General features: G+C 37.4%; 1 protein-coding gene across 3 annotated transcripts; it reads right to left on the bottom strand.

Annotated features, from left to right (window-relative positions):
• Nucleotides 1-47,734: 47,734 nt before the first annotated feature.
• PCDH17 (protocadherin 17) lies at nucleotides 47,735-142,376 on the bottom strand. Of its 3 annotated transcripts, none has more exons than XM_061380054.1 (6): nucleotides 141,769-142,372; nucleotides 136,998-140,065; nucleotides 111,152-111,210; nucleotides 110,805-110,974; nucleotides 58,769-58,843; nucleotides 47,735-49,853 (listed from the first exon to the last, which is right to left on the bottom strand). In XM_061380054.1, the coding sequence occupies exons 2-6, from the start codon at nucleotides 139,620-139,622 to the stop codon at nucleotides 49,171-49,173; spliced, it is 3,612 nt and encodes a 1,203-aa protein (XP_061236038.1). In that variant the 5' UTR covers nucleotides 139,623-140,065; nucleotides 141,769-142,372; the 3' UTR covers nucleotides 47,735-49,170. The 3 variants fall into 3 exon arrangements, with proteins under 3 accessions (XP_061236038.1, XP_061236037.1, XP_061236039.1); XM_061380053.1 differs by having other exon boundaries at nucleotides 110,805-110,977; nucleotides 141,769-142,371; XM_061380055.1 differs by having other exon boundaries at nucleotides 49,537-49,853; nucleotides 58,769-58,860; nucleotides 110,805-110,977; nucleotides 141,769-142,376.
• Nucleotides 142,377-144,179: the final 1,803 nt, after the last annotated feature.

Below are 144,179 nucleotides of genomic sequence, written 5' to 3'. Positions count from 1 at the left end.
TCTCTTCACTGGTACCTAAGGGAGCCTTGTCAGATCAGCTGTTTAGACACCAGGTTCATGAAACTGGTTCTGCCCAAAGCATGGATTAGCTTATCAGGCCCTGGATCTGTAAATTGTGCATTGTATGAAAGCAGAAGTATGGAAACAGAGGGACACATGACATGTCCTTCCATCCTAAAGAAGGGTTATAATTTAAACTCATAGACTATTAAATGAGGTGAGCACAAAGCAGTACAGAGTTCTGTTTCAGGAAAATTCCTCAGTGATTTTGCCATGAATTTTTAAGAGGCTGATCATTGCAAAAGAATATTAAACTAAGCAGAAAAGATGTCATGCAAGCCCATTGCAAGAGATTACTAAGCAACAGACAGAGCACCGAAACAACTGCACTGATAGTGATGAAGAATTTCTTGATGCACCCTCAACCCAGCTGTGTAGTGCATCTAGAGCAGGTCTGCTGCATTTTCATCATTGCAACATCTTCAAGCTGGCTCTGCAAACTACTCTGCTCTCATGAGACCTCACTTGCAGCACTGTGTACAATTCTGGCATCCTCAACATAAGAAGGACAAGGAGCTGCTGAATCAAGTCCGGAGGAGGGCCACGAGGATTATCAGGGACTGGAGCACCTCCCATATGAAGACAGGCTGAGAAAGCTGAGTCTCCAGCTTGGAGAAGGCTTGAGTGAAGACCTGATAGCAGCCCTCCAATGTCTGAAGGCGGCCTACAAAGGTGCCAGAAAGGGACTTTTGATCAGGGACTGTAGAAGTAGGACAAGGGTGGTGAAGCACTGAAACAGGTCGCCCAAAGTGATAAGTGCTCCATCCCTGGCAGTGTTCAAGGCCAGGCTGGACAGAGCCTTGTGCACTATAGTCTAGTGTGTGAGGTATCCCTGCCCATGGCAGGGGGGTTGGAACTAGATGATCTTAAGGTGGTTTCCAACCCTAACCATTCTATGATTCTGTGATTCTAAATTCTACCTCTTGATTGCAATAGGTACTGTTATTTTAGTGAGATCACAAGGCCGGAGGAATAAGGATCATGACAGCTCCTCTGGACTTTGTAAGACAAGTTATATATTAATTATTTACAGTTGTATACATTTTACCTCTTTCATTATTAAGCTCCAGGCATTATAACTCTTCACAGAATCCCACAGAATCACAGAATCCCAAGGGTATGAAGAGACCTCAAAAGATCATCTAGTCCAACCCCCCTGCAAGAGCAGGGTAACCTAGAGTACATCACACAGGAACTTGTCCAGGTGGGCCTTGAATATCTCCAATGTAGGAGACTCCACAACCTCCCTGGGCAATCTGTTCCAGTGCTCTGTCACTCTCACAGTAAAGAAGTTTTTCGTGATGTTCACATGGAACCTCCTATGCTCCAGTTTACACCCATTGCCCCTTGTCCTATCACTGTGTATCACTGAAAAAAGCCTAGCTCCATCATCCTGACACTCACCCTTTACATATTTGTAAACATTGATGAGGTTACCCCTCAGTCTCCTCCAAGCTAAAGAGACCCAGCTCCTTCAGCCTCTTCTCTAAGGGAGGTGTTCCTCTCTTATCATCTTTGTGGCTCTGTGCTGACTTTTTCAAGCAGTTCCCTGTCTTTCTTGAACTGGGGGCCCAGAACTGGATGCAATATTCCAGATGTGGCCTAACCAAGGCAGAGTGGAGGGGGAGGAGAACCTCTCTTGACCTACTAACCACACCCTTTCTAATACACCCTAGGATGCCATTGGCCTTCTTGGCCACAAGGGCACATTGTTGGCTCATGGTCATCCTGTTATCCACCAGGACCCCCAGGTCCCTTTCCCCTTCACTGCTGTCTAGCAGGTCGTTCCCCAGCCTGTACTGGTGCTTGGGGCTGTTCTTCCCCAGATGCATGACTCTACACTTGCCCTTGTTGAATTTCATCAAATTTCTCTCTGCCCAACTCTCCAGCCTGTCCAGGTCTCTCTGAATGGCAGCACAGCCTTCTCGTGTGTCAGCCACTCCTCCCAGTTTAGTATCATCAGCAAACTTGCTGAAGGTACACTCAGTTCCTTCATCCAAGTCGCTGATGAAAATATTAAACAGGACTGGTCCCAGCACCGACCCCAAGGTACTCCACTAGTCACAGACCTCCAGCTAGATTCTGCCCCATTGACCACAACTCTCTGCCTTCTTCCTCTCAACCAGTTCTTGATCCACCTCACTACCTGATCGTCAAGCCCACACTTCCTTAGCTTATCTATGAGGATGCTGTGGGAGACAGTATCAAATGCCTTACTGAAATCAAGAAAAACCACATCTACCGCTCTACCATCATCCATGCACTTAGTTACTTCCACATAGAAGGCCATAAGGTTGGTCAAACATGACTTTCCCTTGGTAAAACCATGTTGGCTGCTCTTAATGACCCCCTCATCTTTCATATGTCTAGAGATGGTGTCAAGAATAAGGTGTTCCATCACCTTTCCAGGGTGTAATTTCCGGTCTGTAATTACCCGGGTCCTCCTTTTTGCCCTTCTTATAGACTGGCATGACATTTGCCATCCTCCAATCCTCAGGCACCTCTCTTGTTTCCCACGACTTACCAAAGATGATGGAGAGTGGCCTAGCAATGACCTCTGCCAGCTTCCTCAGCACCCATGGGTGTATTCCGTCCGGACCCATTGATTTATAGATGTCCAGATTGCTTAACTGATCCCTAACCCAATCCTCATCTACCAAAGCAAACTCCTTCTTTATCTTGACTTCTTCTGGGGCTACAGGAATCTTGGGCCTCCGGGGGGAGTCTGCAGGAGTAAAGACAGAGGCAAAGAAGGCATTCAGCACCTCTGCCTTCTTTATATCCTCTGTCTCCACGGCACCCACCTCGTTCAGCAGTGGGCCTATATTGCCTCTTGTGTTAGTTTTATCCACTGTGTATTTGAGAAAGCCCTTCCTATTGTCCTTAACCTGACTTGGAAGATTAAGTTCCAAGGAGACCTTAGCTGTCCTGATTGCCTCCCTACATCCTCTAACAACTGTCCTATATTCCTCCCAAGTGGCCAGCCCCTCTTTCCATAATCCATAGATTCTGTTTTTCCACATGAGTTTGCCCAGCAGTTCCTTGTTTAACCATGCTGGTCTCCTGGATCCCTTACTTGATTACCTACCCACTGGGACACTGATCCTGAGCTTGAAAGAAGTGGTCCTTAAATGCTGACCAACTAGCTTGAGCCCCTTTACCACCTAATACCCTTTCCCATGAAACTTCCCTTAGGAATTGATTGAAGAGGCCAAAGTTGGCCCTTCGGAAATCCAGAATTGTGGCCTTGCTAGGTATTCGATTCCTCCCACACAGGATCCTAAACTCCACCATCTCATGGTGACTGCAGCCAAGGATGCCATTGACCACCACCACTTCAACCAGACGCTCCTTGTTGGTGAGTACTAGATCCAGCCGCACTCCTCTCCTAGTTGGTTTGTCCACCATTTGCATTAAGAAGTTATCATCAATGCACTGGAGGAACCTCCTAGACTGTGAATGATTGGCTGTGTAAGTCTTCCAGCAAATATCGGGGTAGTTAAAATCCCCCATGAGGACCAAGGCATGTAGTCGTGAGGCTGCTTTCAGCTGCCTGTAGAAAGCTTCATCAACTCCTTCGTCCTGATCAGGAGGTCTATAATAGACCCCCACAACTGTATCACCTGTACCAGCCAGTCCCTTAATTCGTACCCACAGACTTTCCACTTGCTCCTCATCTGCCCCTGGACAGAACTCAATACATTCTAGTCGCTCTCTCACATAAGGAGCAACCCCACGACCTCGCTTTGCTGACCTATCTTTCCTAAAAAGGACACAGCCATCCATGACCACATTCCAGTCATGTGAGCTGTCCCACCATGTTTCTGTAATTGCCACCAGACCATAACCTTTAGACCGCACACAGACTTCTAACTCCTCCTGTTTATTCCCCATGCTGCGTGCACTGGTGTACAAGCATTTAAGGGAGCGAGCAGAGCATGCTAGTGGCACCCTTGGGAGGTGGGAGGCCTTCTGGTCTTCATTAATACTAGAACAATGCCTCACTAGTTCAAACCCAGCTACAATCCCCTCGCACTTTGAGTCTAACCTAAAGCTCTGTGAGTGAGCTCTGCTAACTCTCGCCCTGATACCCTTTTTCCCCTGCGGGACAGGGTCTGAACAACTATCCTTTCCCTCAAATGAAGCAATAGATCGAGAGTCCTCCCTAGTTCACTATCCTTCAAGCCCTAGCATGTTTCTCTTGGGCTTGTCCCCAGCAGGCCCAGTTATCTCCCCTTCCCCCTTCATATCTAGTTTAAAGCTCTGTCAATGAGCCCTCCTAACTCCTGCCCCAAAAACCTTTTCCCCCTCTGGGACAGACGTATCTCACCTGCCACCAGCAAACCAGGTGTCTGATATAGCATCCCATGATTGAAAAAGCCAAAACCCTGCTTTGGCACCAGTCAAGTAGCCATATATTAATCTGCAGACTCCTCCTATTTATCTCTTCACCCTTGCTTGTAACAGGTATGGAGGCAAACACCACTTACGCTTCAGACCCTCTAACTAGCCGTCCCAGGGCCTTGAAGTCTCTTCATTGCCCTTGCCCTCCTTGTAATAACTTCATCACTGCCAACCTGAAAAACCAGCAGTGGATAGTAGTCAGAGGGCTGCACCAGATCAGAGAGTTTCCTTTTAACATCTCTAATCTGAGCCCCAGGTAGGCAGCAGACTTCCCTGTGGGATGGATCTGGTCGACAAATGGGCCCTTCTGTTCCCCTCAGAAGGGAGTTACCCACCACGATTACTCTTATTTTCTTCTTGGTTGAAGAAGTTCTAAGGCATGAGGGTGGGTGGCAAGCCCTAGGTGACTCACTAGATAGATCTACCCCTCCATCTCCATTTACCTGACCCTGTAGTTCCAAGACCTCATATCTGTTATTCAAGGGCAACTGGGAGGGAGGAAGGGTCAAATCATCTGTGGCATGTTGAAGACTTACCTAAAGGACATCAGGAAAGTGGCTGCCACCTATTATTGTTATTTCCCAAATTTTATAGACTTTAAGTATCAGCCTTTGTATTGTAAAACCACATTCTTCTTTCTTCTTTTAATATGTTTTTCATTTCCAATTTCTTTTACCATAAAAATGTATTTTGCATTACACACCTTCCACCTTTATGGATCAATTAGGTTGTATCTCTTCTGTGTTCTCAAACAAGTGCCAGTGAAGTAATTTCCAGGAGAACACAGTAGTTAAGAGTGCTTGATGTTTTCCCTAAATGTAGCTAAGAAGATAAAGATGCAGAGGACTTTAACAGAGATGAAGCTGGTTTAAAACTGATCTGACTACAGTGAAGTATTTTGAAGATAATGAAGGGAGAAAACTGGTTTTAGAAATTATTGATTATCCCTGTGATGAATTAAGCAAATAGCATAAAAAAAATAAGAAGACTTCCTGTACTGCAAAATAAATCAAGTAATCGGGAAAATCCCATGGCTGAAATGAAGATGATAAATTATCAGAAAGTGATTTCAGTCTACTTCAATATCCATGTAGACCAGCAGAAAAGAGGCCCCACCTTGGCCCGTATTTGCACTTGAGCTGTAAGAGTTGGCCCATTTAATACAATGAGTTAGAGCTGGGTGGAATTTGTCAGTGAATTTTCAGAAAGCTCTGTATTGCCAAAATTGTAGTTCCATTCCAATGGTTATTTAATTATCCATACAAAAAAGGAACAAGCTAGTATAAATGAACAGAAGCTAGTGACCCCAAAATAGCTAAGAAAGATCTGGCTTTTTCACAAGGTTGTGGAAAAAAAACAGTTTTAACTTTGATTTCTCAAATTGTATAAAAGCCCAGATACTTTTTTTATTAGACATTTTATGACGAATCTTTATTTCACCCTAAAATCTAGCCTGCACTGCAAGAGTTTCATGGATTGACATTTCCTAATGAAAGCCTTTTTCCCTGTAAAACTCCTAGTATATTTTTCTCCAGAGCATTAAGCAAGAGCATGTGACTTGCAGCATCAAGGACTATTCATAAAGAATACATCAGTTGTTTGTGGAATATCTCAGCATTTACAGCACTGACTTGGGTGTCAGATTCCTACTCTATATATTATCAGCATTGAGTTTCTCAGAAAAGCTCTTAAGAAGTATTTATGTGCCTGACTCCTAAATCCAGCCTTTCTAGGTCCATTTACTTTACTGCTCAGAGCTTCTCAGGGCAACTTCAAGATCAAAATAGCCTCATGGTTTTACTGTCAGTGCCAGAATGCCCTGCGGGCTGGTTTGAGCTAATACCCTGTGCAAGGTCTCACTTTGCTGCTACCCCTGAGAGTATGTCCCCTGACACCAAATTCCTCTGTATTTAACAGTGATTGACAGTACTTCCCGGACCTTCAGAAATTATGTCATAATAAATGTTTTAAACTCATTCATTCCTTATTGGGTACTAATGGTCTATACCTCTCATACTCATCAGGTGGGTTTATCTCTAACATAGGAAAGAGAAGAACCAGTGTAAAGGGCTTGTTTAAGAGGAGCTTCAGAGGGTTGTGGTGGTAAACACAGCGTGAGAGCTTTCACAGGGAGGGCAGGTAATAAGGCTGGATTTGTCAGGAGCTGTAGCAGCTGTTGCAGCTCTGGGTCTTTGAAGGTTTGTGTCAGGTGGATTGTCCTCTATTTTGGGGGTATTGTAAGACTGCTCAGGGGAAAATGTAGCCTGGAATGATTATGCCTAATGCTAAGCCAGAAAAATCCTCTCTTCGTTCCACTGCACTGGAGTATCCTTAGGGGCTGCATTAAGAACTGACTGTGCCTGGGTAATTTATAGATGTAGTTTGGTGTGACCTTAATACCAACAGAGAACTAGAATATGCAATCTAATTTCATTTTGAATCTTGTACAGACTTCACTGTAGACAAAGAAGTGTATCATTTAGCTGGCAAATGAAGCCTAAACCTGTGGAAAATCAAGTCAGTGAATTTCTTAATGACATTTTCTGCTTCCCCAGTGACCTTTATGTGATGGTCTAAAAGCACTTTACAAAAACATACATTTGTTACAACCAAAACTATTTGGAAAATTATCTTATTTTGTTTCTTTCCCTGTGGAAACTGTTGTCTTCTCTCAGAAAAATTAAAAACTGAAAAAACTCCTGTCTGTAAACTTTTCACTTGAAGCAAAAACTCTGTTCAAACTCTGTAGATTTTGGTAAGACTAATATCTGTAACCCATCGTTCTCCAGTTCTTTTGTGTGAACTGTGCTTGGTGTTAAAACTGTATCTTCTGTTGTGCTCCAAGTTCCCCGCTTTCTCAGAATGCAGCCCAGGAGACTCTTGGGCATATCTGACTATGCTGCATAAGAACGGAAGTCATAAACCAGGTGTAGAGCCATTATTTCATACTCAGAACCGTTTTTCAATTTCTCATAACCACAACTTCCAGATAGTTATGTAAGTTATTAGAAAAATTCCTTGTAATTTTGTATTTGGAGACCAGTGGTGGTTGTCAAGAAGATTATAGTGACTCACCCTAAATACCTCCAGAGCACCTGTAAAACACCCTTCAGAAAAATAAGATAGTTTTATAAAATACACTATGTACGTTTCTCTGTTGAGGATTATAGAACCTCATCCTCTGGCTCTGTGAGAATGAGGTGCAATGACTGTCACAAGGTACCATTTCATGTGACCAAGGTCTGCCAGCCCGCTTTCTCACTTCTGCTTGTTGAAGTTGGAAGCTTGGAGCATTGACCACCTGTCTAGGTAACTTGTTCAAGTATTTCACAAACCTCTCAGTAAAGGATGTTTCCTAAAGTCCAATCTAAACTTCCTCTGGTGTAACTTTAAATCATTCTCTTCCACCCTATCACTGGATACCAGGGAGAAGAGATCAGCACTTCCCTCTCCACTTCTCCTTAGGAAACTGTAGAGAGCAATGAGGTCACCCCTCATTTTCTCCAAATTAGACAAGCTCAACGTTCTCAGCCACATCTTACAGGACAGTCCTTCCAGCCCTTTCACCAGCTCTGTTGCTCTTCTCTGGACACATTCAAGGACCTTTATAACCTTCCTAAATTGTGGACCCCAGAACTGCACAGAGTACTCAAATTGTGTGCCGTGTCATTGCTAGAATCATCCAACCCATAAACCAGCCTCTGAAAAGAAAACTTGAAGAAGTCAGCACAAAAGTTATTCAAAGACCACAAAAAGAGGCTGATACAACATATCAAAATAATGAGGATAACTGAAGAAATAACACAGTTGAAAACACAGCAATCTGCTAAGAACAGTAAAGATGAGAAATGAAGGAAAGATTGAAGAAGAGGTTGAGATAAATAACAAAGTTTTCTTTTTTTCAAGAACATATTGAGGAAGAGGTCATTGGAAGAGACAGTGGAAATTCTAAGAGCCAGCCTGGGTAATTTACTGACTACAGAGACAGACAACTAAAGCACAATCAAATGAATTCTTTGCCTCTGTGTTCACACAGAAGGTCTGGGGACAGATGTCAGAAACAGACATAAATTTCCCAGGAGAGCAAGAAAAAATATCGAAGGAGGTAAGATTCAGCCAGAACAGGTGATCAAGGAATTAGAACATCTGAAGCTTAACAGAACTCCAAGACCTGAAAGTATCCCCTTGAGGTTTCTAAAAAGAGTTGCAAACTGGGATGGGAGAAACACTTCCAGATGGAGCTGAAACCTTTATGAAAACAAGGACAACATGACTAGACTATATGAATAAATACAATTTGGACTAAATAAGGACAAAACCTGCTTCATTCTGCTCCAATGAGTGTGGAAACTGCAATCACAGCTGAGTCAGCATGGCAATCCCACAGCATCAGCTCTGTGAAACTACTATGGAGGGGAATTTACCTACTCAGTCTACAAAAATATCTTTTGGTGTAGGGGTTAGGATTTTCTGCTTCTTCTTTTTTTTTTTTTTTTTTTTTTAGGAAGAATCATACTTTCTCAGTCATTAAGTCTTACTGAGTGTAGGATTCATCTGACCAAGGGTAGATTTTTGTACCTGGGCAAGTTTCTTACTTCTCAGTGACCCTTCTGTTCAAACATGAAGGTAGAGAGAGTTAATCAGGTTGTGCTTTAGGTATATCTGTCTTTTCAATCAGTAAATTGCATCTTAGCTTACTGCTGTGTCTGACTGCACAGCACTTTCAGGGCTTGAGTCCAGTCAGCCTGAAGCAGACAGCTAAAATTGGCCAGTTAAAGCACACCCGAAGAGTGGGCCTATTTTCTCTGTCACTGACGAAATCTGCAGATAGTAGACCACATGTATATATTCACATTTAGGTATCTGAAAGTGGGTAAGCTGATTCCTACTGCAAATATTTCGAAGCTTAAAGTGCTTCAAGACCAAAAGTTAATTCAGGCAAAAGCTATTCCTTTATTCTTCAAGCTTGTTGGTAATGGTGCCTCAATCTATTCTATCTCAGCTGTGAAAATGGTCAGAGATTTCATACTTAGAATTAATGATAACATGTAAGAAAGAATTTTCCTTGGGAAGTAACTTCTTACCACAGATCAGAACTGTTAGAAGGGGAATCAGTGACTATGTCTATCCCAGCCATCTGGTGCTTGTCATTATTATCTGTGGTACTAACTTTTAGAACATTCTCTGCCATGAGTTTGGTTGTCTCAATCTAACACTTTTCCCAAACAACTCACAATTGATTTTCTTGCAATGTCTATGAATGCATCTGAACTCATTTTATGAGTACAGACAGCCAGAAGATCAAAGCTGAAACTACATTATGGAAAATCACACTTAAACAATGATAATACTATTTAACTTGCATGGAGGCATAAGTGAAGACTATGGTTGATTCTCACTTTATCTGAACCAGCAAGAGCAGTGCAACAATGAGAACATACTTTTCTATTATGCAACACAAGCTGGCATCAGCTGTGCTTGCAAACTCCAAGAGTCACTGTTATTGGGTCACTCCAAAGGGCATATTCAATAACAAGAATAAAAGCCAAATCCAGATTATAGAGGACAAAGTTGAGAGAGTGAAGACAGAGCAGTTGGAGTTGGCAGCCATTGTCTCTTCCCCGCCTCCCCCCTGCAGTTTTCTTTATTTTCTGTGCTATGTATTCACCCTGATGCCTCTTCATTGCAGCCACTCTATAAAGGCTCTCCATTGTCTATCTTCTGTATGGGAGTGGAAAAGGATTTCCACCCTCCATGCCTCACACTGCATCCCTTCTGTATGTGCCTTGAAGAAAGATCAGTGTACCAAAGAATCTGCATAACCATGTCCTCTTTCACAGTATGTTAGGGAGGTAAGGCAAATTTTCCATGTCTCAGAGGAGTAGCCCAGGTGCAGTGCATCACAAGTATGGAAACAACTACAGGTTGTGTATGTATTTTTTATGTACACACACAATAAATTATGCAAATTAAATTTTACCTGGTGGGCCATCAAAAGGAAGAGAAGAAACTTCAGAAACAAACCAACCCCTCCCAATCATACTTTTCATAAAATCAGATGCTCCTATTCTCTATTATTTCAAAATGTTAAGTGAGCAAAAGTGCAATTTTTAATTCTGTGGAAGTTGTTCCCTTTCTTTTCCATCTGTTAAACTTTTTCTCTGGTCAATACACAACTAGAAGAGAAAGTGAACAGCTATATAGAAAAAACTATTGTCCTTCCTCAGTACCATTTTTCAAAAATACAGATAAAGATTTCACTCCATGTTGTCACAAAAAATACTATAAAAATCTCAGAAGCAGGATATTTATATTGATAGGAAAAGTACTAGAGCCATGAAGTGCATCTCCATACAATCTTGAAAGCACCATTTCCCTGTGTTTGTTAGCATTTACCTACAAACAAAAAAAAAAGAGTTTTGCTGAACTGGCTTCAAATAGAAACTAAAAGGTAAATACTTATCCTAAGAATAGTCAGGTTTGTAAAGAAGTAAAATTATGCAATAAATGAGTGTTTAAAATACTCAGATTCCTTCATGATCATTGTTTAAGTGCTTGCAGTGTCAATTCATCCATCATGCCTCTCAAGTATAGCTGTTTCATGTAGCATGGGGCTACAGGACTATGACGTGAAATCCTAACAGCAATGCTTCTCTGTATGAACACTGGGGACACAAAGGGGTTTTTCATAAGTGGAAAACTTTCATTCAGCTAAAATTTGCCATCCTACCCATCTTCTCTTATAGACTGGATGTTACTTCCTGTTGAAATGTTGAAATAAATGTTTCCTGTTAGAAGCCAGCCTTCATTGTCTGCATATGTGGGCAAGTTTTATGGATTCTACAACTGCAGACAGTTTTAAAAAAATACAGTTGAAATCCTCTGCTCTCATTGTTTTCCCTCCATCTCTCCATATGAAGCAAAAGTAATTCAAGTGAAATCTCATCTTCACCAAAATCAATAACAAAAGTCCTTTTTGACATCATAGGGAGATGGTTTTGTCCTTTGACAATACAAAACTGCCTGAAAATCACTTGACATATCTACCATTCATCTCTCTTCTTTATATAACAATAGATACTAATAAACATATCTTAACATTGATTTAGAGAATGATTTCATGACAACTATTGCAAGCTTTATTTGGTAGCAGTAAAATGTTGATCTTTTTCCAACTGTTGTAGCAATTCAGTTTTTTGGGTACCGGACATCAAAGAGGAAATGTTTCTGGTAAATGTAATAAATAAAGGTAATGGCGCAGAGCTGTGAGAGGGTCCTAACATTAGTCTTGAAGAATGTACACCAGCAAAAAACACTTGAAAAAAAATAATCAATAAAAAGGTGTCGCATTTCTTCAGACATCTAAGTGAGCAATACTTTTGAGAGAAAGTACATAATTTGGAAAAGTTACTCACAGTCCTGCTTCTCTTTCAAGTGGGGGAATAAAATAATATACCTTGTTTTACAGCAGATTTTTCAGAATCCAAAGGCCTTTTCCTGTTTTCTGCTGCTTGCAGAGTAATTTTTAAGCACTTACAACAAATACTTGATGGATTTTGTAGGCAGAATCTGTCATCAGTTCATGTATATTTAGTAAAGTACATTGGTGATAGCAAAATCTGCATAAATTATTACAACTGAATTTGCTGCTCTCTGCTAGTCAATCTACTTTCTCTTGCTTCACAATATTAATTTGGGTTTTTTTTCTGGCTTTAATTGTTACAATAATGCGAGAAGTTTATACAGCAAGTTAGCCCAGCGTAATAACCAATTTTATTTGTTTCTTTTATCATTTTCATTGTAATCGATTTTTCTTTTTCTCCAAAAATTACACATATTTGTTAAAACATTAATTCTTATAATGATACTGGGACTGATGTTACACCACTGGGCGATCAGGTGAAGTGAGACAGCTCATGCTGAATATTGGCTTCAGTGGGAAAATACCATGTAAATAATTTTACAAAAGCAAGTTCAGAAACTCTCAATTTTAAATCTTTACCAAGTTCTGGAAAAAAAAAATAATTAAAAGGGATGTAGGCATCTGATTTCCTAAGACATCAGATGGAATGGAAAAATTATTAGTGCTGAACTACTTTAAGTCTTTCTGCAGCTTTTAAGAAAATCAGTGAACAAGTGGACCATAAAAAGCCAGAAATAAATAATTTCATGATCCTTTATCTCCCAGTTCATTTATTTTATTAGTTCAAACTTCTGATTTTCTTCCCTTTTCTTTCATAATTTATCTGAGAACCTTAAGACTATCTTACTTCAAACTTTAATTTATCAGAGATCCTACCAACTAGGTTCCTATAGGATATGAGAGTATACAATCCTTGCAGTATTTTTTTCTTCACAGCACTGTTATGGAAGATACACTTCACACATGAGTAACTAAAGCATTGAGAAACTAATGAATAGACCAAAATATAATTCAGGCATCTAACTTTGAATATACATGCAATTTAGAAATCAAAATCCCCAAATTGTTATCCTTAAGACTCCCATTCAGCATATCTTAGGAATTCCCAAATTTCAATGATCCTTTATTTTGTGACCTTAAAAAAAGTCTTCCTAGGTAACTGCAGGCTCCTAATCTCTTTGAGCAACACAGCAGCTAGCCATTAAATAAAGCTACTTAGAGACATATGCCATTCATTCCTTTGCTTAATTCCCAGGGAAATTTGTTCTTACAGACAAGACACACTGAGAGCATGCCAAATGTGCACATTAAAATTCTAGCACAGAGGACAGAACTTGAAACCAAGCATAGCTGAAAGACCAAAAGATTAATTTAAACATGGGGAATTTGTTTGCCTTAAATTTTTGATATCTAATTCCTGAAGAGGTATCCAAACCCTACCGGCTGTAGTCATGGAGCGTAATCTTTCTGGAATCTTGTTTGTCTAATATAGTTACACAGGAAAATAATAGATGAAGAAGATTTGTCATCCCTCTTGTTACAAAGACCTGATCAGTTACATGGTTCTGAGGAGATGTCTGTCTCTTTTGGGGATGCTCAGCCCAGGTTGCTCTTCTGCACGCAGATACTTACAACTTCCTTTCAGAAAGGGTTCTGAATCTTGAATCCCAGTGACACACCACACATCTCACAGATCAAAAGAGAGGTTCTTTAAGTGTCTCCCAGGGTGTACTTAATTCATCCTGCTCCATAGGAAGCTGGCTGTTATGTCTTTCATTGTTACAAACCTAAGCATTTAAACGTTACAGCACGTTTATGGGCGAAAATGAATTAATGCTATACTTAATGTTTGGAGCTCTGTAGGTGAGGAACACAGATATGGTTGGGCTTGAGGTAGGGTTTTTGGTTTGTGTTTTTTTCCCAGAGCTTGCTGTCAGGTCTTCTTTTCTGACTTCATTCGTTTGTCTAGTTAAGGATTAAATCAACAAAAATTATGAATTGTTCAGTTAGGCTTATGAATTTTAAAAACCGATATTTGCCAAGCCTTTTGTTAGTAAGATCAAGGTGAATCTCAGTATATTTCCAATTGAATTTTTAAACTGCAGCTTTAATTAGCTCACAATAATTTTTATTACTATGAAGGAATATGCCATAAGGTACAAATGAAGGGGTAGCTACTGGATAGTGTAAGATCAGAGATATAAATGGGATTTCAGAGGGCTTTTTATTCAGTGAGGTAACATCTATGTATTATTTTCTTTTTTTTTTTTCTTTTCTCTCTCTCTTACATGATCCTAAAACCTCACATACTACAATAATTCTCGCTTTGCAATTACCCTTTTAGAAGGTGAGCTTTCAGTGCTTGGAAAAGTTCATTTTTTTTTCTACTATTATTAATTTACAGTTACATAGGAAATAATAATGTTTCTTAGATTTTTTTTTTTTACATATTTTACACACTTCTACAGTCATTCTGGGTTCATAAGGATGCACACTTATACCTCATAAAACCTGAGTCAGTGTTAAAGTATGTGCCCACTTTTTCTTGGATGAATTTCGCAGTTTTGCTGCTGGCTTCCAAAAGAAAAGAGGTTGAGACCTAGCTGCAGATAAAAAAGATCATTCTTTAGCCAGTACATCTCAACCAGGCCATAATAACCTGTTGGGGTGGGAAAAGTAGAAGCCAAAAGCTGTTGATTTCCCTAGAGCCAATCAAAATGGTAAATGCAGTGGTGGAAGATCACAGCTGACTGGGTTTAGTCCTCTCATCACTAGCTGCAGATGGCATGTAATTTAGGGATGCCCATTTGGTAAAATTTACCAGTTTCTCTTGAGATCACACATATGGGTTTGCATTTAAAAAACAATTGTACCAGGAATAGCATTTTAAACAACAGATGTAAGTATTGACAGTGAAAGGATGCCCAAAAAGCAGAATATATCCACACCAGAGAATGGAAGGAACTTTTGCTATGCTTACAGCAATCCATGTGACATTTTAACTTCTAAAGAAGGGACAGGAAAACAAAACAAAACAAAACAAAACAAAACAAACCAGCCAAGCCATAAAACTCAATGAATACCACACTTGCCAAACTTCCTAAATTAGATATGAACTTCTGTCTTTACAGTTTATGGATTTCAAGCATTTAAAATCTTTTGGGGTGTTTTTTTCAACTTCATATTTCAAAGCAACAACCTCAGATCCCCACATAGCAAAGAACTGTCTTTAAAAGAATTATGAGTTGGGCTGATATCTTTGCTTGCTTTGAAATCTAGATTTAGCTAATGGGAAACACACAACCAGATCATTTGATTTAATCCATCCTTAATTCAGAGCAGATTATTATTTATTTTTGGTAATGTTTAGACTTTGACCAAATGACTGGCATAGATTTTTCAGCCAAATGCATTAATAAAATAAACAAATAATTACTTAATTCTGAAAAGTCGTCATATAAATAAAACAGCTGACAGGGTAAATCATAGTGCTGAACTAAGACAGTTAAAGGAACAGTTATGCTGACAGTAAAAATCCATGAAAAAGAAGCTCAATGTATATAACACAGCACCTAAATAACTTTCACAAATAATTTCCATTTTTCTGTTCAAGTGTAGTTATGGGCATTTCTTGAGAGGAAGCCATCTCTTCAACAATGTAGGCTGTTAAGTCTCTAAACTCTAACATTACGTATAGGAAGATAATGTAGCTAAGAGGCTGGATTTGAACCCTTACCTTTGTCCTGGATTTGGCTAGTATAGGGTTAATTTTCTTCCTAGTATTTGGTACAGTGCTGTGTTGTGGCTTTAGTCTGAGAAGAATGCTGATAACACACTTGTGTTCCAGTTGTTGCTAAGTAGCACTTACTCTGACCAAGGAGGACTTCTCAGTCTTTCATGCTCTGCCAGGGAGGAGGGGCACAAGAAGCCAGAAGGAAGCAAAGACAGGACACCTGACCCAAACTAGCTAAAAGTGTATTCCATACCACAGCACTTCATGCCCAGTTTATAAACTGGGGGCAGTCACCCAGAAGGGACTGATCAACTGCTCACTGCTAGAGTTGGGCTGGGTATCAGTCAGCAGGTGGTGAGCAAGCGTACTGTGCATCACTTGTGGTTTTCTCAATTTTTTTTTTGTTGTTCCCTGTTACTAATATTGTTATTGTTGGTATTTTTTCTATTATCATTATATTTTACTTAATTTCAATTATTAAACTGTTCTTGACATAATTTCAATTTTCCTTCCCATCCAACCCGGTTACATTTTACAGTAGCTAGTTTTTCAATGGACACAACTGTGTGTTACCTTTTCCTCAGTCTCCTGATTTAAACTTGTAACATCAGCTACAAGAAGACATCTAAATTATGACATTAGTAGGTAATATTCTGGGGTTTATGTTCAGAAGTTGTATAGCTTAAAAAAATAGGATTTGGTCTGCTTTTATTTGTGAGGAGGAAAGATGAGTGAGTGCTCTGCTACAGATTCAGTGAATGTGAAATTAGTTCTAAAAAAATAAGACAAACTGATCACAATGGCAAAATATTTAAATGCTATTTTGAAAAGAAGAACCAACAATAAGGAATTCAATATTATATAATATGGAGGCAAAATGGTGTCATCCACTTCTGATACATTCTTACATACATTTTTACATTAAGCTACTATATTAACAAACTGCTAACAACTTTTGAGTGTGATACAAGTTCAGAAGCAACATGTAAGTAATTGTCACAAGCCCAGGCAGAACAAGTGTCTCTTATGTGGTTAAAAAGAAGTGTATAGGAATCAAAGAACATCGAGAAACTTTTTTGTTGTTGTTGTTGTTGGAAAAGAGCAAAAAGAAGCATTAGCAGAGATTATGGCTCAGGTCTAGAAAAACATATGAGCATCTTAATTTCATACGAAACTGATTCTGGGGACCATTACAGATACTACTAATCTCTACAATCAAGGTAAAAAAGCAAATGTTCTGAGAAAACAATAAAATTAATTTATCCTTTGGTTGCAGTTAGCTTCTTAGCTTCTTCTGTTGACCTTAATTCTCTAAATACAATTATCTTACGTTGTTCTTTTTTTCTATTTTTTTTTCTTTTCTTTCCTAGACATAGTTAGCCAGATTGTCAGCTTGCAGGAGCTAGGGGAGACAACCCAACCAATCTTCAGAGTCTGAGGCTGGGTCTCTTAACATTAAGTGACTTTCAGACTGAAATAAAACTGTTTAAGTCTATTAATGTCAGGGATAAGAATATAGTAGTCACACACATAACAGTCAGTTTAAACTGCTCATAAATATAGAGTGCAGGTTTGAATTTTGACATTTAAGAAAATTTAACAAATTCTATAACTTTGTAATATAGGTACCTTCATAATAGTTTGCCTATACTATGAGAACTTTTAATAAGCTGCTTATGATCTTTTGGAAAATATATATAAAAAAAATTAAGTGCCAGTGAACTTTTGAACCTTTGTTAATGAAGAATGATACAATCAAAGAAAACAAATTTATGGTCTTGAAGGCACCAAGCAGTCTGTGACTCCCTCATAGGTCACATCAAAAAGGGCATACCACAGATAAGAAGGAAGGATTCCTAACCTTTAGAGTCTTGCCTAAAAATGACTTTGAAAACCTGTTAGAAATGTATTCAGTTATGTCTTCAAATACATAATTTCCATGTCAGAAAGGGTGATAGTTTGCAAAGTAATATTGTAGGGAGACCTTGCAGGATAACTGAAGAAGCTGAAGGAAAAGGAAACAGAAGAAAAATGAAAGCATCTGTAAACTTCCCTCACAGCATCAAGGTCAGCATGAAAACTAGAACTGCCTATGTATATTCAGGATGTTTTTCATGTACTGCTACTTGTGAAGGGAATAGATTGAGCTAGAAGAACTGGGATTATCTTCATTATCTGGTGCAGTTGCACCAGTCGATTTCATCTTAGTTTTTTTCCTACACTTTCAACTAGCCATATACAAAACAGAATCTAAGTGCCTAAAGGGGGATGTGGGTGAATGTTTAGATTTTAAAAATGCAATCATGGTTCAGCTTGAATCTGATTTCAGAAGCAGCCCAGCATCTGTAGATGTTCCACCATTAGATTATAAACTCTCCTCTTTATCTAGTGACAGGTTCATGCTACTTATTCGACACCAAAATTAGGTACCTACTCATCTTAGGTATCATATTTATAAACTGAAGGCATGTAGACAGACACGCACAGAAAATAAGTCAGGCTCCAAAGCTTTTGATTTGCTGTGTTAAAACAGACCAGTTCTAATGTGGCTGAAAAAAAATCATCATACCATAGAGCTGGGATTGAGATGCTAGCTGCCTTTCCTATTAATATGGTCCAAAAAAGGTTCAAATCAGAAGCTTTCTACAGAACGTATACAACACAACCTGTCAGGACAAGTTTCATCCCAAAAGGCAGTGCGAGAGTCCCAGTCCTAGTTTAAAATGTGCTAAATAGCAGAATAACTCCTTTCCCTAACAAGCAAGACATGTAGGTTCAAATTCTTTCAAGTCTGGTAGCTTCCTAACACAATTCTGTCATAATCCACCCCAAAGTCCTTAACTAATGGGATACAGTCTATCTGAGATATTGGTACAGACATTCTCACTGCTGCAATGGATGAAGAAGAAATTCAGGATTCATTGGCACAGACAGTATTTATTATATGTCACTTACACTTAAACCACCTCATTTCATACAATTTTCTTTAACAGGAGGCATCAGTAATATGAGACTGCTTAGCTCTTATCATTGATTAGATCAATATCAGCATCTAAACTACTGTAGCTGTCAAACCAGGTGAAAGATGTTTTAAAGAGAAAAAAAGAAAAACTTGGAAAATTATACATGATAGGTATAGCACAAATTATTTTTTTATATTAAAAAGGATAGACTAAGGGAGATAAAACTGGCAGAACTGGCTGAGAAACAGAGACCTAGAGGATCTTAAAAAATGCCAGCACATTAAACAGAGAGGTGCTGCAAGGTTTCATATTAAACCCCATGCTTTCTAATGCATTTTATTAATGATCTGGAAGAAAGGATTGTGCAGTCAGGTAGAAAGATGACACAAAGTTGTCAGTCAAGACCAAAAGGTACTATGAAAGACATTAACAAAGGAAAACTACCTTCTATCCAGTTTTGCGGGTTCTGAATTCACAGGTGATAGTTGCTTCAAAATTACTGAAACCAATTGTCAAGTTGTTTTGAAGCTGCTTACATTCCTAGAGGGCTCAGATAACATCATGGAAAGGGGTAGGAAAGTAGAGACTGTATTTGTCTCTGTCACTGTGCCTTGCTGTCCCTGATGGGATCCTGTGGGTGTATTCAGGACCTGATGGTCAACTTAGAATCATAGAATAGAATCATAGAATAGTTAGGATTGGAAAGGACCTTAAGATCATCAAGTTCTAACCCCCCCCTGCCATGGGCAGGGACACCTCACACTAAACCATGCCACCCAAAGCTTCGTCCAACCTGGCCTTGGACACTGCCAGGGATGGAGCTTTCACAACCTCCCTGGGCAACCTATTCCAATGCCTCATCACCCTAACAGGAAAGAATTTCTTCCTTATATCCAATCTAAACTTCCTCTGTTTAAGTTTTAACCTGTTACCCCTTGTCCTATCACTACAGTCCCTAATGAAGAGTCCATCGCCAGCATCCCTATAGGCCCCCTTCAGATACTGGAAGGCTGCTATGAGGTCTTCACACAGCCTTCTCTTCTGCAGGTTGAACAGCCCCAACTTTCTCAGCCTATCTGCATACGGACTTGCCATGCTGGAGGCTCTTGATGGACCTTGCTACCAGACTCCAGCTCTACTTGGTCCCTAGTCTTAGTCTCCCACCTTACTTAGTCCCTGCAGGACTGAAACACATCAGTGAGAGCACTACCCACTCTAGGTTAACCTCTGGCTCCATGGCATTTTACCCTCAAGGAACAGCCTGCTCCTGCAGTTTCTTGTTCAGTAGGAAAGGACATCTTTATATGTCTAACTTTAAAACAGCAAGAGTAGCCTGAGAGCCCTTGTTTCTTCAAAGAATACCCTATTCACCTTAATTCTGTTATGATAAAAATCTGGAACTCACTGGCTTGGCTCACCTGAGCATATAGGTAGTGCTCACCTGAACCCATTTGGGATGTATAAATGAAGTGTAAGTACGAATAGGTCTTTCACGTGTGTCTTGAGAATACCTAATATGCAAGCATAACAGTGATAGCTGTACAAAATACAGGCATTTTCATGTAAAAATTAACTCAAGATTACTGCCTTCTTAATTTGCTGTTATTTCTACAGGAAACAGATAGGTTTTGGTCCTGGTCTCAAGCTGGGGAGAAGACTTTGAACAACTTCTACACTTTAAGAAAGTTATTTTTGAACTTGTTTGGAAGATGGACTCTGTGGCACCCAGTGAATAGAAAGTAAAGATTGTAACAACTTCTTATGAAAGCAAAATTTTGAGTAAGAGATGTAGATAGTAACATGAGCTTACTTCTGCATTTTACGTTACAGTCACTGCACAAATCCTGAAATTATCCTGGGAAAACTCAGTCATCCTAAACTGTAGCATCTCTTGCCTCTCTTCTACATATCTAATTAAAGACCTGTGTGTCTGATTTCCAGACACACTGGAAGCTGTACTCTGAGCACTTAAAGCAGAAATATAGTCATAGAATCATAGACTCACAGAATCATTTGGGCTGGGATGGACCTTAAAGGTCCAACACACCTGCAATGAGCAGAGAGACCTTCCACTAGAACAGATTGCTCAAAGTCCCATCCAACCTGGCCTTGAACACTGCCAGGGATGGGACAACCACAACTTCCCTGAACTACCTGTTCCAGTGTCCTACCATGCTTGAAGTAAACAACTTCTTCCTAATACCTAATTTAAATTCATCCTCTTTCACTTTAAAGCAATTGCTCTTTGTTCTATTATTACATGCCCTTATAAAAAGTCCCTCTCAAGCTTTCTTGTAGGCCTCCCTTAGGTATTGGAAGACTTCTCTAAGGTCTCCCTGGAGCCTTCTCTTCCCCAGGCTAAACAGCCCCAGCTGTCTCAAATTGTGTTAATAGGGGAGGTGCTTGAGCCCTTGGATCACCTTTGTGACCTGCCTCTGCATTGTTTTAACAGGTCCATATGCTTCTTATGTTGGCAGTTCCAAAGCTGAACACAGTATTCCAGGTGGAGTCTCATGAGAGCGGAGTAAAGGGGAGAATCACCTCCCTTGACCTGCTGGTCATGTTTCTTTTGATGCAGTCAGGATACAGTTAGCTTTCTGGGCTGCAAAAACACATTGCCAGATCATGTTGAGCTTCTTGTCAATCAGCACCCCCAAATCCTTCTCATAGCTGCTTTCAATACATTCTCTGCTCAACCTGTGTTTGTGCTTGGGATTGCCCTGACTCAAGTGCAAGACATGCTGGTTGTTTAGTGTTTGAGACTCTTATTTAGAGTGTCTGAAAAAATAAATAACCCAATGTTCAGAGCACTAAAGAAGACTTTATATCACACATTTTGAATAATGAGAATAGTAAATGAGCATCCTCCTCAAGTAGGTATTGAGTAACACAGTTGACTATGTCAATGAAGATAGTGTCTCAGGATGAGTTTCAGTTGCTGTAAATAACAGATAATGCTTATGTCTTAGCTTGGGCTATTTAGTGATTCAGTTCTCCTGAAATGAGTGTTTTATAAATGGATAAATTGAGTGTCCTTGAGAACATCCAGGGAAAGATTCTTTTCATTTCTCTTTATACATCTAAATATAAAACTCAATTAAATCAATCCCATCACTAGTATTTTTTAACTTTGTATTGTTTGATTATTGCATCCTTAATGATTATCTTTCAGATACATTTTTTTTTCTTACAACATATTGTGTATGCAGATAAAACATTACCTGTTAACATCCTGCATTGTATTCTAAAGAGTGAAACAGTTTTACTGTTATTGCACAGTAAGGAAGAATCCCAGCCATTGTTAATATCCATCACATAATGCATTAGATTTTATTTTTTTCTTTTCTAACTTCATATGCTTATCGCTTGATGAAACATAACACTTCATGTAACTATGATCCTCCATGGTTGGTTTTTCTGAATTGCTTATATTTATAGCAAAATATTAAGGTCACGTGAAGAGTTACAGTGCAGAAAACAATTCATACCTTGTTTTCTCCTGGCTTTATCTTTTGCTTTCTGGCTAGTTTATGTGTCTGACACTTTACAACTTTTTTATTTTGCAACTCCATTACATATTTCACAGCTGTGACCTTGAAAATCGTGCTCTTAAGTGAAGATATTAAGGTTGGGTTGCTTCTGTTAAAAGCTACATCTTTGAGTGCTTATTACTGTGCAGGGTGGGAAATTAATCTCTTTGGGTATCACGCTAGTAATCACCAGACTGGCAGGATTCAACTAGTCACCTTGGTTTTGCTATGCTGGCTAAAGAACATTCACTTTTTGAATGAAATTAGTTGGGAGAAGCAACACCAAGACACTATAAGAGTTGAAGTTATATGAAAAAAGGATACCTCTTCCTTACAAAAAGTGATGTTCTAAGTTCATGTTATAATTTATAGAGAAAGTCCAAGTATTCTCTTTAATTCCTGCAAAAATCTCTCATTTATTTTCAACTTATTCTGAGTAAGTGAGTTAGTTTACCTTTGCCAAAAACTCAGATGTGGTTTTGGGCAAAGACCACTCTCAAAATGCAGTGTAGATGGTACTGAACCGGTCTGAGTTGCTGTCCCAGTCCTCTAAAATTACAACAATCCCAACACCCCAAAGTGAATCTTACCTACCAGAGGCATACTCTTAGATTCAGACTATGGGAACATCGGTCCTGTAGGTTGATATACAGCCTTCATATTATTTCAGATGCTTTGAACTGAAACAAAACAACCAACCAACAAAACCATATATATACAAAAGTGAACCAGTGTTTGTACCGTGACATGGAGCTTGGAGGAAACACTGAGTCAATTACTGTGTTATAACAATATGGCAAATCATGTGTAGAAGGGACTAGCTCTGAACAACTTGGAAGCAACTCACTGTGTTTGGCCCTTGAGACCAGGGATCACTCCCTTGCAGTGTGCAGCTACTTCTGGCTCTTAAAACCATCTATATTAGTCTAAGAGAAGTTACCCAGGTTCCATTTAGTGCATTATACTAACTTAAAAAAATAGACACATTCATTTTGTTTAACTTAGAACAGAACATGCTTGAGTTTTATATAGACAGATGCACGCATCATAAAAGTAGATTTATATATCTCTCTAAATAAGCCAGTATCTCACATAAATCAAGGTAGTTTTGATTCAAGCAATTTGCACAGTCACTGTGAGAATACATGGTTTGTTAGATTATATTTCTTTAAATATATTCACAGGTTCAAAAAATCTAGCTCAAGTGGGAAATGATTAAGTTCAGTACTGAATTCAGTCTGCAAGTTGGCATTTGTGAAAATTCTACAGGTCTCACAAGAACATTAGAGTGTTCATACCACAAAACAACAGAGGACTCATTTAGCCCAAAATCATGGAGGATTCAATGAATGTTTAGGAGAAGATGACAAATAGAACACGGATGAAGTGACAATTTATCTGGTCTTGCTTTCCTATTCCAGGCATCAACTGCCTGGACCTATCTGAGCTGGAGGTTTCATCCAAGCCACTGTCTTTACTAACTACAGAAAGACATTTGCTTTCTGGATAAGTTTTTTTTTTTTAATACTTTCTGAGATTTAGCAACTTACTATGAAAATAAAATTTCCTTTTTAATTACACACTGTATGAAAAAGGTACTTCTTTTTGATCACTATAAAGCTACTGCCTGTTCATCTTCTGAGGTGCTCTTTAGATCTTGAGTTGTGAAAAAAGTTCCCTAGTCATTTACTCTATTTTTGTTAACTATTATTATTCTAGCTTTTTTTTTTTTTTTTTTTTTTTTTTTGACAGCAGAGGGTAATGGTGGTTTTTGTTTGTTTTTTTTTTTGGGGGGGGTTTCTGGCTGTCTTAGCTTCTAAAATCAACTTTTTCTAGATACCCATCAATTTACAATTACTGTGGATGATATTTTTCCCGTATTCTTTTAGAGGGGCACGTATAAAACCTGACTTTCAAAATCTGAGTGAGATATCCTACAAGTATCTCCAGATGCTGAACTTTTTTCTGGTCTGAACTACCTCTCTCAACACAGCTGCTTGCTATGTTGAGACAACATAGCATAACAATACATAACTATCAGAGAAGCTCACAGGAACAGTTTAGCATCACTTTTCTGACTCTGAAGAGTTTGGCTCCTAAATCTCTTTCCCAATCCCCATACACACTTTCAGGGTTTCAGTTCTTTTGTTGAGATTTCCTTCTGAGACCTTCAGCTGTGCTGGGGCTTGCAGCTCCCACAGTTTTTGCAGTTTCAGAGTTCTTTCCAGAGTCTTGTGAGTATCCTGGAATATAGTTTACCTCTTTGAGCACTTTCAGCTGGTAAAGATAAAAGTTTCACAGAAATGAACTTTTTAAAACAAAAAATTGTCATCTCTACTTCCTACATCATCAAAGGAAAGCAACGATGGTCAGGTTTTATTCTGAACCCATGTCCATTACCACTAATGAGTACTTTTAGCAGACAGATCAAAGACTTCCATGAAATGGGGATGGAGAATGCATTCCTTTAAATCTTCAGAATAGCACAGCTTTGATAAGTTTTGTCATAGCTGGTCAAGGCAAGGAGAAACGCATGCTGTCAATCTTGCTTAAGAAGAGTAACCTGATGGACAGCATGACTACTGCAGGTGGCACTAGACAGAAGACTAATTATTCACAAGGTGAAATAGAGCATAGTAGCTTGAAAGAATATAATACAACTCTTTAACAAATATGCCTTTCAAATTCTAAAGCTGTTTGTTCTGCAAATTATGTGCCTTCTTGTTTCTGTGAAGCACCTTTTCTTCCCAATCCCTTTACTTCTTATCAGCCTGGATTCAAAAATATCTTCTTGAACTTCCACCATAGGGTATCCCCTAACATATTACTCTAATCATTTTTAATTAATACCCCCCTATGCATAGACACACACTAATTATTATGTTGCAGAAACCAAAAAGCATCACAGATTCTAGAGGAGACCCAGGACCAAGTGGTTTGTGTCATATGGGACAGGAGACAGGTAGGTCTGGAAACATGAGCCAATCTGAGCTTTAGATTGCAGGACTGGCTTAAACCTTAGTTTATTTAACAGTATAGACATAGTCGTCATGATCTGGCTTAGGGACATATGCAGAAGCACATTTAAAGAGGAACAATTTTTTATTCATCTTAGATGGCAATAGTCACAAGTAGCATACTTTAGCCATTGTATGATGCTATGCCTTACCACATCATGAGAGAATATTACATTTTGAGATGAATTTTTAAGGCATCAGAATAGCAAAAAAAACCCCAAAAAGCCAAAACCATCACCAACAACAAAACAACAGCAAAAAAAAGAAAACCACCAACAACAAACAACAAAACACCAAAAACCAAATACAAATGCTTAAACATTCTCTTCTAAATCTGTGTGTTTATATAGTCTTTATATAGCCTTAAACTTTTGGTGATAACAGATATTCAAAACCAACATTGTACAAAGAGCATGGTACTATAAACAGCATAGCAACTGCAAAAATGATCCTTGAGGCTTATTTAAAATAATGATGCATTTGTATTGCAAAAGCAGATACAGTTGTCAAATATTTATGAACAGATTAAACGATCCCATTCAGAATCTTTGTTAAAACAAAACAGCTTCAAGAAGCCTTCCATGTAGCACTCCGATTATAGGAATCTGTGAATTTGCTGAAATTTTGGATCAGAGCTGGAGTCTGTTCAACATGACATTCTGTTCTGACATGTCCAGTGTCAAATGTTTCATGGCACATAGTTGCGTTAGATCCTTAGAGTGAAAAGTAATGGAATAAGCTGCTCATTAAAGAGGTTTCCTCTTGACTGTCAGATTTTGGAAATTGTATTGTTCTGAGGTATGAAAATTTCATAGATTTACCAATGCTGAAGCTGGAAAACATTATTGCGAATCATCTAGTTTGACCTTCTGCATATTGCAGAGAATTTTTCTCTAGTTTCACTATCAAGTCAATAAATAACATAAACTAATTACTTGGGTTTTGTATTTTTGATCCTATTTATTAGCAAAGTAAAATTTCCTTTAGCTACATAAATGAGGTAAACAGATTTTTTTATTATTTTTAAAGAATAGTGATTGGCATGGTTGAATAATCCTGTCATCATTATTATTTTGAGTTATAATTTTAACACTGTCTGCTTAATGTTCACTGAATGCTTCCACTGGATAAACATTATGAGCACAAATTTTCAAAAGTGACTGATTATTTTGCAATCCTATAAATTATTTATTTAAGGAAATCTGTACCATTTAATTTTTTACACAAAAAGTTTTCAGAAACTAATCCATCTCCCCAGAATTATTTTTAAAATGACATATTCCTGCAGTCTGCAATACCATCTGTCAGAATTGAAGATATCTTCATGAAAGAAGGAGAAAACATTCCATATGGATCTAAGACTTAGGTCAGAAATCTGAAAGAAAGGACCAAAAGGCAGTCTGTGTCTGATAAAGCCTATGCTGAAAGGTTGTTCTTCATCTGCTGACAGGATATACTCTAGAAGTATTAGACAAAATGAAAAGGCACAATGAGTTTTTGGAAATAAAATTTATTTTGTTCATAGTCCATTTTTATCTGTAGTAAGGTGTTAAATGATTCAGTTCATTCACATTGCATATCAGGCCCTGTATAGTGTCATACAAAGGCAATAATATGTTCTTTTTCTGGATATTTGCATCAGGACCAAATATTACCCTGTAGGAACCTATAAAGTTTATAAATAGCTCCATTCTAGATCTAGTACTAGCCTGGAAGTGATTTAATACACAAGAGAGAGACTATAGAAAGGGAGAAACAAACACTGTATTTCACAGCAGTTGCTTCCCTTTATGGCCAAAGAGCAAAATACAGAAGGAGATGGAAGAAAAGGAGGGACAATATAGCTAAAAATTCTAAAAAGTTGATAAAAAGTTGCTGAAGGTTTTCTAGCTTTTACCCACAGGAGAAATTTGGTAACGCGTAAGCAGTTGGCGCATTTGTAAGCACTTGAACCCCTGAATGTAGTACAACTAAAGAGGACCTTCTACGTAATTAATACAAATAACACATTTTCAAAATATGACACTTTCTCCTAGTTGTTTCTTTTTTTTTTTTCTTTTTTTTTTTTTTAAAGAAATAACTTATTCCCTGGAAAAAAATAGTCCGTCAATCTGGAACATCTTTTTCACCATAATGTTAGCACATCTTTTTTGACAGTTTATTAAAATTTTGAGAAGCAGTCATGTAGATTAGCCTAAGTATCTTATTTTGACTTACCACCACATTTCTGTTGAAACAGAACAAATCATTACATTCATTCATCATCATTTGGTTGTGAGGTTCCAGGATGACGAAAATAGCAAACATTTGTGGAATCTATAATAATTGAGAGCAACAGAAAATTACATTTTAAGTGCTCATCAAGGTGAGAATGAGGCACTTCACGACTCTTTGCACATCCTTGTTAAGAATTTTGACAAACAAGAAGAATGCACAGGTTCATATAGAAGTTACCTTCTTATGTGTGTGTTTGTGCTATGCAAAACCAGATATTTTTTTTTAGAGATACCTAATCTAGTTTAAAAAAAAAAAAAAGATAAATTGCCTTGGATGGAGAACTGTGCTAAAACCTCTAATATATGCTGCTTTTGTACTACAGTTTGATAATTTAAAATGCAGTGTGGATACCTGCTTTGTTTCCTTTAGGGTTCAGCCCTGCTGAGATATTGCATTTAGCTGCAGTTTGCTACAAGTTCCTTCTGTAAGGCGCAGCATCAATGTCTTAACATTGAATATTGCCAGTACAGCAGCTGTTGCTTAGTTTGTCAACATATGCATATGCTACATAGCCAGTAGATACATCATGGAACAACTGTTTGCTTTAGAAGTTTCACTTTCTTCCCAGTTCTGCCCTTATGCAATGCAATTCAAGGAGCTGCAAAAGTTTGCCTTTGGCATTAACAAGATGCATTAACAAGACACATTATCAAGGTACAGTTTTGGGGTTTTCCTTTAACTGGAACACCATCCCTTGGTCTTGTAAAATTCAGTTATGATTCTAGCTGTAAAATCTACTTATCTCCCCTTCTCATAATGACCTGTGTGTTGCTCTTTTCATATCCACTGCAAGTTTTGCAAGCATGTCACTATTCCTGGAGCCAGATAATTTTGGCCAGTGAAGTCCCACAGGGTCAAAGGTGCATCTTCTCTGTCCGTTAGTACAGTAAACAAGATGGGAAGGGCTTGATCACTCATGCCTACTCTCCAGTTCCTTCTTTAGTGTTTTTGGAACATAAAGAATGAAAGGTAGAGACCTTGTTTCTAAAAACTCTTGTTCTTATCTCTTTAGGGTTTTTTGTCTCCTGATTGTTCATTGATGTATTCTGCTGTAGGTGGTTCCAAATCAGTAGGGCTGAGTGGGGCTAAGAAACAGATGGTAATAATTACAGAAAAACTTTATATAGGAGGTATCCAGAGAAAGCACATACATTAGAATGCAATGATTTGTACAAATGTGTATGGAACTCTGTTTCACACTGAATACAAATTGCATTTCTAAGTTGCACAGATCCTTGTTGAGTGTGGTCATATATTATCAGTGACTTAGATAATTCCTGGAAAAGCATAATAGACAGAGATCTACTTTGAGATACTCTGAGTGGAAATTGCTTCCCCCTTCATTCTCTCAGCAAAGGAGATAAACAGCTTTAGAAAAAAATTTGAAAGGTTTTATCCTGTATAGATAAAAATTCAAGGCCTCACACATATCCTGTTTCTTCTCTTTGCAGCTGGCATGGTTTGGTAAATTATTAAGTTGACCGAGTTCTGAAGCTATTGAAACTAGAATTATCAGGCAGAAATGTTACCACAACATATTCTGGGGAAAGAAAATTTGGTTTTGTGTTTCTCTGGAACCTCCAATCATTCTTATTATTGTCTTAAAAAACTGATGGACACTACACTGGGAGAAAAAAATCACAGGAAAAGGTAACCATGAGACAATGCTACAGGATAACTGAAGCAGTGCTGGATAGTCGTTCACATTTAATTAAATCCATAGGTTTCTAAAGATCAGATGCATTCACTGAGACCTATCAGTGTGAACCAGAGTGTATGCTCAAGAGTTCTGTCTTAGCAAAGGAAACATTTGTGTCCTGGAAAACACAGCTAAGCATCAAAAAATTAAATTCAAACATGTTAACCATCTAGCTGATATAATGAAAAAATTGTTGAGAAAGATGACAGTGTAAAACAGAAATAAGTGTGTTTAGTCATTTGAGATTTAGAATAAATCTTTATGTCTAATTTTTGTCTGAGTTTTGTTTTGGGGCACAATTGGAAAGATCAGGCATTTTCTGCTAGCAGCTATTCTCTCTTTATTGATAGTAAGACTCTAATACTGCTGTCCCCAGTTTACATGTATTGGCTTTTGAAAATTATATCTGTGACCAAGAAAAAAAGTTGTTATAAAAAGGTACAACAGCAGAAATAAACCCAGTAGCTGTTTATTTGTTATGATTGAGATAAATTGCTATGAATTTGTACAAACATTTCCCACAGAGACATAGGAGAGGGAAGACAGATCCAAAAACTGTCAACAGTCTTGTCAAACATAATGTTTCCAGACAGTGATTTTGGTTAGAATTAGGTAGGAAGTATATTACTCTTTTGACCTTTTTCATGTGTCTGAGATAGATCATAAGAGCACTGTGTCCCACTGAGGCATCAGGATGCCCAGCGGCTGGCAGGGCAGCCCATCACCAAACATCACACTATCCCCACCAGATGCAAAACTTAGGGTGATCCCCAGGCCAATACCTGCCCATATACATCTCGTCCCAGTTTTAGCTCAGACGTTTTTCTGGACTGACTTTAGCAAAACTCACATTTCAGCCAGCTCCTGTGTAATGTACAGGGAGCTTCACAGAAATGCAGAAATGTTGGTTGGAGAAGACCTCAGGTGGCCATGTATTTCAACCCATTCCTTGGTGCAGAACTATCACCAATATTGGGCCAATCAGCCTTCATACTTTCTAGGTAAGTCTTGAACACCTCTTTAAAAATCCAGATCAGCTAGCTATCACTGACTTCCTTCTCCTCCACTGGGGGCTTCCTAAAGTGTCCCAACACAACATCCTGAGTAAAATTAAATATTCAATTGTAAAATCCAGAATAAAAAATCTGCTGCTTACCTTTGCATTTCTCCTCTAAATCCTTAATTTAGTCATCTCAGATACACTGCAACCAAGTCACCTTCCAAGACAACCATGAGGTCTTCCTTATGTATGAATAGAACACTAACACTCATCATCCCCTCCAGCACTTGCATTAGGAGATTGTCACCAGAGTTCTTTTTTTTTAAATCAATGTTAGAAGCACAATTACACCATTATTGGAGAGCTTCAACTTTTCCCTGGGGATATGAAGTCTTTCCTTGGCAAACATAATAATTACATTGCACATAATAAGAATGCATGGTTAAGAGGAGACAAATTTTTACATGGTTATAAACTACTGTTATTCTCGATTACCACAGTTCCTAGGAGTACATTTCATGCCCAAATATAAGAAAAATTTTTGCCTACCAGTTACACCTGAGACATGCCAGTGTGTGCATCACAGCAATTTTAGAAAAATCTGTGCTTGCTTTGTAATATTCTCTAAATAACTTTTATTCATATAGTAACTGCACAAGTATTAGTTATAATGAAACGACCTGCATGGACAGAATCAGTATATCAGCTATTATCATGTTATTCTGCACTCAACTATTTTCCTTTTTTTTTTTTTTTTTTTTTTTAACAATGGTGAAAGTACAGTTCTATTCCTGGAGAGCTTCAGTTTTTCCCCAAGGATATGAAAACTTTCCTTGGTAAATATAATAACCCAAACTAAACTCTGGACCAAAAATCCCCACAAGTAAATGTAGTTTATCTGCAAAAAATGCTACTGATCCATTAATAATCAATGTCATGTTTTTCAATTCCCATTCAAAAAGAAGAAGCTCAAGGCAAGATAAGTTCTGCATTCTTCCCAAAATCAGGACGGCAGTAGAAATGCGGCTTCACACAACCCTCTTGGAGCACCAGTTTCAGCTTCTGCTACCTTTACCAGCCATGTAATAGATGTTCAGGGCCATAGAATACCACAGGTGACAGAACATTTGGAAATGGCTCATATAAACTTAGAGCAAAATTTTCAGTTTATCATAGGATAAGAAGGAGAAGAATGAGAGCAAAGCTCCTGACATAACCTCTAAAAGGTAGAAAATTTATGAAGCAAAATAATCTAGATAAGTACTAATTAATGTTGTCTTAGAAGGAAAAGACTATTTTACCTGGTGAACAGTCCACTTTATTTAGTAAATCCCACTAAGTTTTCTTTGGAAATGTCCCAAGTTTTGGCTAGGGTGATCTCCACTTAGCTGTTTGTATCTGGCAGAAATATAATTTGTAGTAAAACAGTTTTTGTGTGCACTGAATATTCAGGTTCTATCTAAACTGTGAAGCTCTTGTGGTCACATACAGTTTATGAATTTTCAGTCTATCGTCAAAGAAATTATAGCCCCTTAAAGAAAGTAATCTTGCATTTTATCTGTCTTGCAAATGTCAGGAAAGTTGTAAGAATGTAATGTGTAAGAATAATTTACAAATTAAATTGATTTAGTAACATGGAAAAAGTCACAAAGTTTTCTGTTATGCAGAAGTGCTGATTATAATCCAGTCCTTATATCTGGTTAAGAAAGGGGCATTCTAAATATTTGTCCAGATTTTCAAAGTAGTTCTTTACCAACCTGCACCACAAGAAGATTATCATCATCTCCACATTACCATTGGCGAGTCAGAGCTTAAGTCAGTTCAGCAGTTCAGCTATCTGGGAAGCGTTGTTTCCTCAGATGCCACAATCGACAGAGATAGACAACAGAATAGGAAAGGCATATAGAGCTTTTGGAAAACTCCATAAAAGAGTTTGGTGCAATAAACACCTGAAGAAAAATACAAAGATTAGTGTCTATAGAGCCTTTGTACTGTCTACTCTTTTATATGGGTCTGAATCATGGGTTATGTACTGCTACCACATGCTACTCCTTGAACACTTTCATCAGAGCTGCCTCTGTACAATTCCAAACATCGATTGGACTGACTATGTGTCAAATGTTACTGTCCTCGAACAGGCAGGGGTCACCAGCATCGAGGCCACATTGCTGATATCGCAGCTGCGCTGGGCAGGGCACGTCTCCAGGATGGAGGACCACCACCTCCCTTAGATTGTGTTCTACAGTGAACTCGTCACTGGTTGCCACAAGAGAAGTGCCCCAAAGAGGGCATATAAGGACTCCCTGAAACAATACCTCAGCCTTGGCCATATTGACCACCATCAGTGGCCCACCTTGGCCTCCAATCAGGAGACTAAGAGACACACCATACATAATGCTATTGTCTCTTTGAGAACACATGCAGAATTAGTCTCGAGGAGAAAAGACAATGTAGAAAGAATCGTGCTTTGTCCATACCACACAAGGAGACGTTTTGCTGTGCTGTTTGCAACCGAATTTACCTATCCCACATTGCCCTTTTTAGTCATCAGCAAGCTTCTAGTAAGCATGGGTAAAGCCCTTCCCAAATCTTCGTTCACAAAGTCAAGCCATCAATCAATCATTTATAATTTAATGTACTGTCCAAAATGAGATTACAGATTCACATAAGAATGGAAAACTTTTAATTAGATACCTGTGAAGTAAGATAGAATTACTCTTTTGTTTTAAATAAATACATCTAAGGAAAAGGTTTGGCTTTAAATGTATTTTAGCTGAATCTGTGTAGCTCAGTTTTAAATCTTTTACTTTCCTATGATTCTTATGCTTATGTGTGTGATTGCTAGACTCATTAAATTTTCATTTTTGCATTCCATTAAAAGTTAGGCACCTTTTTCATGATTCCAGTTTCCTTACTTGCTTAGAAACCCAGAAGGGAGAATATTCCCCATTATTATTTAAAACAACTTAAAAACCATGGTTCCTATAGGGACTTCACTGTCACACTCATTCATGTTCTACTGTGAGTGTCAGGTGCTAGTTTTGGTGTGCGGCATGAAATAAAAATCAAGCATAATCAAATGGCTTTTGTACAGCTTTTTTTTGTGCAACACAATTATAAATGATCTTGAACATTATACAGGGAAAGGCCAATTCATTATCCTAAATCAAGACTGATAGTTACAGTGATATACTACCTATTTATATCTAAAATTCTATTTAAAAAAAAATCTCTGCCAGAAAATTTAACTTTGAAAAATCCATAGTTTAGCAACTATCTGAATCACATAACAAGACTCAATTACACCAGGTGGCATTGACTGATATATTTGGTAATGTAATAAAGATGCCAACCTTGACAAAATTTGTTAGTTTGAAAATAGGGCAAAATGCCATTTTATTGCAAAGCTAATGAAAAATATTGCTTACACAATGATGAGACCCATCAAGCAGATTTATAGCATATGACATTTGTGAGATCTCAAATATTTCAAAAAAATTGGAAGGCATATTCAATGGGTGATTCAACTATGGTCTCTGCAGTATAATAGGCACAAGAAAAAGAAGAAGGGAGAGCACTGACATTCAGACTTGCACAGCAGAGGGCTAGAAGCTTTCTGCATTGTAAAACTACTCAAACAGAGCATGCTGCTTCTTCAGCTTATGCAGGCACTGTCATGGCTGGACTACCACCTGGATGTTTAGCTCCACAATTCAAAGAGATACTGCTTGGAAGAATTAAAAACTGTGAGTCAGATTCAGTGAATCCAAATCCCAGCAGAAGTTTGGCAGAGGACAGAGTCTGTTCCTGGAATGCCAGCATTAATGGCTGAGGGCCAGATACTAATCTCAGATGCATGGCACGTGTCGCCTCCTGTCTTGATTAAGCCACGTCTGTGGCTTGCACACACAACACATAGCAGATTTTCTAAGGCATATGCTGCTTCCAGTGCCATACATCTTAGTTTAAAATCTGGTCCATCAGCTATGACTATTCCTTTTCATCTTTTTTTTTTTTTTTAAGTTGTTTGATGAAGAAATAAAAACAAAGAAAAGGAAAATAAAAGTCTGTTAACAGCACTCACCCTGCTTTACTGCTCTGACTCCTTCTTCATCTCCTGTCCCCTCCTTCCAAAGGGTCCAATCTCTACCACACCAAAGATGCAAAGAAATTAAAGTATAATAATAGAAGCAGCACAGGAAGATTATTTGCCTTCATTCATTCTTCATTGTATGTGAAACATGACAGGATTCTATAAATTCACAAGTATTTACTCTTTAAGCTAATTCTGCAGTTGTAAAACAACATGCAAACTGCACGCTAGAGAGAAATAAGAGAGTCAGCATAGCAAAACTCAATTAGAAAGTTTGGTTTGATTATCTGTTCCTTATTTGCATCACACTGCTGTTTCACTCAGAACTACCTGACTGGAATATTTTCACTGCAATCTGAGCATGGAAACTGAAGCTATCGGCAGAATACCAGGATGCAGGAAGCACGTTTTATAATGGAACATTCCAGTACGTTAATTGCTGCTTTGAAAACCATACTCCAAACATTTTCTTGCTTCATTTCATCTCTTGGTTTTGATAGAAGATGTCCAGAAATGATGTGGTTGAGCTTGGAGATGAGAAATGAGAGATCAAGGGGCTGAAAGGTACCTTATGAGTGAATTAATACAGTGTCTTAAAACGCTGGCCTTGAACTAAATGAAGTTGATGGGGAATTCAACCAAACAAGGGAGAGTGAGAAACAATTTCTGATGGCTGTAAAAGTCACAGTAAAAAGGAAGACAGTTGTATATTTATTGTCTAAAAACTACACTGAAGACTCTCTTGCACAACAATAATTAAAAATGTTCAACTAGAGAAGTTAGCTTGAAAAACAAAGAACAAAACCATCTGACCCTTCCATTCTTAAAAGAAAGCCCATTAGCTGAATGATTGATCTTTTGATTAACTTTTTTATTTTATTCTTTTTTCCTTAGCATGTAATTTTCCTCTTGGTTTCATTCTCTACATGAAAAACCCCAAAGTATTTTTATCCTTTGGATATTTAACCCAAATTAGGGAGGGGTGAGTGGAAGGCTAATTAAAAAGTCCAATCAGAATGAATTTCACTTTCAGTAAGCTTTTAGTCTTTAACATTCTAGCAGGACAGTCACCAGAAAATAAACTGCTTTGACTATTTTTTTAATAAAAGAAATATCTGCATAGATTATGTATTAATTTCTAAACACATATCTGTATTTCACTGATTTATAACAACAAAAAAAGTCATTAAAAATTGCAAGAAAAATGGCACTCTTTGCTTCTGGAGTGTTGTAACAAAGAAATTTTTTACTGTCACTAGCCCTGGCTGTGCATAAGCCCTTTCTTGAACACTGGAGTTATATATAATGTAGATGAGATTTGTAGGGCTAGAAATTTTGGTTTCTTTATTGTACAAGTGTAATGCTAGCAACCTCCTGTTTTCATTACAGCAATCTAATGCCAGCCATTTCCTGTTTTCATTAGACCATTGTACTACTAGACTCCTACTGTTCTCATTAGTGCAGGACTGTGTAATGGGAACCACCTCATGTTTTCATTATAACAGAACTGTATGGTGCCAGCTGCCACTTATTTTACTTTACAAAATAGCATTTGAATGTCATCCATACTCTTTCCAAGAGAATATATACAGAGATATCAAGGATCTTTGAAGTCTAAGGCCCCTAAGAAGATATTGGGGAGCACCTTTCCTATTTTGTTGCTGGAAGAATGGTAGGGAAATTACACAGAATACACAGAGAAAAGGTTAAAGCCTGGGGTTAAACTGTTGTGGAACATAGTTAAATTCTAGCAACTGCTTTTTTGATCTATAAACCTACCTGGGCTTCCAGGAGAAGATTAAAAGGTAGTAGTATTTCGAGGTCTGGATTAGACTTGTAGGGAAATCCAAGTTAAATTCCTGACTCTGGCACATATTGCTTGTGCAGACTGTAACCTGTAAATTCTCAGTCTTATTACTGCGGCTGTGACTGGTCTGGAGTTAATAAGATTTTCTCTGTCCAAAGCACTGGATTATTGTGTTTCATTTTGCTTCTATAATACTTTTGCAATACAAAATATTTCACTACTTATAAATGCTGCTTAAAAGGAAGCTGTGACTCCTTCTCTAGGGTCTTCAAATTCTATTGTAATCATATTAAATGGTAATAAGAACTGTCTGATGACACAAAAATCTTCCATTAAGAGATCTTAAAAATGTAGCTTCTTTGAAAGCTGTAAGGGTTCTGTTGCTAAGATGCAGTTAAATTGTGGTTACAGTGCAAAGGGTTATGGCTGGTTTAGTTATTGTAGTAGATACTAGGAAAAAAACAAACAAAAAAGAAACAAAAAACTGACAACCCAAACAAACAAGCAAACAACAAAAAAAAAACCTTAAAAATCCCAAATATCTAATTCTAAAAGAAATAAAAGTGGAAGATGTGAAAATATTTTTAGTACAAAGTTTTCTAGTTTTTGTTAAAAAGTTTTCATCCACTTAGGTTTCTACTGATAATGAACTGATATAGATCTCAAAAAAACCCAACCAATGTCATTGCTTTGTAAAAAGCATGTAACCAGTATGTAGGTGTCCTGCAATATCATTGCAAAAAAAAATCCCTGTTTTGCGTAAAGGGACTGTATCTTCAATCTATAATGAATAAATGAGCTGTGGTTTTGTTTTTTTTTTTGTTTGTTTGTTTGTGTGTTTTAGAGCCACCACATCAACTGGCACACATACATCTGCTGTCTCTATTTGGAAGCCTTGGGAGCTTGAAATGCTCACTATCGTAACCAGAAGCACCACAGTGAAGGCCCTTATTCTCTACCTGACCAAAATTATCAGTTCTCCATAGTGACTTTGGTTTTAATTATTTGTGTGATTCCAGCTTGTCATGTTTTATGCATTGTATGTTTTAATGATTTGTAGCTTTACTGTAACTCAGGAAGAAAGGAAAGAAATTCTGTGGACAGAAACCATGAAAAACATTGCAGTTACTGGTCGTGGTGGGTTAACTATGACTGGACACCAGGCACCCATCAAGCTGTTTTACCACATCCCTCCTCAGCAGGACAAGAGGGGAGAAAATAAGACAGAATCACCTCCTTGCAGGTCAATATAAAGGCAGTTTAATAAAACAAAAACAAAGGCCACACATGGAAACAAAGGAAAACAAAAGATTTAGACCCTGCTTCCTATCAGCAAATGTTGTCCACCCATTTCCTGGGGAGAAAACCTTCAGTACACATAGAGGTTGCTCAGGAAGACAGAATAACAAATGACCCAACAATTATCCTTCTCCTTTCTCTTAACTTTTATTGCTGAGCAGATGTCATATGAACATTCCTTTGGTCAATTTGGGTCAGCTCTCCTGTTTATGTATCCTCCCAATATCTTGCTCAACCCCAGGGTACTGCTGATAGTGGGGGAATGCTGCAGGGACAGTGTTGATGCTGTGTGAGTGCTGCTCAGCATTAGCCAAAACACTGGTGTGCTATCAACACCTTCCTAGGTGCTAATACAAAGCACAGCACTATGAGGGCTACTATAGGGAAAATTAACTCCATCTTAGCGAGATCAAATATGCTGGTACTTGTATTCATTTCTTTGGAAGAAAATCGCTCTTCAGAAGTATTTTTATTCCATGTTTCCTGTCTTGATGGAAAAGTTGTGGTATCAAGAAAAAGAAAGTGTTCTTTGTCATTCTCAGATTGCTGTATTATTAACATCCCTGAATAGAGCAATTGGCAGATGTGTATAAGTTTTGTTAAAATGATTAAGAGCTCTTCAAATCATAACCTGTCAGTGTTCCCTGGGAAACAAAGACCTTTCCGTCTGTTGGGGGAATCTCTGAGTGTAATGTAATGTAATGTAATGTAATGAGTCACCTTTAAAATGACAGCTGTCACCAGTAGAATTTGAGCCTTGAAGAGAGTGCAAGAATATAATGAAATACATATAAGCCTCAATCAAAAATATCCTCAATTTGTTATTATTTTGATCACCTCACTGTAGGCAGGATGTATAATACTGTAATTTCTAATCTTGTAATCTGGATTAGGTTCAAATCAGTAGGAAGATAGTTATATTTTGTAACGTTAGAGTTTGATGAGGCACTATATCCCTGCATATACCCTTGTACATTCTCTGTCACAGTCTTCACAATGAATAAAATTTTACGAGTATAGTGGCATGTGATAGCCGCACATTTGAAAATTACTTCTCAGAGCCGTAGTAACCTGATAAAAAGGAAACTGTGGGGTGGATTGAGGGATGTGGGGGGATTGGTGCACTTTTGGTTCACCTGCAAAGATGGTACACCTGTACTCCCTTGCCCTTCAATATTTAAGTTTTTAGTAACGGTAAGTGATTTGTCACTCCTTTGTACCACTGTTCTGCCTTGCTGATGCATTATCTGAACTAAGGCAAGTGGAGTCATAACATTTTCTGTGAAATAAAATGCAAATTCTGCTATGCAAATGGACCATTAAGACCTGAATTAGATTAAGCAGTGGCAGTAAATCAGCAATTATGCTGCTTTTTTTACTGGTCTTTTTTTTTTTTTTCTCTTTAAATAACAAGATTCCAGCACAAATAGAATCCAACAAGTCTGCAACACATGTTGTATATAGTCATGCTATTCACCTCTAGAAGAGAAATCCTAAGGCTGCTGATGTGCTTTACTGAAACTAGTACACATTTTACCACTGCTCTGATGCAGTCTTTAAAGCTAAGGATGCTGAATAAAGTGCTTTGAGTCAGCTGGCAACGCAGTGTATTAATTACAGCTCATAATAACTTCCATTTTTATGTAATTGTTGCATAGTTGTGCACATTATGCCAGTTCCTCAGTCTGGACAGGTGATTGTGATTAATATTTATGCTGCTGATAAAAATGAGCATGCTTTTAGCTTCATTGATGTTCAAGATTTTCTGGTTATTTCAAAATGAAACAAAAATAATAAAGAAATACCCAAATTGCAAAACAGGTAGTTCTTCAAATACAGTTCTAACTGATTCTTCTCTTATTCCTAAAATGCATTCTTTGCTAACCAACACATACAGCGAACAAGGATTGGTCTTTCTACAAAACATTCTTCAAGGCTTGGAAATATGGAACAGCAAATGCTAGTATGCCTTACAAATATTCAGGATGAAGGAAATACAGAAAGTGACAGAGGAGAGCTGGCATTCACTTACAGGAAGCTATAGGAGTCAAGATTTGGCAGCAGCATCTAGTGGCTCCTTACACTTGGGTGTGTCATTGCCCATTGAATTTCTTCCAGGCATGAGGTGATGTGAACAGCACCTTAGACTACAGGAATTACCAGTTATCAGCAGAGCTACCTCAGGTTTACATTCCTGATCCCACAGTAAGCTTGGCAAATCTCCATGAAAGCTTTTTCAACAAGAGTGCTTGATTCAGACATCCTCCAATTGTTCCTACTACTTCTGCCGCCACAGTAATATGGTGGTTCCCTGACATTTCACCTATTTTAAAGGAACAAGAAGTAATAAGAACTGAAAGTCTGCTTAAGTGTCATATTTCTTTTGCTCCTCTATCTTTATTCCTGCCTCCAGCCACAATAACTTTTGCAGCTGTAGTGGTTTTAAGATTTATCAGTCCAGAAAAAAATATTAATAAGTGTTAGAAAATGGATCTTTTAAAAAAGGTTATTTCTATGAAAATCAAAACACTGAATGTACTTATTATCATTATGCAGGCTTTGACTGGGTTTCTAGATCATCCATTCCTCCCTCCTATTTCAGTCTGCCGGAGCAGGTGTGTTTAGAAAAGAATGGTGTTGGATTTATAGTCATCAGCTATAAATTATAATCAACTATAAATGTGTTATTCAAATGAGTTATAGAAGAAAAGGTGTCTATGAACAAGTTATATTTTTAATTTGTCCTGTGTTGTTGTTTTGTTGAGTTTCTGGGGGGTTCAGTTTTTGTTTAGTTTTGTGGGTTTTTTTTATTTTTCCCTTTGGGATTCTGGAGACTACTTCTTAGACTGCTACTTTCTCAAAAGGTAAGTGTTCTTTTCCTTTTAAAGGATTATTGTGTCTCACTTTGACATGTACAAAAAGATTAAGACAAGTAAACAAATTCACTTTTTTATCCATACTGAAACTGTGAGTAAGTCAACTAAAAAGACTCCTCCTTGGTCGAATTGGAGCACTGAGTGGCAAATACCAGGGAGCTTGCTTCACTTACATTGGTGCATGGAGGTGCAAAAGTTATTATGGAAACATAATTAGTAACCTCTGGAGTCTCTTCCAGAAGAGGATATCACATAAGAAGTCCAGATTCTGGACAATGCCCATATTGTGAAGCTTTTCACTACTACAGACTTTGAATGGAGACAAAGTCTCAATGCTTTTAAGAAGCTTATCTTATAGTCAAAGATAAAGGCTTATTGATGGTTGATAATGTCTATTCTAAATCTCTCATAGCACAATGGAACCATAATATTATTAAAATAGTTTCACATTTATTCTTTTCTGCTATATTTACTATATTCACTTGGTGTTATATAAATCCTCATTAAGTGTTACAACAGTGGCTTATATTCTCTTTTTTTCCTCAGTTTAGAATGAGACAGAAGGGAATAAAAACTCATTCCTATAGCAAATACAGCACAAATGGTATTCCCAGTAAATACAATTTCACTTCCACTCTAAGACAGACCCTTAGCATGTGCTTACAATGAAATAAATTGTTATGAATCCTATTATGGTTAGAAGATATTTAATACATTAATTAGTTATCCAGAATATATGTATCAGATTTTTTCTCATAACGACAGCTAAAAAAAAAAATTCACAAAAAAAGAAAAAAGCTATTTGTTTAGTTATAGAGGAAACATCCTGATTTATAGCTATTTTACCAAGTGCGATACACCTTTCAACAGGATCTCCCATTGAGCTCACAAGAATGTATAAATAATTTGCTCATAAGAAGATGTTTTAATTGGAAAATAGTGCTTTAATATGAACAAATTTTAAAACAAGTGATTTTAAGAAAGAAATTGAGGGCTTATCTACAATATTTTTTTTAAATTACATTGTATTAAGATTGAAACATCTTTGAAGACAGATGAAGAGTCTGCTGTAAATCCTCTACATAGATAAATTTGCAGTGTGAAGTATTTTTAAATGGACATATGAAAAGGAAGGAGTGGTGACTAATAAAAGGGGTACTTGCAGAAATCATTATAGCCTCTAACATCATAAAAGATGCATGTCGTAAAAGGTTTAAAAAAATAGATGCATGGAACATTTTCCTAAAGACAGTAATAACAGAAATAAATGTCATTTTTCTGATGGTCAGGCAGCTATGATGTTCCTATTTTAATGCTGATGCCAGCACAAGGACCCTTTTTTCATCACTCTTAAATCAAGCTACTGAGAAGAGTTCTGTATGTGACTGTCCCCAGAATGACAGAAAATTTGCAGCTATTACAAAATGCAAATTTGTTAAGGAATATTTCTTCTTGCAAACATATTACAAGTATATTTTCTCTACTGCACAAGCAATCAACTGATTTCCAGATGCAACTTCAGTGTTGGTTTTAACTAGAAAAATGTTGAAGATAATCTACCTCTCTGACAGTAGTTTAGTAAGTTCACTTTAATAATATTTCCAGAGAGTATTCAACTCTCTGGAAAAACTGGAAGAATTGTTTCTGAAAAAAATACATTTTCAGAAATGGAATTTTAATTATTTTAAATTATTTTAATTATTCTATTTTCTCAGTACAGAAAAATCTAAATCTGTTGTTCAACACCTTATGTTTCAAGCCATGTCTATACACTTGTTTCTTTGCAAGTTAAGTTGCAGAATGTTTATGAATGTTTTAGAGTTCTGTTCAAATAGAAGTTATTATGTGTAGCCCAAAGAACCTAAAGGAGGGTACCACATCAGAACATTATTTTCATTTTTAAATGTATATGTATACATATTTATAAAGAATTGGTCTTCCAATCAGGGAAAAAAATGTTTTTCAAAAGCCTTCAGCAATAGATAAACCAAGATAATGTGCTCTCTTCCCTGAGTCATAACATATGCATTAAGGGATATGTATCTCAGAAAATTCTTAGATGGCTCATTAATTCCCTGATCTATTTCTGCATGCACTACTGATACTAAGGTGACCTTTCACAAATCAAGCTATACATATAACAGAGAGGTGTCCCTTCATTCTACTGGGAAAATTTCATTTTTAGGGAAAGCATTACTAACTGAAGAAATAATCTTTCAGCTTCTTTCAAGTCTTAGACTCAATAAAGGATAAGACATTTAGCCCGCAAGTGAACACCCTGAAGCAGTTATATATGGTTGGCTTAAAGGAGATCTAAGAATCTGTTTGGCACACTGGCCACTTTCCAAATGAGAAATCAATGACTCTGTATTCTGAGTAAAGAAAAGTCAGGTTGGTTTATGATTTATTCTACATATACTGTGGATCCAGCCAAGCTCTGAATTACACACAGTTGAAGAAAGTTGGAGCAACATCCTGTGTCCAGCAAGGCCTGCAGCAGCTTCATATTCTGGCAAGACTCTTTGGAGACAGTGGCTTGCTAGATTTTTGAATTCAGCCTGTAGGAAAACAAATATATGTAGGAAGGGAATAAAACCATTAAGGGGGTTCTGTGCTGAGGGTAGCCCGCTAATTAGATGCAGGCTGATTCTGTTTCTGGCAGAGACTTACCAAAACATGCAATGGGTAAATGGTAATTCTGCCTGCATAACTAGCACATATCTTTATTATTTCTGTCATATTCTGAACAAACTAAAATTCTATTTAACCATGAAAACTAATGTCTACTCAAATATTGGTAAAAAATACCACAAATAAAAAAATCTCAAACCTCAAAAATAAAAAAAAAAAACCCACCACCCCAAATAACCTGGTATGGAGACTTTACACTATTTTGTATGTTATTAATACCTGGGGAATTACAGACCAGTCAGTCCCACCTCTGTGCCTGGCAAAATCTTGGAGCAGATTCTCCTGGAAGGCATGCTAAGGCACATGAAAAACAACAAGGTGCTTGGTGACAGCCAGCATGGCTTCACTAAGGGGAAATCCTGCCTGACCAATTTGGTGACCTTTTATGATGGGGCTACAGAACTGATGGGCAGCGGTAGAGCAGTTGATGTCATCTACCTGGATTTGTGTAAAGCGTTCAACACTGTCCCACACAACATTCTTGTCTCTAAATTGGAGAGACATCAATTTGATAGGTGGACTACTCGGTGGATAAAGAACTGGCTGGATGGCCGCACGCAAACAGTTGTGGTCAATGGCTCAGTGTCTGGCTGGAGACCAGTAAGGAGTGGTGTCCCTCAGGCATCAGTGTTGGGACTGGTCTTGTTTAACACCTTCATCGCTGACATGGACAGTGGGATTGAGTGCGCCCTCAGCAAATTTGCCGATGACACCAAGCTGTGTGGTTCGGTTGATATGCTGGAGGGAAGGAATGCCATCCAGAGGGACCTTGACACGCTTGTGAGGTGGGCTGATGCCAACCTCATGAAGTTTAACCATGCCAAGTGCAACGTCCTAAACCTGGGTCAGAGCAATCCCAGGCACAGCTACAGGTTGGGCAGAGAAGGAATTCAGAGGAGCCCTGCGGAGAAGGATTTGGGGGTGCTGGTTGATGAGAAAATAAACATGAGCCGGCTGCAGTGTGCGCTTGCAGCCCAGAAAGCCAACCGTATCCTGGGCTGTATAAAAAGGAATGTGACCAGCAGGTTGAAGGAGGTGATCCTGCCCCTTTATTCTGCTCTCGTGAGACCTCACTTGAAGTATTGTGTGCAGTTCTGGTGTCAACATTAAAAGGACATAGAACTCTCGGAACAAGTCCAGAGCAGGGCCTCGAGAATGATCAGGGGACTGGAACACCTCCCATATGAAGGTAGGCTGAGAAAGTTGGGGCTGTTCAGCCTGGAGAAGGCTGCATGGAGATCTCATAGCAGCCTTCCAGTATCTGAAGGGGGCCTATAGGGATGCTGGGAATGGACTCTTCATTAGGGACTGTAGTGATAGGACAAGGGGTAATGGGTTCAAACTTAAACAGGGGAAGTTTAGATTGGATATAAGGAGGAAATTCTTTCCTGTTAGGGTGGTGAGGCACTGGAATAGGTTCCCAAGGAGGCTGTGAATGTTCCATCCCTGGCAGTGTTCAAGGCCAGGTAGGACGAGGCCTTGGGTGATATGGTTTAGAGCGAGGTGTCCCTGCCCATGGCAGGGGAGTTGGAACTTGATGACCTTAAGGTCCTTTCCAACCCTAACTATTCTATGATAATACAATCATATGGGAACAGACAGAAGGGGCCACATATTCTGATGGCTTGATCATGATGTAAAAAAAAAAAAAAAGAAAACAAAAAAAGAGGTTAACAAAAATGTTAAATTATAAAAGCAAAAAAGACAAAACAGCCAGACATAGAAATTAGTCATATTTTTCCTAGCATTTAGTCACATTGTTTACAGCAGTATGAAAAAAAATATTTACCTTTATTACTCAGGCTCTTAAGAAAGACATGTTTAAGCAAACACACATATACACAAACAAAAAATCTAAGCCTTTACATTCTTCACATTTTTCTCTCCACCTCTATATTCAAGCAGTATTCTGATCTTTCCTGTTGGGCTGATAGTCTTAGAGAACATACACCCTCATTTGTAATGTTTCTGGTGAACTCACACCAGTGTACTAAGCCAGACTATCCTTTATTTAGCTCCATGTTTCTATGAACAAATAACAGCCTGTAGGGATTCAGCACATCGGCTGCTTAAAAGATAAACCTACCCAGCTTGATGAAAACTCTTCGCTACCTTCCTGTTGAGAGAAAACAGTTACACATTTTTAATAAATGAAGCCTGAACTGTCATTTTTTTGGCAAACTGATAACTAGCTGTAACAGCCGCATTGCCACAAGTTGCTTTTCCAAAGTAATTACCATCAGGCTCCCTGTGGTATGCAGTGTTTAACACATTTCTTCTGTGTTAATGAATGCAAAAGCAGGCAACACCACTATTAGTAATCGCTTTTTATTCGTAGTCCTCATTTTCCAGATAGGTCACATTAAACACAGCCATTAAACAATAGCGGTTGAGATAATCCATACAATGTATGCTGCTTTTTTGGGTTTTTTTTTTTTTTTGTGTCATTTACCGGTCAGTGGTGCAACGTTGAGCCATATGGGGAGACAGGGGCTGATAAACGAGAATGCCAATCTGTATCACAATTGGGCCAGAGAAGGCAAAACCTGAATCAGGTTTCATTCAATTACACTTCAAATCAACAAATCTTGATAGCCAAAACTCCCATTTAAATTAATACAATAATAATAACTGTCTGACATTAAAAGAAAGCAATTAGACAATAATGAGTGGTCATATACTATCCTGGGCTTCAGACTCCTTCTTGACCTCCCTTCCATCTGACAGCAAGCAGATTGAAAGTTGGTTTGAATGATGTATCTTGCTCCAGTGTGAGCAGTGTTTGACTTCTAGTTGTAATTTGAACTGGGGAACCTATATTCTCAAGCGGTAAAGCACATTTCAGGAGAATCTCTTTCTTGATAAATATGTTAAGGAAAAAAACCAACCCAACAACAAAAAACAGAACAAAACAACCAACCGAACAAACAAAACCCATACAGAAAAAATAGCCTGATTTGGAGCCCTGATTTGATTGGCCAGTTGTTACAGGAGCTCCCAGTTTCCCAGTTGCTGACGTTCATTAATAGTAGAAAAACAGAATACCTTATTTGTTACTCACAGTGTACAGCACAATTTTATTAGTTACTTGCCTCCTATAACTCTGCCATTATCTTTATAATCATGTGGCAGATATTTTCTTCTAGTCTTATAAAACATGTATGTAAGGAATGAGAGCAACAGCTCATAAACTTTATCTTTCATTGCTGCCTTTCTCTCCAGTGGTGATAGTAGAGACACCATGGAGAAAACATACTTTCTTAATTTTTTTGTGTGTATTCCTTCCTGCACACACACAGTCATGTTAATTTAGACTGAACCAGCAAAACTCACATTGCATGAGCTCTGCTGCTTATTGGTTTGTTACGTATCCATTCTAAATAATGAAAAAGATTTATTAAACTGGGATATCCATATTGGAGGAAGTACGCCAGAGATCTACAGCACAAGGCAGTTGTCAGCCAAATTAAATAAAAGCAAGATTTCCTAAACTCTTCTAGAAAGCTGAAAGCCATGAATTCTGAATTACCTTAGAGTGGTAAATAAATAATCACTACTAAATACAGATAATGTGTTAAACAGCTAAAACTAGCAAATCACTAGTGACAGAGAGCCTTAAGGTAAATTCCTCTTACATTGGCGCAGCCCTTTCTCAGAATATTGTGGGTTTATGTCTTCAGAAACATACAATGAATTGTACAATTGGTTACTCAGTGTTAAAATCATTTATAAAATACACAAATCTCCATCACTTGACTGCATTTACATACTGGCTTAGATTTTGCTGAATAATGGATTTCACTGGCAGAGCTAAAGACTTGGTGCACAGACACAGAAGTGATGGGCACCACAGAAATACGTATAAAAGACTAATAAACAATTAAAAAAAATCCTCTCCACTATGGAATTTCAAGCTATCAAGCTATCAAGCAAAACCAATCTCTTGTCTCCTGGACAAAAAAAAAAAAAAAAGAAAAAATATATAGCACAGACAACACTACATTTTAGATACATAAATTGTCCAAAACGTGGAGAGTAGCTTGATAAATCATGTACAATATAATTTTCTTTTTTTTTTTTTCACATGTAATTGTAGCCTTTTTTTTAACAAGAGGAGCTAATAGCAAAGTGTCAGAATGGTTGTCTCCCAAAGACAATTCATTGTAGGACCGACTAGCTAATATCACTGTTTAACAGCAATCCCAACATCAAAACAAGATGTTGGGTCAGCTTTCTTTCTTGAACTGATAAAAGCTATGGCTTTGTGGGATTTGAGGTTGCCAACATCTTATATATGTTTGTAAAGTAATATTAAATTTACTAAACCAAATACACCATTTTAAAATCATGTACCAGAGTGGTATTTCCAAGAATATCTGATGTATATAAGGGACAAATCCTGAGATAAACATTATATTCTTCTGTTGCTTCTTGTTCTGTGCAAGTTCATTTTAAATGTGGATTATTTTTTAACTTTAATCTGAAGGCAATTTTGAATTTTTCAAACACTAAAAACACCCTTAAAAAACAATAATAAAAAGTAGAAACTGTATCCCAAGTTATTCTGCAAATACTTTTCAGGATGAATGAAAACCATTCAATGAAAACAAAAACCCCACCCCTTCTTCCCTTCTCCCCCCCCAAAAAAATAAGCAGTGTATATCTAGAACTGCAGTAAGAAATTGCACACTCCAAAGAAACAGATAAAATCCTGCTCATGACACACTGGCATTACTACTTTTCATCTCTCTGACCTTAATATCAAAACTTTGAAAACGGTGACGTCTCTTAGGAAGTCAATCAAATATACTTCATTAAAGACGCTGAGTGCATGTGTTTGGAAACAAAACAAAACAAAGAAGTTCCAGATGTTGGTTCAAGTGTAATTTTTGTTATTAAACATGGGTTTGCAATAGAAGCTTCTACAAGGACTTGCACATAACAATGACTGATGGATGTATTTGTAGGCCATTCAGTTAGCTCCATCAGCTCACTCAAACACATTTTGAACAGATTATGTACTGCAGTACTTCGTAGACCATACATTAAACAAGAGACTTTGCTCTGAGGCGCTGCTTCCCACAATCCATGGGGAAAAGGAAGCAGGAAAAAACAAAACTCATAGAGTTCGACAGCTACTGAGGCAACACTTGCCATTTACAATATAAGCCCAAATATTTTTGCAACACAACTATATATTAATTTAATAAAATACACAATATAGCTCTTATACACTCAACAATTTGGCTCATATGCACTGAATCTGCAATAAATCAATAAAAATATGTCATTTGATGTAAACACACTGAATCATCTTACATTTGCACATTTAAATGATCATGTGACTTTTGTGGTTATCTTGAGACATTTTCACTTTCCTGAGCTATTTTAGTGTCCACAAATGAATAAAAAAGTGTTAATAATGTTAATTTATTTTGTGTATTACCCTTAAACACAAGTTGGGTTTTTTTCAGACTTTATTTTACTTTAGTTTTTTTAAAACTTACTACTAGCTATTTATAGTTTGTTGGACACTAAAACGCTAAATAGATATTAAATTTTTTTTCTCTTTTATCAAGTGAATTAGCTTATGTGTGTGCAGGACATGATGGACTCTATCATTTTACATTTTACCTTAATATGACGTGAGGTGCTTTACTAATGATCAGGATATGTTTTGTTGAAGAATGATCTGGAATGGGTTTTTTGTTTTCCTGTTCTTTTTTTCTTTTTTTTTTTTTTTTATATATATTTGTGGCAGGTAACTTTGTACATAAATGTTTACCACAAATGAATGTTAATGTTTGGTGTCACTTGGACTACTACAAGAACTCATTTTAGGACTTTCAGTAGAAGTCTGTGGTGACTGCTGGAAATCCACCACAGATCAGAATTATTCAACCCTGTTTTTCTTGGGGTTTATACGTAAACAGTAAAATCAGCATCAGCTATTGAGGACAGTCTTATAATATTAGATGTATTTCCATTCCATCTTTCTCATACCTTCCTATCAGATTGTCAAAATGGCACCGTCTTTCCTTCTTTCATTTTGTTCTTATTGTACTTGACTCTGTCCTAATGAATGTTTGGACAAAATGAAACCAGCATCATCTGTCAAAAAGAAAGAGCAGTGAAAAGAACATACTTGTGGGCACTTCAGATGTTCACTAAAAGCCTTAAAGCAGCATTGGTCTTCTTTCATTCCTGTAAATCTGTTACAACCAGGGGATTTACTTAATGATTTACTTTTAATCAGCAGAAGTGGAACACAACTGCCACCCTGTCCTTGTTTTTCCCCTCACTTTCTGACGGCCACAGGGTCGCTTCCCCGACAGTCCTGCAAGAGCTTGTCTATTTCTCTCACGACCTCCTCGGCATCCACCGACTCTCTGCCTAGATCCCGGGCTGAACGATCTAACTGCTCCAGAACAGAGTCCATCTCACTTGAGTCTCGGCTCACTCGGGAATGCACATCTGCAAAGGCCCTAGCCATCTGATCTGATGCAATGAAGGGAGTGTCTTTTGACTGTTTACTAGGTGAAAGATACTGACTGTCAGTTGACAAGTACTGGCTGCTTGGTTCAGACAAGGCTCCTGATTTCACTTCACTACCATCCAGTGGTCCTTTTGTTGAGGTGCAAGGCTCAATGCATGTCTTGTTTGGGCTGCTCGATGCTGAGGGAACCTCCTGAAGCAGAGGACTCAGGGCACGTTTGGCTTTTAAGTAAGGTTTAACATTGGCAATGAGAATAGTGTGCTCTCTCTTGTCTTTCCCAAAGGTACAAAAAGTCTTCTTCCCGGTGGGATTCACAGTTTCGTATGTCTCAGTCTCAACATTAGCTTCAACTGTGGGTACAAAGAGATTTGTGCGATAATCTGCATTCTCAGCCTGACTAGCTGTGGGGAACTGTGGCATCCAACACCTGTCAGAATGACCAAGCACTCTGCATTCATCTGTGCAGTTAACACATTCTTCTTGCTCTGTAAAACAAAGAAGAAAGAGAAAAAAAAATCTAATTATAAGTCGATTTTTTAAAACTAATAGATAGGCTATGATCAACACATTATGGGCTTACTTGACATCTGGTTTCTTAATTATGTTGAAAAAAGAAGCTATAATTAAAATATTTCAGAAATATTATATAAACCTGCTAGTTAAGACAATAGATTTATTTAACTTTGTTCTCTATGCATTAAAGCATTCACACAGCCCAGTGGAAGTGTAAAAGGGTCATTAGAGAATCATTCTCAGTGGAACTGATCTTCATCTGTAAACTAATCTGCTGTAGAAATCTGTTAGACTTTGTTCTGTGAAACTCATCCTAGAAACGAGTGAACAGTACTTAAGGAACACAAAAGGCATTATCAGGATTAATTTTTCAAATCAAGTAACTGAGCAATGACTGCTTTTCTGGAAATACAAACACTTCCTAAAATCAGCAAGCTGTTTCTTCATTTTTGTCACCTGCATTAGTTTATAATTGTTACATTGTGTAACAGTCACAAAATAAAAAGGTTTTCTTGAAAAGCATACTTTTCCTGCTGAGAACAGAGAACTAAAGTTTTCCATCAGTATGCATTAAGTATAAGCTTGTCAAAAAGTGCATATTGCAATTTTATTAAACATGCGAATGGATCATGTAATCAGTTTTCCCCTTTTTTTGTTTTGTTGCAAGTAAGCGAAAATGGATTGCTCAATACATACAATTTGGAAGAATGACAAACTGTGACACATTATTTGAACTGATAATGTTTTCAAGTAGGATTCTTATATTCTTATTTCTTTCAAAGAATATAGATATATAACATTTTTTTTATTCACTACATTTTTAGAACATAAATTTTGATACTTCCTGTTTTACAATTAAAAGAAAACTTTTTGCTTCAAAAGACTTTATCTTGCCTGTCATTTTATAGTAATAAAATATATTTGGGCCACCATTTACCATTTTATAATTGTACACATGACTCCAACCCAATGTCAGGGATAAAGAAAATTACAGAAACACACCTTCAATCTGTGGTGGGTTTTTTTTAGAAAAACACAACTCTGATCCAAGTTGCTTTCTTTTTCTTCTTCTCAGTACTCTCTATTCAATACTGATAGAATAAATGCTTTTATCATCTCTATGTTTCAATTTGTTATAAACTGCCCTCTAACTGTTAAATATTTTCTTCCACAAAATGTGGGTTAAAATATTCATTTTATTTGAGGAATTTAGAATTTACAAAATGCCTGGAATTCCAGTTAGACAAAAAACCTGTGAGCATACCTTTAAATGTAAACATGAAACATACACAGAGACATGACCCACAGGTCTTCAGAAAAGCAGAACAAAATTGTTGACTCAAAGACACAAAAAGTTGAAGTGATCATCATCTTTCTAAATTAGAAAATAAATTTCTATTAACCTGATAGTATCACCACCAGTTTCTTAACAGTTGCACTGCAGAATCCTGACACAGAAGAAACACCAAAGGTGATCTATGAGAATTCAATAGTGTGAACAGCTTTAACTGTTCTAAAAAGACATGAATAAATGTGATTTAAATTTAAATAAAAGTGTGCTATGTCATGATAAACAGTTAAGTAGACAGGCTGAGAAAGTTGGTGCTGTTCAGCCTGGAGAAGAGAAGTCCTCGTGGAGACTCCATAGCAGCCCTCTTGTATCTGAAGGAGGCCTATAAGGATGCTGGGGAGGGACTCTTCATTAGGGACTGTAGTGGTAGGACAGGGGGTAATGGGTTCAAACTTAAACAGGGGAAGTTCAGGTTAGATAAAAGGAAGAAGTTTTTTACTGTGAGAGTGGTGAGGCACTGGAACATGCTCCAACCCTGGCGGTTTTTAAGGCCAGGTTAGACAGAGCTTTGGGTGGCATGGTTTAGTAGGAGCTGCCCCTGCCCATGGCAGGGGGGCTGGAACTAGAGGATCTTAGGGTCCTTTCCAACCCTAACTATTCTATGATACTATGACTCTATGATTCTAAGTCAGGGTGAGATAATTTAATTAGCGACAGTTCAGTGAAAAAGTATCATTCTGTATGCATGCTCCGTACTTTGAGTTTAAAATCTAAGATTGGTGTAAACCCTAAAAAAATATCGAAAGCAAGACAGAATGAAGTACAGTGTGAGGATAATACAGGGTGATTTTTGAGGAAAAGAATGTAGCGGAAAGGCTTTAAATAGAAAATTCATACAGGTGAGTCAACCTCACCTCTGAGCCTGATCATGGAACAAATCTTCCTGGAGATATATCAAAACATATGGGAGACAGGGAGGTAATTAGAGACAGCCAACACAGCTTCACCAAGGGCAGTTTGTGCCTGACTAATCTAGTGACCTTTTATGATAGAATGACTCCCTGAGTGGAAAAGTGAAGAGCTATAGATGTCATTTACCTGGAGTTTTGTAACGCTTTTGATAAGGTCCTGTGCAATATTGTTGCTGCTAAATTGGAGAGATATAGGTTTCATGAATGGACTATTAGATAGATAAGGAACTGGCTGCATGGCCACACATGAAGAGTTGTAGCCAATGGATCAATGTCCAAGTGGAAACCAGTAATGAATAGTGTCATTCAAGGGTCCACACTGGGACACATTATTTAATATCTTCATCAATTACATGGGTCTCTATAGTTTGGAGAAGAGGAGATTGAGGGGTGACCTTATTAGTGTATATAAATATATAAAGGGGGAGTGTCACGAGGATGGAGCCAGGCTCTTCTCAGTGGCAAACAATGAAAGGACAAGGGGTAATGGGTACAAATTGGAGCACAAGAGGTTCCACTTAAACCTGAGAAGAAACTTCTTCTCAGTGAGGGTGACGGAACACTGGAACGGGCTGCCCAGGGAGGTTGTGGAATCTCCTTCTTTGGAGACATTCAAAACCAGCCTGGACACGTTCCTGTGTAACCTTATCTAGGTGTTCCTGCTCCGGCAGGGGGATTGGACTAGATGATCTTTTGAGGTCCCTTCCAATCTCTAACCTACTGTGATACTGTGATACTGTGATACATGACTGTGAGATTGAGTTCACCATCAGCAAGTTTGCTGATGGCACCAATCTGTGTGGTGCATTCGACATGCTGGAGAGAAGGGATGCCATTGGAGGGACCTCGACAGACTTGAGAGGTGGGCTAGTGCAAACCACATGGAGTTCAACAAGGCCAAGTGCAAGGTCCTGCATGTGAGTTCGGGAAAGCACCAGTATCAATACAGACTGTGGGATGAATGGATTGAGAGCAGCTTGTGGAGAAGGACGTGGTGATACTGGTGGATGAAAAATTTTACATGACCTGGCAATGTACGCTCATACCCCAGAAAGTCAATTGTATCCTGGACTGCGTAAACCGTAAGAGGGTAACCTTAGATTATACATGAGGAAGAAACTCTTAATGTGAGGGTGGTGAGACACTGGAACAGGTTTCCTAGGAAAGTTGTGGATGTCCCATGGTTAGAAGATTTCCAAGCCAGGTTGGATGGGGCTTCAAGCAACCTGATCTAGTGAAAGTTACTCCTGCACATAGCAGGGGTGTTGGACTAGATGGTCTTTCAAGGTCCCTTCCAACCCGAACCATTTTATGATTCTACAGCCTCCAAGGAAAAGTAAGCTGCATGTTTTTAGCGTACAATAAGAAATAGGAATTATTGTAATGGAAAACAGGAGTAAAAAAACAACCTCATCCCAGGGACTGTAATTCAGTGACACAACCTGACACAACGAAGAGTTTAAGGAAGACATTTAAGTATGTGGTGTTTGATATGACTTAATTTGAATAAGATAACATTGGTCTGCATAACCATAGTGACAACATATGTGGTGACAATTGCTTAATGAAATGGGAGACACACAAATAAAGGACATTACTGTATACCTCATTCCACTCATTAGTTCACCTCCACTAAAGTTCTTTGTATCTAGTTTTCCACAGCTTCTATAGCATCAAAGAGCTGCTGCTTAAAAAAGCCAAGTGAAACTGCTACTTTCCCTTGCTCTCTCTCTCTCTCAAAAAGAAAACATAAAACTCAAAAAACCCAAAACAAATCAACGTATTTTAAAAGGCAAATGGGCAAAAAAACTGGAAAGAAAGGTTCCAAGTTTTGGCACTGAATGGCCAATAGCTATACTAACCAGGTTTGATTACATTTTTATCATAGAAATCCAACAGAAGCAAACTAAAAAATGCCCCAAGCCCAACCCTTTTAATGTTAATTCTAAACTTTATATTTTACAAATGCTTGCTATTATTTTCTTTTTTCTCTTTTTCTCTTCCTCTTAATCATGCAAGTAGATTTGTGGCAAGGTCAGTGTTCAGCTTTAAAAGTGGACCTATACAGTAATGACAAATAATAGCTGCTATGTTTAGGATTTTTCTCCAATCATATCTGAAATAATTTCTCTCTTATATAGAATTTATAGAAATGCTGAGTAAAAGTTTTCTGTTTCTTTTAAAGATTTCCCTGAATAATTATCAGTATTCCAGATAACATTTGTTTTGTAAACCTAACTATGCTTTCTATGAATTTTTGTAAATAACTTTGGTCCCCTTTTAGCAAAAGATGGAAATAAAAGCCTGCTGTATGTTAGCTACCATAAAATGCTCAGAACTGCACAATCAATGGACCAGCACATCTCTCTTCTGCTCTCTCTCTTGTCAATTATTCTATCAAAGTAGATCTCCTCTTTGTTCCTTTCTTTCTCAGACAAAAAAGAAATTAAAAATTACTTCTTGTAAGTCTTTCTAATGATATTTAATGTTTCAAGAATTCATAGTGTTTTGAAAGACCAACAATTGACACAACTGGGAAGATTTCAATACATTACAGTCTATTTCATTAAACCATAAAAAAAATGTCTGTAGAAGGGAAACACTTCATCCCTCTCAGGCAGTAGTTTTGCATAACTTAAAATACATTAAATAAATATTCGTATATGTGCATAATATTTGTCTGCTATTTACATTGATAACATATATATATGCATATGAGATATGCAACTGGGAAATTATATTTCAACACTGCTTCTTATTTTAAAATGTGACTGAACTGTATTTAAAAAAAACCTGAACTGATATTGAAATTAACAAACTTAACATGAAAAGTAAAGATCAAAGAAGTTCTTAGCCACTGCAAATAACTTAACTACACTAGGTATTCAGTGCTGTGACAAAACCTATCATTTGAGACTTTCAAGACTGATTAGGTTAATTTTATTATAACCAAGTTACATTCTAAGATTTTAAATTGTTAGCTCTTATGCATGCTACCTACACATACACTGGGCATGAGCATAACTCTTACACAGTGTTTACATTATTAATTACTGCCAATAAAAATATAAAGTTTGCTGGCAATCTCTAAGTAAAAGAGATATACAATATATAGCACATACATGTTATATATCTTGCATGCCGTATCTTCCTTCCCTTTCTTATTTCCTATATCTGCTGAAGTAGCTTTTATACTCGCGTTCATACTCATGCTATTGACTAACTTTCCGCTTCTGCTCCCTGGGCATCCTAACAGTGACTGAATTAAATATGAAGTGAAAAAAAGAAGAAACAAATACTGAATGACCTTGAAAAAAAACCCACCTGCATTGCATGAGCTTTGGTGTTCTAGTCGTGAAAATCTGTATTTATTCACTCTTTTATGTCACATCATAGCAAACAGATCTTGAGTATTGATTATCCTACATTATAAGCTGCCCATCTTACCATTAGCCCGTAATTTTGACTGCTGCAGATAGCAGACAGTGAAGAAAATCAAACAGGCATTTTTGTACCAGCAGCAGAAACTATAAACATGAACTATCACCACCAAGGGCCAAATTAGTACATATGAAAAAGCAGAATCAATTTAAAGCGAAATATAGAAATGTATATACATATGTAAAATAGGTCATACACTGTGTTGTACAGAAAGATGTGCTGGTAGGGTGATGTGCACCATTGGTCTTTATCTCTACACTTGTGTCCCTCCTGTTGAAAATAAACCTTCAACTGTGAAAGTGTGTACAATAAACAGAACCAGCCTAGAGGTTTTCCTAACTCTCTGGAGCTTTAAGGCTCAACAGTCCAAAGTGTTTTATGCACTTACGGGAGAACATACACTAAAATAGAACTGTTAAATTATCAGCTGTAGAAAGAAAAGGAAACAAGCTATCTGGAAACAACAGTCACCTAGATAGGAAATGTACACTGGATTGAAATTTAAGGTGGTGTAGGATGACAGTTATGCTGGCAAGATAAAATGCAGCGCAAGGTATGTATTTTGGTGCATCAAAAGACATTTCTTACATTTTTTTTTCTATATTACCAGAGCAGCTATATTTAATTTCTGGCTTCTGTAGCAAGCTTAAAGCAAAATATACTTTTATTGTCCTATTAATTCATAAATATTATGAGTGGAATTAATTATGGGTAATGATTTCACTCTAAGTTAATTAATTAATGCTTTAGATAGCTGGCTCCTTTCAGTGGCTAAAACTGAGATATCTTAGTTCAACTCACTAATTATATAAAATTTGCATAATGATAACAAAGAAGTAACTCAAGATTTTTTTTTCTTACTAGTGATTCAGATCAGACAAACAGAATTAATAAATTCTTTTTTTTAATTTAGCTGGACTCTAATTATCGAAATCACACATACACAAAGCAGATAAGCAAACGAGAAGTAAACATTCCATGTACAGAGAACATCAGCATACAAACATTTTCATTAAATATTTCATATAGTGTGTTTATAAGATGAAGAACTTTATACTCTATATCAAAGTATTCGATATAATATAATAGTAAACGTCCAGTCTTGTGCATAGGGGAAATCAGACATTAAATATATGTAAGTGTTCATATTTAGCTTTTTCTATACATATATATATGTATAGAAATATATGTATATGCATATATATTTAAAATCTGCTTTCCCTTATATGCAAGACTGAACACATACCTTGATATAGACCTAGACCTAGACATTTACAATCATATTCCTCCCCAAATCTGTAAGTGATGTTATCAAATTGTATTTGAATTTAAACAAGACAAACAGAGTTCAGATCATTATAATTTATAAGATTTGTCCTGGTAAATGGTCACTGAAGTGCATTCTTTCCCACAAACTTTGTACTCACAAAATATTTAAAAAAAGTAGCTTTGTATTACCACATGTCCACTGATGAAGTCTAAATAAGAATATGGCTAGGTAAATATATTAATAAATTTCACCTTTAAACTGTCAGTAGCTTTTGCTTTTTTTTTTTTTTTTTTCCTAGGAAATGCTAGCCTGTCTTTCAGGTATCTTGCCTACTTAATTCTTTTTTTTTTTTTTTTCTCTTTCAATGCATATGTTCTACTATCATATAAATACCCCCTTCAATTTGCCCATTTCCCTCCTTCTTTCTATAAATATGGAAGCTAAAAAAGAAACATCAATTCTCAGAAGCGGCTCGTTGGCTGACACTTTTGACTGGAATGGCTATCAACTAACAGCTACAAATAAAAAAACACATTGGAGGACCCATTCCAAAATGCATGTCTTCTTTACTTTGAAGCATGCTATTTCACATTGCTGATATGAACTACAGTAACTCTTGAAATGCTCTGCTATTCATTGCATTACAGAGTGAACAGTAATGCATGTGTTTGCTGACCCTAGTTTCACATCACAGAGAAAGCGATTTCTCTTTAAATGCACACATGGAGTTCACACTGCTTCCCCAGGAGATTTATTCATTTCAACTTTGATGTTGTGCATTTGCCTTCATTATTGAAAATATTATCATTTAGTATATACTCAGTAATAAAACAACGTGTAAAATCCTCTGTAGTTTATATTACTCTAGTCCAACCACAAACACTATTTAAAAAATAAATAAATTAATCAGTACTTGCTTTAGACTAATAAAATAAAGTATGCTTTGCATATTTTAATTCCTTGAATAGACACAAAAGAGCTGCATTTTCTGTACATATGTGCAAATAGGTGCACCATAAACTGCATCTAATGTCTAATAGAGAATATAAATCTGGCTTTCAGAACTTCAGTAACTCCTGTGATAGACCAGAAAACCGCCCAGAATTGATATGAAATGGTGTCTTACTTTTTCACTTGAGACAAGCAATTGCCTTTGTTAAAGAACTGAAAAGACTATGAGGAGGTATTTATTACAGGAGAAAAATAATGGGCTTCTTTGCAGTGTCCTAAACACTGGGGGTATATGACACTTCTGATGAGAATAATCAGCTAAAGTACTACTGCTGTGGTTGGATTCCTGTTTAATTACAATTGATTTTGACATAAATGAGCAGAGGTAAACAAATACTTCTATACACATGCTTGCTGTTATTAAACAGAGCTGTCTCCAATCTGAGTATTTATATTGACTTGTCTGTTTAAAGGCTCCTTTCAGTTAGGCAAAACAATTATGTAGCTCAGATTAGCAAAGTGACTGGCAGTAAAATGAGAATGGAATTCCACTTTTTGAAATCTCTTGGATCTTGTGGTCTTTTCCTGATATTGTAACTACAAGATTCTGAGGTCTATAATACTTACATAGTTTCCCCATTGTTGGTTGTTTTTTGCTTGTTTACTTGTTTTCTGGGCACAGGATAAAGAGAATATATTTTTATATTGATAAGGCATAAAATGCTTAAAAAGCAATAAAAAAAAGATGGTGGGCCTATGGATTTAATTAGTTCACATTTGTCCTAAACTATAAATATTGGACAAGTATTTCAGAATTACATGGAGCACTACAGAACATTTAATACTTTTCTTACACAACTATGTTTTAAATTCATACTTGAAATTTAATGGTAATCACACTTTTTTTTTTTTTTTTTTTTTTAATTTAAACACAGAATAAGAACAAGAAAACATTTATTTTACCTGAAAATTTTCCATCCTCACAGCGGGCTGGTCCACAGATCCCAACAATGGGTCTTTGGCCTCTGCCTTGCTGTTCTGGAGGCAAATCAGACCTGTGAGTCACAGACAGGAATAGGCTCTGCTTCCAAATTTTACAAGAATTTCAGAACTTCCACAGCAGAAAAACAATTTCTATCTATCTGTGACCCAGGCACAGCTCACAGTCCTTAAAGATTTTCACTGTGCTTCTCAAAGGTACAAACATAGAATTTTACAGTTGGCAGCGAACTGAGGATGTCTGACTAGTGAAAAGATTGTCTCATTTCTTCCTATCAGAGGAGGAAGAGGAGTGGCACATCCGGTTTTGGTTTCCAGCATTTGCTTGTAAGTCAGACTGTCACCTACTCTAATTTGCAGTAAAAAGACCATATGACAGTCATTAAAAGACATTTCGGGCTCTCTCACATCCCACCATAAAAAATTCTCTGTAGCCTGAGGCTGCAGAGAAGAAATGTACAAGGGCTAGCTGTGCCACTCCTGCACTTAGCTGGGAAGCTACAGGGAAACTTTGCTAACATAACAAATTCAAAGTTTTAACCAGTAAATCTTTGTTGTAGAGCCCGAAAGCTGTTTCCTGGAAAAGAAGAGAAATAAACCTGCAGTAATTAACAGAAGAGAACAAGCTTGTGGATATGTTAGAAAGAACATTTTTATTATAACATATTTTTGCACTCTTATCAAGGCAGCTCCACGCATTTAACAGCAGGATTTTTTTCAGCACTGCTGCCTACAGTTGCAGTGATTCTTAAATCTGAAACCTAACTTAATTTGTGTGATCATTTGCAACATCTGCATGATATTCACATTATTTTTGCTCACTTTATTGGGAGATATTCATAATTATAATATCCAATTTATTAATTTCCATACCTAAATTGAAACATTTAGTAAATACTAATACTGTGTATTATATTGCACCAATGTTTAGGAATCTAGTTATTAACTACGTCCACCATGAGGCATCCTATGCAAATAACAATAGATTATATAGTTAGAGACAAGAGGTAAAAGTGATTATGACTAGCAAAAGCAATGAATGGGAAGGAAAGACAGCACTAGTGAATCTATAATCATGCTGTTGACATTTCCTGAAGATACCAGTATAAAAGCTCCATAATTTAAAGAAGCTATCCCCATCTGTCACACCGTCAAGCCACCAAGTATTAGCTGCATATTACACCGCTGAGCCTTCCTCACCAGTTGCCAATTATCTCAGTAGACAAATCTTTAATTAGAAGGCACCAAGCTTTTTGCTTTGTAAGCTTGTCTCATATTTGGATAGGACAACTTGTTTGCAGACATTGACTGATGAGGGTGCCACGGATGAGAGAGACATGACAGGCTTCTGAAGAAATCTGTTTCTACATCCTTTTGATGGTTCTGTTTCTATCATGACTATAGGTAGTCTGTCTTCAGTGGAAGTCTGTCAGGTTCTGTGTAGGATCATGATTTTGTCCTAAACAGAATTAATGTAGTGAAGCTTTTTAAATGATATCTGTTTTCCTTTACAAAGTCACACAAAAAATGACTAAAGGTTGTATGGGTGCTGGACCATTCAAAATCTGACCAATTCAGTGAAAGAGAATAGTTTTCTCCGCATTCTTGCCAGTATGCCTGAATTTACATTCAAAATCTCCTTTACCAGACGTAATGAGACAATGTCTGTTTTATACTGACAGGTGGAAAAGCCCACTGGGTATCATTCTCTGCTTACAAAAGTTGATGTCTTATATGGGTTGTATACTTTGGACTTCATGGGAGGTACAATGCATACAACACGAGGAAGAACACTTCTGTGATGTTGCTCTCAGAAGAAAAACTGAAGTTCTCCAGGCAAATATACCAGATTCTTGGTATTTTTCCACTGAGCTATTTTCTTGCAAAAGTAAACCAATTTTACTTATCCCTTAATATTGTACTACTGCGTTTATATCAAGCTACTGCTCTTTTACAGAATTAAAATTTGTGTCAAAGTGCTCCATTTTGAATGCCTGAAGGAACACACTGCTTCTTAAGGAATTCTCACTTGGATATACAGATACAGAAAAGGAGCAAGTTATTTATCCTAGGAAAAAAGAATTTATCACAGAGCTCCAAAGCTCCCCTATGCTAAATAACATATTCATTATTGTTTGATTAGATTGTGCCCTAGACTATTATTTAGTAAGTTCTGATGTTGTGTTTTATTACCACCTTCAAAAGAGATCTGCAGAATAGGATTACCATTATGCCAATTTATGAAGCACTCACATTCCCTTAGGAATTTGATCTTCATAATGCTATTCTACTTAGCTTTCTGCCTAGACAGCACTCCAATTCGATCAATCAGAAAGGATAATTAAGGATGCTTTTTTCAAATCTCTCTAAATATTACTAATTTTGCAGAAAGAATTGTACATGTAAACAGGTTTAGTACCATATTGTCAGGTTTTCATGAACTGTAAGTGAATTTCTGAGAGACACTGAAGATGCTTGGAGTATTCACATCTTCTTTTCCCCAGATTCTTCAAGAGCCTTAAGCTCCAGATCACTTTCTCACATTTCAAGGATCGAGAAGATTATAGATAGTAAAACAATTAATACAGAAAATTTCTTCTGATAGTTACTTTTATTTGTAGCAGCTGAGCTGCTCAACCGAGAGTCACTTTTTTACTTGTCATCCTTGCATTTGTTATAGTTTCAACTTTTGTGTTGATATCAGAGTACTATGATGTGACAACATATGCTGAAGAATTTGGGAACTATTTACAAAGATGTTGTCACTGTGTTTTCATTAGTTTCACTAATATCTTCACTTTCTAAGCCTGCTATCTTAGACGCTGTTTTCTTGTCTTGAGCACCCCCTCATCTAGGCCATGTTCTTATAAAGCCTATTTCAGTCCTGGAGGTAGACTTGAAGACGAGTTACAAATTTCACCACAAAGTAAGATGCAGACAGGGTAATTTCTGTTAGCTGTGCGTTTAGTCTGCTTATCCAAACATTAGATAAACTAAGCACTGTTCAGGTAAAGCAAGTAAAAGATGCAGCTGCTACCTCTAAAACTGCTGAAGGATTCAGAAATATGTCAGTGTCAATCTATTAACTTCCTTTAAGAAAATTTTTAAAGTACTACAACCCTAGAAATGGGGCAGTCATACTATAAAACGCAGTAAAACTTATTCTAGACATGGATCATGCTCAGTTTTTTGGGGATATTCAAAGACCTTTTAATTACTGGAACTTATTACTTTTGTATTTATATAAATATATTATTAAATATATTTATATATAAATATATACTATTATATTTATTTGATTTAGAATTTCATTACTCAATTTTAATATGTCCTTCTCCTCCCAGACCTTTTGTTCAATTGGAAAAAAAAGGCAAGAGACTTGTCCAGTTATTATTGGCCTGAATTCTTAGTATCACAGACAATGAGAAGCAGAGAAAACTGACCCTTACTCCCCAAAATATCTACCACATGGTTTTTGTAAAACAGCTTCTAGGTTTCCTGATAAAAATATAGTTTTGACTTGGTTTTGTTTAGGAAAAAGAGTTGAGTAATTCCCAAGGAGACAAAAGTCGTGTGTGAAGCACCAATCTGAAAACAAAGCTCAGTGTGGCCTTGAACAAATTCTGTGAAGAGTCAAAGGTAGCGAAAAAAATCATCTTATGGGGAAAAAAAGAATCAAAATTTTTTTTATTTTTTTTTTTAAAGTCCATCTGTTACAGCACACACATGGTATGTATCCCACTTCCCGGGTATCCAAGAAACAGTCTAGCAGAGCTCTAAACTTATTTGTAAACTCTCAAGTGACTCTCTGCATTTCCAGCTAAAGATGGATACAAGGCAGCTAATTTGCTACCACCAAGGGAAGATGTTATAACATAAAAACATTCCCTCCCTTAGCTTCAAAACTGTTGAGTGCCTAGGGAGCCCGACTATTTACGGAGCTGATACTATGCATATGCTTCTTCTCTAACTGCTACATGCATACATCTGGCATCTGTCTCTGTGTTAAACAGACTTAATTGTCCCTAGTATTACTATGTAAAAAACCCTCTAACCTAGATTGTTAATGCAATAGAAATAAATGAAAAGATATATGTGATTTTTGTAGATCTATTTTTGCATTATTGGCAAGATATGCAAGCTCTGTACTACAGCTATCAGCAAAATATTTTAACTCTGCCTTCTGAATAACTTTAAATAGAGATTGTTTTTTTTCTTAGCATGACATTTGTCACTTTGTGCAGCCTTTTAATCAAAGTGGTCATTTTAGATAGAATTTCTTTTCCCATTTATTCTCCTTTTTTCACTTTCTTGATCATTGATCCTCCTTCTTTATCCACATCAGACTTCAGAGCATTTAATCATTTGCCAGACATAGCTGGAATGATTCTGAAGATATATAATTTCTTTTTTTTTTTTTTTTTTTAGGTGCTATTAAGGGTACTTTACATGTTAGTACATTATTCAGCTCAGTGTTGCCAGGAAAGTCAAGATTCAGGCAAAGCACTTGATTTCAGATTTCAGTATGTTTTTAAAAGATCAAAGAGCATGGCAAATCTTGCTCTTTGGTTTGGCAGACCATGCAGAACAACAATATTCTAAAAGACTGAGGTAGCTGCATAGAACTAGTATTAGAATGAAGGCTCTTTGAAGTTGTTTTCACCTTTATGTCAATGTTCATCTCAAACCCCCCAGCACAGTAAAATAAATAAATAAATAAATATTATTCTAATTGGGAAAACACACAGAAATGAGTTCTTCCTGTAAAGTAAGGTAAAAAAAAAGCTGGCAATTTGATGTCTAACATAATCCACGATAGCAAAAAATGAAATATGCTCAAGGTGCTTCTTTTACTAAGATTTACTTCTTTGAGCAAGAATATGAAGCATAGTCTTACGTTAGAAAACTGTACCTGCCTAAGTTTATTTAAGATTCAGGGAAAGGGTACTGTTACAGCTGAAGTCTTCTGAAAAGTCTGATTTCCTCTTTACCATGTGCACTAAGTCCTAGCGAGCAGGAAGACAGGCCACAATTTTTTCACCCCTCTTGTTTAGGCTTTATTATCACAGTATCACAGTATGTATCACAGTATGTTAGAGATTGGAAGGGACCTCAAAAGATCATCTAGTCTAATCCCCCTGCCGGAGCAGGAACACCTAGATAAGGTTACACAGGAACGTGTCCAGACGGGTTTTGAATGTCTCCAGAGAAGGAGACTCCACAACCTCCCTGGGCAGCCTGTTCCAGTGTTCCGTCAACCTCACTGAGAAGAAGTTTCTTCTCAAGTTTAAGTGGAACCTCTTGTGTTCCAGTTTGTACCCATTTCCCCTTGTCCTATCATTGTTTGCCACTGAGAAGAGCCTGGCTCCATCCTCGTGACACTCCCCCTTTATATATTTATATACACTAATAAGGTCACCCCTCAGTCTCCTCTTCTCCAAACTATAGAGACCCAGCTCCCTCAGTCTTTCCTCATAAGGGAGATGCTCCACTCCCTTAATCATCTTAGTTGCCCTGCGCTGGACTCTCTCCAGCAGGTCCCTGTCCTTCTTAAACTGAGGGGCCCAGAACTGGACACAATATTCCAGATGAGGTCTCACCAGGGCAGAGTAGAGGGGAAGGAGGACCTCTCTCGACCTACTAACCACCCCCCTTCTAATACACCCCAGGATGCCATTGGCCTTCTTGGCCACAAGGGCACAGTGTCGGCTCATGGTCACCCTGTCGTCCACCAGGACCCCCAGGTCCCTCTCCCCTACACTGCTCTCTAACAGGTCGTTCCCCAACCTATACTGGAACCTGGGGTTGTTCCTGCCCAGATGCAGGACTCTACACTTTCCCTTGTTATATTTCATCAAGTTATTCCCCGCCCAGCTCTCCAGCCTGTCCAGGTCTCTCTGGATGGCAGCACAGCCTTCTGGCGTGTCGGCCACTCCTCCCAGCTTAGTGTCATCAGCAAACTTGCTGATAGTACACTCAATTCCCTCATCTAAATCATTGATGAATATATTAAATAATACTGGTCCCAGTACTGACCCTTGAGGCACTCCACTAGATACAGGCCTCCAACTAGACTCCGCCCCATAGACTACAACTCTCTGGCTTCTCTCCTTCAGCCAGTTCACAGTCCACCTCACTACCCGATCATCCAGACCACACTTCCTCAATTTAGCTGCAAGGATGCTGTGGGAGACCGTGTCAAACGCTTTGCTGAAGTCAAGGTAGACCACATCCACCGCTCTGCCATCATCCATCCACTGTGTTATTTCCTCATAAAAGGCTACGAGATTGGTCAAGCATGACTTCCCCTTGGTGAAGCCATGTTGACTGCCCCTCATAACCCTCTTATCCTTGATATGCCTTAAGATGGCACCAAGGATAAGGTGTTCCATCACTTTCCCAGGAATGGAGGTGAGGCTAACCGGTCTATAGTTACCCGGGTCCTCCTTCTTGCCCTTTTTGAAGACAGGAGTGACATTTGCTTTCCTCCAGTCCTCAGGCACCTCTCCCGTTTCCCAAGACTTGGTAAAGATGATGGAGAGCGGTCTAGCAATGACCTCTGCCAGTTCCCTCAGCACCCGCGGGTGCATCCCATCTGGACCCATGGATTTATGGATGTCCAGATTGCTCAACTGGTCTTTAACCCATTCCTCATCGACTAAGGCAGACCGCTCCGTTGACCTATCTTCATCTGAGGTCTCAGCGGTACAGGGCTCTTCAGGACTGCCTCCGGCAGAGTAGACAGAGACAAAGAAGGCATTCAGTAACTCTGCCATCTCTGTATCTTCTGTCACCAGGGCACCCGTCCCGTTCATCAGCGGGCCTACATTGCCTCTGGTGTTAGTTTTACCTGCCATGTATTTGAAAAAGCTCTTTCTGCTGTCCTTGACCCCTCTCGCCAGCTTTAATTCCAAGGAGGCCTTAGTCATCCTAGCAGCTTTCCTACATCCTCTAGCAGCAGCCTTATATTCTTCCCAAGTGGCCAGCCCTTCCTTCCATGACCTGTAAACTCTTCTCTTCCACTTCAGCATACCCAGCAATTCCCTATTTAGCCACGCAGGTCTCCTGACCCTCTTCCTTGACTTCCTACGTGTCGGGATGCTCTGATCTTGAGCTCGGAAAAAGCAGTCCTTGAACGTCAACCAACTATCTTGGGCCCCTTTACCTTCAAGCAGCCTAGCCCATGGGATTTCCCCTAGCAATTGCTTGAAGAGGCCAAAGTTTGCCCTGCTAAAGTCCAGGGTTGCGATTCTACTTGCTATTCTACTGACCCTACCACACAAGATCCTGAATTCTACCATCTCGTGGTCGCTGCAACCAAGGCAGCCCTCAACCTTCACTGCTTCGATCAGACCCTCCTTGTTAGTGAGGATGAGATCCAGCAGCGCACCTCTCCTGGTTGGCTCATCCACCATTTGCATGAGGAAGTTATCATCTATACACTGGAGGAACCTCCTGGACTGCGGCTGGGTTGCCGAGTAGTCCTTCCAGCAAGCATCAGGGAAGTTAAAATCCCCCACGACGACCACAGCCTGTGACTGTGAGGCCGCTGTCAGCTGCCTGTAGAAGGCCTCGTCAACTTCCTCACCCTGATCCGGTGGCCTGTAACAGACCCCCACAACAGTATCACCCCTGCCAGCCTGCCCCTTAATTCTCACCCACAGACTCTCGACTCGCTCATCATCTGTCCCCGGACAGAACTCAACGCATTGTAGCTGCTCTCGCACATAAAGAGCAACCCCACCACCCCGCCTGGCTGGCCTGTCTTTCCTGAAAAGAACATAGCCCTCCATGACTATATTCCAGTCATGTGAGCTGTCCCACCACGTCTCTGTAATTGCCACCAGATCATAATCTCCTGACTTAACACAGGTTTCTAGCTCCTCCTGCTTATTTCCCACGCTGTGCGCATTGGAGTACAGACATTTCAGGGAGCAAGCTGAGCACACCAATTTCACCCTAGGATTACAGGAGGCCTCCCAGTCTTCATCAATTCCGGAGTGCTGTCCCACTGAGGCAAGCCCAGCTACAACCCCATCCCCCTTCGAATCTAGTTTAAAGCTCTCCAAATGAGCCCTGCTAATTCGTGCCCCAGCATCCTTTTGCCTCTGTGCGATAAACCTTTCCCACATGCCAATGTCCAGGCCGGTGCCCTATAAAACCAGCCGTTATCAAAGAATCCAAAGCCCTGCCTGCAGCACCAGCCTCGAAGCCAATCGTTTATGGACTGAATTTTCCCATTCAGTCCCACATCATCAATAGAAGATGGAAGGAGCGAAGAGAAGATCACTTGAGCCCCAGAGTCTTTCACCATCTGCCCCAAGGCCCTGTAGTCTTTCTTCATCCCCCTCAGACTGCAGGAAGCAGCTTCCCCCTCACCCGTCTGGGTGTTGTTATCAAACAACAGGTATGCAAACCAGAGAGAGCTTCCATCTAATCTGCTGTTTAAGGGATAATTCTGGTCATTCAATGGACTGAAAAAAGAACCCCACAGGAAGTAGACTCAGCTGCAGAATATTATTTTCTTCAGACGGCTAGAAGCAGCTATAAGAGCAATTTCATTCAAGAAACAGAAGTACTCACATAATTTAATTTTGACAAATAAAATTACGCTAGAATTCTTATGCTGTCTCTAGAGACAATGGAGAAGGATGGATTCAAAGAATCATTGAGAATGTCAGTGACAGGCCTCCAGATCTAAAACCCTCCACAGATAGGCCCACCTATTCTCACTGAATATGCATTGAGTTGATGTCCTGAAGTTATCAACTTCTGTCTTAGAGATATATACCCTTTCTGGGGTATATATCTTTCTGGCTGTTTCCTATTAGCTAATTTCCCTATTATTTCCTATAATGCTATTAGCTTAAGTTTTTCAGCACTCAGAAAATAGTCAGGTTTGATTCTAAGGGCCCAGTATTCCCTAATTTAATGTAGATGGGCTTTAGGTGTGTAACTCAGCATCACGAGACCCCTTTTCCAAGAAGTGCTCGTAATGCACATTGTCCTCCCATTGGTCAGAAAATCATCCCTTTACAGACTAATATCTTACTGGTTACATGCACATATAGCTTCTGAGATTTCCACAGAATATTCATTCAGTATTTAGTCAGATCAAGATTCCTGGTATTTTCCCACTGAGCTATTTTCTTGCAAAAGTAAATCAATTTTACTTATCCCTTAATATTGTAATACCGTGTTTATACAAGCTACTGCTTTTTTACAGAATTAAAATCTGTATCAATAAGTGCTCCATTTTGAATACCTAAAGGAACACATTGGTGTCTGCTACTCTTCATTGAGGCAAACTGTACCTGATCCACTCCCTTCTTGCAGCTGTAGCTCTGGCTCCAACTAAATGCTTGTCATAACTATAGCAAGGAGTTGCTTGCTGATGTATACATGCTGCCACCATAACAGAAGCAGTATGTTTGACTTGGTGGCTTTTATTTTATTTTATTTTAATTATTTCCAGAAATTTAGCAAAAGAAGTTCAGATCAGCTAATCAACTATACTTTGTCTACAGAGCAAGTTGGCATCTTAGGTATGGCCAGAATATCATCCTAGATCCTGCTGGAATCTAGAGGCAGAGGCAAATGAGAGCCAACTTCCTTCCTGACAACTATTCTGTCTGGCCATACCTTGCTTTTGCAGCCCAGGCTCTGCTGGCTCACAGATCTGAATCCTAAATACAGCAGAGTAATGAATACTTTGCAAAGAAGCTACATTCCAATTTTCATTTTTAGCTGCACTTCAAACCTACATACCTTCTGCAGATATTACTAAAGCATACCTTTAGCTTTTGCTTAGCTAGGGAAATAAAATGAGGGGAGCTTCTTGAATCATAGCTCATATTTCTGTAACAGATTTTTCATATCTACCTGTCTGTCCTGAGAGTATGTAACTGCTAACCTTGGATTCTGGAGTTAGCCTATAGGTTTCCTGAGATGCCCAAAACTGAATCATAATATGTCCCTTTCCAAGGACAAAATAGAATTTATTGACACAGAGCAGCAAACCTGGGATTTCCACTAGTCACTGGTTCTATTCTCAGAAACAATTCTGATCTGAAAAATTTTATTTGAAAGTTTTGAGTAGGACTGAGCTCTTCCATTCATTAAGTCTGTGGCTTTCAATATCAACACAAATACTTCTTTTTAAATAAACAGTTTAAATTTTACATGCACTTTTTGATTTGTTGAATAAGTATTTCTCAGGGGGTCAGAATGGGATGATAAACAACTGCCAACAAGTTTATCAATAAAACATCAGTCACAGTCCTCTGGAAAGCTGACACACTTATTTAACACTTAATTTTTCTTTAAACATAATCAAATGTAAAACCAATGATGGTATTCCAATAGAATATATCTGGATTGTCAAATGTTCCTGTGATATATTACCACAGCTACATTTAGCCACTACAGCCTACTGATATACAAATAAATTCGACTGCAGCTTGATGTTACAAACTGCCTGCAACATTTTCATCTGCAGTTCATTGAATCTGCATAATTTCAAGAAACATTTCAGAGTATTACTGCACAGGCTAATATTCACAACATATGCTGGGATAAAACATAAGGTAGATATTTTCAGTTTTAGAGCATTCCTTTTCAGTAGGAAAAAAAAAACTAAGGGCTATTAAAAGGAAAATAATCGTTAAAATTATATTAAAATATATAAATATAGCTTGGGAAAATAAAAGGCAATTCTTTCATAGATTAACCACTAAATAAAAAAGAGTTATTATGTAAGTTTCATTTTCAAGCCAAAGAACGAAAGGGAAGAAATCATATGTTATATCTAGATGTTTATCTAGAATGCCTTCCCTAAAATTTCTTTAGACTAATTAATTATAAATTAAACTGTTTGCAAACCACCTCTGAAAAAGTCACAGCTGAAGTAATATATTTATTTTGCTTACTGTGTGGATCCATTTATAAAACAATCAGCAAATGCTATTCTTGAATATAATTGCCTACTTAATTTCAAATAGGAAATCAAAGTGTAGTGAAAATACATAATAAAGTGTTTCACACAGACAGGCATATGTATATTTCTGACACTTTTTGATTTCTACCTTTGGAAAGGAAAACACAGATGCTCCTATGAGGTTTCAGTGTTCCAGTTAGCCTGCTCTGACTATGATGGCAACATGTCTCTTTGATGACATGGATGAATATATCTAAACCTCAGGTCTTCCTTCTAGCAAAACTGCAGTTCAGTACAGAAGGTCAATGACGATCTGCTTATTAAAGCCAAGTGTTTGTAAGTAGCAAGCGCCATTTTCTTGTTAGGATTTGTCTATCTGGTTTCCTATCTGATTTATGCAGGGACATGCATCTATTTACCATGCTAAATCCTGTTGTTCACCTTTTGCATGTGGCATATTCTTTATTCATTTCCCAGAGGCAGACAAACGGAACTGGCATTACTTTCAGCGCTCTTGAAAGACACGGTCAGTGCAGATACCCTCCTGCTTATTATTTAGCAGTGTCTGCCAGTAGGATTTGGGAATCCCAAACAACAGTGTTGCAAAGGAAGGGTTAAATTCAGCTTGTCTAATGGCACTCTCTGTTCCTTGGATCATTCATCATATTCATGAATTCTGTTCCATGGAGGGACCTAAGGCTGCCAATTAAAATAAATTAAACTAGGTGGACAGCCATCAGAGTGAATGAGATCACTGTCGTGATCTGAAGTAACTTCATTAATGGTGAAAAGATATGTTGGTACAGACAGTTCTTTTAATCTGCTCGAAAGGACCATATATTCCTAGCAAAAAGCTGTGTTTGGGAGGTATAATCTCTAGAGCTAAGCTCCCTGAGAAGTGATCATATTAAGAGAAACCTGCTGGGGTACTTGATTTAACATTAAAGTGAATTTATCAGCTACTCCCAACTTTTTGAGAGACTAATTGAATTATCAAAGGCTGCAATGGGGAATGTAAAGCCTTCTGAGAATGAATCTGTAATATATATAAAATCCTTAATTTGTGCCATGTGATTACCTTAAAATCTAATAATAGCCTGGATGCTAAAACACACCTGAATTTAAGATTTCTTTTGCATGTCTAAAGCCAATCTCTACCCATCAAATTTATGGGAAATGTTGTGTTTGGGGCAGGAAAAAGACAAATTTATGTAAGACATTTATTCTGTGTCCTTTTTTCAGTGTCTTCAGGTGTGCTGAGTACTCAGTAGGGTAAATTGTATCAAATTTGTTATTCATCGTTTACAGTATTTATTTTAATATTTCACTTTTTTTCGGCTTTCAGAAAGAACAATTTCCCTCATTTTTGGTGAGATCACTTATGATTAAAATAAAACATGAATGCATGATATTCTCGAATTAGGGCATCTAATATTGACAGAAAAGCTGCTATTAATGCAGAAATTAATTTCATTTGTGAAAATCCAGCCTTGCCCAAAATTTTGCAAGATGAGTATCTGACAATTTATTTTTATTTTTTTACTGTGTGTCATTGATGTACATACAGTTTTGCAATTGTAGAACAGATCGTGGCAAAAGGAACCGGTGGACTGGGGGCACTGAGTCTGTCAAAGTTACAGGACAAAGGCAATTTATTATATCCCCCTGATATGTAGTTAGAGATCACCTTAATATGCATACATTGTGAAAATAAATGTTCACAGTGATACTTGTGAATCTGTATTATAGAGACAAAGTTATGTCTACAATACATACACTTTAAAGTATGAGGATAAAGCTTGCAAGACTTGCATGACAGAACAAAATATACAAGACCAGCTTTGACCCTGTAAGCCTCCTATGCTGAAGTCAAGTGCACTGACAAGCTGGAGGTGTTCATTGCATGGAGAGGTGAAAAGAGGTGATTGTAAGAAGTGTGAAGGCAATTCTATACCTGTAATGTATTCATCCTAGAGCACAAGGACGTGTGTTACAATGCCTTCTCTTAACAAGCAGCTTTAGAGATACCCAGGTAAAAGCATGTAGAGAATCACAAATAAAGGATAATTCAACAAGATGCTATAAAGCATTAGAAAGGACAGGTATTGTAATCTTACTCTGTCATAGAAGTATATTCTGTCCCTAGAACACAAATGGTGATAATTGCAAGTAATTAATGTTTGACCAACCTTATAGCCTTCTATGAGGAAGTGACTAGGTGGAGGGATGATAGTAGAGCAGTAGATGTGGTTTTTCTTGATTTCAGTAAGGCATTTGATACTGTCTCCCACAGCATCCTCATAGATAAGCTAAGGAAGTGTGGGCTTGATGATCAGGTAGTGAGGTGGATCAAGAACTGGTTGGAAGGAAGAAGGCAGAGAGTTGTGGTCAATGGGGCAGAATCTAGCTGGAGGTCTGTGACTAGTGGAGTGCCTCAGGGGTTTGTGCTGGGACCAGTGCTGTTTAATATTTTCATCAACTACCTGGATGAGGGAACCGAGTGTACTCTCAGGAAGTTCGCTGATGACACTAAACTGGAAGGAGTGGCTGACACACCACAAGGCTGTGCTGCCATTCAGAGAGACCTGGACAGGCTGGAGAGTTGGGCGGGGAGAAATTTGATGAAATTCAACAAGGGCAAGTGTAGAGCCTTGCATCTGGGGAAGAACAACCCCATGTACCAGTACAGGCTGGGGACTGACCTGCTGGAAAGTAGTGAAGGGGAAAGGGACCTGGGGGTCCTGGTGGATAGGAGGATGACCATGAGCCAGCAATGTGCCCTTGTGGCCAAAAAGGCAAATGGCATCCTGGGGTGCACTAGAAAGGGTGTGGTTAGTAGGTCAAGAGAGGTTCTCCTCCCCCTCTATTCTGCCTTGGTGAGGCCGCATCTGGAATACTGCGTCCAGTTCTGGGCCCCTCAGTTCAAGAAGGACAGGGAACTGCTTAAAAGAGTCCAGCGCAGATCCACAAAGATGATTAAGGGAGTGGAACACCTCCCTTATGAGGAGAGGCTGAGGGAGCTGGGTCTCTTCAGCTTGGAGGAGACTGAGGGGTGACCTCATCAGTGTTTACAAATATGTAACGGGTGGGTATCAGGATGATGGAGCTAGGCTTTTTTTCAGTGATATCCAGTGATAGGACAAGGGGCAATGGGTGTAAACTGGAGCATAGAATGTTCCACGTTAACATCAGGAAGAACTTCTTTACTGTGAGAGTGACAGAGCACTGGAACAGGTTGCCCAGGGGGGTTGTGGAGTCTCCCACATTGGAGATATTCAAGGCCCGCCTGGACAAGTTCCTAGGTTACCCTGCTCTTGCAGGGGGGTTGGACCAGATGATCTCTTGAGGTCCCTTCCAACCCTTGGGATTCTGTGATTCTGTGATTCTGTAATTATACCAAGAAACATCTGCTTCTCTGTCATTCACAGAGCAAAATCAATAGTATTCCCAAAACATGATAGTGGTACATTTCCCCATTCTCTTATGCAGACCTCTCAGAGGCATGCAGAAACCATTGCTCAGTGAAGTGGACCTGGAAGCAGATCAGGAGAAGCTGAGGAGCTATTAGTTGCTTCTAATTTATTCTTCAAAATAGAAATTGTTTGTTTAAAGAATAAGAGAAGGGAAAGAAAATGTCAACTCCCCCCACCCCACCCCGCATTAAATGCATATATAGTCTTCTAGTATTTGCAAATCAAATGTCTTGCCAGCCTCTCAAGAGCCTCAGAAGTCAGATTGCCTGTCCCTGACTTTTTAAGTGTTGTTTCACTGATAAATCTGTCTTCTGACTTTCCATCTGCCACCAAAGGAAATGTAAACTTTTTCAAAACTCTGAACAGTTTTGCATATTCACTGTCCTTCCATCATCTTCTTTCCACTAATATTTTTAGGTCATGATAGATTTGTCCTCCTTGAGCTTCTCCACAGGACTGTTAGTCTCCCTGTGCTTGATTCTGATCACTAGACCTGTTTCTGTTGCATTGTCAACAAAGTTGTTAGCATGTTAACAATAACGCATAGTTCCATGAGCAGTGGAACTAATTAAAGCTTATTTTCTGCTTTTTTTTTTTTTTTTGTATTATTATTGACTAAAATACCTTGGAAGACACAGTCCGCTTGAAGCTTTCTCAGTAACTGAGGCACTGTTAATGACTTTCTTCAGTGAAGAGTCTTCAGTGTCTAATAATGTATGACATCAGTTTTTCACTTACATTGGACACTTATATACTCCATTACAGCTGTCTATATCCACAAAATCTGTGGAAATTTATTTTTGAGGCCTGTGGCTTTGAACAGGCATTGTTTCAGAAGTTACAGGTAACTGGGGAAACGGGCAGACACAGATTGCAATTTCACGCAGTTATTTCTAAAAAATCCCTGAAAATTTATATTTTCATAACTATTGTTAGAAATTATCTCTCTACATAGAATTTGCTTTTTTTTTTTTTCTCAAATATATGAAAGACAGGTAGGAGATCATGCATGCTCCCAGAAGATATTTATTGATTAGTTTTTTCAAATATCACTTGCTGGACAAATATATGCAAAACATATTTAAATGACTTCTTGTTGAGAAGCAGATTAGCCTGATTAAAGACATCCACTAATGTTTCCACATTGGTTCTGACACTGGACTAACAGACATTTCCACTCAGCATGCAGTACTGTTTTGAACTGTTCACACAGATAGGTGCATATATTTACTCCTAAGGAATGTGTTGGAACATAGCCCGAAATTCTGACAGTTGCATGCCTCCAAGGAAGGTGTCCATATGCCAGATAGATGTCTAACTCCCCATTATAGTACACTGAGACCTACTTAAAAGACTCAATACCATACACACACTACTATAGATATTTGCATTTCATCTGAATCCAGTTGCTAATTGGGTGTATGGACGTGGACTAAAATTGCGCTCCAAATGTCTAAATATAGATGTAGGTTACCATCTTACGCAGAAGAACTGGAAAATACTTGGTTCCCTACCCTAAATACAGTCTTCTATAATAAGACACTTTGCACAGAATTTTGGCAGTGATTACAATCAGGGCTGCAGAACTGACATCTAACTGGATTATTTTGTTACTGTGTTTGGAAATTCCTATTCTGATTAATCAGTCTTGCTAGAAAAATGTGCTATTTATTTCACAGCAGCTTTCTAGAAAGTGTTCTGAAATTTCTTAGAAGATATGCTCCAGCTTGTTGTGCCCAGCTGTGTTACATTGCACAACACCACACTTACACATGACTAATGAAAACCTTATCATCTGACACTAGCCAAGAAAGAACTAATTTAACTTGCTTATATTCCCACCCCTTCCATAAGGAAAAAAGATTGTCTAGTGCTACTTTAAAAAAATTGAGCAGATTAGCTTCTGTACTCTCACACTTGGAGCCAAGGACAAGAAAGTAGAAGTTGCAGGAGGTCATAGGACAAAATCAACCACAGGAAGCCAATATATTTCTATCAGATAAAAATGTGAAGACTGGGTGGAAGGGAGGGAAAAGCCAAAGCTGTGGAAACAATTTTGCTGAGAACTGTTTCTCTAAATCAGAATCACAAGTTTAGACTTACAACTCTCCAGCGTGAACTAAGTTATAAACCTCCAACCAACAACAATTACCACTTATGTGGGTACAGTTTTAAGCAGTTTCTGAGAAAGCGTTCTGAAATTTCTTGGAAGGTATTTTAGTAGCATCCAAGATCAGGTCAAACAACAAAGGAAAATTTATGAATTTAAACTTTCAGGTCAACAAACTTCAACTTACCAAGCTTAAGCAAGCCTGGAAGTGTTCAAGGCCAGGTTGGATAATGTTTTGAGCAACCTGGTTTAGGGAAGGTCCATGTCCATGGCAGGGGGGTTGGAACTAGATGATTTTAAGGTCCCTTCCAAACCAAACCATTCTACAATTTTATGATATTGTGATTTTCTACCTGAGTATAAAACCCAATATTTTTAAATAGAACATTTATCAATAGGTTACTCTGAAGAACTCAAAGCACAAAGAATTTTATAAGTATGTACATAATGCATGTTGGCAAATATGCAGAGAGAATGTCTTTTATATACCTGCTTTTCTAAAATGCAAAACCATATAAAAACCAAAAATATCAGTGATTATAAAAAAATCCCAGTCCACCTTCTGAAACAGTTTCTTTTGTTCACCAATTCAGAAATGTCTTCAAGCTTAACTTAAGTTATAACTTGGTTGTGGTTGTGCTCAGCTGTACTAGGTGTGGCTATGTTTGCTTGTCTTTTTTCCCATTAAACTGGTACTAAGCAAAACTGGAAGAAAAATAAAATTATGTAACACAAAAGAAGTAGGCTCTAAACCAGAATGAATTTTTACGTGAAGATTGTTTTACCAGTATCAGTTCCTTCATAGATATATAGCAAAATTACACCACTTACTTCCATAGCCTAAAAACAAGATTAATTTTGTTTTGGGGAGAGGGGAATTTGATGAATTTTAAAAGATATCCAAACTGGACTCTAGCTAACTCTAACCTAACTGAAGCTGTTCCAAACCTCCAGGGTTTTATTCAAAAAGAGGTGAGCTGAAATAGAAACAGTGGGAATTTTTAATCCTACACACAGCTAGAGTATCTCCTTTTAAATATACGTGTGTGGATGTGTAGCAATGGGCAGGAGAAATACCTTCTGAAAAGTATGTTTGCTTTCATGAAATATCAAGTATTACAAAATATATGAAAAGCAACATATTACTTAATAAGTGTTTTAATTCTTCAATTTTTTGTTTCTCATTTTTCTTTGTGTCCATGTTTCTCTTCTTCCTTTCCTCCTTCAAAACCTGCAATACAGTGCTCTTTTGCTAGCTGACTTACAGTTTTATGAAGTGCTTTTTTCCAATTTTTCATTGAATAAAAATATCCAGAACTAAAAATAAGCCATAGGATTAATCTCCAAAGGTAAACAAAACCTGAATTGTTACAACTTTGCTTATTTTAATCTGCATATTGCAATTAGTTCTGTGGTCTTTCCTCATGAAGTACAGATTTAATAAACTTATTATTGTATACTGGCTGCAGTTACATGACACCAAGTGAGATATGGAGTAAGTCACATGCACTCACACAGGCAAAAACCAGAAATAATGTTTGAAGATTTATATTTTCGGTCAGGTATAGAATTTCTCACAATATAGACAGGCAGATTACAAATGAAAATTTTTTTCATTCTCAGCTGAAATCTGTGTCTTGCAGTAAAGCAGGTAATAATGGGACAAAGTATTTCATGCTTTAACAAAAAGTACCTTTTCAATAAATTTACGCAAGATAGTAATGAGGTATATTGTGCAAAGTTTAATCTGCTCTAAAAAAAGGGAGAAGTAATTTTTCTGTCTGGCTCTCGGGTATTAAGTCCGTACATCTTTTATTTTGACAGTTCAGCTTCAGGCTATAAAATAAAAGAACCTGTTCTACATCTACTATTTAAAACAAGGGCACAAAAACTAAACCTCCATCAATCTGCTGTCTTTGGTTTATGGTTTATCTGTGGCAAAAAATGAATCATAAGATTTGCTCTGATTCCAAAGACAGGTCCATCAACCTGCTGGTATCTGTGAACCATGCTTTTCTATAGAGATGGTGATAATGGTGCAGTTGCAGTATTAAACATACTATAATGCTGAGATACTGCTATTCACTTGCAATTACAATAAGTATCTGTAATAGGAATGTATCTAGAAAATGTGCATGCATGCACCATGCACTGAAGTAATATGGGCTCATATTACTTCAAAAACCGTATCATGGTTCTTCTGCATCTATACCTCATCTAAATGGCACACTTTCTTTTAAAAGCTCTACCAGGACTAAAGGAAATAGAATAATAGGGTGATATAATTTTGAATCTTTTTTTCAGAGGAAATTTCAGTCCAAATTCTTTGAATACAAAATGCAGTCTCTTTATCAAGTTACTTGTAAGCTCTTCAAGAACTAGCAGAGTCTATTGAGTTGTGGGCTGTGACTTTTTAAGCTGTGATTTTCCAAAAAGCATATCTTACACAGCTTTATAATCTCACATGTATATTTTGGATCACAAGCAAAGACAGATAGCAGATGAAGTATTTGTTCACCTGTAAGAAGCAGTTCAACAGACTGAAATCTACTTGTGATGGTATGTAGGGTGAGGATAACAGAGGAAAGCAAGCCAGGAATGCTTGAAAAATAAAATATTTTGAGGTAACAAGAAGAAAATTAAAACTTTGGGAAAAGGATTAATTTCGCTGCTGTATCCATTCCCAAAATGGTCTCTGATTTTATCTTAACTTGTGGAATAACCATCTCTGATAAAGTGTGGTTGCAGTTGCATTAAAGCATGTTTCTTTTAGTCAAGAGTGACCGTATTCGGCGATAACTTCCATTGAGGTAAATCACCTACTCAGGGTAAAAGGGAGTACACAGTGTAGTGGTGATGCAAATGATATACTCTAGTACCTCTGTAAGTAGCTTCAGTGCCCTTTTTTTAGATAGCTCTGTCCTGACAGCAATTTCATAATGCATTCAAACCCAGTGACAAAAAAAATATCAATTAAGTGGAAAAAAAAAAAAGACACTTAAAAAATGATAGCCACTTTAAAGCATGACACAACTCTGAGAAAAGGGAACAGAAAACCACACAAGTATAGCTTAGCTGCATATATTTCATAAAGATTGTGAAAAATGTATCTTTTATGGATTATTGGGATATTCGCAAAGCATGAAATATACAGCTAATTACATAAGCTATCAGCAACTTTGCATAGAAAGAGCTTATAGGGTTTCTGACCTGATATGGTATTCATTTAATCTAATTTATGAAAGTGCTTGAGGAAACATTCAGCTGCTTTCTGAAAGACTGACTTGGGGATTATTGGAACTGTATAATTGTTCAACTGATCAGACTTAAAATAAAAATATTTAGTTTTACATTAATCTTCCAGAAATGGGCAATGATATTGAGAAATAGATTACTGTCTAAAAGTCTTGCAAAAAAAAAATATCTAGCTGAGAGCAACCACAACTGCTTTATTTTTTAGCAGGCTAATTTTCTTATTTTTAATCTTTATTCAGCATCTGTTCTTTCTACCCTCCTTTGTAACATAATTATGCAGAAATCCAGCAGAAAACAGGTTGAGTGTTTAATAACAGGCAACTTAAATATTTTTCTCACACTGGTGCCCTGCAGATGTTTCTTCTTTTTCTTTTCTTTCTATATTTTTTTTTCCCCTTTGGCTTTTAATTTAATTGGTGTGTGTTTCTTTCCTGATCTTAAAGTATGCTATCAGAACTTATGGAAGCACCTGAAAATGAGTCTTGGAAATGCACATGTTAATAAGGTCCTTGTTATGATAGGTAGCACATTTAAGAGGAGAGAGAGAAATTAACAAATTTTCCAGTTAAAGCAGAGGGAATTTGACTGAGATATATAGTCTCCCAACATGCTCACTCCAAGAAGACTTCTAGACATTTTAGAGATATTCTGTATAAAGGCTGACAATCATTCAGTACACATCTATATATATGTTTTCTCTAAAATAGGTTAACTTTTCTATATTCGACATAAACTCATTACACATTTCAAAAGTAATCGTGGCTCCATGATAAATACTCCTCATTTTGCGATACTTCATTTAAGTAATTAGCACTTGACATTTAGCCTAAAAGATGGAAAATTGTTAGAATTGCAGATGTTCAAAAGGTATACTTAAATATGAGTTCCTCCATGTAGAAACAAGATGCTGTTTTCCCTGGAATTTCTAGAGTCCACTGATTAAGATAAATAAAGGATCTTAATTCATCTGGAAAAAAAATGTTGAAAGAAAGAATTCAGTCTTAACTGAGACAAAAGTACTAAAGACTGCTTTAAAAAAAAAAAGTTAAAAAAAGGAATGATGAAAATTAACAGAAGACAATACTATGAAGAAATAAGATGGAGTTCATTTTATGTGATACATGTAAACAGACAAAGCACAGTAAGTGTAATTGAATGTACAACCTATTGCAATTAGAGGATTCTATTTTCAGGTTCACATAAACACCTTAACTAGAATTGTTCCTTGAATGTTGAATTATTTTATAAAAGATGATCCAAACCAGCCTTATAAAAGTGCACATTTTCCCTTTATATACATTTAGTAATGTATAACTCCTCATGTTTGCATTCTGAGGACTAAAAAACTTGGGTAAGGGTGTTGTTTTTTTTTCATATTCTCACTAGTTTATTTTTATACTGTTGGTATTTGAGGCCTCTACTGTTTATTTTCAATATTTTCTGGCAGAATCATGTAAAAAGATTTTGATTTTAATAATTTTTCAGCCTACCAGCTGCATGACATTTTTACATTTATGTGGAGTTTCACTCATGTATTTGTTATACTATAGATGGACAAGATACTACCCTTTATTAGACACCACGCAATCTGATAGCTCCTGCTGGCCAAAAAATACTATCTGCTTTCATTTGTTTCACAAGTGATGATGAATAGTTAAAAATTAGCACAGCATACGTGTAAATTCCTAGTTTACCTATAAAACATTTGTTCTTTAAGATGGTCACTAAACTGCAGATTTTAAAGTAAAAGAGAAATTAAGCCATTGGAGTAGTGAAGTTTGACACAGATTAATAATTTTTCTCAACTAAATATGAATTCCAAGAAAAAATCTGAAAGATTAATATCTTTTCTTTGGGCAAAATTACTTGTGGGATGGTTACATATTATAAAATTATATCATTTTCCTTCGTTCTTCTGAAAGATGCCATTTTTCTTGCAAGCAAAAAGTTAAAAGTGATTTTCAAATTAAAAAAAAACAAAACAAACCAACAAAAAAACCCCAAACCCAACCAGACCCAAACTCCAGTTTCAAATCCCTCTTTGTGGTAAAGTAAGAAGAAGCATTTGTTTTATTTTTAAACAGTATCTAATGCTAGAAACTTCTTTAATAATGAAATATTACACGGATAGCTTTTGTAATGTGCCCAGTCAAGTTAGCCATAAGTAGGTGCATACATAACAGAAGATTTCTTTTGTAATGCAAAATTTTATGTTGCAAAAGATATTTCCATGAAGGAATTCTTCAGCATATGCTTGAAAGTGTTTCGCTTTTAAATTATCAAAGTTGCAGAAAACCCTTTTTGTTCCGCACTGTCCTCACCTGCTTCCAGAAATGGAATCAAAGCAGAAGAGGCAGTTTGGAGAAGGCTGGAAATGCTAAAGAATGTGAGAAGAAACTGAAAAACATCTTGCATCTGGTATGTCCTGAAATTACCTTGGAATTCTACTTAGAACTACCTGCCATGTAGTGTGCTGCTACCTCCTGCGTACACATGTGCCTAGAAAATTGGTATTCTTGGAAATGATTCAGCCAGACTGCAGTTTAGAGTGACACTTATTAGATTAGGAAGGGGAACAGAGGGAGAGAAAGGAGGGGGGGGAGAGAGAGGTAGAAAGAGGGGCTAGAAAAGGTGAGGTAAGGGGAAAAGTGAAAAAGAAAGAGAAAAAAAAAAGAAAAAAAGAAAAAAAAGTACCACAGCATCGTCAATATAAACACAAAAAGATCTTTCATACAAGACTGATAGAATTGTGTTATGGCTTACAGTAGAGTTTTTCTGCACACCATCATACATTGTAAGAACAATAAGGTAATGTAATACTGCATTGTTGCACTCAAATTAGATCCTCCTCAGTTAACATAACCTATTCCAAGCATCATACAACCTTCTTCAGGTTCAGCATTTACTGACAGGAGGTCTCCTAAATAGATTACTACAGTAATAACTACTACAATGATTTAATTTGACGTTTTATGGTATTTGTCCCACTGTTCACTGACTAATATCACCAGAATCATGACTTCAAGACACCACAAGGACATGACTTCATGACATCAGGAAGAGCAATACCTGATATTACTACTACTGGCAGTGGATGTCCACTTGTTAAACTCTTTGCACATATGTTAGGATAATTCTGGTGAACTAATTTTACGCAAAATCAATTTTTCTTAGATTTTAAGTACAAGAGCAGAGAACAATTATTTATTTTTAAAAGAAGAAATCTTTTCTGCACATGAAATTCAAGACTGTTTTTCCTACTTTTCACCAAAACAAGAAATTTAGTAATTGCTGTTTAGTAATGTTTCGTGTACAGCAGTAAAGATATGATTACTATATATACAAAACCTCACTTCAACTTCCTACCAGGACATAATAGCTGTCAGAAGAAAGTAATGTCTTCATATCTTTGCAGAATGAAATTTTTCTGGCTTTAAAATATGCTATTTATAAAGTTGACAAGCCTCAATTAAACACAAATATTTTTTAGTTTCTTCTTCCATTTGCTAGTCTGCTCTATACTGATCTTGCAGCAGCCTCTCACTAGAGGCCTCTAAAAAAAAAGGACTTCCATCTTCTCTTCTTGGATACCAACATGATGTGCACTGACAGATTGGTATTTCACCCAATGAGATTCCTCCTGAATGATCTTCAACGCCTTTTTTTTTTTTCCTTTATTTTCTGATTTCAGTTCTTTTCTATTTTCAATACTTGTATTGTTCTAAAACTTGTGATAATTTTCTTCTTATTCATGAGATCTGATTTGTATTCTTATACCTGGATTTCATCACCTCAGAATTTTCTAACATTGTTCTCAGGAAAAGTTTTTTCTAGTATCTGCTGCTTGAATCTGTAGCCTTGTAAATACACAATTCTGTGAAACTCTGCATCTATGATGTGAACTTTATAAAATATATATTTATTAGGAACAAATTATTCAGTTATGATACTCTATGGCACTGTTATACTTTTTGTCAGAAATGAGCTAAAGACCTATCCTCTATAAATCAGACCAGCAGTTGTGGTGAATATTCACTAGTTCAGCAGTGTAAATGATCCTAAAAAACTCACAGAAGTATTACGAAGTTCTCACAACTGTATGATAGTCTCCTGGGCCTGAAATTGTACCACTATAAAGAATAAAGTAAGTGGTGTTCTGGGAATGCTACATTGCTAAGATATGTAAATTAAGAACTTAGCCTTCTTATGCTCCCTACCTATTCAAATGGAAAAAGAGAGGCTCTTTCAGAGGGAAATTCAGTTTACATTCCTAATACACACACTAAAATATTTTTGGTCTAAGCTCTCTTTTGTTTGGCTACCAAAAATGAGAAAGAAAAGTCATTAACTTCATGAAGTTCAACAAGAGCAAGTGCAAGGTCCTGAACCTGGGATGAGCAATTCCCTGTATCAGTACAGGCTGGGAGATGAATGTACTGGGAGTAGCCCTGCAGAGAAGGATTTGGGGATACTGGTGGATGAAAAATTGGTTGTGAGCTCTCAATGTGTGCTTGTAGCCCAGAAAGCCAACCTTATCTTTGGCTGTACAGAAAGAAACATGACCAGCAGGTTAAGGAAAATTATTTTTCCCCTCTACTCCAGTCTTGTGAAACCCCACCTGGGGTACTGTGCTCAGCCTGGGGCCCCCAGCATAAGACATGAACCTGTTAATGAGGGTCTAGAGGAGGGCAAAAAAAAATGATCAGAGGGCTGAGACCCCTCTCCTATGAAGACAGAATGTGAGAGTTGGGATTGTTCAGCCTGGAGAAGGCTCCAGGGGGACCTTATTGCAGCCTATCAATATCTATACATAGAGGGCTGTAACAAAGATGGAGACACACTTTTTATCTGGGCTGTAGTGACAGAACAAGGGCCAATGCTTTTAAAATGAATGAGGGTAGGTTTAGATTAGATATAAGGGAGAAATATATTAGGATGAGGGTAGGGAGTCCCTACCTATGGTAGGGGGGTTGGCCTAGATGATCTTTAAAGGTCTTTTCTAATGAAAAGCACACCATGATTCTATGATTATGTAAATCACGTATCTTTTGTGGTTTTTGTTCATGTGAGACAACCTATGGATAATATTTTCCCTTTTTGCTATTTGGCTACAAAACCATCTCAGCCAAGCACAGAGTGATCTGCCCTTGCTCAGGTTTTCACTTCTCAGATGAAATGTCATATATCTCAATATTTCATAGTTCAACCAGAATTATGAGTTTTAACTAGAATTGGAGTCCTCTGGGACAGAAGCTACCAAAAATGCAGTAATTAAAAGTTGAGGCATTCAGCTGTTTTTTCCTTCTGAAGAGAAAATGAAAAACTTTAAGTCAAGAGCTTAATACACAACTGGGAGGTACTCAAATACAGCTGTGATGAGTATCAACAGAATGAATAAGAACATCTAATACAAAATAGAAGCAATATGGGAAAGTGTTTATTTTCAGAGAACTACCTGCTCTTTTCATGATAACTTGGCAGCATATGTGCAAGAAGTGCACATATATTTATAATCCTATTTTTTTCTACTGCACACTGATGATTGTGATCTCCTTTTTGTGCTATGCTCATTTCATGAGCCTGATTTTTTTCAGAGATACATGCTTTTCATATCCAAATTGAAAATATGGCTGAGAGGCCTGGATGCTTTTAAGTTACTAGATTTTGCTGGAACAATGCAAGAATACTAATCGTAAGCACGAAATAACTAACATGAACAAAACTAACAACAACCCATCCTGCTTGTTGGTAGCAGACTGGAATGAGTGCAGCTTAATGTATATAACATAAACAATGAAGTAAATCAGAGAGTGCAGTTATTATTACACTTTTTTTTTTCTTGCTGGACCGTTGTTTTCAAGAGCAAATTAAAAATAATCTGAAAAAAAAAAAAGTAAATGTTAGGACAGGAAGGATTTGGGGCCATTAACCTTGACAGAGCTCTATCTGCCTTAAGCAATCTTTGTGCTTTCATAATATGAGCCACCAATGTTCATTTAGAGTCTGAGAGGAAAATACAATTGTATTTTGCTTATAGACTAGTACTCATGTTTTCTTAAATGTACCCATTTAGTCACTGACATTGACTTGCTTTCCTGATGCACCTTTAAGAGAAAGTGCAATTATTCAAATTCGAAACTCCATGTATTTTTATTATTTATTCATGTATTGCAGTAATTTAGGCTGTGTCCAGGATGATCATGCAATCACTTTCAAATGTATTGCCCTAACCTTACAGAGAACAGAGAATAACCAAGAAGTTGCCAGCTTAGATTTCTAAAAAAATAAAAGCACATAGATGTAAACAAGGACAAAACAGTATTAAAATCTTACTAGGAATAAAAAATAAGATTAGAAGCAATGTTTATGCTTGGGCAGAATGTCATGGTTTAACCCCAGCCAACAACTAAGCACTGCACAAGCTTTGCTCACTCCTCTCTCAGTAGGAGGAGGGAGAGAACAAGAAGAGCAAAAGTGTGAAAACTGTGGGTTGAGATCAAGACAGCTTAATGGGACAGAAAAAAAAAAAGAAGTAATAGTTAATAATAGAAAAATTGGAACATATAAAACAAGTGATGCACAGAGTGGCTTCTGACAAATTGCCAGTTCTCAAGCGGTAGCCCCCAGCCCCCCTCCCCCCCCCCCCAGTTTCAGTTTACATACTGAGCATCATATGATGTGGAATATCTCTTTGGACAGTCCTGACTATGCCCCTTCCCAGCTTTTTGTGCCACTCCAGCATTCTCACTGGCAGGGCATGAGAAGCAGGGCATGAGTATAAACACTACTTAACAACAACTGGAACACTGGTCTGTTATCAACATTATTCTCATCCAGAACACAGCACTGTACCAGCTACTGGGAAGAAAATTCACTCTAACCTAGATGAAACTGACAGGGAGTCAAAATAGTAGAATGAGGTTAGCCAGAAGAAAAGAACAAGGAAAACAGTGTGGGAGAAAGTGGTGAAAAGATTAATAAGACAAGACTTATACAAAATAGGAAAAAAAGCTAATTATAAGATCAGAGATGGAAGCGATATACCATAACTAAGAGATTATAAAAGGAAAAATTCAAATACCAAGCTGAAAACAGTGTGTGACTAACAAGAATGATCTAAATTACTAAGTAAGAAAGGTAACAAAGGTGATAGTCCAAGAAAAAATATGCAAGAACACCAAAACACATGAAACAGATGGAATGTTAAAAGTAATATGCTGGGGGAGAAATGCAATGTAATGATTAGATCAAAGGTGTGTGGTAGAAGTCACAAGACTGTTAGCAAGAATTATTAAGAGTACTAATAATGATGATGAAGATCATAGAATAGTTAGGGTTGGAAAGGACCTAAAGATCATCAAGTTCCAAGCCCCCTGCCATGGGCAGGGACACCTCGCTCTAAACCATATCAACCAAGGCCTTTGTCCAACCTGGCCTTGAACACTGCCAGGAATGGAGCATTCACAGCCTCCCTGGGCAACCTATTCCTATGCCTCACCACCCTAACAGGAAAGAATGTCCTCCTTATATCCAATCTAAACTTCCCCTGTTTAAGTTCGAACCCATTACCCCTTGTCCTGTCACTACAGTCCCTAATGAAGAGTCAGTCCATCGCCAACATCCCTATAGGCCCCCTTCAGATACTGGAAGGCTGCTATGAGGTCTCCACGCAGCCTTCTTTTGTCCAGGCTGAACAGCCCCAACTTTCTCAGCCGATCTTCATATGGGAGGTGCTCCAGTCCCCTGATCATTCTCATGGCCCTCCTCTGGACTTGTTCCAACAGTTCCATGTCATTTTTATGTTGAGGACACCAGAACTGTACACAATACTCCAAGTGAGGTCTCACGAGATTGAATTATTTGTTTTAAAAAGAAATGTCAGGAACTAAGTACTGTTACAATGGAAATGAAATTAAATTCACAAAAAGAAAAATCTAAGCCACTTGAAAATACCACTAATATCTGTGCAGTCTGGCTAAATGTATACTTCCTAATGCGTATTTTAGTGCCCATCATCAGTACATAAAGTATTACACAGAAATGCATGCATAACAATAAAAGCCTAAGCCATTCAGCTGTATCACAAATAATAATTATCTGGGACAGTAAAAGATCATGGCAAAAGCTAATCTAATAAGTCTTCCATTATCCTTTAATACTTTAAAACTGTGATGTGAGCTAAACAGTTGTCAAAATTGAGTTCTGTTTACACCGAGCTGAGTATCAGTGAAATAAACAAAGATATCTGCTGAGCTCTAATTACAAAAACAAATTGTTTTCTCTGTAATTGAGCTGAAAACATTAGTTCATTTTGCTCTCACGCCACCATCAGACTTTATGCTTATTGGAGGCACAAAGGCAGATGAGAGATCATATGCCATTTGGTGAGCAGATAGGAATTGTAAGAGAGTGGACATAATAGAAAGACCCCACCAGATAACTCTGATTAGCTGCTGCCTTGCAGGGATGAGGTCACAGAGAGCACAGTGACTACTTCATACCAGATATTGTATTTCATTTTAACTCAGCTAATGGCATACTCCCTTTTCTCCAAAGTGCAGTAGCTAAAGTGTGGTCTACCAGATAAGTGCTATCCATGGATATTCTCCTTCTGAGGGGAGTTACAGACTGCAGAGGTCATGCAGAGAGGTGCAAGGGGATCTGTGGTCTGCTCAAGATCATACACACAGCAGTTCTCACATGGGAAGTATACATATCCCATATGTAAAATCTGCAGTTGTATACACTCCACATTATGCAAATATGATCTAGCATAAAATAAATATTTGTGGAAAGTTGACTTCATACAAATTCAGGTATTAGATTATTAATAAGCCTGAATCAGGTTTATTAATCTGAACTAAGTTCAGATATTATGTTGTGAAGTACCACTAATATGAATGTCCAACGTCAAAAGAAGTAGAATAGCTCACTGCTTATCATGTCTTCTAAGGTTTTATTCATTCCTAGTGGAGAAAGGTTGCATGTTATTTGTTTTGCAGTGATAAAGTCTTACACTGATAGGCACTTTTATGTCCACTTCCCCACTTACCAGTCCTCTTGTCAATATTTCTCTTCTATTACAATCAAAGACTAGCTAGTGTCTGGCACCAATATAGATGTTCATGGCTGAATATAAAATGCCAAATGCATACTACACCCATGGTTGCCTGTACCATCACTTCTCTATAGATACGTAATTTGTTTCTTGAAAGAAGTGCGATTACAATGCAACTGAATATAACACACCTTCTCGGCAGGTATCACTGGGGTGAGAATAGCCCATCACAGTCAGACTGTAAAAACTTGTTTTACACAAGCTAGTCTCTGCTTGTTCACTGTCAGAGACAATACATTTTGCATCATCACTTATGTTGTTTTCCTTATCTGTCATGATAGTTACAATCTGTATTTCTCAGCTCTGTGCCCCAGGGACTAAAACTATCAAAGTACAAGGAAAGCAAATAGGCTAATAAAAATGCAGTACCAACCCATCTCATGAACGTAACCAGACTCACCTTTGATTTCCAACATGCTCACAGCCCTATCTAAGGCAGCTGCTAAATTACTACTTTAAACACTGAAAGGCAGCATGAGAAAGCTCTTATTTTTTTAATAACTGGTACCTTACACAGCCTAACTCTGGTAAAAACACTGATTCATTATACAGTTGTGTATAGAAGTACACAGAAGTATACAGAAGTACACAGTTTTGAACCTAGAACTCAAAAAAAAAAAAAAAATTACTGAGAAACTTTATTATGATGGCAAAGCATACTGTTCTTTTTGACTAATGAATTACAAAAACAAAAATTAAAAAAAGCAATTAAATTTGCTTGATTCTAACTTCCCACAAAACTACACCAGATCTAAAAATGTAAGGATCATTTAAAGCAAATGGAATGGGTCATTAACAGCTTATTGAAGATGTCAGTCAAATGGAAATGTGAGAAGAATTTTAACATGTAAGTACTGGCAGTCCTCATGCCTGATTTTTTCTTCTCGTTGTACTAAGAAAAAAAATTCATTCTGGTGCCCCTATTGAAACTAAAAATTCCTCACAGTGTAGATTTCCATGTAACATTCTTTCATAACATATATTCTCTAATACTAGAGACGCTAAGAAACCTTGTGCTCTGGAAGTGGAATGTCTACCTTCTTTATCTAGACTAATTAAATAAAAAAAACTATTAGAACCTTGGGTTTTTAACACATTTGACTAGGTACATCGTATCTGCAAAATCTGATTGCTACAGATGTTGGAACCTTGAAGATTCTTTTAAATGTGTCTGCAGTATTAGTCTGAACTTTCTGTTGAGAAATGAATTATTTTACAGTAGGCATTCATGGTTTGTAAGAAAATAACCTTATTGTTTGATCTCCTTCTTACATTTATCCCATCTAAGATGGGACTTCATAAAGTCATTACTCTAAACAGAAGTAAAAACTGAACAGAAATCTGCACCATTCGCTCAGTGAAGAGTGATGAAAGTACACATTTGCTCGGGTAGTTACCAGCAAATTGGGACTTGTAATCTGATTAGGACTGTAATACAAACATAAAAAATAAATACTGAATAATAGTGTATTTTTTAAGCTCCTATTTGTAAATAATGTTTATAATTAAAACGTCTCATTTAAAATATAATGTAGTGTTAATTTGTTCAGTTTATGAGTCTGATGCCTCATATCTTGCACAACGATAGTTTACATCTTGCTGTAATTGTGGTTTGGCAATTTTAAAATTTGAACTACTGCTTAAACTTTAAGATCTACATTTTTCGCATTCTCAGCAAGGACATTCAAGTACACACAAAAAATCCTTTGCGATGATGTGTGTAAATCCAATAACCTATGTAAATTGCAACAGGTTAAAGTGACTGTCCACTTCTTCATTAGGTCAAAAATAAGACTTTTACCCAGAGGTGGAAAAAAACCACAAAATCTCTATCTTTTTTTGTTTTGCTTTAAGCAACTTTGCAGTGTTCATGATGTTTCAGGCTAGCAAACTTCATTAGAAAAGACCTAGTTCTGACAGAAACAAGCTTCCCCTTTCTTCAAGCTGTGGTTGCACAATATGTAAAGATAAAACAGATTAGTATTGCCTCGCATCCACTCTGACTGCATTTCTATCCTGTTTTAATATTATTGTGAGTAGGTTCTACTGGCTAAAAGACCAGAAAAAAATAGTTTTCTGTCTGTTCACCTTCCTGAACTAGATTGCTGCAGGATGACATGAGCCCTGTCTTCTTCAAAATCCCCAGCTGGAGAAAGGAAAACATACCGTGTGGACGGAGCCATAACTGTCTGACTGATAGAAGCCAGTTAAAATTGTGAAAATAACCTTTTAACACTGGAGAGACTGTGATGGACCATGTGCTCATCAGGAGCCAATACCTACCATGGACAGTAATTCACATTTTTACCTCTCAGTTTAATGTTAAAAGTTTCCTCCTTGTTTCAAAAAATTAATGCCTTCCTAGGATTTGTCATTCTTACGCAATACTGGCTTCCCTTGCAAAAGAAAGCTGGTCACAGAAGAGATTTCTACAATATGAGTTCTTCACAACAGGGACATGAGTCTCCTCACAGGGCTTCTTTACAAAGGTGTCACAAATTCTAAAGGGTAAAAAAAATATATGAGTCAAAGTCATCCAGCTGAAGAAGGATGTGATGATGTAAGAAAAAGAACATTCTGAATGTCTGCGTGTTAGGAATGTCTTATGTTTTCTCAAATTATATACTGTATGTTTGCTCAAATAGTACAAAGTCTCAAGATCACATTGAACTTACAGAGAAAGGAAATAGAATCCATCATTTTCACCCCAATAAATACGGTTTTATTTTAGAAAAGCTGGATTACATAGCAACCATCAGTGTGATAATCTCTTCCTGCTTATTCTATTACAGTTACCATTATGTAGAAATCAGAGTCAGAAATAGAAGCATAATACGTACATAGCAAGAAACTTAGCTGTTTACAAGGACAAGCTACCACAACCTATCATACCTACAATTAGTATTTTCCACTGGTTCTCAATTTACTTTCAATACCAGCTCAAGAACCTGGCCATAATATTTAAGGCTTGGCTGAGCAAGATGCATCCAAGACTAGTTCTCTGTTCACTGCACAATGAGACAGCTGTGTCCCTGTAGGCCACACTTGTGAGTGTGAAGCTCTCAAGATTAAAAATAAAATCTTCTCAGTTGATGGCTGCCATTTGCTGGAAACAAAGCATGACAGGAAATAAAAAAGGGTTCCAGTCAGGTTCTCCTACACTGAGGAAGTAATCAAAGCCAAGAATAATAACTAAACAAAACCAGAAGCTAAACAGCAGTAACTAAAACCTGCCACATCTTTAACCTAAGGGTTGGAAAGCTGAGCTTGTCAGTAACAGCTCCACACAGGTACATAAAACTTTCATGGTGTGGACCTAGTAGGGTGCATATATTGCTTCCCCATCCACATACCTGATTCTTATTCTTCTGATGGGAATGAGGATGCAGTAAGATAAAAATTAATTTCAGGATCCCAGATTGAATTTAGTCCCAGTAAGCCATTGAGCACAAGCAGCTCTCACAGTTTGGTCTCGTCAGTGACTAAATGGTTGAGGTTGTTGGCTCTCTCAGGCTCTTATAAGAGGCACATGTGTCGTAGTTTAAATCCAGCCAGACAGCTTCTTCACTCACTCTCCCCCCTCTTGCCCTCCCCCGACTCCTGGAGGGATGGAGAGGAGAATCGAAAAGAATGCAGCTCCCACAGGTTGAGATAAGAACAGTTTAGTAACTAAGGTATAACACAGATCACCACCGCTACCACCAGTAATAATGATAAAGGAAATAACAAGGGAAGAGAATACAACACCACACTACCTCACCATCAGCTGACCGATAACTCGCCCCCTCAGCCCCAGCAAGCACCGACCGATACTTCCTCCAACCTTGCAGTCCCCTAGTCCTTCCAGGTAACTCTCAGTTACATCCTGGGCATGACGTGCTGTGGTATGGAATACAACAGCAAGCAAAAGCATGCAATTAAGTTCATTAGCTGTTTTCCCCTAAAATTAAATCCCCTTGAGGTATACATCCCACTGTCCTTCTGGGTCAGACTCATTTTTCAGTGAGTGGTATCGTATTCTCTGTGCTGACTGATGTTTTGCCCTCAGATCCAGTGATATTTTTTTCCTTTTGAAGGTTCTGGAAAGCATTGAACATGGTCCTGTAAGCATAGGCCAAACCCCAGCACGTTGCCATGATTTGTCCGTCTCTGGTGGCCAGAATGACCACACATGGCCAGAATGACCACACACCTCATTTAAGTGTTTTACTAATTCTTCTGGATTTTGCAGTTGTTCAGTGGTGAAATTCCAAAGTACTGGAGGGGCCCACTGGTGCTCATCCTATCCCACACACCCTTCCACTCATGACTGCCCAGCCTCAGAGAAAATCTCTTAGTCCTCCTATATTTTCGCTTAACCTCAGACAAGACCCAGACCTGACTCTGCTTAACTTTTGAAAACAGACAAAATGGTCATGGGCAAAATACACTCTGTATGCGTGCCAACATGGTGATCCCCATCACATTCAGTAAACAAGTCTCAACAGCATTAGAAGGCCATTCAAAAACTTCAAAACTCTCAAATGATGCTGTAAATGCTCTGTAAATGCTCTGGGGGGTGGGAACTAGGAGGGTAAAAGAATGTCTCCTTCACAGGTTGACCATCCGAGAAGGAGAAAAAAGATGTGCAATTGCTAAGCACTTTTATTATATACGTCCCAAAGTATAAGGGCAGTGACCACACTGGGAACATAAGCCAGATCAGTTTCATGATCAATGATTCTATTGTATTACCAGTCATTACCATAAAGTACAATGAGACAAAAACCTTAGCCCAAGCCCCACACTCGCTAAACACTAACACAGCAAATACTGGGTCTAAGTAATATACTACACTCTGAAACTGTGAGATCAAGAGGAACAACTCTGAGAGCCAATAAATCAGCATTGTGATGAGTGACTATTAATCCAGTCAGATCTGTCATTATCTCAACCGCTCGTGCCCCACGTTGGGCGCCAAAAAGAACTGTCATGGTTTAAACCCAGCCAGACAGCTTCTTCACTCACTCCCCCCCTTCTTGCTCTCCCCCTACTCCTGGAGGGACGGAGAGGAGAATCGAAAAGAATACATCTCCTACAGGTTGAGATAAGAACAGTTTAGTAACTAAGGTATAACACAGATCACCACTGCTACCACCAACAATAATGATGAAGGAAATAACAAGGGAAGAGAACACAACACCACACTACCTCACCACCAGCCGACCGATAACTCGCCCCGCCCAGCCCCACCAAGCACAGACCGATACCTCCTCCAACCCTGCAGTCCACTTAGCCCTTCCGGGTAACTCTCAGTTACCTCCTGGGCATGACGTGCTGTGGTATGGAATACCTCTTTGGTCAGTTTGGGTCAGGTGTCCTGTTTTTACTTCCTCCCGGCTTCCCTCCTCCCTGGCAGAGCATGAGGCCCACAAAGTCCTTGGCCAAACCAAAACATCATTGTTACCATCTCTGTTGCCAGGCCAAAAGTCAAAACACAGCACTGCACCAGCTACCAAGAAGGAAGAAAATGACTGCTACTGCTAAACCCAGGACACATGTGGAAATGTGATTAAGGAGTATGTAAGGTCTGAATACTATGGGCATTAGCATACAGTACTTAACAAAATCAATGTGCTGTATCCTTGTGTTTTCTTTATGGATATGACTAACGTTTTTTACATCCTCACACATTTTACAAGGAAACAGGCATTTACCTTCATATAACTGTTCTGGCAATTTTTATTTATTATTTGCCAAAACTCACTCTCCTTATACACTATTCTTACAAAATAGCTGGAAGAGCTACTTTGGAATAAAAACATTTTTGCTGGATAGAACAAATGGCAGGATATGCTTGAAGAGTTACACGGCTGGCAGTTCCCACCAAGAATAAAGCATATAATGCTAATTCTCAGTGTGCATCAGTGTGGAAATCAAGCTCAGCTAAACAGAGTTGCAGGTACCCTTGTCTAGCTTTGAGCTGTTCAACCTGACAGTGCAGTGTACCATAGCTTTACATTCAGTCTTGTTTTGCACTTTTCAACATGGAAATCCTAAATACAACATGGATGGCATTGCTCATTTGAATCAACAAGTGAGCTATTAACAGGACATGACTGGGTCAAATATTCCACAAGTTTCAGGTTTTATTGTAACCTCTTTTTAAAACATAAATGGAAATATATTTGCTTTTCCTAAGGTTCGAGAAGAAAGAATTTAAAATAAATACAAGAAAAGAGTTGAAAAACCTCAGATAAACGGAGAGACTCCTGCCCTTGTCTAAGAAGATGTGAGCTACACTCTGTGAAGCTCAAAATGTTGGTTCTTTCTCTGGATTCTTTGGCATTAGTAAATGTAAGAATGCCACGTCAGGAAACTAGATACCGTGTAACTACCCTACCTGTAATGTCCATGAAGCTGAAATTACACTGGGTACGCCTTTGGACCGGACCACCTATCATTCTGCTAGGCTGTTTCAGACATGTTTCAGAAGTCAGCATTGTTAAGAATCACAGGGATTTGTCAGGAATAAGAGGCAGTGTGATCCCTCTTATTAGGATAATGTTCTTCCTGATTTTTACTTTGAACTTTCACAAAACTCCAGTGTGAAAAAGAGCCATGGTAAAAAGACACTGTAAGAATGTCTATGGCCAGACCATGAAGCTCAGTTCTGGGATCAGAGAACATTTGCAGTCAGAGTGCCTGTGGTTTATTTGCACAAAGTAAGCTTTTGAGGGTTTTACCTGGCAAAATCTGACCAATGGTGAATAAAGATGGATTACCAATATGCTTCTTTCATGTCTTATGACTCTCCCTTTACTGGACCTAGCCATGAAGCTGCAGCAAACTCCATGAAGCTATGGCATCCTAGTTAGGGACTATAGCAATGCAAAAAGGTCCCACCACAGTCCATAAAGCAGGAGTGGTACTGCTTTGAAGGAAAACCTCCACAGTGCACTGGTGAACACTATAGCACAGAAGACCCCATATACTTCTGTCTGAGGCTACAAGGAAACACTCTGTATAAATTAATCTTTATCAATTAAAGAGGCATATTTTAAAAAATTTGTTCAATCTCATTAAACCACCATGTGGGTATTCTTATATTCTTACTGCTATACTCTTATTTTTTCCCCTTATTTTTATTCTAATTCCTATTGGAACCAAGATGCTCCTAATTCACTTTAATCGCATTCACTTTGGGACTGATTTAAGCTCGGTATTTTAAGCCGAAGTAAAGATATCTTTACAGTGATTTAAAATGATTTGACTCATACACCTGTAATGTTAATTTGGACAAATTTTCATAGCTACTCCAATGTAGAAAAAAATTAAAAACATCAAGATGTGTGCTAAAATGAGAAAAATAGCAACAATGGGTATTTGCATTCCTGAATGGAATTCTGCAACAGTAATTTGTGAAAGATCTCTACAAGAAAGGCCTTTACAAGAGTGAGGAAAATCAAAATGGCAACAGGGTAAGTACAGGCCTACAACAGGCATTTGACAAATTTTGTAACAGAGGAATAATAAAAATATTATTAAAGTTTTTAAAATAGTTTAAAAATATTTTTGAAAATATTATTAAACATTATTCAATAATGAATATGAATATTTCATATTCATTATTACTAACATACCAAACAAAAATAGACATTGTCACTACATGAACTTAAAAAAAATATTATTTCTATTTGTCATAACTACCAGGAAGTATGAGAATAAAAATCAGAAGGAGTTGATAACAGGAAATTAGTGGCAGTCATTGGGGGCTACCAATATAATTTGGTTTGGGGCTTTTTGTTTCTGAAAAAGTAAGCAAAACACTGTTTTTTTCTTGAACATTAGTAACAGGTATAACTCTAAAATCTCTCATAAAAATTTATGTGGAAGATAAAATTCAAGATGAAAATAAAACAGGCTCTCTTCATAATTGATTTAGAATGAATATGTCTTTGGTTGAATTTTTTTCTGTCTTTCCATTACAGCCTAAGAAAGACTTGAAATGACATAACATTCCTGCAACTTTTCCACATTTCTGCAGAGATTCTGCTTTTTTATTTTAGGTGCTAAAGCTATTTTAAGGGTTGAAAATTTACTTAGATAAGAGGAATGTGTATTTTAATTAGCAATCAAGCAAATGTTTGTAATTAATGGCACACATCCAAGAAGGCTAGGCATCAAGCAGGCCAGCACAGAAAAAAAAGTTGGTGAAATTTGAATCGGTTATAATAGTGTTTTTAAATTAAAGACGAGTGACAGGTATAGAAAAAACACATAGTCACGGTAACTTGTCAACTAGACTGAAGTCACAAGCAGTACACTCACAAAGGGAAAAAAAAAAAAAAAAGCTAGAGTAAAAGTTAACCATATTTGGAGAGGGAATAGCAAAGAAAAACTTCAGCAAATAAAATTCCAATTGAGCAAGGCATATAAAAGTTGGTATCCAGACCAAACCCAAATATTTACTTGATCCTATACGTTTCTGAAGTCTAATAAATAAGAACTGCATCATGCATCATCTGGTTCTAAGTGAAGCATGTGATGTAGCAAATACCTCACACAAGTAGTAGAAAGAAAACACCCAGTAGAAAGCAGTGTAATTATAATGCAAAGGTACAAGTTATACAGGAATGAAGTATATTACACTTAAAACACTAGTCAAAGAGTTCGCAAGAGGATAAACATTGCTTACTTGATTTACTTTTTAGCATTCAACAGGCCACATTGAAAATGTAATTATCTACATGCGACACTCTGATGCTGGCCATAAAGCACTCAAATTCAGTGTCTCTGTAGAAAAGAAGGTAAAACAAGTTACTACAGTAACATTTTACTTAAAAAAAATGGAAACTACCTGAACATGACAAAGCTTTTTACAAGGAAATTGAAAAAGACAAGTAAAAGACTAAATGCTTGCAGATAACATGACAGACTGCTTAAAGATACTATATTAGGATTTCAGAGTAACTGTATACCACCCTTCAAAAATACTTTTAAAGGATGGAAAAATAGCCAGCATGGTGAAACAGCAGAGTCAAAGAGGCCATTAGAAGTAAAAGGATACTCTTAAAAGAGTGAGAATTGTGTGCAAATAGGAAGAGAAAAAATGCATAAAAGCTGCAATTTCATAGGGAAGGATGGCAAAGGTTTTGAAGACAATTTGCTCACGACATATCAAGTAATGAGGAGATTTTTACAAAAATTTAGAAAAAAATAAAGCCTTACAGATCAGTGGGTCTGTGGGGCTGACAGAAAATCAGCATATAATCCAACACTGAAACAAGATAAGGTCACAAGTACCTATGCCTCACAACAAAAAACAATAAAAAGGAAAAAAAAAATTGAAAAGCAGGAGCCTAGGAAGATCCTTACAATGTATTTTGAGGCTACATATGAGTCATAAAAACTGCTTGCAACTAAAAGATTAATAGACTAAATTTTAGAGAAAATAGATAAAATGACTTCTAACAAATCAGCAGACCATATGGAACCCAAATGTCAAACTGGAGTTTTAACACTGTCACTTAAATAGCTTTGGTACCCAACAAATATGAGTAGTAAAATCAGAGTGATTGTGAAGAGCTTAAGCTAGATGTCACACTATTCAATGACAATAAAATGGCACATGAGATTCCATGTCAACAAATGCAGGTAATGTACATGATGAAAAGCAGTAACAACCCTCAATACACAAATGTGGACTGTAAATCAGATCTTTTTTTATTATTCTGGACAGTTAAATGAAAATGTGAGCTCACAGCTCACCAAGAGATCAGTTAGAATAAGAAGAAATCATGGAAAAGGAATAGAGATTAAAACACAAAACATTACTCTGTTTAAATCCACAGCTGCTATCTCTAGACTTCTGAATGCAGTTCTGCTCATGACATATTTAAAAGAATAGAAAAGAACTGAAAAGGTAAAAAAGGGCAGCAAAGATGATAAAAGTTACGTAAAGGCTTCCATAAAAGAAGAGATTAAATAGACTAAGTTTTTAGCTTAGAGAAAACACATCAAAGGGAAAATATGAAAATATTTTTAAATTGTGATTTTCACTGAGCAGACTAATAGGAAATACTTATTTACTGTTTCTCCTAGAGCAAGAACTAGGGACAACAATGAAATTATCAGGTGGCTAGTTTAATTAACAGTATGTTTGTATACATACACATAGATATGTTTGTTCAAACAAACCATATGTTTGTACACATGCCTAAGTATGTTGTAAAGAACATCATGCAGGACATTATAGATGCCAAGGGTCCGTAGCACAATTAGACAAATTCGTGGAATAAACATCCACACAGGTTTGATAGAAAATGTCTTTTTTATTTACTTGCACGCTTTTCTTCGACCTTTAATTGCACAGGGGTGTAATTGTTCTAAAGTCTTTGTGATGGAGTGACAGGAAATTCCACAAGGTGACTCAGATGTTGCATCTAGGTGGATGATTGAATTACCTTCAACCTGTGTAAATGAAGGGCACACGTAGAGCACAGTTGACCTGGAGTGCATGATGCATTTTAGTTTGCTACCTCACAGTAACTTCCACTTCTCAACCACTACTAGACAGGGTTATTTTCATATTATTTTAAATTCCTACAGATTAATATCTTACACACTAAAGAAAATGTTTAAATCAGTGTGGTAGCTGCTGAATCAGTGCTTGCACTGCACCTTCCCAGCAATTTTTATTACTCTTGCTTTTATATCCATTATTCTGAATGTCAGGGAGCTATTTTTATGTGCTAGCTTAGTTCAGTTTAATAAAAGATATCAAAAAATCTGCAACAGAATAATTAAAAGAATTCCTTATTAAGAACTTTGTTTCATAAAATCAAATGCACATGTAGCTAACTGCATGACTGCTCCACACAAGATACATTTTACAGGAGTAACTTTTTACAGTCTATGCTAGAATAGTAATACATAAAAAGACAGATGGAGCCAGGATTATGAAAAATTGCAGAAAGAACACCAATAGAAAATTCAAATGTCTAGTAGAAATTTTGGCTACTCTTTCGATACTTTTTTAATATGAGCACTATTACTAAACTATTGTTTTATGACAAACTTCCTTCCTTTTCAAAACCTGATCTTTGATAGCAATAGAATAACCATAATAGTTCATTCTTAAATTTATTAGAACAAAATTTTCTGATGATTTTCTATGAAAGGAAATAAAAGATTTAGTTAACTTTCAAAAAGCTGACAGCTCTAAAGCCCAAATCAGAAACAATGTTAAGAAACTAAATTGGTCATTATTGCCTCTATTGATTCATAATGGTACAAGACAACTTGTATGTTGTGAGATATGAAAAGCTGTATAAAGCTAGAAATTAAAGAAATTTTGATACTCCTTCCAGTAAGGAACATTTTCACCTTCCCATTCTGTAAACTAGTCAAACTTAGAATACTTTCGTGAAATGTAAATTTAACTATGAATAGGAAAGCATAAATTAGTATAATAGAATCTTAATCCAAATTACATTTCTAATAATTTCTGAAATAGAAATTTACAGGCATTAAAAACTGTCTACTTAAGGGTTTCACAAAAATCTTGGTGCTTTCAGGTATGAAACAGGTGGGGTTTGGGTGGGGTCAGTTTGTGGTTTGTGGGGGGTTATAAATGTATTCTCCATTTTCTCTGAAAAAGTCATTGTTTTGTTTTTTAAAAGTAATGTTTGGATAATTAAAAATGAAACTAAACCATCAGAAGAAAGTAATCAAATTTCCCAAAATAAACTGACTATCTTGGGGGGAGAGGGGGAGAAATCCAGATGAGATGTTTACTCCGTTACTTGTCTATCATTTAACAAAGTTGAAAAAGCAAACATAAAAGCAAAAGACAGTCAAAAATATGTGACTGCTGTACAACACATAAGATTTATTCTCAGAGAGAGTTCCTAGGGGTATTTTCAGAGTTAAATGGTTGCTATTAGGGTTACTCTGAACACGAGAAGGTAACTAATGCATTCTTGACAATCCCATTCAATTTGCCAAAAAATGCAGTTCAATCTTTATCTCTGTGATCCTTGTAAGAAAGCAGATTATGTTCAGTACTAATCACACTGATGTTGAATAGCATCAAGACGAGGTTTATACCATGAAGTGTGGCTGTCAAGCCTATGTTATGTAGAAGTGTGAAAAAAAAAAAAAAGATGACAGACACAGTTCACACAGCTATTTGGCAGAAAACTCTGATATTCATACAGTTACATGAATATATATTTTGTTTAGTTTGTCTCATTTAGGGACACAGCTCAGAAAGGTTAGAAGGAGACCTCTCTGTGCCAGCATGTACTTCTCCAGCAGCTGGCTCTGGTGATGGAGTTAAAATGAGAGTGGCAGGTATATCCCTGCAGATAAACCTCATCTTACCACTAATAATGGCACATACCACATTGGGTCTGATACAACAGGATAGACTTGAAGTATCTTAAATAAATATTTACTTAGTTTAATAGGATTGTTACCATATGTTTGTGAAATGCCAGTTGATTCTTCAATGTATTTGCCAAGGATTAACAGCTATTCCAGAATCCATTGTTATTTAATGAACATACAAAAACTGCCTTAAATGCAATACAAAGTTAAGTTTAATAAGGTCATGAATTACTTCAGATCACAAAATGATTAAAAATTACTGAAGAGTAATACTATGTAAGGTACAGATAACTTACATGGAGGTTAATCTTTGATAAATTTTTAATCATCCCTTGGTGTTTCATTTACTGAAATTATAATAGTTCAAGTGGTCAGATAAATATATTATTTTTCTTTTTTTTTATTTTAAGTAGAAGTCCATGTAATCTAAGACCATTCATTTTCTTTAGTCATTTCAGCAAAGAATTTCAGCAAAGCATTTCAGCATATAAAGCTTCCTAAAAGCCAAAGAGGAGGTTGATCTCACATTCTAATTTTAAACCTCCAACACACTGTTCTTTATTGTGTCTGGCACAAGCAATTTGGCCATAAAAATCAAAAGAATAGCCAAACAGATGAATATTTAAGCAAGCATCGAAACTAGAGCCTCTTACAGACACCCACTTTTGTGAGGGAAGAAACAGTTCCCAAATGCAAATACATGGAAGAGGAAACAACAGTTGTGCAAACAGAAATCGTATTTCTCACATGGAAGAGACAGTCACCACCTCCACATTAAAACTGATGAGATGGGAAAGATTTGGTGAATAAATTAACGATAATGCCTCTGGAATAAACTTGGGCTTAAACCATTAGCACGTATAACATGAATAAGAAGCATGGAAGCCAAAAAGCTGGAATAAACAGTGGTCAGCATGCAAAATGCTGGTTCCTGTAAAACCGCTGAACTGCAATTTGTCTTTCATAATTTTAGATATGTACAATTATTAAACGGCATATGAGTTAGTCATCTTTACTGACAGTAGAGAGGAATGAGTGTTTGAGGGCATGATTCATCTAAAATAGGTCAAATGAATCATGCTTCAGAAGTACCTACTGCTCTCCTCCTTAATTCTAAAGTGCTTGTCAACTAAATAACTGTAAAGAATCAGAGTAACTAACTCAGAGGTAGGTAAAATCGTAGGTGAAATGGCAGGGAAAAGATTCCTGAGAGCTTGTGTCTGCTCTTCAACAGGGTTGAAAATGTTGAAGTTTGTGTTGTTAAGCTTTCTTTTCCATTTCTTGAAGTTTAGGTCTTGGTTTTACAGCTTCCTTGTGCGTACAAAGCTTTAGCTTTAATCTATTTTGGAAAGGTAAAATTCACTTTAAATGAAGATGTCATAAACTTGAATTTCCTGGATTTCATTAAGATTATGACAAATATTTTTAGCTGTCTTGAACTTGTCAGTTATTTGGTTTGGGGTTTTTTATTGTTTTTGTTATAACTTGCAGAGTATTCTGTTCACATATCTTGCCAGTAAAGTGAACAAAGGGCATTAAATCTGTAAGTAAAAGTGTAATCATATTTTGAGGAAGTATTTTTTTTTTTTGTTTAGCTACAAAAGCTTATGCAAAAGAATGATGTGACCTGACACGAGATTAAAACTGAAAAGTTATGTTTTGATAATTAGTAACAATGAATAAATATCATACTGTGTTGATTCAAACCAGGCAAAGTGGTACAACTCTGTTGACTCTGATGAACCTTCACTGCAAATCTGCAAGCACCTATCTGGCATGGAATGCATTCTAGTTTAACATTATTGAATTGCAGCTAGTCTCTAGGGAAAATAAAAATTTTCATCACTTTTAGGCAGTGAATTAAATTCAACAAAAGCATACTACCTGTAACGGAAGGGCAGTTTCTAATTTTTTAAGAAATCTGAGTGTTTGATTACTTGCTTTTTATCTCCTCTATGTTACATGTTATCTTCCCACACCTTAAACTTCTAAACTGTTTTTTTATATCTTTCTTCTTTCTGTAACTCTTTCTCTCTCTGCCTTTACATAATTCTGCATATCAGAAAAAATACATGGTAAAATACATTTTAAATACTGTTTTTCAACTGTTAACTATATTTCAGATTGACAGCTTTTGCCTCAGAATTAATACACTTCCTCAAACAAGATTTATGGTGAAAATACAGTGCTTTATGTAAACAAATTTGTGAATTATTTTCACATTTTCAGTTCAAAAACAAGCATAAAATATTTAAAAACTTTAAATTTTCAATACTATTAGGGTGCGCATTTATGCAATTATGAAATCAAATTTTCAGGGACATCGGTTAATGAGATCTTATTTCTGTATTTATGTATATGCATGTGTACATATATAAGCACACATATACTACACACACATATACAGTATTAATAATATTAAAGGAAATAATAAAAGATGAAGGATTTTTGATATTAGTCATAGGAACATCCCCACTGAATTTATATGGGACAGTGTATGTATAAAAAGCTGGAAGAATATGTCTCTAAATTTAGAAAATACATCTATTTGTCTTAAGTAAAGGATTTTTTTTTGTGTCACAGTATGACTTGGTTATACTGGACATATGCTCTCTATGACATATGCTCCTCTCCATTTTATGCTGCAGAGAGGAGCAGATGGAATTAAATATAGCTTGGCACACAGCACAGGGGTAGCCATGGAGCACTATTTTTCAGTGTCATGCAAGCACTACAAGCTCCATATACATTAGAGATGTAACACAAAAAAGGGCATGTCACCTTCAGGAAAGGGCAGTAGTCAGGGAACATCTGTTATACATGCAGTGTTCCCTGTAGAAAGAATTGAAACATGATGAAATATGCATCAAATGTTCCCTATGCACTGAGGTACATTAAGTCCCTTTCAAACCATATGAAGCCCACTTGGGGAAGGGAGGTTATTTGAGTGCAGCAGCTGGAATAGGAGAAAGCAGCAGGAGGGAATGGAAAACAGCTGTTCTGCCATTCTGGAAATCGGGTTGGGCAGTAGATGCACAGAGGCTGGTACATGGCATGCATGTACAGAAACTAGACAAAGTTTCACAAAGCAGTAATTAGTTAATCATGCTGCCAGCAATGTCTGAGCAAAGTCCATGTTAAATGCTAAGTACTAGTATATTATTTCAGGGATTCTTGTTGTGAAGCACTGTACAATCCAAGTTACCTGCAATTCTCTAGCATGCTGAACTCTTCCCTCAGAAGATGTTCACAGAGAAAAGGCTGCAGTACAGGTCAATGCAAATGTTCCCTTTCAGTATGTTTTACTCAGGACTGGACAGTATATTGCAGCCTCACGTTTAATGATGACATCATAAAAAGCAAGGCTAGAAAAGATCTTCTGGCCCTGGGTAGGTTAAAATAAATCTAGGTTATCACTGAAAATATGTTTTTAACCTGTTTAAAAAAACTCTAGACAAGGACATTCTTTAATTTACATGAGTAGCCTGCTTCCATGCCTGGCTATCTTTATAGCAAAGTTCTCCCTCATATGTAACTTAAATAGCTCCCTCAGAAATTAAACAAGAAAAAAAAAAAAACAACAACAACCAACCAATCACCATCTTATTTATAACAACTTCATATGCACAAAGATTTTTATAATGTTTCACCCCAGTATTTGTTCATTTAAGCAAACACAAATGCTAAAGAGACACTTCTTTTAAACTTCATCTACAGGCCATGTTTCATAAACCTTTATTTTTTGCTGTTACTCTACCTCGCTGTTGATTTTTTATTTGCTCAGATATTCCTTGAAAATATGCCTATAAACTGAATATGGTGACTGTGTCTCTAATTAAAGTGTTCTGCAGTCCTGGCCCAAATTAAATCATACCACTTTCCACCATCTGGAAAACAAGGCATAGGAGAAAAGTAGTATGCACACGGAAAAGCCGGGAAAAGGATGGACTGGATTAATATACAGAAATCACAAGATACTCCTTGTTCCAGAAGAACAAAATACTATTCTTATTATTCGAACAGAAGAATTGCTGAATGGAATAATTAGCTCCTGCCTCTTATTTAAGACTTCTCTATTGTCTTTCCCAACTGGACATAAAACTATTTATAAATACAGTCCAAGATCAGGTTTCCAACTATTGCTTTACAGTAACTGCATCTACAGAATATTTCTTGACTTTTGTAACAAGAATGTGACTGGAATGTGACTGGAATATGCAATGAGATTGTTTTAAAACTTAGATACTGTCACTGTTTATCATATCTCTATCTTCTGCTGACTCAGTAAGAGGAAACACAATCATACAAAGATGATTTAAAATAAGAAATAGAGATGTATTTATTTTAATTGCCTCCTTTATATAATTGAATAAACATATACACTCTCTTATTTGTATGGGTTTTAAACTATAATTCTGTGCAAGCTTAGTCGAAAGAAAACTGTAAGTGCACCATATGAGAATGTTTTCCAACTAAGAGGCAGGAATAGCCTCTCCACTCATTATGTTTCAATGATATTAAGTATTTACCCGATATATGTCTGAAAATTTTCATTAACAATAGTAAGCACAGGCAGAGAACATCCATTTACCACACAGGGAAATGCATAAAGCCTGAAAGAATGAAAACTACCTGGTTTATGATTTTCTTGTTTCAAAAGTTGATCTTTCTATGCCCCCACTTTTCTTTCAATTTGTAAAAAAGAATCTGAAAAGGAGAAATGTTAGCTGAAGATAATGATTTTGACATAGAAGGACCTCATCTTACTGAGAACTGCAAATGCTTCTCATGCTCTTCCAGTGGGAATAAAGCAAAAAGATAACTTATGGATTCTAGGCCTTCCAAGAACAAAATGCAGTACAAATAACTGTGCTCAGCCCCAGGAAAAGTGGCATCAAAACAGAGTACAGAAAGGAAGCAATGAGATCTAAACTAGTGATGGGGGAGGGTATTCTGCTTTCTTGTCTTTAAAGTCAAGCATGAAGAAATGACACCAACAACTACAGTACCCAAATATTAGAATTTGCAGTCGTATCTGAGATTATGGTAACAAATTTGTGATCTGGAAGTTCATGTTACGCATTAACTTGAAAATAAGATCTTCAAAGAAAACTCTTCTGAAATTTATTAATACTTTTATTGGTACAGTCTTGGACTGTTAAGGTGTTAGTAATCATATATCTAAATTGATCTGATGGAGAGACTTCCAAAGAAAACAAAATACAGGGGAAAGATATATACCGTTTTCAACCACTGAATAATTTACAATTAGAAAATAAGTAGAAAAAGTGGGGGAAGAAATGAAATTATCTGAAAAATGTAGCATAACTCACCAAATACTGCATAGCTGAAGCTCTGCTGAATGGATATAATCCCTTCTTTATGTCACAGTGACATGTTTTGTGTGTGTACAGATGCAGACAGTTCTTTATGCATGTTTTGAAAGTCAGTTATAGAAATTTCTGATCTAATTTGTGGCTAAACATGTTAATTAAATGTTGGATATGCTATTCACAAAACTTCACTGCTACCAGTTACATGATGATAATCATCTGCCAGATGCTAAAACATGCACCTGATTAAAAACCTGGTTTGGCAGAACTCAACTCCAGTTGAAAAGCAGGATAATAGGCAATAACAGGTGGCAATAATAGGCTAAGATACTCTGATGCAAAGTGTATTCACTGTCACTTCATCTGCCAGAATGTTTGCGCTGCTTTTCTATTTTATAGCAATGAAGGCAGATAAGTGAGTAGACGAGGCATGAAGCTAATCTATCCTTTCTCTGCTAGGATTCCACTTCACTTCCTTTTCTGACTTCTTCTAGGACAAACACCTGCTTCCTTAACTTCTTTCTTCACCTGGATAGCCTTACTTGAAATCCAAAGCTGCTCATATACATATAAGAGCACACTACAAAGGGAAGCTATGCATGGGAATACTCTCATCTCTAGTGAGGAAGCATCAAACTAACTGGGCGCTGCTTCTAAATACACCTGATTATCACTCAACCTGAGGTCACACAGTGTCAATCACGAATCTAGACTCAGCATTTAAATAACTGAAATGTGAAAAGTGAACCTAAATCGCCTGGCAAACTAGTAGACAGACTAAAAACTTAAACCCAGAAATAAATTCAACATAACTGCAACAGAGGGAAAAAGAAATATTTAATACTCTGAGTACATAGAAATTGGTAGATACAAGAGTTGTCTGAATTTTGTCATACTAAGAAAAAGGAGATTCTAAATACTATTATGTTGCTCGTATAGCTTACCTGGATAAAAATTAGACAGATGAAAGTAAAGAATGGGTATTGAATGCATGTCCTGACATACAACAGAAAGTTAGCATCTTACCTGACCATGTTAAGGGCAAACAAGATGGAAGGGACGATATTGCTGGATATAAAGACTTTTAGGCAGTGTCAGAACAAGTCCTGCAGTCTGAAGCTGTTCACATTCTGAGCACAGAAAGAATGTGATAGTAGATATTCTGTTCAAGGAAAAAAAACCTACAGAGGAAGCAAAGTTGAACAAAACATTTCACAGGTTGTGTCAGCTCTGGAGGGACACCCAGCCTCTGTCAATTTCTCAGTGGAGGCTTTCACCAGCTTTGAGGAGTTTAAAAATAAATATTTCTCCACAATTTTCTTTTTCCAATATCTCATTAAGCTCATGTACTCATAAAAGAACTCATTATCCCCAATGGCATGGAAAACACTGGGGATGATGTCAGACAGTAGAAATTTGTTTGATGAACTTTCCGCATTTACTGATCTAGACTGCTTATCACTCAGTTAAACAGAATGGATTTTAATTATGGTACAGACTCAAGAAAGATTATGGCAAGAAAATCACTGTATGGGTCAGAAAAAATCTTGATAAAAACTCTGATAATTTTGCTCTGCTGCAGATAGATAATGCAGAATACTCAATTTCAGGGATCATTCTTGATTAGAAATTGAGAATATAAATGTGCAGGTTACCACAGACTCATTCTATCATCGTGCTCAGTAGACAAACTTAAGGGTTGACAATATCCATAAAGATTCTATAACACTGATACAGTTTTTATGCCTAAGACTGTTGCATACAGGACTGCATCACAACTAATGCAAATGTATTTCTGTTGTGATGATAAAGAAAACACTACTATATTTTTAAGTTATATTTTTATCTCTGGAGGAGTCTCTGACACCAATGCTGAAGGCTTTCCTTTTACCTTTCCTCCAAGGAAGTGTCTCCAGTTTTCATTTATTCTTGGCATCTATGCTATCAAGCCAGCAGCACCAGTAGAAATCCCCCTTCTATGAGACGCAGAGTTGAAGAGCAAGCAAATGTGTGAAAGAAAGACGTAATACACAGTGATAAAGCTAAAACTCAACGATGACATGAAAAGGAAAAGGTCGTGGGAAAATCTAACAAAGGCAATGATTTATGAGTAACTACAAAAAAAAAAAAATTCCATAACTTTATACTGTTTTACTGATTATAAGGTAAACATATCTAGGATTCACTAAGAAAAGTATAAAATGTACGTATTGCTTTTGTACTCCTTCCTTGTAGATATCATTTATGATATCATTTTCAGCTTTAGACAATTAAAAAATGCAGATTCTTGTTATGCTTAAACTGTAACAAAAAATTATTATTTTGGTATTTAAATATAAAATATGAAAAATACATGACACTTCAGGTGAAACAAATGGGTAACTTGACAGATGTATTCAAACTATTAATTCTTGTAAGATGTCTAAGTAGGGTGATTTCAAACTGTCCTAACTAGTGATAGGGTGTAAGGTCTCAGCAGCAGAAATGAAAAAAGAGAGGTAAAAAATAAAGTATCTAAAGTCATTCTGTTGAAAGAGTAGTAGGCATATGGAACAAGCTGCTTAGTAAGACAGCTGATTCAGATAGCATAAGTAAGCTTAAGAGACAGCTAGATGTTTTTATGCAGAAAGTGGCTGGGAATTCACACCAAGAGGATATATGGTTGAGATAACTAAAATGCAGCATACTTATTTTAACTCAAAAATTACTATCCTGATAAATCTTATAAGATTGGGGTTTTTCCCCCTTTCTGTCCATTAAGGTCAAGTGATGAGCTTTCTTATGCATTTCATAATATGTAATTTGCATTTTCTTTCCCTTTTGTGTAAATGTTTACAATCACTACTAGACAGAACTTGTTACCTGGAGATACTTTCCTTGAAATCAAATGTTTTAACAGTGAAATTACTGAGGTTTTATCATATCCTGTTTTCACTAGTTTAATGCAAATTGGATCTATAACAACAATGTTTGGAATTACATACAGAGTATGTCAAACTCAAACTTAACTAATTTTTAAATTCAGAATCTCAAGATCCTGAATTCACAGTTCATTTTCCAAAAACTGTCAGAAGACTTAAAATTAACACTGTTCTAATAGCGGAAGTTAAACTATTTTAAATATCTTTAAACAGCAATAATCACTTCTGATACTACTTCAGGCACTGCTAGAGACAACTGTTTCTAGCAAGCTGTCCGTCTCCTTTTCCTGGAAAACACTTCTCTGCAGAAAATGCAATTCTTTTTTTTTTTTTTTAATCCTGACCACATATACTGTATTTTTCACCCACCTTCAACTTGGCTTATGAGTAGAGAAAGCAGGGTTTTTTGTAATCTTTCAAAAGAGAAAAGCTACTTTGGGCTAAGAACCCTAATCATACTAAGATCAATGACATGTGATCATTGATTTCATTGGGAACACCGCATTGCCCTACATTTGTTACTGCAATGTTCTGTAACCCCATAAGTTGCTCACTGCAGGTTCAGGTTTTTTAATAGCCAATGATTTCATTACAGCACACTTGAGATGGAAGACTTCATACAAGTAAACAAATGGACATCATTGTCATTTGTAATTATATTTTTGAAAAAAAAAAAAAAAGTAGTTTATCTCTCAAGCCTCATTCTCTTTTTCTTTTTTTTTCTTCTCATCAGGGAAATTCACATAAACACCTGCTGCAGCAGTTCAGTGGCAGACGAAACTTAACATTCACAGTTCAAGATATGAGTAATTCATATTACACAATGGAATAAGTTGTTTTGTGATGGCCTCTCATCTAGATACAGATAAGTGCAAACCTCCATATAACTCTGCATTATAATGAAAATAGCAACGATTGGCTGAATCTACTTACTAGATTTTTTATATTTTTGACAGAGCTGGACTTGATGACATTGGACAAAGTACAATATTATGAACTCAGCCACACAGTTCTCTTTAAAAAAAAAAAACCAACCAAACACAAAAAGTCGTCGTCCCCCCCCAAAAAATAGAAAATCCAGAGACTTTGTCTGTTTCTTGCACAAAACTGAAAAAAAAATAGACAAACACTCAAACAGCTTCTAAAAAAAAAAAAAAGAAGTCCAGTTCTGCATCTTTACACAGATCAATGTCCAATTATAAGCACAAAGTTGCTTTGGCAAAAAGGTCACTGAAAAATAATCTTTCTGGCATTATTACTTGGAAAATAAGGTCATATACAAGGTCAACCTTCAAAAGCATACACAATAAATTATACTGCAACATTCTAAATATTCTGCACAGCAAAAATTATATTGCAATCCCAACATGATCAGAAAAATTAAACATATATTTACATCATGACTGTACTATAGATCAGACTAGCTAAGAGGCAAAAAAACCTATGTCCAATTAATCAACAATCCATAAAAATCTTATATTTCTGCTAAATTATAAATATAACTTCTTATTAATTTAATATTAATTAAATTATTAATATTTTAACTGCTTTAACACTGAATCCTCTTCCCCACAAATAACTAAAATAGCAGTAGACATACAACACGTGTAAAACTAATTCAGTGGTGTGCTTCTTTATTGCTTACAGCCTAGAAGCAAAACACAGACAAACACAGAGCTGGAGTACTCGGTTTGTCTGGTGCTTTTAGAAAAAGAAGTGTCTCTTTTGAAATAAAAGACCTCATAATTAGATAAAAAATATCTGGAAAAAAAAAAATGACTTGGACAAAGAGTCTGAGGAAATAAACATGCTTGTTTGTCAGAATGAATGATTTCAGAGAGTGCTGTCATTATCCTGACATAAGTCATTTGAGATGTTTCACAGAAACTTGTCTTTGTTACTTTCACAGGATGCAAATGAAACTGTACAGAAAATCAGACTATATTATTTTACACTTGTCATGCTACTATTAATCGTGAAATCAACATTGCAAATAGTAAAATACATCCATTAAATGAAAATAACTTCTGAACCATTTTTACTCATCTGATATCCCAGGCCTTTTTTCCTCTTCTCCAAACTATGTGAGGAATGTAAATGACTGGTGTCTTTTTATCTGTTGCAGTCATGTCTAGTTTGAATTTCCAAAGCACACTTTAGCATAAGGACTGTGTATAATATATCACAGGCAATGCCAGTAGAGAAAAAGTATATTCTAATCATTTTAGAAAAGTACTATTTTTTTTTTACTCTTTTTTTTTTTTCTAATGTGCTTTGGATACTTGCAGTTCCATTTCATGTTCATTCTGAAAGATACTGAGCTTTCTTTGCTCTGAGCTACCTGCAAGATTTACTTTTTTTTTTTTTTTTCTGATAATATTATCATTGGGCTATTCCTTGATAAAGTACGACTGCAATACTAATAGGTTTATAACGACAGCTTAAATTTTACGCTTTTGTAAGCATTGGAGGCTTCACTCACCTTGTTCAAGTAGCTGGCTTTTAGTTGAAGTAGTTTTCATCTTGAGTGCCTCCCTAACAGACATGTCACAGCAGGAGCCTTTGTTAGTGTCTTGGTCACTGTCAGCCTGATCACTGTCCCCATGCCCGCTGTCCCTCAAGCTGGCTCTTTCTGGATCCTTGAACGTGGAGCTACTGAAATATACATTAAAAAAAAAAAAAAAAAAAAAAAGAAGAAAATAAAAAAAAGAAAAAGAGAGAGAGATATAGTTGTATTTACTTGTTCTAAGTTGAATTGTACTCTCTGGCAAAGCAATTTTGACAAGAATGCAAATGGGGAAGCCGAAAAAGTTATTTAATAGGCCTTACCTTTGAACAAACTGCTGCCTGCTGCCCATGTAATTGGGCTCTGCGGGAAAATTGTCTGTCTGTGAAAGAAAAGGAAAAAAATACGTATAGTTGTACACTGGACAAATCTCCTGCAGAGCAACAAGATTTCCTAGAGGAGAAATGATTAATAATTCAAAAATTCCCTTAATCTTCAGATTTGTACATTTTAATTAGATTGGAAAAGGCTGGCATGTAATTATGTGCTCAGAACAATTAAATGATTCCGGTCCACAAATTACCTGCTAAAGTAAACAATGAGGCTCCAACAAGTGGCATTCTCTGTTAGTAACTTGACAGATGACACTGTTTATGCTTTTTCATTAGTTAGATATTAAGACTGATGGTTATTGAAAATGAGAGAAAAAATTACTTTTGCATATTACAAAAGTGAATTATTCAATAATTCTAATTTTTAATCATAATTACATCACCTAATGGGATTCTGAAGCCTTTACTGCTGTGATACAATTTCATGTATTGCTATATTGCTCTTGAATTAAAAAAAAAACAAAACAACAAAAACAACCAAAAAAACAAGAAAATTTACAGCTGGTTAGCTGTGGGTTTTCTTAAATGTTACTGGAAAAGTGCATGTATGAAAATATTTGGATTTTCTCTAATTTTCATCAGTATTAATAGCTTTATCAGAATAATGAGAACCGCACATGCAGACAAAAATATTAAATGATAGCTGTAGATAAGTAGTTTTTAAAAGAAGATACTTTCATTGTCTGTCATGAGTATATTTTTAGCAACATGAGCTAAGTAGCTGTAGAAGCAGAAGTATTTACAGCATCCAGACCAACATGGAGTCCTGCCAAAGGGATCTGAATTCCCCTTGTATCATCAGCTGAAGTTCTTTGGGAGGAAGAGAGACTGCATCTTTCACAAAACTCCACATACTGTACATTCACACACGTCACTTCTTCTTGCAGCTGACCTAGTGACAGAGCTTCTACTGTTTTCTGTATCACTTCATGCCACACCACCCTTCTTTGCACCAGCTATGAGTTTTGCAACAGCATCTAGCATATCAGTATTGGTAACACAGGAAATTAATGAAGCAAAAGGCCCAAGGTAAGGTTTAATGTTACACAAGTGTTTCCACTGGTCTCTCAGATATTTGGTTTTCCGTGCCAGCCTCCACTCCCCCTTTTTTTTTTTTTTTTTTAGCTTTGTTTTTGTTTTATAGGTTAGGTGGTAATCAGAAATATTCGTTTTTTCTTGTATGGTTGTATTATTGGATCTTGGAAAAGAAGCATGAACTTACATCTGGAATTTAACAGTCATTGCTGTTTGCAACAAAAAATACATAGCCACTTGCCTGTCTCAATGTACATGTGAAACAAACATTCTCATATGCATGAATATCTTGTTTAATTTAAGAAAGGGACAGAAAATAAATAATTATCTTCTCTTCAGCATGTATGAAGTCAATTAATACTGTACTTTCTTGTTCCTAATTAAAGTTTTTGGTTCAAGAATTAGGATTGCAACACACACTGTGGTCATATTTTAAAGTTGTTTCTAATTTGAAATATGGAGTGCATACATTTTTGTAATGACATAGTATATGTCATTACAAAAAATAATCTGATGCTTTATCATTGAATTATCTTTTATGATAAACAGTACACCAGAATCAGGTTTTGCTCATCTGTTTACAATATATAGCATAAAACACCTTTACCTATAACTCTAAATTATTTCTTATCATATCAGAATTTGGCATAACTTGGAAATACTAATTTGGGTGTCTGAGTTCAACTAGAGACTTGTTCTTTAGCAGCATTATTGAAAGATGGGCATATGAAAGTTCTTAAATACTGCCTAAGGAATCAAACAATATGCCATATTACAGAAAGAGAATTCTGAACATATGGGATATCAAATTCAGTGTTGTGTCACCGTTTTTCAAAGACAGTGTTTCAGAAGCTGATGATTTCAGCTACAGGTATCCATTTTTTTTTAAATCTAGCCACTTCAGTTAACAGTGCAGTTTAGTACTTTGGGCTCAAGACCAGACAAGATCCTGGTCTTAGTGTAGGCAATTAGAATAAAAGCTCGCTGTAACAACATCTTTCAAGCATTTAAAACAACAACAACAAAAAAACCAAATCAAAACAACAGAAAAAAGGAGGGAATGAAGGCATAAAAATATTTCAGCATTCTTAGATGTAATCTTTTAAATATAGCACATGATATTTCAGAAGCAGCCTAAATTCTTCTGTTTATTCTTTTCTTGCAGCAAAATGTAAGATAACATCTCTCTTGTGTGCAGCAAATCTACCTCATGTATATAGACATATAATCACCATGACACTCACAGAGCCCAGTACTTCTCAACCCAAATAAACCTTTATAATTGCAGAATTCACATCTGTCTTCTAGGTCTAATATCTCAAAGAGATGTCCAGGAAAACTGACCTTATGCTTTTACTTATGTAAGACATCTGCCTCCTCCTAAACACAGCTGTTAGTAGAATCAACATTTCCATTTTTCATTTCATTGTAAGGCAAAATGCCTGCTATAAACTTCCTTTTCATAAATTCTCTTCTACTGGAAAAGTCAGACTTTTGCCTTGGAATTAATTATAGCACATCCTTAAAGATGGTGCTAAGAACTTATCTAAAAGCTGTACCACAGTAAGAACTGGTCATACTTTTTGTTTCTGTATTTTCATAGTACAAAAAAAACAAACAAACAACTAACAAAAACCAGCATTTTGCACACCTTGGACTATCCAAGACATAAATTTTAAAATATAAATTATGACCGCATCTTAGCTGCCATCCTATAAATGGGAGCTGCTTCTGAGAAATTCAGTATTTATGATAATCATTAATGACCTTTAACTTCATAATAATTTGACCAATTTCCTTCATGTTATATTTTGCAACAATACAAAAAGTTGGGCTTCATGTTACAGTGGGTTCACTGCTGCAAACCAAAAATGTAAATACTTAATAACTATATACAGTAACTATATACAACCACAGAGCTCAACTGAATGATTTTCCTTTTGCTCTCAAAGCATTAGATCTTCTCCTAGGGACTATGGAATTATGATGTTGTAAGAGTATACTTCAAAATACAGGCAGCATGTTATTATCTATACAAAGATTGGGATAATACGAAATATTTAATTTTAAGGCTAGGCAGTTTAGGAGAATCTTAGAAGGGCGAGCCTCACAACGGCTTACAGAGGGATGAATGTCTAACTCCATTAAACACTTTTTTTTTTTTAATACCAGTTGAAGTGAGAGGTCATATACTTAAAACTTTCACACCTTAACATCTATGGAAGTGACATTACATGTTCCAGCTCATGCATTAATCATACCTGTTTACATTGCATAGCTGTAACTCTAAGAAATGAGTGCTACTTTAAGAATCTATCAACAGCAAATAAACTCTCTCTTCTTCTCTGGGTAAACAGCCCCTTCTAGGAAATCAAAACCACTGGGCTCTTTATTTGCCTCCAGTTTTAAAGTAGGTTTCAGTTCACCTGCTGGCAACAATTTAAAATCTAGTCACATATCCCAAGACAATCAGCTAAGATAACTCTGTAATTCAACCTATTTTAGGCATTGAGTTTTAGGTACATACTGTTCCTGGAAATTACTTTCACCAAAAGCTATTGGAAAATCTAAATGACGAGAGAGATGTTCAGTATAACAGCTAAAGCTTAGTAAGATGCATCATATCAGAAGTGATTTACATAGAATTAAAATATCCTAATAACCAAAAAATACTCAAATTCCAGCACTGGTAACCTGCTGAAGAACAAAATAAAGCAGGTGCCATCCTCACCCTCCTTCAAGAAATGCCCCAGAAACGATCTAGCTCTAAGAATAATGGATTTAAACGTCAAAGACATATTTACTCTCTGCAATACAAGGCTGAGGGCTGGAGTATCAATTAGGTCACCAGCTACTAAAACAGAAGCTTTTCAGTAGGAAGAAAACATACTAGGACAAAAAGTCGCTAAAGCTAAGGCAAAAGTAAAACTGTCCACTGCCCTGGTTAGATAATAGAGAATTAAAGTCTGCGATGTCATTCACATATGTCCATAGATCCAGTAGAGAAGAGGTCCTGGTATTATGGTTCATTTTCACAGATTAATGGAACCAGTCTCTCCAGTGAGAATATGTTGTTAAACCATTCAACAGATATACTTTTTAGCAGTTGTTACAGTGACTACTTAAAAATACTTTCTTCCATCTGTCCTTATACATGACCCTACCATAAATCTGAATTTTCAGGAACACTGCCATTACTGTGATGTTGCAGAAAAATCCTGAGGAATTCTTTACATACTTTTAGTACAGCTCTCTCAGAAAGATGAATCTAAAAAATGTCATTTTGAAAGAGATCAGAATGAATGTATACCTCTTAAAAGCTACCAAAATTTAAAACAGAAAGTAACGTTCAGTTTGATCATATTATCTTTTCTGTCAGAAAGTTGAACAGAAAAAATGTTAAAGGACAGGCCAATTAATTCTGTGCAAATTACACTTTTACTGGTATGGAGTTTCAGATGTGACAATATGATTGATTTAGTTTAATAGTGTAACTTGAAAAATTATTTACTGGCTAGTGTTTGAATAAGCAACATGTAGAACGTCCTTCAAGTGCTATCATCAAGAGTCTATAAAACTATTCATTCTATTACATATGTTAGAGCTTGCCCAGGGGCCTAGATTATCTACAATTTTTGCTAAGTATTTGCCTCCCATGGTGAATTTGAAATACTGAATTTTATAAATTCAAAATAAAGCCATTCAGAAGTTTGAAAGTCAACTGTTAAGGTTCTACTAATTAATTCTAGAATGGATATGATTTCCAAAAGTTTGAATTAGAAAAAGGAATATGAAAAACTAAGGCAAAAAACCAGAGTATCAGAAACAAACTCCTCACAAGAGCTATTAACTTTAAATATTCTCTTAAGAGAAGAAAAAAAAGATAAATATGTGAAAACAACAGTTTGAACGAGCCTCAGAAAAGCATTACACAATGAATTATAGGGAGTATTTTTAGCAGTGGGATACATTAATCTCTTTTCCTTTTTTCTTTTTCCATAAATTTATGTTCACAAGGTGTTTGTGTTTACTTCTGCTGAAATGTTTTGGTATTTTTATAAATGAAAAGAAATTCCATTGCGCATTTGCACACATACTTTTTTTTTTTTTTTTTTTTTTAGAAAAAAATATCAGGATTAAAATTACAGCCCCATATTAATCAGATTTCAGGCGTTCTACTACTGCTCAGTAAGACAACAGTAGAGGACCTGCCAGGGTTTCTGCTTTGGAGAATTCATATAAAAAGCAGGCTGGGTATTAAAACTTCAAGTTTTTTAACTACTTCCTTTTTCTCTTTTTAAGCAAAAATTTCATTACACCACACTTATGGAGATTTCTACTACTCTTTGGTGTGTTTTATACTGTTTGAATAAAATTAGAGAAAATAAAAGTTTTCAACTTGACATGTCAGTCTCCTAAAAAAGAAAAAGTAAAAAATCTTAAAATCAACATAACTGAAGATAGAAAAAGTAAGATAGAATAAGATGGGAAGAGAGAGAGAGAAATGCAATACTTAAGTGTTCTTGACAAATTGTGCCCAGAAATAATTGTCATATTAGAGAAAGATGTATTTTAAATTATAAAAAAGTCAGACATTAATCAGATTTATGAGTACTAGATTACTAGAATATTCATAATTTTTTCTCAGAATTGCAAGAACAAGTATCACATTTTGAGAAATGATTCAGTGCAACTCCATTTTAGGAGGTGTTCATATGTGGAACTATAATAAAGCAAAATGTCTCTGCTGACTTTAATTCTTTTTAATTAAAAATTAAACACAAAAATCAAATGAAACATCTCTCCCCTTTATCAGACTGCCATTTACTATCTATCTCAAGCATCTTCTGTGTCTTTTCTTGAAAACCTTAATTCCAAGCAGTCTTCCTTCCCTCATGAAACAAAGATCTTATATAATGGGAATCACTTCTGAAGACAACAGAATTGTATTTTGCCAAATCTAGTTTTGAAGGAAAAGACAATTGCCTTTATTTTGTTAGGAACAGTTTGTCATCATAGTACAGTTTTTCACAAAGGCTCTTCGGTATAAGACTGCCAGTGAGTGTATATACTTAGCCTGAAGCAACAGTTTTTCAGTGCACAAGACTTACTTCATTAAGAAATTTCATTAGCCCAATAGCAAACAAACCCACAAAAAAACAACAACAACCAAAAAAAACCACCAGAACAAAAAAAAAAAACCAATCAAACAACACACACCCCCAAAAGATGGGCATAAACTTCTAGTAAGTTATTTTACCTTTTTGAAAGACAAAATTAAATAAGCTGTATTAACAGATCCTGTCCTAATATGTGTTCTCCACTCTTGTTGATAATAAGTGACATGTACATATTTGGGAAGTTTCACAGTTGCTGCAAAATGTGTATTTTGATGTTAAAAGACCTACAGTGTGTTTATGTGAATTTCTGACATATGTAACATTCTTCAAAAGCACATTAAAAACACAGGGCAACAAAAGCAGTCAGGTACACAGGGCAACAAAAGCAGTCAGGTACACAGGGCAACAAAAGCAGTCAGGTACAGAAGGCAGTATCGTTCACCAGGCTGCTGTACTCTTTACTGAACAGTGTTGATGGCTCATGTTTTCTCTTTCTCTTGACTGAGAAAACCAAAACTGTGAGCAAAACTGAAAGAGGTCTTGAGCTATTCAGTCAAACGACCTGAGTGACTTCTGAAAAGTGAAGCTCTAGGAGCAGAGACTGCCATCCTTTCCTGTAAGTGAAGGAGTACAAATTCTCACAATAATAAATGCCTAGTCTGTGTACTATTTTCTCTTAGCGAGTACCATGGCTGTTACCAAAACAAATTATCATTCATTTATTGCTTAAGCTTTCATGCTAAGGTATTCTAGGTATTTCAGTTGTTTGCACTACTGGCTTAGTTAAAACAATTATTTCTTAAATTTTAGAACAGTTTACTCTTCAATGCAAAAGACACAAAAGAAGCTCAGACTGAAGGGATTTAATACAGTGAAAGCATTAGAATGCACAGGGCCCAATGGAGATTCCTCTCACCTGATGGCTGCACCAAGCCTGAAGACTGAAGCAGCTAAAAAGATCACTATAGATTGATATATTTTTAAGTAACCCTGGAAAAAAAGGAGAATTAAAAGACACTCAGAAAGAGGGATGGAGCCAGACCCTGATCAGATTTTGTGATACAAAATATTGAAGTATTTCAGGAACTAGCTTGCCTCTGTTGGTGGGGAGCTCATTTTAACAAAAGCCCTCAACTCCTCTGCCAGAGCAGATGTGTTTACGGACAAACTTGTCTCTGGGGATGAGGAAAATGTCTGGAAGCTGAACCCAAAAACTTTTTCTACTGAGAGGGTAATCAAGAAGGTTTTCTGGACCAAACTCAAATCTCTCTTTGCTTCACAATTGTTTCAGTTTTCTGAGCTTCGTTTTATTTTGCGCTCAAGAAACAAGAAATTTAAGTATCTAATGAAATTAACATGATCTGGGAAGAGAATGTGAAAAGTTGTCAAATGGGACTGTGAAAAAGTAACTGCAATATGAGTTCTTCAGAGGAACTACTTTTTGGAGAAGGTGCAAGATTAGAACTTAGGAAGTGGTGCCAAACATTACAACACAGAAAGAGCTAGAGCTGAAAGTACAATAGTTCTGCTTCTGCTATCATAGCATCAATAAACAAACATAATGAAATTCATGACACATTATTGCATTGCTCTGCCTTACCTCTATTCATTTAAAAATGATAAACACTTTTAAAATAATTCACAACTTGTCAAATGCCAGTGAGCATTATGAACAGTTAGACTGGTGCTTTAAGAGGCATTTGTGAAGATCTTACAAGAGAGCTTGATACAACTTATATCAAAGTAAAGATGGAAGTATGGGTAAACAGAATAACTGCTTCACCTGAATCTGCTAGTACAGTTGCATCCAATATATTTACACTGTTCACCAATGATATGTACTTACTGAAGCTACTCAGTCAATAAAAAACACATTAAGAACCTTCTGAAAGAGCTTCCCTGTCAATTAGGCTGCAGATACATTCTATTGCTCCAGTTTTCCTGTCAATTTAATATACTGGATCATATTAACAGTACTGGTTTGTCAATAAGGCAAATCCAAATCCTATTAATGGAGTTATACTGCCAATATAATCGGCTTCCTATTTATCGAGCTCCCCAGTATATGGGAAAGCTGTGAGATGGGATTATAAGGTTAGGTTACATACATCTGTCTCTATATTACATAAACATTTCAGGAATTATACCCTATTCTGTAAAGAAACACCTGTAATCACTTTTTTCCATTGCATAAACTTCAGATGACAGAATAGTATAATTGTTTACCATTGCTGAGAAAACATTAAATCACCCTCATTTATCATGCTATGTTTCCTGCTTGCTCTAAGTAATGCTGTAATTTTATAAGACAGTCTAGCTGTATGCCACACATATAGAACTAGGTAAGAGATGTATGCACTGAACCCCACTGGCACAAGATAATATCTGTTCCCGAAAACAAAAGGAAAGAGATAAAATACATTTTAGGAGAAAAATATTAAGGGTTCCACAGTTTTGTAACGTGCTGCATAATGTTGGTGGAACTGAAGCTTGTAAGTATAATACTAGTGTAACAGAAATCCCTGGAAATGACTAATAAGAGGTAGTAGCTCATGCATTAAGAAATAGTAGAAGTTCAGCAAGTCTTCTATTTAATAGAAGCCTTAATGAAGTTGAACATTAGTTGCTTTTAACCATATTCAATATTAAATAACTACTTTGACTGGATTAGCAGAATATACAACAGACCATTAAACCTGATTATATTACCAAAAAAAGAAAAAAAAAAAAGTAATTGCATTAAAATGTACTGGGCATTCCCTTATCAAATTAACTCCCTAGGTCTAACATGAAAATATGGATTAAAAAAAAAACAAACACCATGGTCCAAAATAACAGTTAAAGGTCAATGAATCAAGTTGCCAATTATATTTTCTGGTAACAGATGGGTGCAATGAAACCTAATGATTGAATTTGAAATGCTTTAATGCACCTTTTATCTATGGCTCCCACCATGTTGAGTCTACCTTAGTATTCCTAACAAATATTATATTTACTATATATATTATATATATTACTAAATATATGACTATTATTTTACTAAAATTAGTTAACTAGAATGAAATATCCACATATCACAGAATCTAGGTTATTCTAAGAATACCATGCCATAAATGCAAAATAATAATACTTTTGGAAGTGTATCTTTGACAGTATTTGTGGGACGTTGTTTATTTTTCATTCAAATCTCCATGTTAAAAGTGAAGTCTAGAAATAAAGACATTAAAATTAGAGGGAAACTTAAAAAGAAATGCCTTGAAATTTAAGAAGATGATCAAAGTATTTGTTATAGTTTGAGTAATGTTTTTCTCCCCTTGTGTTTAGAACCATTTTTTCTAATGAAAACAACCTTTTATTTCTTTCTTTTATGCACACAGATTCTACAGTGCAATTGTGAGCTCCTGGCATTTTATTTTTAATTTTGAGACATATCTTAAACCTCTTACTCATGAGGAACTCCCAGCGAAGCCAGTAAGTTTTATAGAATTTTTCCTATTTTTACCACTGTTTTTTTCCTGTTTCTAAGAGCAACACATCACAAATATTTTCTGAACAGGAAAGCTTATAAACACAGCAGTACTATATAATGGAGAAGGAGATCAAATTGTGGCCTTTTAACATTGACAAACTGTTTTGTACTATAATATTTAGCAAGGGGAAACAGAGACACTGGGTATTTTAAAACTGTTAAGTTTGTGCTAACATCTATCCACTATGTTTACCTTCCTCTGTCCAACGCATACTCTCACTAAAGGCAGCAATAAAACTCCCACAAGCCATGACCTGAGGTCAGCTGAAATCAATGGATGTTTTCAAATTGGTTTCAATAGCCTTTGGATTGGTCTGCTTACTTCAATTAAGGGATAAGCAAGTCTTTACATAGTGTGCTACATTCCCACAGATACATATGTTGTATGCTGAAGAAAGATGCATGTAAACAGATTTGTAATGTCAGTGACAGGGAAAGGTGATTAGCCAGGCAGCAAACATTTTATGTGACACAGGACTCCGGGTCTATGTTTCTTTAATAGAGAGTAAAAAAATTTAGCAGCAAAGATAGAGCAGGACTTGGTTCTGAAGACACACTGCCTGCACAGAAAACACATAAAGAGGAACACTGAAGCTTTCTTCCTAGGTGTCAGTCAGAAGAACACGGGTAAATCTAGATCACCTCCTTTCTTTTAAATCTGTAACCTTATCCCCTTTCACTTCCTAAAATTGTTCCTCTGAAAAGCAATGATTGCCTTAAAGTCCTTAGGAACTAAGAAGAAAATTACAGATGTTAAATCTTACATTATTACCTTCTGTCTAATTTCTTACTTCGGTCATGCAACTCTTTATTTCAACATTTTGTTAAAAATCTCCAACAAGGTATTCTATAAACATTTTGAGACAGGATACAAAGACCTCTTTTCACATATATACTTTGACATAATTATTTACTCTTAGCACTAGAAAAAGACACACCAGAAAATATGCTGCCAAGATAATGGCTGAATTTATGACAGAATAGTAGATCATCAAACTTTACAACCTCACATGCCTGTGCAAGGAGATTTTCAACTGTAAAATGGTGATGAGTTGATTTATTATTTGTGACATAACATAAATAATTTAGGCTTGCACAAATATAGCAAGGGGTTCTGTCCCTAAACATATTTTAAAGCCATAACAGTCATGCGTCTATGATGAGGCACCTCATAAAAAGGGACGTTTGATCAAATACACCATAGATAGGGTAGCAGTGGTCAAGTAGGTTTGGACAGAAAAATATAAGGCCTGTGTGCTACAGGGCTTTGTATACCCATTCACAACTCTGTCACTTCAGTGTTAACTGACTGCAATGTCTTCATACATGACTCTGTAAATTGATTGAGAACAAGCAAAAAAAAAGTTACCTTTCTTGATGGGATCACCTCGTCTAGAACATAACACCCACTTAGGTAAGGATCACCACAGGTAATCTATAAACTCATAGATACTTAAAGGCTGACTTCAACCTGTAAATTCTTAAAAGCCTGAGGAAAAAAGTTCTGGATTACCCTTTTCATTACAGCTCTCCATATCGATATTCTGAAATGAGATTTTATTGTTAAAATGAAGAAGATGCACATAAGAAATATTCTCTGCAAAGATTCCAGGATTACAAAAAGCGTCCATTCTGTTCCAGATCAGTAATGATTTGTTGACATCTAGGACACTGCTGCAAGTTTCACCAGGGATAAAGAGACTGAACATGAATGCTAATATTTGACTGAGAGGTTAGTCACAATACAGTGATTAAATTATGGATTTCCTCTGTATCTAATTAGCAGGATGCTCACTGAGCATGTGAGCACCTTTTTCAAAGTGGAATACATGCAGCAGCAACTGAAGGATGTGTGTATATATATATATATATATAAAATTTTTCTAGTTTTTATTTTTTAGTCATGACCTTTCAAAGAAAACACTTAACACAACCTTCTCTAAATAATGTCCATATCACAGAATTCACCAAGCCAGCACTTGGAAGCAGTGTGGGAAAATCTCTTTCAAAACTGGAAAGAAATGAAAATACAACAGGTACATTGCGAGAAATTCCAAACAAAAGCTCATGCAAAGGGGGGGGGAATAACTTGTAAAGACTGTTCGCACCGCTCTTCCTGAATATTCAAAATGGATAATGTGTAACACAGACTAATGCTGCTCCCTGCAGGTGGATCATACGCCCTCATGAAGCCACACCAACTTCCAAGTTCACTGGAATTCAACATGGAGTTAGGGGTTTAGCTGCTGAAAGTAATCTCTGGGAATGGAGCATTTTACACACAATTATTCTACACATATGCCCTCAAAAATTGTTTTCATGTAGAAAAGCCCATTAAGAAATGAATTAAGTTATTTCTATGGAATTTAATTTACATAATTTTAGGACCATCTTAACTTACTGGTGTTTGTTTCTAAATAAACACACCATTATATAACTGGGAATAAAAGAAAAGTCATAAAATACTAAGGGACCGTGTATGGTCTTCAGTTCACATGCAACTATATTAACTTCACCATACATTCCTAGGAGTGAGTAAACTTGAGTTTGTTGGTTTTGTTTAAATCTTCTCAGGCATAGAGTAATAAAACACAAAATGCTCTTCTAAAATATGCTAAGATTAAGATCCAACTCATTCACTTTCCATTAAAATAGGATTAGGATCTTACTCCTAGGAGTTTGTACTATCAAATTTCAATGCAGAGACTTTCCAAAGAAATGGTATAGAGTCCTATTCCTAAAGGTTTATAATAAGGTTGCTGCTTTAACCTGAACCACAGCATAACAAACAGCACCAATATAATGATAAGCCAAGCTACTAGCAACCTTGAGAATGTTCAAGGAAAAGACAAATACTGGCAGGAATTAATCTGGCATTTTCGCACATCTGCCCAAGGGGGGTATTATAACTGCAAAAATTTACTCTTAGATTGCTGAGACACATAGTAATTATGTTTCTTTTTTTAATAGAAATAGCCACAGGTAGTAATAAATTGTGTTTTGAGATGGGGAACTGGGCATGCATTCTAACCCTAATTACGATGTAATTGTCTTTATCATAAAATACTATAGAAAACCTGTGGCTCAAAATTTAAATCAGAAGAAAACCTTTCCTTTATTTAAAGTCTTCTCCAACAGCTGTTCAATATGCATGCCTATCTCTTCATTCACTCGTATCAGCAAGACCAGTATGACTTCAAGCATTTTATTTATAGATCTTTGCCGGTGCTAACCAAAATCCCTGAATAACATTTGCTTTAAACAGGTATGCAGAAAAAGTTTTCTCTTGTTTTATTTTCATTCAAGTAAACTAGACTAACAAGCAGGTCAGAATCTGGAAATCCAGCTACTTTTTTTCTGAGGTTCCTTTGCCAGGGGATGAAGAAATGAGTGTGTGTGGTCTATATATACTTCAGGTTAACTGATGTGAAACTGTTTTCCAAAATTCTAGAATCTCGTTTGAAACAAATAGGAACAGGAAAGCACTAAATATTAGTTATTTCATGCTTGAAGGAATTATTACTTCATTACTGTAACATTGTTACAATAATGAGACATATACTGTTGGGAAATACCAAATATAATCACGGCCAATAAATAAAAAATAATCCAAATGTATCCAGTTAATTCTGCCTTTGCAATACCTGTTAAACCTGGTAAGAAGCTACAGGTGGTTTAAACAGGAAAAAATATATTTACAGATTTGGACAAAAGGAAGACTATACATTAAAAGAAATAACATAAACATTTTGGTTTCCCCTCTTTTGCACCCAGTGGCTACAAAACTGACTGATGTGGCTACAAGCCCTTCCCCTTGAGCTACAAAATGCAGATTATTTTATGTTTTTTAATACCTAGAACACTAATGGAAGCAATGAGTGCTGATTATTCTCACATTTCACATGAGACAACTTCTATTTCCTTTTCATCATTACTCTCAATCCTGAAATATGATAACAGGATACATACTTTTAAGCAAGAGATTAACATTCACCATGAAGTGGAAAATAAGATCCTTCTTTACCTGTATTCCTGCCTCGGGAAAAAAATGCCGACATTTGTCTCTAAACTTTATGCTTTTTACATTACAGCAAAAAATGTGGATTGACAGTATCTTCCAAAACACTGCTACACAGCTACCTACAGATCATACACAATATAAGGGAAAAAAAAAAAAAAAAAGAGAGGCAGATTGGTTTTTAATAATGCCTTTTATCCATCTAGATATGTCTTTTGGTTGTATGTTGCTCTCTTATCTATTTATCTCGACATAGGTATTCATACACACATATTATCATAGAATCATAAAATAGTTAGGGTTGGAAAGGACCTTAAGATTATCTAGTTCCAACCCCCCTGCCATGGGCAAGGACACCTCACACTAAACCATGTCACCCAAGGCTCTGTCCAACCTGGCCTTGAACACCTCCAGGGATGGAGCATTCACAACATCCCTGGGCAACCCATTCTAGTGCCTCACCACCCTAACAGGAAAGAATTTCCTCCTTATATCCAATCTAAGCTTCCCCTGAAGTTTTAACCCATTACCAGTTGTCCTATCACTATGGTCCCTAATGAGGAGTCCATCCCCAGCATCGCTACAGCCCCCTAATTTTAGAATTCTAAGTATTTTGTTAATCTTTGCTGACACTAAATATTAGCTTTAAAATGCCAAATTTAAAAATCAGCATGTACCTTCAATATATGAATTTTGTCAGTACACAGATGTAACATAACAAAGGAAAAAGTTGAACTGTCTTAGAGGGGTATCTACCCTTGACAAGAAGAAATAACTTTTGTGTAGCAGTATGCTTTTCTCCTAGTACATTCAAGTCAAATACATTTGCTAATGTGGAAATCCTGATGCAGCTAAAAAATACCACCTGCCACCCCTCCCAACATCCCCCAAAACCAAACAGAAGGGCAGGGACTCACACAAAACAGTGAAATCCGTGCTTATATTTATATTGACCAACAGCTAAAAAAATCCAAAGTAAAACCCTACAGGGCTGCTCATGCAAACTATTGAGACTTCAGGTGCAATTAGATTTATGCACTGAATCACAACCAAATCTGGACATAGAACAAAATATAATTATCTTATAGCAAGACTGGCAATAAATCTACCTTATATGCAAATAAGTAACAGCACTGGTTCTGCTCAGAATCAAACTCTAAAGACACTACACCAGTAAGCCACTTTAAAATGAGAGAGACCTTTTCTTCAAACAAAAATTTTAATTCTAGAGTTACTACAGAACAAATCTAGTTCATCTGATGAAGTTGTACCAACCTTCCTGTATTTTGTGGGGGGGAAGGGATGGGAAACCCACAACAAAAACCATCTGAAGCACTTCACTTTACATTTTTCACTGTAAAACCAGGTAATGCCTAACAACCATGGTCTAAGCATTTCCAAACACTTTTTAATTAAGGAATATAATTAAAGTGAAAAGCTTATTTTAGGTGCTTTGACAACCTGTTCCTTTTTTTTCGTTTGTTTGTTTTTTTTTTAAAGCTCTAAAGGAAACCAATTTAAGAATTAAAGGTGTGCTAAAACACAACAAAGAATGTTAAAGAACTAAACAGATTCCTGGCCAGAGTCACATTAATGAGCTCCATACAAGTCAGAGGGTATGATTAATTAACAAAAGGTTTGGGGTTTTGTGCTACGACCCAAAATAATGTGTACCCTGCTCAGAAAAACTATTAGTCACATCTTTAAATATTTGCATGTGATAGCACACCTACTATGCACTTTATCCCTCTCCATTACCTAAAAAGACTTGCTAAAACAGAAAACAAGCATTACTAGAAATCTAGTTTCTATGGCTTCATGGCTTCCATTTTTAAAAGGCACTTAAATTAATTATTTGCCAAGCACTCTAAATTCCACTGTTTTCTTATTGTTATTTGATCCACTGACATGATGAAGAGATCAGAAAATAACAAACTTGGAATTTTATAGCTGTTGCTGGATAATCTTGCTCATGATCATCAAAGCAGGATTGTTTTTATGATCTTAAAATCTGCATATCAAATTACACATCTATGTTAAAAGCAAAAATTCTAAATATTCAGACATCAAGACTATCTCAATAGATTACTAGAGAATGCAGTTGGGAGCTAAATGAAATGAACAGTTTTTGCAGCTTTGCCGTGTTTATAAAGCAAAGGAGAGAAGAAATAGGGAGCAGTTCAGCTACCCAGACTAACAGATTCTGGGCTGAACTCTGCATATGCTTACACTCATCAGCAACTCCACTCCTGTAAGTGATCCATTTAATTCAATGGTTCTATTGACCTAAATTAAAATATTCAGTGAATGAGTGTTTTAAGGATCATGCCTAAAAAGACATAACGCTAATGCAATGATGCATATATAAGTTTTGACATGTTTCAAAATTACTTACACATGGTTTAAGAGCATGACCCTGCTCTTTCTAGATTTGTGGAAAACCAGTCTTTTTCTCAATACCAGTAGGAACAAAGCCTAAGTGCTGCATCTGAGGTGCATTACCAAAACAATGCTTTTTTCTTTGTCACCTTTAAAATTTTACAGAATTCAAATATTTTCATTAAGACTTAATGAAAATTTGTTTAACCCAGCTCACTTTTTTTTAACTGAGTTGTAGCTAAACAATCTTAACCATAAGTGGTTGCTTAGCAATCAGCAAAGAATGAGACAGAAATGTAGTAAGTAAAGAAACTGACAGATATGCTCTCTGTTTGAATCATAGCATTCATTAAAAACATCAGAATAACACCAACAGAAGTTTAAAACAAAATTCTATTAATAAAATAATACATGTAACTGTCTTTAGGAACAAATTATGCATTTAAAAGCTACCAATTGTGATTCACATTGCTCTCCATAAAAAAATCCTTTAGCTATTATTAAAATTACATTAAAATCCTTCAAATTCTGATTAAGCCATTATTTACCTTTTGTTTCTAATGCAATTGTCAAGTGTGTTTCCAATTATTTTAAAAACAGTATATATCTACAAAGCAAGCAAGAGTTTATACCTTTGAAGACTGAAATTGATTTTTAATGCACCAGCTTTCAAACACTACAAAGGCTGCTCTCTGCTGATAAAGACAGTAAACAAGAAATTGCCCTTTAAATGTTCCCTTTAATGTTTTTCTTTAATTAAAAACCAATCAAAACACATTGCAACACTAAAAATTTAAAAATAAGACATTAAAAACGTTTAAGGTTTTTGACACTCAAAGCATTCAAACTAGAATGAAAACTTAAGATGTTACTTTTGTTTACTTGTATTAGTTTAGACTTTCTTTGCAGTGTAAACATTGTTAATCAAAAAAAATGAAAACAATTAAAAGTAGTTTACCACTGAACATAGCTATTTTTATTGAATAGAAATGTTTAAAATATGATGAAATGGAACTAGACATTATAGAAGTACTGAAGTAAAAAGCTTTTTAATATGTTTAGATTATTTTAATATATTCTTTTCCTCTAATCAGACCAAAGCCTATTTATGTAGATTAGTTACATCTACAGTCTCATTTGTCCAACCTGTATTTATCCTTTGATCACAAAGCTTGTTAACTTAAATGGTCTTTTATTGTTATGATTCGTTTTCCCATAATTATGCAGTTTAACTGCTTGATTTTTTTTTAATAAATATATGCAAACGCACCAATCATATTCAGCAGTGTTATGCTGGATGCTCAATGAACTGTAAGAGCCATTTCAATGCAATAAAACTTCCTGGAAGTGTTCCAGGGCAAGGACTGCAAATACTAGTAATCATAGTGTCACTAGAACTAGTGCAGGCAAATACAAGCATGTTGCATATATATCAACAGATGGTCTGAAACACTGCCTAAAACTAATTTCACATGCCTATCGCTGCAAGAATTTACAATGCATCGATCAGAGGTCCCACCCACACAGATTAAATTATGCATTTCTATCTTGTAACAAGGCTTTTCCTTTCCCCTTCACAGAGTCGTCCTTTGGCATGCCATGGAGACTGCAGCATGCAGCCATGCAGCAGGGAGCAGGATGCAATTAGAAACTTTTCTATTGCATGTAAATGTGTTTTATGAACTGACAGAACTCGTATCTAATACAAACATCGCAAAGTCAGTAGAAAGGTCCATGGCTAAAAGAAAATGCTGTTCATTTGAAGGATTTTACTTGTCTAGATCACTTATAGAGTATTAAATTAAAAATAGATCAGCATGAGACTGATTGTCTTGAGGGGTGAATAAAGGAAAAAAACCCTCATGGCACAAAAGTGAGAGGCAAATTGATCTTTGTGTTGTCCGTCTGTGCAAGTAACACTAACAATTGGCTGAAACCATGCAGTTATATCCTTACATACAGAGAGACTCCTCAATTTTGAGGACACATCAACAGATGAAAAAATGAGATATCTTCTCAACTAAAGCAACTGAATTACTCTTCTTGCTCTTCTGATACCCTTTCTGCATAGGTAACACCGCTAGCTAGTGGAAACAATTGAGTAGAAGAAAGAGATGGTTCTTGTGTGACCTTAATAAATAGAAATAGTATCAGCAGCTTTTGGGATTTAGCTAGAAAATATGTGACTGCTCAAAAAGGCTATTTAAAGCCCTACATAATACCCTAATTACAGGGACATTCACATGAATTTTCTTGTTCTTGAATGTAGTACTTCATATTGTGTATTTTATCTGAAATGCTTAATAATTTACCTTTTTTTTATTTCTCATAGGATTTACAGTAATTAATCCAGAATCTTCTTCTGTTAGAAAAACAAATAAACAAACAAATAAACAAACAAATAAAATGCCTACAGCAGTTTGAAAAGAGAGGCTGCACTAAAAAGACCATGACAAATACATTACTGGGGCTTAAAGTGAACCCTGGCTAAGATTTATGGCAGGCTGTACACTACTCCATTTCATGTCATCATATCAGTAAAAGCAGCAACTAGTTAATCTCCTTCTTGCCCCCTTAAAACCATAATAAATGAAACACTTAAACTCCAGGAACTTTTCCCCAGAATCATTTTGTCACTCTATTCCTAGTATCTTTTTTTTTTTTTTCTTTCCAGGCAAAAGCCTGCAGCCTCTTGAGAGTTCCCCTTGTTTCCTATATTTTGAGCCCTTTAGCATTAATTTCACCACTTCTTCTTTTACAGCTGAAATAGAAGTACAATTGAAAGTTTAAAGCTCTCAGGCTATCTGCTGCAAAAATATGTCCCAACTGCCCTACACTGACCTTTTGAAATCAAAGGATTGCTTCTATACTTACAAAGACAAAAACAGAGCTGTGTTTCTGCTCTGGTCAACAAATCATGGTTTAAGTTAATTTCACAGAAAATTCTTACCTGTTGGAATATATTAGCACTAGTGTCAAAATGTCTTTCCCTTATACGTGCAGGCACTTATCAGTCTTGAAGAAGAAAATAGTGAAAAAGAATAAAAAATGCCAAGGAAAAAATGAAAACAAAAACCCCCAAACTTTTGAAAACAAAATCCCCAACTGTTTCACAGCCAAACGCTGTGAGTTCAGAAGAAATATAATATTTAATGACATTTTTTGCCTCATTAGAGAAACCAGGTGGTATCTGTGCTTTCTTAACACCAAGTGATATTTGCTACAATTTTACACATACCTAGTTATAATTTTCCTTGTAACAATATTTGCTGAATTTTAGGAATGTTATGCACATTATCAGAAATGTAGGAAAATATGTGAAAATGTGTGTTCATCAATATGTTCAGTAGACTAATTTCTTTTAGCTGTACACCGATTATACTAGGTTAACAGTTGGTCTTGAAGATCTTAAAGGTCTTTTCCAACCTAGGATCCTATGATTCTACATTACAGTTCACATAATAGTTACAAAATCTTCTAAGTTCCGCTCTCTGTAATTGTTTATGAAGAATCTGTAAGAAAATATCACAAAAAGTTGAAATCTGAAAATAAAGGATGCAATCATACTATTCTTAGCTGCACTCTGCAAGGCTCTTAGTCACAAATTACTTTTGAAGCACTGAAAACATTGACGAAGTCAAAATTATGCTGTTGACCAAATATGAGTAAGAACAGGCCTTCATCAGTGTGGGTAAGGAACAGAAAGCTGGCCAAATTTATTGTTAAATATAATTCTTCAAAGAATCAATCATCAAAATTGCACTGGTAATCACAAATTTGTGCTGATTTTCCCATTTAAAATTAGATAGCAGCAGAGAACACCAAGGTGAGGAAAGCTCAGTCAACATTAAAAGCCATGGAGAGCTGTGATCCAGCAAATCCTGAATGACTTGCTTCACGTCTTTCATTGTAACTGCATTAAATTTCTTCCACTCTTACATTTTATAAACCAGCAAGTTTTATGAAGACATTATTATTCTTAATTTATTCGTTAATGAGAATTTCTGTTCTGACAATATAATTTTCTTCCTCATAATATCGATGTTCTACTTCAGACTCTTAAGTTGTCTTTATTATGTTTATTGTTCTATATTACAGAAATTTATCTTAGAAAGTTCTTTAGATCTCATTTGAACCTATATATCAGGAAGGACCATTTTGAAATAGTATTATTATGAAAAGTATTGGCAAGAAGCTGAAGATCAAGACCAGAGCAAACGTAACACAAACCAGGAGCCCAATTCTGCTTCTTCAGCCTTTATCAGCAGCCAGTGTGTATGCCATAGAGAACAGTATGTTGCCAGATCTGGACCTAAAATGTATGTACTTTATGCCACTGTACTATGCAGCATATCTTCATGAAAATATAGAAAAGAGCCTGTTCTGAAATTCTTAGTCAGCTGCCCTTGGTATTGGCTGCACTGATGAAGCAAAACTAAAGCTACAGAACAATGTAAAGCAAAATCAGACTAGCTGCAGACTGTGTTTTCACAATGCGAACATTCACAGGAGTTATTTTGCAAGACATCTAACCTTGTGAAACACTGTAAAAACTATTTTAATGCACCTTAGTCGGGTAGTCCTAAAGTTCCATCTGATGACAACTTAGTGTCCTTAAATAAGCCATTGTGAAATTTGGGGAATTAGAAAGTACAAACCTGTAAACTTGCAAATGTGTAGAACTGCCCCAGTACTGTTTTGGTGTAAAATGTTAACTTCTACTATCTCTAGTGAGGAAGAATAATATTCCTTATTTGCAGTAGAAGATATAAAACAAAATAATGAATACCTCTTTTTTTCAGATAGGAATTTACATCACTGAGAATGAATGCATATTCTGTGAGGAAAGCTGCTACTCCTTATACTACAGCAGCTGCAGACTTCTTTTTGCAGTCTTGAAATTTCTTAGCTGAAGTTTCTCCAAGTAAAGCTTTGAGAAAAATAGTGTATCTAAAGACAGAACAGTGCTAATATAGCTTATGTTTTTTATTTCCTCTGAAGACTATCTTCTTAGGTACTACTAGACACCTAGCAATGAAGCTGGATTAGATCTTGACAATAATCTGTTCACATATCATAAACATCAGGTGCCTGAAGTATTAAGATTAACACGTACTTTATCTTAAAATGCTGCAGGACTGTGTAGTACAGCAGCTACAGCGGTTCCCAGCTTGAGAGAGTCTTGCAACTCTTTTTTTTTTCAGCTGTGGTTTAGCAAAATCTGTTACCTCCATTTTCTTTATTCATGCCTCTTTCATTCCTGATATCTTTGCAAACTTTTCCAAGTCGCACCACAAGTATAATAATAAATAATCTGTAGGATGACCAACACTACTTGCATATGTAGTTTTCTACATTGCAGTTATTTCACTTTGAGGAACCTGTTTCCAGACCCTATCTGTTTAAAGAAACTGTTTCCCTTTGCCCATCCCTTCTTTTATCTACTGGAAACCTGAAAGAAGAAATTTCAACTTGTTCACAGAGGTAAATGTGAACTTTTTGGTAGGAGAGATATGAACATATATGTGTATTTTAGTACATGATATTTCTTTTTCTAAGTTCTGCTCCTCAAAATAAAGCAAAATTCTGTTTCTATTAGTCAGGTGAGAAGGTCAGCTTGATTTTCTCACCAGAATGAGATGAACAGAGTTTACCAGTAGTCTTTATGTTCTAGAGTAAACAGAAATCTTCTTTCAGCCGTATAGACATGCCATCTACTCACACTTTCCTCTTTTTCCACCCCAATAAAAATTAATAGTTTGGACCATAAGTGATTTAAAGGTCACATAGACTTTTGAATCTGGCAAAGACAATTGTATAGCACTGGCCTATATTTAAATATTTTTAACAAACTTGTGTTTGAAAGCACTGTTTCTAAAGTATGCTTAGAATATGACTGCTGACGTTAAAAGCAATGAAACATGCCAAAAGTGTAGCTGTTCTAACTTCCCAGTATGTTACTAAACACTGTTCTTCATAGACATCCACCTCATGTGTGCATCAAATCACAAATGGTCTCTTTTCGGAGACCTTAAGCACTTGCAAGTCTCTTATGCCAGTAAAAGCTGAAAGTACACAGCAACCTTGGCTGTCCATTCAAAATTTTAAACATATATGTATGCATGCATGTATAAATTACTTCAATTTTGTGGTACTTCAATTTTGTGAAGAAGTTCATTGATTCATATAGTGACACGTAACCATGGCATATAGCTGGATGCTACAAAGTAGTGAGTAAATACACAAGCTGTTAAACTGTGTGACTAATGTGTAACATAAGTCACTTAAAGAGAGGCAGGATTACACCCCTCTCACACATACCTGGCAGTATTTTATTCAGCTGCTGGTCATTCTGGGACAGTCTGAAACCCGTAGTCACTAAATAACACTTTACTCCGCAGGTATTGATTGATACAAATTGGGCTATCTGTAGAATAAAATACTATTCATGAGAAATAAGGGAATCATATAACCTATCGACTTTACCAGCTCTTAATAGTAAGCGAAGCAAAAAAAAAAATGTTTATGCACTCCTAATAGGAGTGAGAAAATTTAGATCTTACTGAGAAATTATTTATTTGGTTTTAAATATTTATAGACTTAATGGGATATACTAAGTAATAATAATATAATATTTAGCATGCATATATATATACACACACCCAAGTAGATATATATGTACATATATATATAAACATAAAGTCTTAATAATAGGTTCCTGCTAGAAAATTCTGCCATTAAAGACTTGCTGAGAAAATGAGAGCAAAGGAAAGCAGTTCCATCGTATGAATTATACAGTGTGAGATTATCGTGGCTCAGTAATATATCTGGAAACACTAAAGGGCTCTCACTAGAAAACCCTTACACAGTCGCTTACTTATCCTTTACTGAAGTAAGGAAGAAAACTGCTTTTCTGAACTGACTAAAGAAAGGAGATGATAAAGCAGCTGTTTGGATTCTGTATCTTTTTTCCACTAGCTATACTTTGATTCCTAATTGTGCAATTTACTTTTCCAGACACAGGTTTCCTGGAGTGATTAAGGATATAGTAGATCCAGAGAGAGGATTGATCCTTTACTATTTCTCCCTAAGTCTGCAGTTTGAATTTTACATGAGGCAGAAGTAGAGGACCAGACACAAAGCAATGTCTACATTCTAAATGCAAACTGTATATGAAATTTACTCTAGGGATGTGAAGATGGAGCATACATAAGGTATTTCTGTAATGAAAAATTATAGTGAAGAGGATCAGATTTTCCCATTGAACCGCTTTAAGTCTGGGCCTTTCCTAAACAGAAAGCAACTACTCTGTTTCATACTGTGTATTTGTTTTGTCAATACAACTACAAAATATAGTATCAATAACTACGCTTGAATAGGTTGTTGACTAGAGAAAAATGACTCCTAATCTACTGGCTGGACCACCTGAACATCCAATATTCTGTAGATATTCAGGGAAAGCAAAAATAGTATTAGATATACCAGTGTGTCATCTGAGGAGCTACTGTTAACATTTTCACAGTTGTCAAAATGAAAACTCTTATAGAAACCACAACACACCTTTTTAATGGAGGAAATTCCTCTTTTAGCTTTATATAGATCTCAGGAAAAAAAAATCATGATTGATATTATACAGTGAGAACTGTAAAATAAGGAATCATATTTTCCATAGGGATTTTACACTACAGTTGAATCTTTACTACTCAGTAGCATCAATACATGAATTAAATGTTTTATATAGACGTTACATGGTTGTAAGAAAGCATAGTTTTCTGGATTTTAGTAACTATTACACTTGTCAGTAGGAAAAAAATATGTGTATTTGTTTGGGGTATTTTTAGCATTCTGACAACTCTATTTTACAGCAAAATGTTGACATTACTTTAACAAGTGTCATTGAAAGTTATTTGTTTTTTAAAGGATGAATTATAAATCAAATTATCTCCGGTTGTGCCCTAACTTAAACTCTTTCCTGAAGTGTCACTTTTTATTAAAATCAATTTCAGATTCTAAGTATTGCTCCACTCACCTAATTGATAGCAACACAAATTCATGATAGGCATAAAACGAAATTGTTTCTGTGACACAACTCATAGTAGATTGAAGATTAGTTCACAGTGACCTTGTGCAGACAGCCTTTTTTTCTGGGTTGTTGTGGTTTGTTTTTTCTTTTTTTCACAGTTAGAAATATTCAATTTACAGGCCATTAGTTACTGGAATTTTGGTTATTTAACCTGCCAATTACCAGTGGCCACTTCTCTTTAGTTTAAAACAGTAGGAGCAGCACCTGGCAGCTAGAACATTCAGTGCTCACAGACCACAGGGTATGATAACTCTAAGGAACTATGAATTTTCGTTTGGTACATCAAGGGTCTACAGTGCAACTTCTTTCCCACTAGCTGCGTGTACCAAATGAGTCTGTGTCACTTCTGATACACTCAGCTCAGTCCCTTATGACTCAGAACAGCATATTAGGAGAACCACAGGATAAAACAGATCTGACATTTCAAATATATTTAATAGTCATTATCCAGAGCCTGCTTTCAATCCAAATGTTAAAAATCACTCTGGAACATATCTGTAGTATTTGAACATTAAGCTGCATTAATCATGAAGCAATACTTTAAATTTAATCAACTGAAGCCAAATTCTGCCCTCACCTTCATTCTGCGTGTTCACTGCTCTGGAATACATCTTCTGAGTTTGAACTTTAATAAACTACCTACTAAAAATTAAGTCATTCTTTGATTAGCATCCTGTATCAAATGGTCCAAATTCTGCCATTTCGCACATTCACAGAACTCAGTAGAGGACAGTGTGGATATAACTGGCAGCAGAATGCAGCCCAGTTGCAATTTCTAAATGAGCTTTGGTAGGAGACAGAGCATGTAAGTCTTTCACTATAAAGCAATCTTCAATATTGACTCAGGCTACTGGAAATCTGACTAGTTGTTTTGCTGGCTTATGACAAGATGTGAGTTCTGCTAACTTTTAGAGGTAGGAGGGAATCACCATATAAATTTTATTTCTACTTGTCTAAGCAGAATTTTCAGTGCTTAATGTTTGGTTGTTTATGGGGAGAGGAGGAGGCAATGGAGCCCAAACAATACTGTTCTGTGTCAAATAAAATATATTTATGGATCTATATTATAAAGAAAGATTTTTTTTTAAATTAAAAACATACATCATGGAAAGATAGCTCATATTTACATAGAGGATTACAGGGCTATAATACATTGTTGCAATAGATGTCCTCAGTGTGTAGAGTTTCTCTCACGTCCTGTTAGTTACTGCAGATAATATGACTGCTTCAGAAACACTGTCCCCCTTCTCCACCCCAAACCAAAGTGAAGTGAAACCTGTGAAAGCACCCACCTCTGACAGACAGTCTTCTGGGAAAACACCCCAGCATGCCCCAAGTGTACTAAACACCTGCCTACACTTTCACTTGCCCCTCTTTTACACTGTGTGACTGGTTCAGCGGGCATTTACTTGCGAATCCCATGGGAAAGAACAGTGTGACAACAGAACCAGACCCGCCAGACGTGGTCTGTTTCCACTTTCATTAAGTCCACCTCTCTTTAGTGACTTGTGTTGGTCCATTCAGTGGTGTCTTAAAGCAGATTTCACTGCAGACAAAAGGCAAAGTTAAACCAGTGTCTAAAGTGAGGTCCAGGGATTCTAAAAGTCTCCTACCTGAATTATGGACATCCGGCTCGGGGGAGCCTCGCTGGCGTTAGTCCCTTGCCCTGTGAAGCTGGTGTGGCAGCCCACATGTCCCTGGGGTACAGTCAGGTTGTTGGAAGCGGGCTTCAGGTACATCACCTCAGACCTGGGAGAGCTGAGGGGCAGGCGGGTCTGGTAGTCAAAGTACATGGGTGAGGTGGCCAGAGATGGGCTGCTCACCACATTCATGACATTGAGGGGGCCCCGGCTGTCCTCGCCCTCACTGGGCACCAGCATAATGTCATTCTTGCTGATCTTCTTCTTCTTGCCCTTGCCCCCTCCACTGCCACTGCCTCCTCCTCCCCCACTACTGCTTCCCCCTCCTCCCAGCTGAGGGTGGCTATACTCAGCAATGCGACAATTATAGGTGCGGATCTCCTTGTTCTCTCGCTTGCACTTCACAGCAATAGTGATCATGGCAGCCAGCAAGATGATGGACACAGTGCTCAGCGTCACGATCAGGGGCAGCGACAAGTCCCAGTGTGGTCGCCGATGCTGCTCACCATTCACCTGTGGCTCACCAGCCTCTGGCAGGGGCCCTGCCAAGGCCCTGACAATGAGCTTAGCCACTGCAGAGAGGCTGGGCTTGCCATGGTCACTGACTTTTACCACCAGTTCAGCAACAGGGCTGAGCTCTTCCCAGTAGGGGTGCAAGGTGCGTATCTCACCGCTAGTGGGGTCCATCTCAAAAAGGTGTTCCTCATTGCCTTCCACAATCTCGTATGTGAGGCGTCCACTCTCCCCAAAGTCACTGTCCAGGGCACGAACGGTGCCCACGGGGTAGCCCACCCCAGCATTGCGAGGCACCTGCAGTTCAGCGGTGTCATTGATGAGGGCGGGCAAGACGATGAGGGGAGCATTGTCATTGACATCAAGCACAGTCACGCGCACTGTGGCATTGCTTTCGCGGTGGGGTGAACCCGAGTCTTTGGCCAGCACACGAAACTCAAAGTGCTTTGTCTGCTCATAGTTGAAGCTTCTCAGGGCATAGATAGCACCATTGGTGGGGTTGACGGAGACATAGGTGTAGATAGAAACATCTCCCACATGCCCAGGCAGAATGGAGTAAGAAACTGTCCCATTTTGGCCCAGGTCAGGGTCCTGAGCCAAGACAGAGCCCAGGTACTCTCCAGGAATGTTGTTCTCAGGGACCTGTAACACATAGAGGTTCTTACTGAAGCGGGGTGGGTTGTCGTTCTCATCAAGGATCCGGACGGAAAACGACTTGGTGGAGTTGAGAGGGGGGTTGCCCCCATCACGTGCCACAATGGTCACGTTGTACTCATCCTGTGCCTCACGGTCCAGGGGCCGGTCAGTGACAACAGTGTAGAAGTTGTCATAGTTCTCCTCCAGGGTAAAAGGAACAGCTCCTGGCCCACCGCCACCACCCAGTACTCGGCACTGGAGCTGTCCATTCTTGCCCGAGTCTCGGTCAGTGACCCGCACCAGGGCAATGACAGTACCTGGTGGGGCAGCCTCACTCAATGCTCCCTGGCGAACAGAGACAAAACCAATGGTGGGTGCATTGTCATTGCGGTCAATGAGGCGGACGGTGACTTTGCAGTGAGCAGGGATGGGATTGGGCCCCAGGTCCCGAGCCTGGACGTCAATCTCAATGAGGCCACTCTCCTCATAGTCCAGGTTACCCTTGACGCGGATGAGGCCACTCTGTGGGTCGATGCTAAACAGGTCGCGGACACGCTCAGGTGCATAGCCACTGAAAGAGTAGAGCACCTCTCCATTGGTACCCTCATCGGCATCAGTGGCATTAAGGTCAATGACAGCAGTGCCCAGTGGTGCATTCTCAGGCAGCTCTACCACATAGGAAGCTGCCTCAAAGATGGGGCTATTGTCATTGGAGTCAATGAGGCGCACGTTGATCTGCACTGTGCCCGAGCGTGGTGGGTCACCGCCATCCAATGCCGTCAGCACCAGGGTGTGGTGGCTCTGCTCCTCACGGTCTAATGGCTTCTGGATGACCAGCTCTGGAAACTTTGTGCCATCACCTCGGGACTTCACATCAAGGGAGAAGAGACCATAGTCATCACGGGTGAGCAGGTAGGTGCGCAGCCCATTGTCTCCAGCGTCCGGGTCGTGGGCACTGGTGAGGGGGAAGCGGGTGCCTGGCGCAGCATTTTCTGAGATGTCCATATCCACTTGGTCAGAGGGGAACGCTGGTGCGTTGTCGTTTAGGTCCTGGATCTCCACCTTGATCATGCAGATCTCCTGGTCGTTGGCAAACACCTCGAGGGAGAGCTGACACTTGGTGCTGCGCCTGCACAGCGCCTCGCGGTCGATGCGCTGCTTAGTGTAGAGCAGCCCGCTCTCCCCGTCCACGTCCAGGAGATGCGGGGCTGAGTTTTCCAACACCCGGAAGGTGGATTTGGGGCCGCGGCCTCCGGGGCCGCCGCCGGGAGCGCCGCGCTCCGCGGGCAGCATCCCGACCCCCGCCGCTCCCGCCGCCAGTCGCGCATCGCGGCCGATGTTCCCGATGACCGTGCCTGCTCCCTGCTCCTCCGGCACCGAGTAGTTCAGGTTCTTCAGCGACAGGGCGGGAGCCCAACAGAGGAAGAAGCAACAAATGGAAAGGTACATCCCCGAGAAGGGGTGGGGGTGGCAGCAGCTGCAGCGGCGACCAGGGTTGTCCCCGTCTTCTCTGCCTCCTGCTTTGGGTTTGTTCTTCCTCCTCTTCCTCCGTCGTCTCCTTTTTTTTTTTTTTTTTTTCCCCTTCTCTCTCTCCACCCCTATATTTTAAGTTCCTGAACCTGTTGCTCTAAAGCATCTGCAGAGACACAGGATGAGAGGCAGCAAATAGACCATGTAGCTCAGAGGGAGGGAGCAATCGGGAGGGGAGGAAGGCGGGAGGGGAGGGGGTGCGGGGGGCAGCAGCTTCGGCAGCGTTTCAGATAGCGCTTGCCGTATTCTGGAGTCCCCTTGCAGTCACTTCGGCTGTCCGACTTCGGCAGTGGGAGAATTGCAAAAAATCAGAAAATTTGCAAAAGATCTTCTCCTCCTGGCAGGTGAAGCGTTTCCCGATCCTTGAATCCCCGCAGATGTGCAAAGGGTAATAAAAATAATAACAATAATAAAAAATCGGCGGCAGTGGCTGTTTTTTCTAAAAAACACCAAAAAGATTGTTGCTTTTTTTTTAAATATGTGTATTTATATATACATAAGAAAGGGTGGGGGCACAGGTCTGTGAGCAGGAGTAGAAAAGCTTATTTGCTACTCATCGCCTGTGATGCTGTTGGTGGAGTGAAGGGGTGGGAGAGAGACGGGGGGGGGGGGGAAAGTCTCAGCTTGTTGTTGAAGCCCTCTTCGTGTGCAGTGAGAGGCGGTGAAATGTCTGATTGCACCGCGGGGTTGTTGGTTTTCAGGGAGTGTTTTGCTGCATTTAGAGATTTAATCTTGCATTGCTTGCGGCGGAGAGCTGCATCTCGCTGCCACCGGTATTTCCCCCTCCCTCTATGTCTCGTACACCCTCACTGTTTCCCTCCCGAATCAGAAGGCGAGGGAAGGAGGATTGCAGGGCAAGAGGGGAAAACAAAACAGGGAAGGAAAAAAAAAAAAAAGGCAGAAACTGGTGTCCTGATTTGTAGCTTCCTTTCTCACCCTCTACTATCAGCCTCCCACTCGTCCTTTTGCGGGAAAAAAAAAAAAAAAAATAAACTCATCATCTGACCGTCATCAGTAGCAGGATAAATAGATGTTTTGATATAAATCAGAGGCCGTGCTCAATCAGAAGCACACTTAGGTTTCTTTAAGACAGGCCAGTAGCCGCCGCCACCGCCACATCCTTTCTCTCCGGGAGTCTATGCGTGTGTGCGGATGCGTGACTGAGGAGCTGCACTTTTCTCGATGCAGTTTAATTCCAGCTTGCTTTTCTCTCCAGCCGGGAGGAAAGCAACAGGCAACCCATGGCTGGACGTATAGATTTTACAAAAAAAAAAAAAAAAAAAACGGAGAGAAAGGAAGGGGGGAGGGGGAGAGAGAAGCCAACACACACACACACACACACACTCTCCTAGTCTCTCGCTAAAAGGGAAACAGTCTCTGTATTCACAGGGCTGCGCTATCAAGTGCCTCCTTTCTATTCAGTATCTCCTTCCAATGACACTGCCGCCTATTCCTCTTTATTTAGGGGAGGGGAGAAGAGGGGGGAAAACAATCCTGGCGCTGAATAAAGTGGGAGACCTTTTAATCAACTAATTCGCTTATATTAAAAGCTATGCAGTTCCGCAATTGGTGTGAAGCATATTTTGCAGTCTTTTCAAGCTTTTATAGTCTCCCTGAGCATCTTGATAGAAGTGGGAAAGAGCGGCGGCAGCGCCAGATGCATCCCCCTCTCCCCTCGATACGACGTACGGGCAAATACTGGGCAAGGGCAACTGAATTATATCTCAGGTTCTTTTAACAACCAGAAATAATTTAATGGCATAGCCAGAAATGCAGGTGTTTGTATCTGCTGCATGAGTCAGATCCAGCGAAACAAATCATATTCACTATCGCCTCATGTTCCTCCCTTCACAGATATTAGTTGCAGCTTCTTCCTAATGCTTCTCTGACTCACTCTACAGACAGGAGGAAAAAAAAAAAAAAAAAAAAAAAAGAAAAAATCAAAACAAAAAAACCCCCAAACAAACAGATTTATCTTTTTTTTTTTTTTGGGGGGGGGGGGGGGGGAGGAAAAGAAAAATAGAGGGTGAAGGGGGTGTCGGATCCAGCTACACTTTTACTATACCTCTTTCTCCAGGAGACTGAGGATCAGGAAAACAAGGCTGTTATCCACTCACTGGCACAGAGGCGCGTCTGTCTCCTGCTTTGCTGAGTGTTTTTAACCACCTTTCCTCAGTGTTATGTGTGAAATAAATCAGAAATCTTTCATATTAAAAGAAAAAAAAAGGAAAAACAACAAAAAAACCCACATAGGTTCCCAGTACATAGCTCATAGATCTAGTTCCGAGCCTCAGTTCTGCACTGTTTGGGTTTTTTTTTCTCCTTTATTTGAGTCCGGACCCAAAGTATACAGTTAATTCTGCAACCTGTGGTAGAGAGGATTTCAAAAGAAAAAGAAGGAAAAGGAGATACTCTTCTTTGCCTCATTGGTGGGTGGCTCCTTCCGAACAGCCGGTCGCCAGTCTTAGCCAGGCAGCACACAGAGCCAACGCCGATCCCCGGCAAACCAGATCCATTGCACTAGCCGCCCGCAGGGAAGCGGAGGATTCGGCGAAAATTCAACAGTTGGAGCCGCTCTCCCCCCTCCTCGCCTCTCTCACTGCAGCACCGCCGGGCTCTCCCCGCCGCGCTCGCCCAGCGCCGCTCGCCGACTGCCTCTATTCACCTCACGCCGCGGCTTAAACATTGATACGGATTCCCCGCCAACCAATAGGCGGCGGCGGCGGCGACCGGCCCGCCAATGGCAGGAGGCGGGAGGGCAGCGGGGCGGGGCCTCGGCGGGCGCTGGGTGCCATTGATTAGCTCGGTTCGGTGGAGAGGCGCAGTGTGCGCAGGGCTCGGGCAGGCGGGTTGCGGTAGTGTCTGGTAGCCGCTCACCGCACCGCAGCGCCGCGCCCCCGGCACCCTCCACCCCACGTTGTTTGTTTGTTTGTTTGTTTTTATATATATATTCCCACACCGTTTATTTATTTTTAAGACGTATCAATAAGTCGTCCGCGGTGGCGGGTGGGAAAGGAGGGGGAACGCGGCACCTCCGCACTGCTCCAAAGCACTGCGCTGCGCCGACCCAGCGCACCTCCTCGCCGCCCCAGAGATGCCTAGGTGAAGAGAGCAGAGGGGGACGGGGGAGTTGTGGATGGGGATCCCCCCCGCCGGCGCCGAGCCGACGCACCCGCTCACCTCCCTAGAGATGTATAGGAGAAGGGAGTAGAGGGGGACGGGGGACTTGTGGATGGGGAAACCCCCACCATCCCCGCCCCAGCCCTGCGGGAGCCGCCCCAAGCGGGTATCGCCCTCCCCGAGGGCCAGGTCCTGGCACGGAAGTATCCCCGCGGCCGCTGTGCAGGGGCGCAGGCAGCTGGCAGGGCTGCAGCCCCGGGGTGTTGGGCTCGGGGCCGCAGCGGTGCCCACTTTCCTTCCCTTACTCTTCTCCCTTTCCCGCCCGCCCCCGCCGCGGCGGGTGTCTCTCGGTCAGTAGCGGCTGATAGAGGGGGAGTTGGAAGGGAACGACTGAAGCGGGCAAGGTGGGTGCTCGGATTGCCGAGGCGCCGGTCTCGACCCGTGCGTACAGAAAAGAAGCTGCCGTTTGTGAGCTGTGAGTGACGAGCGTGTAAGTAGCATGAATCATTCAGGGGAAAAAAAAAAAAAAAGGGAAGGGGAGAAAAAAAAAAAAAGAAAAAATCAACTCTGGAGCAATTATAAGATTCTCTATTATTTTAGGAGCTGCTCTTGAACGAGTCACTTAAGGAAGCCTTGCTCCGTAGGATAACCTGCAACCCTGTATGAGTTACTATGTCAGTAAACATAATATGGCTTGGAGAAAATCTTACAAACGTATAAATTCAAATAAGTATTCTTCCTAGACCCATCTTCCCATCCTGAAGACCTGTTTGTAGCTTTGAAACGGATAGTTTGCCGTACGCACCGTGTCTGCTGGAAACCATTATAACACTAATTCTGTGTTAAAATCCGGTATATAAATAAAGCATACATACATTAGTGGCAGCCTAAAATCACTACTCTCAGATGTACCAACTTTCTGTGTGAGAGCGACAGACAGACGAAATAAAGGATCTGTTTACAAAATGGGCTTTGCTTCCTGAATGAGGATTGGCTGATGGAAATCGGCGTGTTCGGCTAAGTCACTTATCTGGAGAAGTCCCCTATAGAAGCAGCACAATTTAAAAAACATAATACAAGCCAGAGTAAGACCCGGAGCTCTCAGGAGATCTGGTTTCACTGTAACTGGAGTCCTGTGCTTTCCTTCACTTATTCCGTAGCTTGTGCCAAACCTTCAGGATGTCCAGATTTTTTTCGATGTAATTTCTGCTAATTGGGTAAAAAAAAAATAACGGTCATTGCAATTATGTCCTGGCTCCCTCTAGCGTGCTAGAGGTACTGCTGCACTTGGGGTATATCTGTGTGTGTGTGGTGTGTTCAGATGTGTGCGCATACAGCAACCCCAATTTCTGAGGC

Source organism: Neopsephotus bourkii, unplaced genomic scaffold (assembly GCF_033783945.1).
Source record: "Neopsephotus bourkii isolate Nb327-2 ecotype Australia unplaced genomic scaffold, CSIRO-AGI_Nbou_v1 NB_1785, whole genome shotgun sequence".
Taxonomy (NCBI): Eukaryota; Metazoa; Chordata; class Aves; order Psittaciformes; family Psittacidae; genus Neopsephotus; species Neopsephotus bourkii.
Note: the sequence above shows the minus strand (reverse complement) of the source record. Positions and strands in the feature narration are given on the sequence as shown.

Bases quoted from the DNA above. Each gene is read 5' to 3' on its own strand.
- PCDH17 (XM_061380053.1), bottom strand. From the start codon at position 139,622: ATGTACCTTTCCATTTGTTGCTTCTTCCTCTGTTGGGCTCCCGCCCTG. The intron at 58,844-110,804 runs GTGAGTGAAGCC...ATTTGCCTCCAG, and splicing joins AAGCCAGCTACTTGAACAAG to AACAGCAAGGCAGAGGCCAA. The intron at 49,854-58,768 runs GTAAAATAAATG...TTTGTTTTACAG, and splicing joins TGAGGATGGAAAATTTTCAG to AGCAAGAAGAATGTGTTAAC.